The sequence below is a fragment of the Onychostruthus taczanowskii genome, unplaced genomic scaffold (genome assembly GCF_017590055.1).
Source record: "Onychostruthus taczanowskii isolate IOZ18803 unplaced genomic scaffold, ASM1759005v1 scaffold10, whole genome shotgun sequence".
Taxonomy (NCBI): Eukaryota; Metazoa; Chordata; class Aves; order Passeriformes; family Passeridae; genus Onychostruthus; species Onychostruthus taczanowskii.
The window spans coordinates 2,410,691-2,532,963 of record NW_024496526.1 but is presented as its reverse complement, the minus strand read 5'-3'; the positions used below and the strand labels follow the sequence as shown (position 1 = coordinate 2,532,963).

Below are 122,273 nucleotides of genomic sequence, written 5' to 3'. Positions count from 1 at the left end.
AGCTGGGTGCCTCTGGTGCTGGCTTTGGGCAGAGCTCGGCACCTCACTCCCCAGTCTATCACTCCAGTGGAACTTGTGTCACAAGGTCGGAGGTCTCATGCCAGAGCTGTGCCAGACCCCCCACCCCTGCCTGTATGGGTGCCCCTGCACTTGGGCTAAGGACAAGGCACAGTCCCAGTATCCGGGTCACCCTCCTTCCAGCTGCCATGTCCCAGGGGTGGAAATAGCGTTTCCTGCCTTCCCACCCAGGCTGCCTAGCAAAGGGCCCTGGGCTCCTCTCCCAAAACTTCCCCACTGGGTGCAGACAGGCTGGGAACCTCAGTGGAACAGCCAGGGCTCTCTCCTCTTCTCCCTCCCATTCAGACCTCCATCAGCTAATTCAGCACACACACACACACATTGCACACACACACACACACACACACACACACACATAGCAGCATGTGGATCCAGCGAGGGGCAGCCCCTGTCCCGGGGGAATCCCTTCATGCCTCCCTCCTGTCCCAAAGAACAGGGAGTGAGGAGGGGGTGGTGATCATGGAGGAGGCGCACCATGGAGCTTTGGTGCCCCCCAACCAGGAGGTGGCTGTACCCCAAGCAGGCAGGGCTGGAGGCAGCTCCCCAGGGGCACCCAGCTTTGGGAGGGGGTGCTGGCCCCCAGTGAGTCCCCCTGCAGCCACCACCCCCCCAGCTGTGCTGGCTGGGGATGTGGTGCACCCTCAGCTCTCCGCCTGGGATATTCCCAGTGGGTGGAAGCTGTCAGGGGGCAGGAGCAGCCTGCCCAGGCGGTAGAGCAGCCCTGAGTACCAGTGCACACCATCCCCCTGCACCCCTGGCCACCCCACCAGGCTGTGGTAGAGCCGGAGCGGCCAGAAGGCCAGCTGTGCCAGCTGTTGCTCCTGCACCACAGCAAAGCACGAGGCCACCACGCCGTCCACCACCAGTGTCCCATGGCGTGTCAGCGGGGCGTAGGCTCCCACGTCTCTCCGGCCCCACACCCGCACCACTTCAGCAGGCTGCAAGCTGCCCCCCCCAGCCACCACCAGCACGAAGTGTCCCGGGTGCACAAGGCTGGCAAAGATGGGACGGAAGCGGGCGGCGGGCGCCGACGCGTTCTCTGCCACAAAGAGCAGGTGGGTGGGCGTCAGGACCAGGCGCCGGGGCGGCTCCTGGGTCTCGATGACGTGGAAGGTGGTGAGGGCACGGGGCTCCTTGTCCAGGAAAGTCAAGAAGTCACTGTAGGTGGGCCTGCCTGCCCCGTCCATTGCCAGCACTCGCTGGCCTGGGCGCAGTGCCCACAGTGGCGTCTGGGCACCGTCCTCCAGCGTCGCCAGCGCCCGCCCGGGAAAGCAGCCCCCCGTCTTCGCAGCGGCTGAGTGCTCTGCGCAGGGAGAGAGAGGACAGGAGGGTTACCCGTCAGCCAGACCCTCAGCACCACATTTCCACTGTGCACAGACACCTTCCCAGTCTGCCTGGCTTTGCCCACCCAGGCATAACCCTGCCTTGGCATCACCAATGTGAGCTTGTCTCCTACACAGTCCTGGCCACCAATGTCCCCTAGGCATCTCATCCCCCAGCCACCATGTCACTTGAGGTGGCACCTGGGCACTCCAGCATGGTCCCAGGGCATTGAGCCTGCTGTACAGAGCCAGGTCCCAAGCCCAAAATAGGCAGGGGGAGTGGGACACCACCACAGCCTGAAATGTGCAAAACACTACCAAGGGGCACCTGAAGCTTGAAAAACCAGAGGCAGGGCCCCGAGACAGTGGGGAGCAGAATGCCTGGTCTCACTCTGCATACCCCCGCAGCATCCCTGTTCCCTGCAGTGCTGGTACTGGGCTCTGCTTGGGAGGATGGTGCGAGGAACAGTGCAGGATGCAGCACCGTTTCCCAGCACTGCAGCGCCCCTCTACCCCACGCGGCAGTCCTGCTCCCTTCTCCCGCCTGCTCACCCCTGCACCACTGATGCCAGCCAGCTCCTGCTTCTCTGGGTTGTAGGGAGTTGTCACAACCTGTGGCCATCATCGTGCAAAAGCTACCAGCCTCCTGGGTAGGGCTTCCCTAGTGACTGCCACAGGGTAAAGGACCCACACTCTCTGGGCTTGTCTCCTGGGTGGTGGCACAAAGCTCCTACCCCTCCCCAGATGAGGTGTCACCAGAGGCCCATTCTGGCACTTAGCAGGGGAACCCTGGCTCCCCAAGGAATGGTGGTTAGCTTCACCAGCAGCAGCATTCCCCCAAGTCCCAGAAACTCCCAAGTTAGTGTCTATGTGATACCCGTCCCACCCTCTGCCAGTGGCATCTCACCTCAGGGTCCTGCTCCTAGCTCTGCACAGTTCCATCCTTGAGCTCTAAGCCACCTCTCAGGGCCCTCTCCCAGTTCTCTCATCTAATCCCTGAATGTGCCCTCCCAGATGGCACTGGCCCCATCACTCCCCAGGTTTGGGCAGAGCCAAATCCCAGCCCCCAAGCCCATGAAGAGAGGCATCCATCTCTGGGACAGAATCCTTTTATTGCTCAGAAGAGGTGCAGTCTCTGCCCTGTCCTTGCCCCGGAGGCCAGGTCCCAAATCCTGCACCCTGCATCGCCTGGCAGGCAGCAGAGCAGGAGGGTGAGAGCGGTGCCTGGCAGAAGTGGATGGCATAGGTGCTGGGCATGGAGGGGTAGGTGGGTGCAGGGAAGGACCCGAGGAGACACAATACATACAACAGGCCACGTGGCCATCCATACAAAAATAAAAGCCATTTACTAAGAGGCAGGAGCAGCCCGGCTGCCCTCTGTACACAGTTCTGAGGGGATCAGGATGTGTACCCCACAGCCTCCACCACACACTCTTGGGTTGCCCATGGCCTTGGGGAAAAATATGGGGGACCCAGAGCCCTGAGGAGCTGCTGCAGAGTGAGGGGAATATGACCAGCCTCTAGAAGCCCTTCAGAGCCTCAGGGCCCCAGTCTGCTGCTTGGGTTATGACATCCCTCTTCAGTTGGTCCAAGGGGAGCATCCCATGATTCAGAAGCCTCTGTCTTTCTCCAGGGGCACAGCCCCACTCCTCTGGCCAGCCTCATAGCTGTGGGGTCATGGTCCTTGCTTCGGAGCCTGGCCCCACTCCTCCTGCCGGCCCCACAGGGTGCCCCGGGGCACGGGAGTCCCGGTCCTCCGGCCACGTTTTGTCCCTCTTCTTCGGGGGTGCATCACTCCCTCTCTGCGGCGCGGTGGCCCCACTTCCATCGCCGGCCGGCGTTGTGCCCGTCCTGGCATCAGCACGGGGAGCGGGTCAGCGCGGGGGGCCAGGCTGGCGTCTGGGGCTGTCGAGCCGCTGGCTGCGGGCTAGGGCGGTAGGACAGGCACAGTGCCGTGGGAGCTGCGCCCGGGGGCGGGAGGCGCGGGGCAGCACAGGCACACCGGCCCCGGCACTGCCCGGTGCGTGGCACACGGCTGTGCGGGCAGGCCGTGGCCGGGTGTGTGTGCTGGCACGGCCGTGTGTGCCTGCGTGTGCGGGGGCTCCGTGTGCGCGCACGGCGCTGCTGCACGGGCTGCGGCTGCCAGCAGCCGCCGAGGCCGCCTCCGCGCCCGAGCAAGCCCAGGGCCAGGCAGAGCCCTCCCGGCCTGTCGCGACACGGGCGCAGCGCGGCCCCTCCCGGCCTGTCGCGACACGGGCGCAGCGCGGCTCCTCCCGGCCCGTGCGCGGGGCGCTGCTGCCCTCTGCAGCCCGCAGCGGCGCCGCCGCTCCGCCGGGACCGCGTCCCGGGCACGCTGCTTCTCCCGGGCTGCGGGCGGCTTGCAGCCCACGCGATCCCCTCCGGAGCGCGGGCAGCGCCTGAGAGCAGCTCTCGCCCCGTCCTCCACCCTGCCGCCCCCACTGCACCGCGCAGGAGGAGGCAAACACCACCAGCGACGACAGCGTCCCTCAAAGCACCACCCAGCTCTGCTCCCCTCCGCAGATGGTGCTGCACAGCCAAGAGCCGATCCCAGGGTACCCTGGCCTGTCCCTGTCTGGATGTCCCTGACCCTGTCCCTGGCTGGGCAGGGATGGACAGATGCTGCTGTGACAGCAGAAGCTCAAAAGCAGCCAGCAGTGGAGCGGGGCAGGGCTGGATGAGGCTGAGCATGGGCACTAAGGGACTGCAAGGGGAGACAGGGGCAGTGGACATACTGGGGGATCAGGCTGGGGGACAAAGGGATGTGGGCTGAGAAAAGGAAGAGGGTAGAGAGGGTGGGTCAAGATGTAGGTCTATGGGAGCCAGTTGGGGAATTTGCCCCATTGTACTGGCTGGCCACAGGTGTGTGACTCACTCCCCACCTGACTGTCTGCCCCAGATAGAGAAACCAGGATGCAAAAGCCGGCACCCCCTGCAGGAGCACCCCACCCAGCCAGCCAGGCTCCCCGGGTTCCCCGGGTATGCTGCAAGAGGGGGTCTGTCCCCCAGCTCCGCTCACTGCCCCCCAGCTCAGACTTACCTGACTTGACGGAGCAGTGAATGTGTGCCTTGGACTCGTAGTAGACCCAGTCGAAGCCAGCCTCCACGGCCAGGCGAGCCAGCATGCCGTACTTGTTGCGGTCCCTGTCCGAGGTTGTGATGTCCACAGCTCGGCCCTCATAATGTAGCGACTCTTCCGAGTGGTGCCCGTCCTCATCCCAGCCCTCCGTCACTCTCAGCTTCACCCCTGGCCACTGATTCATGACAGAGATGGCCAGCGAGTTCAGGCGGTCCTTGCAGCGCTGCAGGGCAGAGGGACAGAGTCAGTGAAAGCTTTTTGGAGGGAGGAATTAGCTGTCTGGTTGGCAGGCTGCATCCCACCATGCTTTCATTAAGCCTCCCTGGGCCCTCAGGCCCTTGGGGGCTGGTCCAGCAGAGGAAGAGCTGAGAACACGAGATGCTTTGTCTACCCCCACACTACTCCACACTCCCTGCAGAGGCTGATACCCCACTGTTGGGCAGAGGAGAGTGCAGCCACCAGGGCACCCTTCTCCTCCCTCTCCCCCCAGCCCCAGGCTCATTTGAGAGCCTGTTGGGCAATGCAGCCTGGGCTGGGCTGAAACACCCTCTCTGCTCACCTGCCCCGTGCTAACTGGACCCCAGCAGCTCCCATCTGACAGGAGGAGGATACAGGAGCTTCAATCCTGCTGCTTCCTGCCTGGGAGGAGGTCCCAGGGACCCTAGGGCTGTCTCCAGGCACAAATGAAACAACCTGCCCAGTCCTCAACACAGCTCTGCTTGGTATGGCTCCTCAAGTCTGTGTAACAGGACACAGCACTGGGCAGCCCCACAGCTTCAGCCAGTCTCTGCTCCTATGGGAAGTGCCAAACCTGTTCCAAGAGTTTTGTTGTGCTGGAACAGAAAGAATGTGGAGTGAAGCCCTCTTCACCTCTCTGCACCACAAGGGCTGAAAATCCTGGGCTGAGGAACAGCAGCGGATCTTAAAAGCCCCAGACCTCATGGTCACATAGGTCACACATGCAAGCAGGTGCCTGTGGCAGTCCTCCCCAGCAAGCAGAGGGATGCCTGTTTCACAGTCCTCCCCTGCCCCACATGCCCCAGCCACAGCTGAAGGTCAGGGAAAGATCAAAACTCTGTGTGCTTGACTTGCTGAAGTACAGCCCCAGCTTCTGGTCCCTTGCTAAAGGGATGGAGGAGAGATAGAAAAGGCATAGGAAAAGGAATATGGGAAGTTCTACAGAAAACCAGGTGAATGAACTAGGGCTGTGCAGCCCAGAAAGGAGATTCTGTGAGTTCCTGAAGAATGATAGAATTGAGTGAGTTGGAAGGGACCCACAGGATCAAACTCCTGGCCCTGCACAGCACACCCTAAGAATCACACCAAGTGAAACTGTATAAAACTTAAGGCAATTTAAGAGGCAAGCTGAGACTGGGGTGTTTTTACTCCAGCTCCAAAGGCTGAGGTTCACACCTACAGGTACAGCTGGCTCTGGGGCAGCCAGCTGGATCAGGAGTCCCATTGTCACCACCCAGTGCTTGCTGGGTGGGAGAGCTCTGCCTCCACAAAAGTAAAAGACTCCAGGGCTCCTCTCACTGCCATTCCCCAGGAAACAAGGAGTCCCATAAAATCAAGGCAGGGGACAGAGCATTCATGGTCATGCACAAAGCCAGTCCTGGGAAGCACTAAATGAAATGACTGGACAGCAGCTTAAAACACAGCCACTGCTGGGGGCATTTCTGCATGATGCCCAGCTCAGTTCTGGAGCTCCCCACCGTAGCATGTCGTAGGTCTTGAGACAGTTACAGCAAGAATGAGCCAGGGCTTTAAAACCTGATGCTGGCTACATCCCCAGGCTCAGAAATGCCCCAACACTGCTTCTGCAGGGACTGAAAATGTGGGTCCTCACCCTCTCCCCAAGCACCTGCTCCTGTCCCAGGAAGGTGGGCGCTGCTGCTCTTGAGGAAACCTGCTCTCACTTGGCAGGGTCCAGGCCCTGGGAAGGGCAGTGCCAGGCAGGCCTTTGCCCCACAGGAGGCCTGCCGTCATCCCACAGCTCTCTGGGCGTGGGGAGATAAGCCGGGAAGGTGCTGGACAAACAGTTTGCTAGGTGAGGGGAGGAGGAATAGGGAGGAGAGTGACTTTTGTCCCCATCCAGCACCACCGTGGTGCCACTTGGCACATGTGACGAGCTGTTCCCAAGGTCCCCGGCCCCACCGGGACCCCGCAGCAAGGGAGTTCAGTGCTGAAAGTGAGGAGGGAATCCCTGAAGCCCCCTGCATCCCCCAGCCATCACTCCAGGCATTCCCTTGCCCCTACCATGCCAGCACTCTGGGCACCCCTCCGGCCCTCACTGCCAGCTTTTCTGTCCTCCAGGGGCAGCCTGCACGCACAAAAACAACGAGACTGTGCAAGCCTTTTCCCCCAGGCAAGGACAGCGTCAGGCAGAGCCCTGGAGCAGCCTGTCCCCGGCTCTGCCGGTGCCATCGGCGGCCAGCAGGTGTCAGAGCGAGGGAGGGGACCGGCGGGGACCGGCAGGGAGCAGGTACCGATGGACAAGAACCAGGCAGGTCGGGAACGGGTGGGGAAATGGTCAGCAGGGCAGCAGCGGATGAGGAACAACCATGGATCGGCAGGGAAGAAGCAAATATGAGGAGGAAACAGGCAGGGATGAGCGAAAATAAATAGGGAGCAAGCAGTGATAGGCAAGGCTGAGCAGGTGGGGATGTGCAGCGAGCAGGCACAGGAGGCAGAGAGACAACAAAAGGCAGGGATGGACAGCGATGGGTAAGGAGCAGGCAGCAGTGGTCAGGGGGCACACATGAGCTGCAGGAAGTAGGTAGGGATGGGCAGTGCCTGCCCAGGGCTCTGCTGCCTGTACAAACAGGTAGGCAGGGACCAGAAAATTCATAAATATGGGCTGGCTGTCCATGGGCTCTGTGTTTGATGGTGATTGGGCACAGCTTGTCCCTGTAGTGGTGCAGATGACCAGGCACCCCCAGCTCACATGCAGAATGGGGCCCCATATGACCACAATAAGCTGGTGGCTCTGCTGTCCCATGCACCTCATGGTGAAGATCATGGGGATGTTGGGCTGGGCTGAGCAAAGAAGTTCTGCCCCCACCTTCTGCCCAACCTTTGCATCTCCCTTTTTGTGTCCCTACTGGGGACAGGACCATGTCCTGTGGGACAAGCCAAACCACTTTAGGGAAAGCAGCAGGACAGAGCTCCAAGATGGGATGCAGTCAGCAGGGAGCCCAGGGTCATCTCAAGGGAAGTATGAAAGACACTCATGTGTGACCACAGTCTCAGCAGAGGTGTTGTGAATAGAGTGTGCTTGGCCACAGCTACTCCCATGTCCAGAGCCTGGCCAGAAGTAGAGGGGTCTTACTAGCATCTCCTCCTGAAGGGAGCTTTCCCCCAAGGGAAGCCAAAAGTCCTACCCCAAGGTCTTCATGAGAGATTCCTCACCACTGCAAGGATGGTCTCCGTGTCAGCTGGACAAGCTGTGGCTGCAAGGAATGATGGTTGGGGTAGGGAGAGGCTGGGTTTGGGATTCCATGGGGGCAGGGGACCCATGGCATTCCTGGGCCAGGCTGCTGGGGAGAGGTGAGGCGGGTTCTGCCTCCAGCCTTATCTCAGCACCTCCGAGTGGGACCAGTGAGAGCAAACACACTGGAATTCTTGAGGAAGATGAAACGATAAAGGAAAGGCGGGCAGAGAGCAGCACTACCCACTCCTCTAAGCAGGCGACATCTTCCGGCTGCCTGGGACACCCAGACCCTTGGACTTGGGGAAAGAAAACAGGTTTGAAGTGAGTCAACAGCAGTAAAAGCCAGTGCTCTGGGGGAAGGGACAAGGAGTTGGGTCAATGGCCTTTCCCAACCCATAGCAACACAGGACATGGTGCCAGAGCTAGAGTTCCCATATCTGGGGGGATCTCCCCCAGTCAGGGACCACAGGACAATCCCATTGGGCTGTGGGATGGCAGCAAGCTACCAGAAATCATGCCACCTCCACAGCAAGAGGAACAATTCCTTGCAGAACTGCCCAAGGCACGGTGGTAACAATCTGTGCATGGATGTGTGGTGGCCAGGGACCCTGCTGGAGTAAGAACTCCTTATTTGTGCAGCCCAAGAAGACCAGGATGCTTCTAGGTACTCAGCCAACAAGGCAGCATGAAAGGATGGTACAGCATGAAATGTTAGGCTGGCACAAGGGACACGGAGATCTCCCTCTCCCAGGTCTGCTGAGGGGCACTGGCTGGGTTACAGAAAGTGGAGGGAGCACTCTCAGGAGAAAACACAGCAAGAAGCATTCTCCTGCCTCCAATGAAGTCATGCACTTCCCCGATGTATCGACCAGAGGAGCTCACTGCTTCCTCAAGTATCTCTGAAGCTGTTCCCCAGGGGAGGCAGGTTACAGCCCAGCCCCAGGACTCCAGTCACCAACAACAACAACTTGTGTAACTCCCCAAGTTTGCTGCCTTGCAGGGGATCCCAGTCCCTCTGCTACAGTCCCCAGCCTGAAAACAGCCTGGACTATGGTCCCTGCCCTAAGGGACCTGCTCTCAGGGCACACGGGGTTGCAGAGCTGTCAAGCCAGCACCCAAGAAGCTTCTCCTCCCAATGTTATGAACACCTTGGTCAGACACTATGGCCAGGGCCTTGCTCAGTGCCCACTATCATAGTCACACATGTTCACCCACCTGCCAGCCCCTGACCAGGGGGTGCAGTGGGCAGAAGGGCAGCCCAGCTCCCCTCTGCTTCCCCCAGGAGCTCGTTCAGGCTGTAACCCTGCTGAGGCTGGTAGCCAGGTTTCTTAGCAAGGCCGTGCGGCTCCTTATCTGCATTCCTGAAACCCTCAGGCATTCTCCTGGCAATATTAAAACACAGAGTAACCTTCGTCCAGCATCACCCCCCCTCCTCTGCTGTCGTCTGTGCCGTCCACCCCCCCATCCTTCCTGCTGGCCCAGAGTACTTGTGAGCTGACTGCAACAAGGCATTTGCAGTAACAGGTTGTCCCCAGCCCTGAGCACAGCAAGCAGTTCCCACTGAGCACCCGGCACCATCCCACACGAGACATGCAGGAAGAGGGGGCACTGAGGGTTTCAGTGTCAGACTGGGGACAAGGTCAGCAAGAGCACTCTTGGACACAGCAGCACACCAGGCTCTGGTCTGTCCATCGGATCCAACGGGCAGCCTGCCTGCTCTGCCAGTGGGGAGGCAGAGTAGAGGGGCACGGGCAGGATGCCTGCATGGGCCGGGGTGCCGCTTGACCAGGGAACAGCGCAGCACAGCCCTGCCGGATCGAGGGGATGTGGGAGGATGCTGCCGGATCGGGGGCAGTGTGGCACAGCTCAGGGCACCAAGGCCGGCTGCTGCCAGCTTGGAGTGCGGGGTTTTGCCACCCTGGGGACCAGTGGGACGAGAGTTGAGGGGCAGCAACGCAGGGTGCTGCCAGCTCGGGAGTCACAAGGGCGTTCCTCGGGGTGCAGCAAGACACGAGTGCCACAAGCTCCGAGGAGCAGCGGGGCAGGTTGCTGCCATCTCAGGGAACAAGGTGCTGCCGGTTCCGGGAGCAGGGTGCTGCCGTCCCAAGGCGCAGCTTGCTGTCCGTCGCGCACAGCGCAGCCGAAGGGACAGAGCGCCCGACGAAGGGAGATGCACTCGCTGCACGCCGGCAGCCCGGACCCGGCACCGGGATGCCCGGGGCAGGACGGGGAAGCCCACACGGTCCACGGAGAGCGGGTAGCAGGGCGCTCTGAGACAGCCCCGGTGCCCGCAGATGCCCGGCGCGGGGGTAGAACCGGGCGGCAGCGGTGCCGTACCTGGGTCATGAGCCGGTCGGCGCCAGTGTTCTCCTCGTCCTTGAAGATGATGTCGGGGTTGTAGTTGGGCGTCAGCTCCTTGAAGCGCTCCGAGTTACGCGCGATCTTGCCCTCGTAGCGGCCGCTAGCCCCCAGCGTCTTCTCGGGGACGTTGGGGCTGAACTGCTTGTAGGCGAGCGGGATGAGCTTGCGGGGCGGGCGGCGGCGGCTGCCCACCACCCTGCCCGGCCCGCAGCCGCGCACGGCCGGCGCCAGCAGCAGCGCGCACCCGCTCAGCAGCAGCAGCAGCCGCGCCGGCTTCATGGCGCGCCCGGCGGCCCCGGGGCGGCCCGGGGCACCGGTGGCTCCGGGGTCCCCACTAGGCTCGGCCGNNNNGGGGCGCGGCGGCTGCCCGGCGCGGGTGCGCTCCGGCTGCCCGGTGCGGCGAGCTGGCGTCGGCCCGCTCTGAGCTGCTGTGGCCCGGCGGCGGCAATAAATAGCGAAGGGCCGTTTGTTTTGGCAGGCGAGCGGCCGCTTGCGGGGCGCGGGGCGCGGGGCTCGGCGCTGCCGGAGCCCTCCGCGGTTTGCGCCTCGGCGGTCAGCGCGGCAAGGCTGGAGCCGGAGCCGGAGCCGCCGCTGCCTCGGCTCCCTGGGCAGGAGTGAGAGGGGAAATTGAAGAGATCCGGGACCGGGAACCGCCAGGACCGCACCCTGCCCGTGTCCCAGCCTCCCAGCGCCCTCCCTCTCTCGCCTCCTCCCCGTGGAACCTGCCCCGGGCCGCCCGCAGCCTCCTCCCCCCTGCCGAGCCCCGCAGCCCACCCCACCGGGGGTGCCCGCCGCCACCTGCCCCCCGGGGCAGCCCCGCCGCCGCCCCAAGGTGCGCCCGGTCCGCCGCACACCCTTCGCCCCCCTTGGCGGGGCGTCCTGCGGGGCTCCCTCGCCGCCGAGTGGGCGCGGGTGGCACCCCCGGGGCTCCGGCCCCCGCCGCGCCGCCTGCTCGCCAGGGGCCCGGGCCTGCGGGCGGGGATCAAACAGAGCAGGGAGGCAGCTGGTTGAAATTTAACCACAATATTCTCGCTCCCCATTGTTTCCAGGGAGGCCCGATATTTCCACAACAGGATTATGGCATCTGATTAACTCGCTGAGACAACAATGAGGGGCTGGGATGGGCTTCCCCTTCTAGCTGCCAAAAGGGGAAAGTAAATATAACACCCTGATTTCAGGAGCGAGGGTTTGAAGGGCCCCCCCCCGGTTCTCCCCCAGCTGTGTGCCGGGGAGGGGTCCGGCACGGGTCCACTTGAACACACTCTGGTTCCCTAGGATCGTCCCAGGTGAGGCAGTGCCTTGGGATGCCCACACACACACAAACTCTCGCAGGGATGTTCCCTCACCAGCTCTTCTGTGAGCGCAGTGCACAGGTCACTCACAGGGATACACAGTGGCCAGGTTGGAATAGCTCGGCCAGACATCCAGCTCTGGCTACAGGGCTTTGCTACTCTCAGCAGGACCAAGCAACCTGGGCAAGAGGGATGCAGGCTGGGGAGCCAGCATCACCCACAGACTTGGGATGCTGCTATCTAATGCTCCCAGCAGACCATTTCCTTTGCAGGAGCTGCAAGCACAGTGCAGCTGACCAGAAGTGTCTCCATCAGGTTTTCACACGCAGTAGCCACGGTCCATCAGGTTTTTGTGCTGGTTTTCATACTGCACACCCAAAAACAGTGCCCAGGGCCTCTTTGAAGACCTGTCACTGAGCAGGATGGTGAGATACAGCTGTCCCACTGTTCCTGCACATGATGGAGCGAGGGTGTCTGGCCAGCAGCCCCGGGCCACCCCACTTCTACACTGCTTTAGCTGATCCTTCCAGTGGAGCGTCCTAAGGGCATCGGCAGAGAAAGCAGAGGGGATGTACCACAGCACCATTCTCCACCCCTGCCCTTGGCAGCTCCGGGATGCAGAAGGGACACAACTCTCTCTGTGCATCACTAGTACAGGAAAATTGGACCCTGTGGACCCTGGACTGGATTCACAGGATCCTCCAGGGTTGTTTGTACCCCCAAAAAAAGGAGCCTAGCTTCCCACTTAGCACATCACAAGACTGTGAAGAAGGATGATCTGGGATAGCACTGCATCTGGAGGCTGCAGCACTTCCCTGGGGAGAAGTTCCCTATGAATGCCAATGTCACAAACCCAGACCTCCAAATAACCTCTGCAGCCTGCCAGCATGCAGTGTGCATGTCACCAGCTGCTGTCCCCCTCCCAGCAGCTCCAGGCCCACAGTAAGCAGCCTAGCCCTGCCCTTGCTGGTGACAGTATTCATGTCCCATGGAGGTCCAGCTTGGAAGACAGGGAGTTGGGTTTGCTGGTGACAGCAACTCCTGCCCATGCAGGGGCCGTGGCATTGTGCACTGGTTGTGGCTACAGCAAGCAGTGGCAGTGCCCTGTGGCTGGGTGCAGAGTCCATCAGCTCTCCATGCAGCACTCCCAAGGTCAGCCAGTTCTCCTGCCAGGCAAAGCCTTTTGGGCACATAGAGCTGAGTGGGACAGGGACACCAGGCACAAAAGGGTAGCCAAGCTGGCTGTACGGGGAGGCAGCTGGAGGCTGAGACAGGGTTGGGATAACCAGTGTTTAAGGGGGAAAATTTGCCTGGGGAGGGGGACTCCTGCTTGGGCAACTGATGCAAAGGGACCCTTGCTGCTACAGCGGGAGAGGTGCAGTGTCTGTTCACATGGCATTTCCCTCAACACTCGGCCACTCTCAGGCACTTCTGGCCTGGACGCCAGGACGCACTGCTCCCGCCTGCATTCCGATAGGGCCCCAGTGCCTCTTTCCTCTGCCCTTCGGCTCTCCCCAGCACCGCATCCCGCTGTCCCTGCCCCGAGCAGCAGGGCAGCATCCCGCACATCCCTTGCTGGGCTCCCAGGGCTGCCCGGAGCTGGGCGCTGCGCAGGCTGAGCGGGCGGCGGAGCCGAGCCAGGCAGTCTAGGTGGTGCTATTTCTCTATTTTTGCACTGCACGGGTTTGGGATTTTCCTCTCCCTATTCGCTGCCTTGGGCGTCTTCTTCTCTCTCTCTCTCTCTCTCCCTCTCTCTCTCTCTCTTTTTTTTTTTTTTTTCTTTTCCTTTTCTAAAAATACTTGACAGCGATTGAAAGGTCCCTTTAATCGAGGCCACAGAGCCCTTATTAAGGGCACGGGTCGGGGTGCTGGGCCGTGCCCAGCATAACGGCTTCATTAAACCCTGCGAAAACTAATATTTATGGAATCAAATTTATGGAGGCCGAGGCCGAACTTGTGGCCTTTAATGTGTGTCGGGAGCTCAAATCCAGCTGGCTCCAGGGAGGAGGGGGTGGGGACAGTGAAGGAGACCCCAGCAGGACAGCATGGGACAATGTGAAGTGACATTCCCAGGAGCTGGCAGCAACCTGGGCCAGGGAGGAACCAGTGGCCCCATGCTGGAGTTCTGAGGGCCAGGGTCCCTGTGGTTCCCTGGGGAACATTGGCAAAGCTCTTTTTCCTACTGTCTTCACTCTCCTGCTCTTATTTACCCCCCATCCGTGCTCCCGCATCCCCACCTCCCCTTGCCTTGGGAGAGAGGTGAATGGAACAAGATCTGTCCCTGCAGCAGGTATCCAGGGCTGCTGGACAATCCACAGAGACTTTGCAGCAGGACAGGGCTCATGAGCAACATCCCTGCAGCATCCCTGGGACTGGCTCCCCTGATCTGAGTGCCCCAGGGACAAGCAGAGACACAATAATTCACAGGAATGATCCAGGGATGCAGGTGCTGGTTTGCACCACCCACTTCTCCCCTACAGAGTCCACCAGCCACTGGCACAGCCAGGCTGGGATTGTTTCAGCCCTGCCTCTCCCTGTGATGTCTCCTCAGACCCAAAGGAATAGACAAGCCAGATGCCCTCACTGGGGTGATAAGCACTCCTGCTGAACGTGCTGGCAGGCACGGGGGAACAGCACAAACCCCAGAGCCAGCACAGAGCTGAGGGACGAGGCTCACAACAGAGCAGCTCCTGCGCCAGAGACGGAGTCCATGCGGATGGAGCAGGGGCTGCACCAGGGACACCCTGGTGACAGAAGATACAGGAAGCTGTTAAGCTGCTAAGCTCCTGCTGCCTTCAGGTCCTCCCCTTCAGCTAGTAGCAGGACCCTCCCTGGGGGCAAGTTCCCAGCAGGCAGACTCAAAGCTGCCAAGATAAGATGTTTGCAGATGGGAAAATGCAGGATACATAAGCTATGGCAGTCGGCACAAACTCCCCATCCCATGGCTTTCCCTTCCCACCACCCACCCTGCCCTGCATGCTGCTCCCTCAGAAAGGAAATATAAAAAGCAACTGGTTGCACTCACCCTGGGACCGGTCGGCTGTGGCCCAGCAAAGGCCCTTTCATTCCCCTTCCACAGACACAGGGACTGCTCCGGATGTTTTTGTTTCCCCCTTGCTGCGCAGGAGAACAGGCAGCATGACTGCAGCTGGCCCAGCCCCAGGGACCAGGGCAGCTGGGGGCATGGGTCCCTGTCCCAGGAGGGCAGCACCACTGGCTGCAGCCTGCCTGCTGCCTGGCTCTCTGCCTGCTGTTTTAGGACCTGGTTTGGGCACGGGAATGGAGTCCCAGTCCCGAAGGAAGCATGTGGACACAGGGGCTAGAAGAGGAGAGCAGGAGTGGGTGGATGGATGGATGGATGGATGGATGGATGGATGGATGGATGGATGGTGTGTGAAGGGATGGAAGTGGTGTTTTGTGTCCAGGAAGCATCTGTAGCCTGCTCCAGGGCTGCTCCCAGGCCTGGCAGCATTCAGTGTGTTAATGTTTTGGTTGTCTCCTGCTCCTTGGAGGCCAAAGCATGGGTCAACCCTACATCACCTGCCCAGTGAGGTGCCTGCAAATGTAGGGTGTCCCTCAGCCTATCCAGGGCCTTTGCCAGCCTGCTTCTGCAGGCACCAGCACACAGGGTGTGTATCCTGGTATGGGACAAGAACACAGGCTCCAGCCCCCTCAGCTGTGTCCCCATGATCTGGGCATCCTCTGGTGCACAGCCCAAAACACGTACTGCTGCTCAGGGTAAGGCCCAGCATGGCTGGGAGCTGTGTGCAGTGCCACAGCAATGAGCTGCTGTCACCTCACTGTCCAGAGTCAAAGCAAGCCCCTGGGACATCAGTACTGGCCTGAGAGGGACCCAGCAGCACCAAAGGTTACATCCCTTCCTTGACACTACAGGCCTGGTGGGACAGAGCAGGAGAGGGAATCTCACCCAGACACAGCCCTTTATTGAAAACCCACTCAAGAGCAGCCAAACCCCACAGCTCTGCCAGAGCCCCAGCTGTCCCACACCCACTGGCAGCATCCCTCCCACTTCTCCCACGTCCAGCACTGGCTCTGCTATGAGAGGAAGCCTGGGCAAACTCTGCACCAAGGAAGAGTTAGAAAAGCTGTTTCCTGAAACACTGTTGAAGAAAGGAGCTCCATCTCCCCAAGTGGAGACATCTTTGGAGGGGACCATGACCTGGGCAGGGTCCACGAGGAGATGCAGAGAAGACCAGTCGATGCATGGGTTATCTGCACTGCCTCTCTTGGATGCTGGGGGAAGCAGAGACCTCAGCAGGGTTGGCAGCAATCTTTCAGCTGAAGAGCCCTTTTGCCTTCTTTGGCTTGGCCTTGGCTGCAGGCAGCCGGTGCTTCTGAGCTGGGGAGGAGGCTGGCTGGAAACAAAGAGGAGGCAGTGTCAGTTCCACCTTGGGGAGTCATACAGGATGTGTGCAAGTGTGCAAGCTGGGACATTCCTGTAATCTGTGCTGTGGGAGTGCGAAATATACACACATGTGTAATCACACACTCAGGATGCATGGGGTAGAATGGGCTAGGAACCAAGCTGGGGCTCCTAGCCCATCCTGGATGGGCAGAGTGCTTGGATGAGAGGAGGGAAAGGAGATGTGGGCCCCATCCTGCCTTTGGTACAGAGAGACTTTCTAGAGCTGCACTCACCGAGGTTCTCTCGCTGGAAGATGTCGTTTCATCCTCCTGGGATGCAGCAGGTGAATGGGGGTGCTTTGTGGTTTCTGCAGTGGGTGCTGTATCCACGTCATCCTCTGGTACCAGAAAAAGATGCAATTTGGGATTGAGATGAGGGAGCATGGGGCATTACCCAAACCCACTCCAGGAACTGTGCTTGGACTGGGAGCCTAGCCCATGGGGGGAAAGCAAAGGGGGAGACTGTTGCATGGGGTGAGCTTCAGCTGGGGCCAGACTTCCCTTACCCCCGGACATGGGGCTCAGCAGTCGAGGGGACAGCTGCATCACATGCTCCCCGTGGCACAGCCAAGGAGCTCCTCACCAGAGCAATGCCGTTTCCGAGCCTGCTTGACCTCGTGCTGTGTCACTGCAGTGTAGAGCTGCTGCAGAGCAGAGGCAAACGCCTGCCCTTCTCCCGCACTGCAGATCCGGGGCAGGGTCTGTGGGAGAAAGTAGAGGCAGCATCACCCTGCCAGGAAATCACCTGCCAGGTCACCCTGCCACAGTGCTGCTGTGGGGCAGAGAAGGGGCTGTGCCCCCCTCTGCCTGTCAGGCTACATCTGCTTCACCCCAGGAGAGCAGCAGAGTTTGTGGGAACAGGCAGCTCTGGCACTGGGTGGATGTGGCTGCTCCCAGCCGTGCACACACACAGACAGACATACAGACACACACACCCCTGCACACCTGCTCTGGACAGTGGGTTGCCTTCCCATTGAGAGGCAGACTGCGGAGGCTTTGGGTCATTCATGAAATGCTGGAGATAACATCGCTCTGGAAGGGCTGTGGCTTCCCTGCCTGGAGCAGCACGGGCTGCAGCTTGTGAATATGGACAGCGAGCCTTGGGCAGGGACATGACCTAATAAGAGGTGGGAACAGGTAACCCCTGCCTGCCACCACAGCCTCCAGCAAAAGGCATCTCTGGTGGCCCCACAGACAGTGAAAATGATGTGACAGTGAGACGAGGGATGCCCAGGTTTGCTTCCAGTCTGCCAGAACAGCTCCTGCCTCCATGCACGCACTTTTATTCCCTCCAGACTTGACACGGGATGCCCCCTCCTCCTGCCTGCACCCCTCGCCAGTGGGATGGCACCTTTCCTGCTGGGCCATGCTGATGCACATGAGAGATCTTGGCAGGCTGGGGAAGTGCCACACTCCACTGGGAACATAACATAGCTCACAGTGCTCAAACAAACACGCACAGGGAAAGGGAAATGGTTTGTGCCCTGGAGGGGGTGCTGCGGGGGGTGTGTGGGGCACAGCGTGGGCCTACAAGTGCAGGTGAGTGTGCCATGATGACGTGCATAGGGACTGTGTGTGCAGCAGTGGGCACATGAGCATGGCCGTGGGTGCACGCATGGCTGATTGTGTGGCTCTGTGTGTGTGTGTGTGTCAAAGGTCTGAACACACTAATCTCTGCCCTGCTCCACACCCAGACAGCAGGAGAACAAAGTGTAACAGATAAGGTAGGATCCTCTCTGGGCCAGGAAAGTGGGGAGGGGATGGGGACGCTCAGACCCACTCAAGGCCAGAGTCCAAAGCCTGACCCCAGCTCCCCAGTGGCAGAATAGGTAGGCTGAGCCCTCCTCACTGCTCCTGCCAGACGGGGTGGCAGCACAGGGCTGATGCCAGATGGGTTGGCTGGTGCCCAGACAGCCACTTTCCATGCAAGTCTCTTCTCTTCTGCTGGAGTCACAGGCATGAAAGGCCCTTTGGCAGTAGGAAATGCATGGTACTGGCATCTGCTTTTTGACCAGCTGCTATACAGGTCACCTCCTCTGTCCCAGCCCACTGCCACCGGAGGGAGCGATGCTCTGCTGCCAGCACCCTGTCAGCATCCCACCAGCATCCCACCAGCATCCCACCAGCATCCCTGGGACTGCTTTGTACTGGGCAAGCACAGCTCTCAATGCCCCACTGCCCAGCCTCCGAGCTGTCAGCTGTGCTGGCTCATCACAAGGTCCCAGAGAGGAGGAGGGACACTGAGCACCTCAGGCACCCCAAGGATGCTCTTGCCCTGTGTGTCTCACCCCAGGGCTGCACCCAAGGTTGCAAAAGCAGGATCCAGGGCTGGGAAGGTGACTGCACTTCAAAGGCAGAAGAGGGCCTGGTCACGGGTGGCCAGCACAGCCCAGATCAAAGGCACAAGCTGGAGTCATAATTCAGAGAAAAGCAAACAGCAGCTCCCAGGAAAGTCAGGAATGGCAGTGAAGTGAGCAAAGCGTACTAGATAGCACTACGTGGGTCAGTGCCCCAGGAGGGCAGGAGAGTCCCCTGCAGATCCAGCCAGCTCTGGGTGCCACTGCTCTGGGTGCTCATCCCCTCTCCCTGCCACCAACGGGACTGGGGAATGCCAGGGCAATGGGGCAGGCTATGCATCCAGGTGCAGGGTGCTGCCCAGTCCTCTCTGCTCCAACCCATTCAGAAAGGCACCTGGGATGTGCCTCAAGCCCCAGGGCTGCTCAGGCTGCTCCACTTCACAGCATTCAAGCAAGGATCTGGGCAGGGCAGCTGCTCACTCAGTGCTAAGCCCCAGCTGCCCAGAGCCTGCACAGCGTCCCCATGTTGCCCCTGGGGATGGGGCAGACCATCCTTGCAGCCACCCAGTGTCCCCAAGAGCAGCACACACACCCCCACTGATGTGGCACTTGGGGAGGCACTGGAAGCAGAGTGCCCACCCCCACCAGGGGGATTTGGCATCCGGGGTGGCACAGGGGTCTGCAGGTGCAGGGCACCTGCTGCCCACGCCTGCGGGAAGGGCTCAGCTCCAGCAAGCCCAGGGTGGAATTTGGGAGTCAGCAGCCACTTCCTGCCGCTGCCCTTCCCGGCGGCTGGAGCCCGCGGGCTCGGGGCCATGGGGTGGCCGGAGCTGGCCCGCAGCGGGACTGGGAGGCTGCGCTTCACAGCCCCGGAGGGAAATGGGTTATAACCAGAGCTGGAAGCGTTTCCCTGCAGAGCTATGACTCAGCAGGGAGCAGAGCATGCTGTGCCAGCCACCGGCCACCTGATGGCCCCGAAAGCTGAGAGGGACAACGGAGTGTCCCCTAAAGGGCTGGATGGGGGACAGGCCCCGGCTACAGCTGATTTTCCCCTTCCTCCTTGCCCCACTGCTCCATTCCGAAGCTGAACCCTGCTGCAGACAGCTTGTCCCCAGTGCAGCTTCAGCCCTGGCCTCTGGTGACTTGTTTTTCCCTGATTACCCATCTCCAGGATAAACACGATGTCTGAGGCAGGGGAGCCACACGGGCAGAGAGCTGGCAGCCGGGGGAGTGCTGGCTGGGCTGCTCCTCACGGCTCCCCAGGCACCAGGGAGCGATGCCTCGGCAGCTGGCATGGCTTGTCTGCCCTGTTATGACTACCTGGCCACAAGGCCAAGTGGGATGCCCCAGTATCAGGAGGGACTCAAGGCTGCGGAAGCGGCACGGGAGACTCCACAGCACACCCTGAACTGCCACTTGGGGCAGGAAGCGGGGGGAGAGGAGTGCCCACCAAAGGGGGGCAGGTGCCTGGCCTCACACTGAGAGCAAGTGGTGCTCACTGACAGCCCACGGTGTGGAGGGGCAGCTCAGGGGGAGCTGGGATGCAGCCCAGACCCCAACCCAGAGGGCTCTGCTATGGGCTGCACCCCAGGGCAGAGATGCAGCAGGGTACAAAATCTATCTCCAAGGCATTCTGCATTTCCCCACCCCCTGGCTAGACTCCCGTCTCAAGGGGCCAAAAGGGACAGCAATTTGGATGGTCTTGACAGTATGAGCAGAAGGAGCACATCACCCAGCACAGCACCATGCCACCAGCACAGAAGCATCACCTTTCCCTGGCCCAGGATGGGTTTGCAGGCCCAGGATGGGTTTGGATCATGCTGGGCCCCTGCACAACTGCCAAGCACCAGAGTCTAAATCGGTCATGCTCAAAGCCGGGGACTGACCCTTTCATTATCACACCAGACATTCGAAGCGGTTACCAACATTCTTCACTACAAATCCCACATTCCTATTTTTTAATATATTTTTAACTGGAAAACAGAGCGAATGGGGCCTGTTTGGAAATTATAGCCTGGCTGCTGTGGCTTGTATGTCAGATCTGCCCACATTCCCGTGGCCAGCCTCAGCACATGCTCCACAGGGGCACACTTAATAATTCCTGCCGGGGCTGGAGCCAAGGGGTGTGTGCCAAGGGGGAGGATGGCTTCCCCAGGCTGTCCCCACCAGTGGGCTCCATGGAAGCGGCGTGGTGGAGTGACAGACCAGGAATGGCAGACTGGCTCTCTGGCACTGGGTACGGCTGCTGCCACACTGGCATGGATGAAGTCTGGTGCTGCTGTGGCAGTCCATGGTGGGCAGGGAAGGGCTCTGTGGCTGGTGCATTCACAGGCTGCCCTTGGCACTCTACCCCGCCACTAGCTTTGTGCATGCTCCTGGGGCTGGAATGGCTTGCTGGATCTGTGCTGGGCATTGCTGCCCATGGTTATGCCAGTATCAGCCAGACTAGGGAGAGCCCCATCTGGGATCCAGATAGATGCTCACCCATCCTCTGCCAGCAGCAGAGGATCTGTCTGCAAGAAAATAGATAATAAGGGTTGAACTGTCCCCTTCCAGCTGGTATCAAGGGCAGGGAAAGGGGGTGCTTATTCCCTGGGATGAAGCAGGCCACATCATCCCAGTCTCCTGCCCCAGCTTCCTTATGGGGCAATGACCCTCTGCCTGGGGACAGAGCCACCTCCAGGCACCCGAGCTGCCCTGCACTGACCACTGATGCCCTTTCCCAGCTCCTCCAGCCCTTAGATCTATTTGCAACCCCCCAAGCCTGCAGCAGTTGCTGTGACACTGCATACCCCATATGGCTAGAGGACCAGCTCTGAGCTCACACTGTCATTGTCTCCATCCCCCCTGTCATACACTCCCAGAGGACAAGCAGCAGCAGCAGCAGCAGCAGCAGCAGCAGCAGCAGCAGCAGCAGCAGCAGCAGCAGCAGCAGCAGCTAGGAGAGCCGGCGGTGCTGCCAGCCCGCCCTTGGAGCAGGCACGGGCAGGATGGCCAGGGCTTCACAGGCAGGCAGCCAGGCTGAGCACACCTGGCAGGAAGCGGCGGTGCCGGCAGGGGAAGGCAGCCGGAGAGCTGCTGAGAGGTGAAGGGGTCACCCCGGGGAAGAGCGGGTGGTGAGGCCGGGACAGAGGAGCATCCCAGCCCGGCCCAGCCCAGTCCAGCCCGGCACGGCACAGCACTCCTCCCAGCACCGTTCTGGCCCTGCTGCCTGCAATGTTTTCCTTTCCCCCTGACTTCAGGGGCCTTTCCAGCGAGCAAATGTCAGGCGCATAAAGAGCGGCACTGTGAGCGGAAGATGGAGCGAGAATGCCTGCCCGCGTCCCTCCGTAAGTGCTGTCTCACACTTCATCAAGGCAGCCTTTGCAAGCGAGGCACTCGCTTAACAACCAGCAGTCTATGCTGGCCGGCGACCGCAGCAGCCCCGCCGCTCAATACCCTTTTCTTTTCTCCTTGTGCTGTTTTTGTGGCTTGGGTTACAGCCTTTCTCGCAGACACTGAGCGGAGGGCGTGGTGGCAGCGGGGGCTCCGCATTGTGCCGGGGCGGATGCCGGTCCCCCCATGGAGGGATGCTGCGGGGCTCCCGTGTCTGCCCTGCCCACTCACTGCTGCAGCCCGACAGGGATAAATCCCAGGGAGAGGAGGGTCAGCGGCAGAGCAGAGGTAGGGCAGGAGGTTGCAGCATCTCCTCCCCAGTCATGTGAGGACCAGCGCACCAGGAGCAGCCTGGGGCTTGGCAGAGACCCTGCTGGAGGTGAGTAGTTCCAGCCCCAGTAGGCAGTCTCTACCCCAACCCATTTGGAAAGAGGCCCTCCTGCCACGCTGCCAAGCAAACCCGTGGGCATCCAAGCCCTCCCCCTGCCCGAGTGCCACCAAAGTCCCTGAAAAAGAGCTGTGCCCAGCACTAGCACTGCCTAGCACTGCCTCCCCACCTGGGCAATGCTGGAAGATGCTGGGCCTTGCTGTGCAGGGTCTGGTGGCAGCTGCTGGTGGCAATCCCAGCTCTAGCCTGACCATGGGCATTTGTCCCCCTGTCCAGCGGCCCATGAGGTAACAGGAGAGCCTTTGGGGAAGCTGGCACTGGGTGCCAGTTTGGCAAGGGAGATGGACAAGGAGAATGCCCTGAAGTGTAGCAGGTCCCAGCATGCCAGGACTAAGTGAGGATTTGACTCCAGGAAGGCAGAATCACAGGCTGATAGTACCTATGGCCTTGACCTCCACCAGCCTGACCCATCACTGACACAGGCTGCCTTCTCCAGGGTCAAGAGCAGAAGACATGGAGACCTGGTGGCCAGTATGCCTCCTCTCCCAGAGTGACAGCTCAGGGACCCCACTTATCTGCGAGGAAGTTGGGTGGCTCACACTGCCTTGTTATTTTAGGCTGGCTCGGTGAATATGGATACATCATCCAGGCTTATTATTGTAGGGTTCCTCCGCAAAGTGTGCCAGCTCATGCGGGTTTATTATTGTCTGCTCAGGAAAGCTGGACACACTGCCCTGGTCTGTTATTGTAGGGTTGCTCAGGAAGGCCAGCCAGCTCATCCCAGCTTGTTATTATTGCACATGGGGGGCTGGCCAGGAAACTTCCTGCAAAGTGGGATGATGGAAAGGGAGCCACACCTGGTGAATCACAAGGATGCTGTGTGGTGATAAGGAACAGCGATGGGTGGGATCCAGCACCTCGGCTCCACCCAGCAAGGACAGGCCACTCATTCATGGGCACAAGCACTCATGGGTCCCCTGGGACCTGTGGGGCACTGAGGCTGGCAGAGGCAGCAGGAGTGTGGGTCAGAGCTGGGAATTGGCAAAGCAGCCCTCATACTCCTTGAGAAACAAAATCTGGGGATGACAGGGGAGCAACCATGGAAATACTGCACCCAGTACACCCCTAAACCTGGCACACAAGGGATTAGCTGAGCTAACAGGGCCCAGAGAGGAAGCTGGTGCTGAGCCAGGTGGGATTAGGGGCTTTTAGGGAGAATCTGGGTGTGTTTAGGACCAAGGTTGAGCAGGAGGCAGCTGCTCCACCCTTGTGGCTTTGCAGTTCCTCCCAAGCACAGGTGCAGCCATAGGGGCAGCCCCTGGGGATGCTGCCCCATTGTCACCCGAAACTGCAGCAGGAAGCATTTCTGTGTGGGGCAGGGGGGCAGCAGGGCTTACTGCTGAGCTGCCTCGGGCAGGTCCCCAGGCACATGGCCCCAGCAGGGTTGGGTCCAACATGTCCCAGCAACCCTGGCACTGCTGCTGGCACAGCCACTGAGTCACCATCACTTCCCTTTGCTCTGTGACAGACCGTGTTTCCCAGGCACAGCAGCCTGCTGGTGTCACCCCAGGCTGTGCCCAGTTGGTACCAGGTGCCCAGATGTCCCACGGGCAGTGCCCAGCTGTGCCAGGTGCCCAGGTGTCCCCCCAGGCAGTGCTCAGCTGTTCCAGGTACCCAGGTGTCCCAGGGGCAGTGCCCAGCTGTGCTCAGTGCAGATGTTGGTCCCCAGCCAGGCACCAGGATTGAGTGTCAAGAGAGCTCTCCATGCACAGCAGCGGCGGCAGGAGGCCAGCCTGCCCTGTGAGCACACAGCCCTTTCATTCATGGCAAAAAATAGCCCCCCGGGGTGTGGTCCAGGCTGGAAAAGCCCCCTCCATCCCTGGCCAGCCCATGTTTATTCAATACAGGGGGGCCACACTGCCCTCTCCCTGCCCCCCAGCCCTGTGCACCATCTCCCTGCCAGAGCGGCTGCTCTTGGACGTGATTCGCCGGGTCCCCCCCAGCCAAAACACACAGGCCGGGGCAGGGGGAAGGCAAAACCCTAAAAAGCACTGGGTTTGTCTCCAGGAGGAGCAGCCCGTGGTGATGTCATGAGAGTTTGCAGGCGGCCACATGAAAGGGACTTGCTGCCCAGGAAATCCACAGGTCAATGATCCTTCAGACAAGCCAGCGATTCTTCAGTGGGCCAGGAAGGAAACCTCGAGGAGCCCAAGCCAAGCCTGCCCTTGCCCCAGGGACATGGCTTGCCCCCAAACTCATGGCCCCCCAGGATCCCAAACCCTGCTCCACAATCCCTCCATATCCCCTTCTCAGCAGCTGTAATTCACAGCAGCCCAATCCCTCTGCTAAATGGCACCAAACTCAGCCCTGCAGCCCCTGGGCACTGAGCCTCTCCCCATAGACTACCAACATCCTAACCCCTGCTCTGCAGCCTCCAGAATCCGGACCTCTGCCCCACAGACCCCAGACCCTTTCCCTCTGCTGGTCTGGGGGCAGCACCCCTTTTTCCATGGTGATCCATCAGGCTGGGAGTGGCAGGTGATTTAGGGTCAGGCAGCACTGTGACCTGACAATGGGGATACAGCAGGGCAGAGGGTTCTCTTTCATAAAGGATTACACTGGGGACAGCTGGGAATACACAGATGCAGCCCCCTCAGCCCCCTCCCCAGGAGTCAGCCAGGTTCTCAGTCTGCTCTGGCAGGCATTGCAGACATGGGCCCTGAAACCAAATCCACTGCGCAGGGCTCCCCTCCCCATTTTCCATAGGTGCAGGATGCAGTGGCTGGACTGATGAGGAAGATTTGCCTTTCTCCTCCTCCTCCTCCTCCCCATGCAGGATACATGTCTGGGCTCATATCCAAACCCAGGGTTCCAGCTCTGCACATTGGTCTGCTCTGCACATCCCAGCCCCTCCATGGATCCTGTGTCACATGGAAATTGGTGATGGAGCTGCCTTTCCTGCTCCATCACAGGCTGCAGCCCAGAAGGAGCTGAGTGGCAAGTGAAGCTCAGGGTTTTGACTTTGTGCATCCAGCACCTCCTATGTATTGTTTTAGGAGGCTGCAAGCAACCAGACTGTCCATCTGCAACTTGCCCATGGAGACACTCTTCTGCTCCACTTGCTCCATCTCCCCCCAACAGGCACAAGGTGACAAGACCTCTGCAACCCCAAAGGTGCCTGGAGAGCAGCACGTACCCCAAGCTGGTGCCACGGCACGGGGGGACACTGGCTGGGAAATCCTCGGTGGAGCAACGGGCATGAGTGTCTCCACAACGTGGTGCTGGGGCTCTCTGAGGCCAGCTGCGTGCTGACTGGAACCCACTGCCCTCAGCAGGGAGAGGGCCTTCGCAAAAGAGCCAGCTCTGAGAAGAACACAGCCTGGGACTTCTAGGATGTGGAGCATCTCCATCCTGCTGGTACCCAAATGGGTCCCTGACAGCACTGGACTCATGGAGGGGACAGGGACAGTGGAAAGGAGATGGGAGCCCCCACATTCAGTGCAAGGCTGTCGGGGCTGTTTCCTCTCCCATATTGCTCCTGCTGTCCCTGTGTCGGCAAAGAGAGGGGACTCAGTCTCTATGACTGTCAATCAGGCACTTTTCACCAGAGCTAAAAATGCACTCGCAGAAGGAAAACAAAATAAAAACACAAAACAAAACAGAGAGGTGAAAAATTCCTTGATATTTCTCTCCTGCAAATCCCCAGAGCCAGCAGAGAGGCGAGAGCCCCCGGAGTTTGTCAAGCAAACACTTTCACACCCTTGGCCATGCTCGGCACGCTGCCGCTGGAATGCCAAATATATATTTAAGCCCTGCTCATCAAAGGAGTCTGTTCGGAGTCGGTTTCGGGCAACGTGCATGTGGGTTTGGCCTGGAGAGAAAACCAGGGATGTGGAGAACATTTCTCGGGGATGGGAGAAGCTCGCGTGCGCACGCACACACGCGCCCGAGACAAACGACAGACAACCTTCGAGGCCGTGGGGCTGTAAGGTCGCGGGCTGGGCACGAGATACCTGCCCGCTGTGGCACTCCCCCTTATCAGCGCCTGTCGCACTGTGGGGTGGGGATGTTTAGGCTGGAGGGAGGCCAGCAGCCATTCTGCATTCCAGGACTATAAACTTTGTCAAAGCTGAGCAAGCTCAGCCAACAAAGCCGGGGTCCAGCAAGACAAGCAGGAAGCAGCACTTTGAGAGAGGGCAAGATTGCAGGGACATGGAGGGCTGCTCAGGGCTGTGCACCTCGCCATCAGGTGATACGAAGGCTCGGCTTGGGCTCAGCACTATGCAATAGGGAGACACAGATAGAGTGCTCCTCTAAGTCCAAGGCTGGAGTTTGCCAGGGTGCCACAGATCCTGCTCTGTTGCCAGCCATCCCACAGGGCATCGCTGCTTATCTGCTGCCAAACCACCCCCAGTCCTGTTCCTGGAGGCATCGAGGGCAGGGGGCTGCTGCTCCACAGCTCCTCCTCTCAGACAAGGCTTTGCTGGAACAAGCTGGACACAGCAAGGAGCACTTTGGGAGCACACAGCAACGGGAGACTCTTTCTGCATGGACCACTCCTGTTCCTCTCTCCTTCACAAGTATTCCCTTGGTTTGTTCCAGACAGCCCAGGGACCTATGCCCATCTCATGGTCAACCTCAGCATCAGAGAGATGGGGAAATCTCTGCCTTCCTCCCCTCTTTTGTATGGGGCTTGCAAAGTCCCAGTGCTGGCTGCAAGGGCTGAAGGCAGTTCTGGGGAATGCCACACATGGGCTGGTGGCAGGGCAGGAGCTCCATCTCCAGAGATGGCAGGCTGACCTTTCCCCCCTCTGTCATTGCACCAGCCAAAAGCAAAGATGTTTTAGCCTAAATCTTGTACCTAATCCCAGCTGACAGAGCTGCATCTTGGGGTCTGGCCAAGGGCTGGAGTTGGACAGGGCAGGAGAGATCATTGCCACAAGCAAACAGAGCATGCCAGTGCTGTGAAATCAGGCATTACGCGCCTGTCTCCTGCGGCAGGACCAGCCTGTCAGGCTGCCAGGGACGCGCTCTGGTTATGGCAGGGGCAATCCCAACACCAGCAGGGCCTGACCCTGCACAGCCATGTCTCTCAAGCTGGGTTCATCTCCAGGTGAGGGGAGGGATTACTGCACCACCACGGTTGGATTTCAGGCACCTGCTGCAAATAAAACACTCTGTCAGGGCACCTTCGCCCTTTCAGCCCTTGGAGACAGGGACAGGGTCCCTGTGGTGCCACCTGGGGGGACACAGAGGGCTGGGGGAGCTGGGAGCTGTGGCCCAAACCCTGCCCCATGCTGTGCCACTCCACATGGCAAGCAGATTTCCCCTTGTTGCTGCAGCCTCTTCCATCTCTGTCCTGCCAGGTTCAGCCACTGCAGCCCAAGTTGCTCACTTTCAAGGGCGGGGATCCCAGCCTGTTTTGGGAGAGATGCTTGGAGCTTCACCACTCCCTCATGGGCAATGAGGAGCAAAGACCTCCTCAGCTCTGACAACTGCTTCTTTTTCCAGCCCCCTGCCCACTCATCACCTCACTCTCTCCGTTCATGCTTGCCTTGCTCAGAAGGGTTCACCCACCCCTTGCCATCTCCAGACCGTGCCCTTTGGCTAAATACAGTTTTTTTTTAAAAGCCTCACCATTTTCATCCCTATTTTTCTAGGAGTTTTCTTCCATTCAGCAGCAGCACTGGAAAACAAGGTAGCAAGGACATCTGATTCCAACTGCCCCGTGCTCATGTAAAATCTCATCTGTTTGCAGTCCCTCTCTCCTGGAACACCACCACCCTCCAGTCTAAAAATTTATCTATCTCCAACCTTATTCACAATAGCATGCTCAAATATATTGTCTCCTATATGGTGCCAGGCTACAAAATCCTCCTCAACTTAAGCCCCTGCCATCACCACGGCCAGGTCTTTCTGCAGGCTCGGGGGAATAACAAGGGACCTCTACAGACCCACCCTGCACTGCCATCCGCTGCCCTCATCTCAAATAGCACCCCAGCTCCTTCAGCAGCCCCAAGGTGGGGTAACAGGGTTCCCTCAAATACCCTGCCTGCAGGAACTGAGGTTGGACAGAGAACCTTTTCAAACACCTGGAAGCTCAAAAGGCAGTTCTTCAAGTCGACATCAGAGCCAAGGCAAGGACTGGGCTGCTCCTCACTCTGCCCATGCTGGCTCCTGCAGTTGGTGCCCACAGCCCACTGCCTCCTACCAGGGTGCACATCTGCAGCCTCCACCCATGCAGGAGAGCAGGAATCAATTACAGGGCTGGCAAAGGCAGGGCTGCTCCAGGGCCGGCACGTGGCACCAGCTCCAGCGGCCGCAGAGCACGTGGCACAGCACTGGAAGCCCAGATGTGCCACTGGCTCAGGGGGAAGAGGCAGGGGAACCACTTGAAAGCCATGGTATGAAAGTGCTGGTAAACCAGGGCCACTCCTCTGCTCTTCTGGCTTCATGTGCTATTTATAGTGCTCTGGGTGCCCACCCTGGGGAAGTTCAACCCCTGGGGTGCAGACTTTTGCCAAGCCAGCCATCTTGTCTGCCATTCAGCTCCCCAGACCCCCAGAAAAGTCCTGGACTCTCCTAGTAGCTAAGATGCTCCAGGGCGGGCTCTGGTCCAGCCCATCACAGCATGGACACATCAGCACGCACTGGAAGGACCAGCCCTCGTGCAGTGCTCTCAGACAACCAGCCTGCACAGAACAAACACATGGACAAGCCCCAGCACACCAGTCTGGTGACAAGGAGAGACCCAGCCAAGCCATGGTCACCCCTCAAAACCCCACTGTTAGTAACCCGAGGTAGCAGCACCTGGGGGGTTAAGATGTCCCCGCTCTCCCCAGGGATGGATGGAAAGACTGTGGGGAGGCTCCCATGAAGCTTACAGGCTGGTTTCCTTGGTTAGGTCTCACCCTGTGTCCCAGCACCCAGCAACTCCTGGGCATTGCAAGGGTTTCTTGAGTCTTTGCAGGCAGAGGAGAACCGAGTTTGCAGTAGGGAAACGTGATTCTGCTAGCCCACACCTCGCAGGCTGCTGAAGGGCTTCAGGGAAGGTGAGACATGAGGAAGAGGAGGAAAAGCAGCAGTGCCATGCTCTCAGTGTCACTCATAGTGCTGGCCCTCCATCCTGTCCTCCAGCCAAGCAGTACATCCAGGCATGACTCTGTGCACAATCCCACCTGTACCTAACCCCGGCTCTGTCTAAGCCCGGCTCTGTGTCTAACCCCGGCTCTGCTGGCACCTGCAGAAGCAAACGTGGCTGTAGCCCAACACTTGCCCCTGCCAGCTGAGGTCTGTGGGCCCCCGGTGTCTCCTGAGGACTGCTGCCCAGGATGAGAATGCTGCCCACACAGCCCAGAGCTGTGGTGACCCCCAGCCCGAGGGGTAGGACTGTGCTGATCAGCAGCAGGTGGCAGCTGACGGTGCTCCCCCAGCCAGCGGCGGAGGAGGAGCTAAATTTATTCCACCAATATGTGGGCAGCGGGAGGGGACCAGGGGGCTCCTCCAGCCTGTCTGCCCCATGCGTGGCCAACCCTGTCCCGACACCAGTGACGACAGCACGGTCCTTTTGGATTGTCTCTTTGGCACCCGCATGTCCTGATGACTGGCCCTGAGCGGACCCAAGTCCTTCCTCCTCTGACCACAGAGGGGAAAGTTTCCAAATTAAAAACCTAAATCTGGCAACAAGGTGCCCATGGCAGGAACCTTTTAAACTGGCCATTAAAGTTTATAAGTTAGACGGGCACCAGGAGCAAGTGGAGGAGCTGCAGAAAAACAGCCGCCCCTCCTTGAGCAGCCTAACCACGGCTGTCCCCAAAGCCACAGGGCTGACGTCACGGCATGACTTCACCTCCATCACCCACTGCCTGGCCGGCCCCAGCCCCGTGTTTACCCCTGCCCATCCCTGCTGCTGTCCCTCGGAGCCTGCTTTTCCCTTTGAGGTCAGTCAGCAGCCCCGGGGCCTGGCGAGGAAGAGGAAAAGAGTAGAGAGAAGGAAACCAAACCTCAGTGCCCACAAGGCAGGCTGCAAAACACGGAGCCTCAGCAGCCGCACTGTGGGGATGGTGGGCTCTGTCCTTTCTGTCTCTCCCCCAGCTGCACCCCACCCCCCTCCCTGCCTCTAGGCTGCTGGAAAAACTGCAAACCAGAGCTGTTCCCACTGTTATTCTCCCATTTTCCCACAAACAACACATTCTGTACTGTGAGCAAGATGGGCTGTGGGGAGGTATTGGATCCAACTTGTTGGCCCCAGGATGCCAGGATGCACTGCAGGCACTGAGAGATCCCAGCCTCTATTCCAAGGGATGAGATGCTATGGAGTGAATGAGTGTCACAGCCTGTCCCCAAGCCCAGACAGGGTACCTGCCTCTGGGTAAAGCACAGCCTGGGGTTTCAGCTAGGGCAGCTTTGGATGTAGCAGAAACAGAAGCCTTGGCTGCCTGGGCACAGATCAGGCCAGAACCTCTGCCTTCTTCCCTGCCAGCACAGGGGCACTTCAGCTCTAGACCTCCCAAAGAGGAGCCACCAGCCTCGGGGAGGTGTAGCAGGTGCATGTGGGATGTGGGTCTGCCTTAACTGGTGGGGTGGGAGGGTGGACAGGGGCTATAAAACCCCATGGGCAGTGATACTGGAAGAGCCCTGGAACCAGCCTGAACGATGTGCTCAGCTGGGAGACCCACGTTGCCAGAACACGGATGAGAGCCACAAAAGCCACACGGGTTCAGAAGGGGCAAGGCTGGGGGCTGTGCGGTTGCAGGGCTGCCTGCAGCAAGCCCAGGGCACCGGTCAGAACAGGCTGGGAAAGCCACTGTCCCCACTGGCTGCTGTTCAGAGCCTCACAGGGCACATGTTGCCCACTGTCACCTCCCGGAGAGGTTTGTGGGTTGCATTTATAGACTCGGCCACAGACCCTGGACCTTGTCTTCTGGACCGCACAGTTCTGCCCCTGCATCCGGAGCATCTCCGGGAGCGGGAATGTCACCGACCCCCTGTGCAGCCCAGTGAGTCAGTGCACACACCCCAGCCACTCACACTCCTCCCCACGGGCATCGATCAGCGGGGAAGCGCGCGCACACGCACACACACACACACACACACAAACAGGGCAGCCTCTGCAAACAACTGCTTGTTAAGTTAAAATTAAACTCTGCACAAATATTGACCTTTGGAGGGGACACAAACTCTGCCAATATATTTACCAGCTTTATAAATGGGCCTGACCACAGTGCCCTGTATGCTGAGGTGGAGGAGGTAAGGGCTGCAGAGGTGCCCAGACAAGGTGCATCTCCCCCTTCCCTAAATGGGCCTCTCCCCGAACAATGCCACTGTGCCCCTCCACTGTCCCCAGTCTCCACTCAAGCCTTTGGGAGGATGGATGGTGGGCATGAGGTGCCACTTTTTCCCTCCAACTTATGGTTTCTTGGGGGAGCAGCCAGCAGCTCACAGAGGACACAGGGGAAGCTCTTGACACCTCTAGCCTTGTGAAATTGGTCAGCAGAACAGTCCTGGTGCTGCTCTTTATCTTCCAACCCTTCTAGACCTCTGCACTGACCAAAGCATGGCAGGGGCACCCACTGCCAAGCCTAGCTATCCAGCATTTGGGCAGGAGGCTCTGCCCACAAGTCTGTGTCCCCTCTGTGGAGTGCTCAGCACAGCTTGGGGGGGTTCCCATCTCTCAAGGCAGACACAGAGCTTGGTTCTTCATCTGGAAATGCTTCAGGAGCAGAACCATCAGTAGCCTGCAGCTGGAGAGAAGGCACAGCATCACTCTGCAGTGGGAAATCACCTGTCTCAAACCTGCCAGAGCTTTCTGAAGGAACCAGCATGTCCAGCTGAGCATCTGGCGTTTGCAGTGGGAATGGGAAAATGCTTAGGATAAGATGTTTCCACAAGGATGGCTAAACCAGCTGGGTGTCATGGGAGAAGATGCAAGATTTTCTCACAGCCTGCACCTAAGGTAAAACACAGAAGGCAAGCTGGAACAAATGGTGGCTTTTGCAGGCAGAGGGTACCAATGGGATGGCATGGGAGGCAAGAGCATTGTCAAGGACATTAGTGCAGTAAGTTGCTGTTGAATACTTGGGCAATGAAGGAGGACTTGGGGAACAGCCCCAGCTACTGTGTTAATGCAAGGGGAACACACTGGCCTGGAACTCAGCAAGGAGAAGATGACATTGCACATTCCAAGGAGACCAGGATGGGAGCACTGTGCCTGAGGCTGTCACTGACTCTGAATCCTTGGGCAAAGAGGACGACATGGATGTGAGCACATGGCGTGGCTGAGCGTGCACCAGCGGGCAGTGAGCTCAGCGTGTACGGATGGTGGAGGGTGGATTCAGGACATGGCCCAAGGAGCTGAGCATGCAGACCCAAGGCCATACACCTCCAGGAGAAGGGTGCCAAGGGAGTGTGCATGCAGCAGGCACAGCTCCTGCATCCAGAGCAGTGCATGCACTAGCTGGGCAGCGGGAGGAAGGCTTGTGCCCATGCTGGCTGCCTGGTCCCTGGCCCCAGGGATGCAGGGAGGAGAGCACGACGCATACAGCAGGGGATGCCCAAGTTCCAGCTCTTGGAAATACTGAATAGAGTCTTATTCAGGCTGATGTAAAACACTGTTAAAACACACAAAAATCCTTTGAGTAATGGGCGAGCGGGAAAGAGGCATCTATAATTAACAGTAACTGTTCGAGACGGTCGTTGCCCAGAGACGTGTACTGTGCAAAACCACTTGAAAAGGCCTCGTCTGAAAGGCGAAGCCTGGGGTTTTTCAAGAAGCCCGTCATGTAACGATCCTGGCCCTTCCAAAATAATTCTGCCATATTAAAAAAACCCAAAACCTCAGCTTAATCACCCTGCAGCACTGGGACTGGAGAGCTCTGAGAGGAGGGGAAGGGAAGCACAACCGGCTTCCAATTAGAGCCTCATTAGAAAGGAAAGCTGGGGAGCTATTAGAGAGCTGGGCAGGAGTGAGCGGAGCCAGATGCCTGGAGACCCACTGCAGGAGGGGCGCCCTCATCACCCTGCCCCTTCCCCTCTTCCTCCTCAGTGGGTGCTCTGAGACTCCACGAGTGACATGGTCCCAGCTGTGGGCACTTGACCTGAGCAGAAGAAGAGGTTGCTGTAGCTGCATACCTAAAAAGCTGTCATGGAAGCTCTGGCCCTACACATAGTAGAGTTTGGAGATGTTCATGGAGCTGGGCAGGGAACACTAAGGACAGGAGAAAGAGGAACTGGGGCTAGAAGGATACTGCAGCTGGAGAGCGAAAGTGAAGCAGGGCCTGTGGGCTTCACTGCCTCCTCCCACCTTCAGAGGCACACAGCCAGGCCAGAGACTGCCCCAGCCTGGAAGTCCCTGTGATACCAGATGTGGCTTCCATTTCTGCCAGAACTGCAGGGTGAAGATGACAGTCCTGCTGTGAGCACACACCTTCCCCTGCCCTGCAAGATGGGGTCCCTGTGCCCTCCCATGTGGACCAGTGCTAGTGCCCAGCGTGCTGCAGCCCCATGATGATGAGTGCAGTAGCTACAGACACTCATCAAAGTGCCAAAGTCCAGACAGGTCAGAGTGAATGCCAGAGCATCATCACCCACAGCACAGGTTCATCCACAGTATCCATCCCAGCTTGTTTGCTTCATCACTCTGGCTTTAACTGTGCCCACCAGCTCTGCCTGCCTGGGCCAGAGCAGTGGGCATCTCCTTGCCTGCCTGCAGCCTGGCTCCAGGGCTGTCCAGGCAGGAGGCACACTGCCCAGAGCAGCTTTCCCTTCCCATCCCACAGCCTGGGACTCATCCAACACAAAGTTAATTTCTAACCATGGGTAACCACCACTGTCCCAGCTGGGATGATTTATCCCCTATCTGCCTGGGTTGGATTTATGAGCCACACATCCCCTAGGCTGTGATAAAGGCCATGTCTGTGCTCCTCCATCCCTGTCTTCCCGTGGCCACTCCGTCCGGACTCGCTGCCCACCCCCCCCCCCATTTACAAGCCTTTCCCCAGCATGGAAACCTGACAGCCCACAGAAGAACAGTAAACAGCACAGAAAATAGAACATGCTGGAGGCCAAGGAAAGACATGCTGGCCGGGGAAGCCACAAATGGTTACTGCATTCAGGATCTGTTCAAGAAAAGAGAGGGGGATGTACCCTGGACTCCCACCAGCCCTCAAAAGGGGAGAGGGGAGCTGCTATTAATAGCTGATCCAGGGCACTGCTCACATGCAGGGCTGGATTGGACGACGCCACAGCCATGTTTAGGATGGCTGAGCATCAAGGAGCAGTCCTCGAGGCAGCGCTGGGTGGGAGTGGGCATTTGCCCTGCAAATGGGAATTCACAGACAGCGTGGAAAAGTCCTCATCCTATCAGTCCAGCACGAGACCAGGAGAACTGGGGACCTGAAGTGAGGCCAGATGCTGCTTTGTTTGCCCCTGTCAAGTAGCAATAGGCTGTGGGGATGCTAAGGGGTGCTAAGTGCATGCAACCCTGCATGCACTTGTCCCAGTCCATCTTCCCCTGCAGACGGTGCTTAACAGCCCAGCACCCAGGGACAATGTCATGGTGATGCCTTAGATCTGCACTTCAGGCTGCTCCTAGGGTTTGGCCACGGTGAAGATGAAGACACATGCCACCCAACTTCTTTTTAAACAAGATCTGAGGCTTCTTCCCTTGTGCTGGGAACACAGTCAGCCCCTGTGCAGTGCTGGCAGCCTCTGTAGCAGGCCAAAATGTGTGCAGAGAGCTGCGTTCACGTGGATGTGTCTTCTGCCCCTCCACCAGCCAGAAGCCACCATGTCAGAGGTCGGATGTTCTGCATGCCCTGCAGCAGCTGCAGTTCAGAGCCTTGTGCTTCGGTGTCCCTGTCCCGACAGCTGGGATGGCATCACTGCACCACAACCAGGGGTTCCAGTCCCCACAGCCAGCTGGATGTACAGCCCAACAGGCAGGCAAACAGGCTGGATACTGGCAACCCAGCCATACAGACTGTGGGCCTGAATTCAAAGCACTCCCTTGCCAGTGGCATCCATCTGGAAAGGGAGGAAAGGGCAGTGACAGCCCTGGGGTTTGCAGCATGAGACTGCAAGAAGCAGGATGGATGAGGCTGCAAGAAGCAGGATGGATGAGGCTGCAGGCAGCATCCTGGCCCTCAAGGCTGGCACGACCAGCCCCAAGCCATCCCCCAGCCCTCTGCAGCGCTGATAGCGGCAGCCCCAGCAAGGGAGAGAAGAGAGCCTTGTTCTGGGGCCAAGACTAAGGCGATTCAGTGCTCTGCTCCCCTGAGGTTTCTCGGGTGAAACCTGGCTCTGTAATGGCTGTGTCTGTAAAATGTATGGAAATGCCCATAAAACCTGTATCAAATGCCATATGGATATATATGGATATATGGAGAGAACTATGAAATTAGGAGCATGCGGGGAATCGGGGCAGGACGGCTCCCTCCGAGCCATAAAAACACAGAAGTAAAAGGCAGGGGAGGCAGCAGCACTGGGAGCTGCACAGACAGGCTGGCACGGTAAGGAGCCAGGGGAAGGGCACCCTGGCTCACACTGTGCATTTGCTGAGACCTGAGCCCATGGGAAGCCTCCAGAACAGAGGGACATCTCTGTGGAGCTGCATGGGACAGGCCACTGTGCAGGTCTCGGGAAGCCTTGCCAGAGCTTCCCAGAAGCCCAAGCCCTCACTATGGGCAGAGGCAAGAGACCTGGCTGTGGAGAGACCCTGGCAGTACCCCTGAACTTGGAGGCAGCTTGAAGATGAGCTATCAAAGTGATAAGTGAAAGGCTGGAGAGGGGAAATGGACAAAGGTCTTTTCTTTGGATGACAACAGCCCACAGTGGTATTGATGTCTGAGAGAATAACTGAACTGCTGATCCCAGCTGGAATGAAAGAGCACTGGTTGAGCATGGTCGATGGAGCAGTACCATCACTTCAAGAGCTGAGGTTTAAGTAAAATTTCTGATCTCTCTATCAACAGATTTTGCAGCAAAATCATAAACAAATAGGCAAACAGAGGCCCTTTCTGAGGAGTAAGCAATAAATAATGAGAGGAGGCGTGCTGTGGCCACTGATGCTGTTTGTTCCCCGCACTGTGCTGGGCAGCACTCAGCTGGCTCCAGTCCTTCTTGCCTTGCCCCAACAGAGGATGGGGAGCTGGAACCCCAGCTCTCTGCTGCTCCCACCAAAACATTTCACTTCTTGTAGCCTTCCTAAAGGAAAAAAACAGGCCAAGAACCCCTGAATTTGGAGCCTAACCCCATTCATCTGCCCTGATTCATTTGATCTGAGAAAAGTAAGCATGGAGGGACCTTTGCAGCAGGGAGACCAGGGCAAGACCAGCTGCAGGCACACCCCTGCTCCTAACCCACATGGGGCTAATGCTGTAGTGATGGGGGAAAGCTCCTTGGCTGCATGACAGCCTGCTCAGCTCCTGCTGCACCACTGGCAGCACAGGGTGACAGCACAGTGTGGGTACCAGCCCTGCTGCCTGGAAGCATCCCTGTCACAGCGGCTGCAGCCAGGGCGATGCAATGCCAGGGCTGCAGAGGTGTAGTGCTGGGGATGCAGGATGCAGTGCTGGGGATGCAGAGATGCAGTGCTGGGGATGCAGGATGCAGTGCCTGGGACACAGAGACGCAGTGCTGGGGATGCAGGATGCAGTGCTGGGGATGCAGGATGCAGTGCCTGGGACACAGAGACGCAGTGCTGGGGATGCAGGATGCAGTGCTGGGGATGCAGAGGTGCAGAGCCGGATCCGCAGCCCCGCCGCCGCCCATCAGGCAGGCGGTGACCGGAACCAGGGCGCCATCTGCCGCGTCCCTGTCACCCACCGCGGCCACATCTCCGCGGCTCTGACACCCAGGGCATCCAGTTTGCAGCAGTGTGCCAGTGATGAGGATGTAAATGCCCCAGGGCTGTTCCTCCTTTGGGCTCCAAGCCCCTAGTGCTGGGGCTGGTGGGGGCAGTTTGGGCTGTCCCACAAAATAAATAAAGTGGGGTAGGCGGGGGGCCATGCAGGGAACTTCAGCAGCAAAGCAGCCAGAGGGGGGTGAGAGATGGAGGGGATGGGAGGCACTTGAAATTCTCCTGGCACTCTACTCTGCACCACCAGATGCAGACCCTGCCCAAAGACTTCCAGAGGCACTGGGCAGCTTTTGTGGGACAAGTTTAGAGGCTACCCCACCAAGGCTGGGGTGCCAAGGCAGGAACACGGCTGCAGCAGCTGGAGAAATGCCAGACTGAGGGGGAGAGCAGGGACACTGGAGGTCCCTGTTCCAGGGCACTATCTGTGGGTCTGCTTACCTTCAAGCTCAACTAGGCAGCCACAAAATAGGGTAGCATCCAGGGAGAGCTGGTCCCCAAACTTCCACAGCTCATCTTGCACCACCATGGCCCTTGCTCAGCTCTGGCTCTGCACGTTGCCACTTTTTGGGGCACTACACTGCCATGCACGTGAAAAACACGCAGGGACCACACTGCTGAGGGATGCTACGTGACTATGGATGAGGTGGAGTGGGCTCATGAATATTAATGTCCATTGTGGCTTTCAAGAATATCAACACAGCACAAAGACCTAATATTACTCCTAGCCATGAAAAAAACAGTGATATCCCCATGTCAACCAGGTGGCAGAGTGAGGACGGGATGCCCTTCCTCTGCCCATGTCCTCAGTCTCTGTGCTCAGCCCTTCAGCTGGCCAGAGGAGAGGGAGGGGAGCCCTGCTTTCTTTGCAACCCCGAGGTCCCAAAACACAGGGAGCAAGAGCCAGGCAGGCAGGGAGCTGACTGCTCTGTGACTGGCTTCTGCACCACGACAGGCACTTGTAGTCAGTGTCACAGGAGCCAGCCAAGGGATGCTGCCTGGGGAGCTGGGCTGTGTGTGGGACTGGCACACCCTCTGGCTGAGGAAAATTCTTCTGTGTGTCTGCTTTGGAAAGCATCACTGATGAAGGTTACAGAGGCAGAGGATGGATTGCCCAGGGGCCTGGGTGTGCCTGAGCATCCTTCCAGCCATGCCATCCGTAGGCTTCAGGGGAGGGGAGGGCAGGCACGGCCTCAGGGAAGCACGGCGGACAGCAGGCAGGATGTGATCACACTCGGGACACACGCTTAACCCCTGTCCTTGGGCATGGTGAGACCTGAGGAGTTGCCCTGTGGATTCCCACGGATCCCAGGTTAGAGGGCTACCAGGCTGGAACTTCAGGAGCAGCCACACTGATGGCCAAGGGAATGTAGGGATACTCCCCCATGCCTGTCCTTCCTCCCTCTTCCCCAATACCCATCAGTATCTCCCTCCAGCAGCCACAGCTCCCAGGACCACAGTATCAGCCAAGCACTGCTGCCAGCAGGGACACCACTGGGATGGGTTTTAGGGATGTAAGCCTTTTATCCTGGCAGAGCTGTGGGATGGAGGATTTTGCAGGTCACCTGCATCCCCTTGGTGAGGCTGGCAGGTCCCTGGGCACAGCAGTCCCTGGGCATGGCTCCCGTGCTCGGCCAGTGCAGCGCAAGGTCACACCCAGACCTGTGAACCCAGGCAGGCACAGGGGGGACCTTCTAGTCACACAATTACTATATTATGTAGCACTAATAAAAAAAAAAAAAAAAAGAGGAGGGGGAGAAAGGGCTTGAAGTTTTCTTAATGCCACATAGTAAAGTATTTATAGAAAGCCAGGCGTGAATGGGCTGCTTACAGGCCACACTCCTCCTCGGCGTCAGGATCTCCAGGAATTATTCTGTGCAGTCACATTGTTGTATTCACCCAGAGATTGAGTTTAATTACAGACACGCGGGTGAACAGGCTGTCAGTGTTCCAGCCCCACTGGGGAAAGGGCAACTGAGCTCCCTTTAATGAATGTATTATAAAAAGACCCAAGGCTGAAATGGAGAGGGAGGGAGGGGGACTCACAGAGGCAGCGCTGGGGGCAACAGGGATGGAGGAGAAGGGGCCATGGGGAGATGTGGGGTACCAGGGGAGCCACTGGGGCTCTCTGCACTGGGGAACGGGGCTGGAATGCTGGGGAGAGGTTGGGAACAGTTGGACATTGGGGTGTATGGGACACACGGAGCTGGAGGCACATGGCCCAGATGTGGCCAGAGTAGCTCAGAGGATGCAGGGCCCCAAGCATCCATAGCACACAGGATGGCAGATCCCCTCAGAGACCCAGAGGAACTTCCCAAAGAAAATGGGGGGAGTGGGGAAGACTCCCAACTTATTACAGAGCAGTGTAAAAACAGAACAAATAAATATAGAGCTACTTTATTACAAGGCTGGCCAACTCTGGTGGCTGACTGATTACAGGGCAGGCTGCTCCAGAGCTACGCAAACCCAGACCTCAATAAAGGCCAGATTGGAGCTGCCTTTCACTCATTGACAACTCTGGCATGCTCCTGCCATGCTGCTCAGCCCCAGCACACTGCTGGCTGCCCCCACATCCCAGCACGAGGCAAAGGGGTAAATAAAAGCTTAAACAAGTAGTGAGTAAGCGATGAGCAGGGGCAGGCGGCATCAGCAGCCTTTCACACAGGCACTAAAAATACAGCTTATTTTCCTAAGGAGGCAGCAACTTCCAAAACAGTAGATTTGAACAAAAAAAATAAAAGCAAAGAATAAAATGCCATAAGAATTATAGGATCCATGGCGGAGGTGGGGGAAAGACCCAAGAACAAGGAAAGAAAAACACAGTGATGAGTAAGATACACACATGACGTATGTAAATACACCGAGACGGAAATGCATAAGCCTCCTGCACACAGAGGCACACGCAAGCACATGCAGAGGCACACGTGCAGGGATGGCTCCCGTGGGGACAGAGCCAGCCCAGCCCATGCCCTCTCCTCTCCTCTCCTCTCCTCTCCTCTCCCCAGGGCCGAAGGCATTAACCTCTGCACACACACACAGACACCTTTCCAGGGCCTAGGCTGAAAGGGCACTTTGTCTCTTGCTCCACAGCGCTCTCCAGGCTCCCAAGCCACCACCAGTGAGGTGGTGGCTGCTGTCCCTGGGGACTCCTGCGACCACCTCGGTGCTGAATCCCTGGCGCCTGGCACAAGCCACGGGCCCCGCAGTGGGTGGAGGGTCAGGGCACAGACCCAGCCAGGCCAGGAGCTGCCTGGCCAGCAGCCGAGGCAGCCCCGTGCCCGGGCAGCTGGCCAGAGCACCAGACCCCAGTGTGCCCGCAGGAGATGAGGGAGGGATGGAGACCGGCACGTCTGTGGGGCTGCAGGTCAGGAGGCTTTAAAGGAGTTGATTTAGTATTGTCCTACCTGCCCTGAAACGGGTACTTGAGCGAGGGATGGAGGTTGCTTCAGGTCGTCGTTGTGCTGAACAGAGCCGTTGTAGCACAGGGCAGGAGAAAGGGGCTGCTTTGGGATGAGCCAGCTCCCCTGGGCGCTGCTGGGTGAGACTGCTGTGGTTCTGCACGTGCCCCATACCAGCTCTGCCAAGGAGATGCTCTCCCACACATGCCCCCACAGCGACAGATGAACACCATTGTGACCACCAGTCCCACCAGAGTCCCTAGGGCAGCTTGGCATCACTGCATCTTCCCCAAGGCAAGAGCCTGGGAGAAGGGAAAGCAGGCAGTCCTGGTGCTGGGCAGCCTTCCTTGGCAGTTTGCAAGGGTTCTTTCCCTGAAGGCACCACTGTATGCTCCAAGGGACCCCTGCCACCCCTAACCCTGCACACCCCCATCCTGCTCCACAGCAAAGCCTGGCCACGGTGCTCTCAGGGAATTTGCAAGTGAGAAAGCAAAATACAGCAGAGTCCCAAATCTCCTTCCACGCTGCACACAGGATGGCAGCACCTGGGCCATGCCAAGGCACTTGCTATCTCTGCATTTCCTGTGCCCTCACCATCCATCACCACCTGCAGGGGCAGATCTCCCAGGCATGTGGCACTTGGTGAGCCTGGGGCCAGCCAGGGCCATCATGGCAGCCCCCACCACTGTCCCCCCCAGCCCGGGAAGCGGAAAACGGATCTCTGCAAAGGGCAGCTCATGCGGAAGCTGTTCGCATCCCGTAGTGCGGGCTCGGCGGGTGAGGAGCAGGGCAGCTCCCAGGTCGCCAGGTTATCGGATGATAACAAGCTAGCACAGCCCAAGCACGCGACTTCCAGCAATGCAAGGCTGTTTCCTTTGTTTTGGGAAAACAAGAGGGGAACGAGACCTTTTCTGGCACGTTCTTGCCCGGCCTGAAGCTGTCCCCCGCTTGCACTGGCCCGGAGAGGAGCCGTACCCTCTGCCCGCTCCTGGCGGGCGGTGGCCGGGGCCACCCCTCGCCCTTGTCGCCTTTCCCACCTCTGCGAGCAGCAGGGCTGGAGCCGGTGACTCGCCAAGCAGGGCCAGGCGGCTTCTCCTTGCATCCGCAGCAGCCTGGTGGGGATCCCGGCTGCCTGGCTGTGACATGGGCTCGCAGCCCCACCAGAGATCCCCTGGTCCTGCCTGCACAAGTCGATCTCCAAAGCAGCCTGAGAGGGTGAGGCTAAGCATCGGGGGTCAAGACACCCACGCTTTAGGGACCTACCTCACTGGGCTTAGCTCCACACCTCCCCCCTCCCCAAAGGCAGGGCTGAGCCCTGCACCGGGGCAGGAGAGCAGCGTAGGGTTTGGGCAGTCATGCCCACCTTCCCCTGTATCCCATGGTACCCCCTTCTCTCCGAAGAGCTGTGGGTTTGACGGGGGTGTGGGAGACCCCTCCACCCCTTCCCCAGCAGAGGAGGAGGAGGAAACATAATAAGAAAAATAAAATTTATAAGCGAGGCAGTAATTATAGTGTGGCTACAAAAGGCTGCCTCCTCAGGGCCATCATTATGTGGCTAAATTTAACGCCCTGTGCGGCTGCTCCGGGGCGGGGTGGGGGGAAGCCGCGTCCTGGAGCTCTGAGCATCCACACAGACGCCGGCTCCTGCTACCTTCCCTCCGTGCCGGCCAGGGCAGCACAGCTGAACGGCAGCCAAGAAAGCCATAAAGCGGGTCAGAATTTTTTTAATAGTCTATTTACCAAGATGCTGTTTTTACTGCCGAGGTTTCTCTCGTTTTATCTCTGGCTTTCCCCCGCCTCCCCACTCTCTCTTCCCCTGACTCCTGAACAGACTGGGCTGTATTTTCTGTTTTAGGTTCCTCTCTCTCACTTGGTCTAAATACTATTTTCAGAACTCTAATTTTATATGGTATGTCCCTTTTTTTTCCTCTTTCTCTTTTTTTTTTTCCTTTTTTTTTTTTCCTTTTTTTTTTTTTTTGGTAAATATTTGCCATGACTAAGCCAGGACACATCCCGTTTAAAAGGTTCCCATCCCACAAAACATCAGCCCTTTAATGACATGAATCTCATTAACTCTCCCCATGAAAAGAGGTATAGAAAAGGAGCATCACTCAGCCCCTCTGAGTTCCTGTATCTGCACGGACATATATTTAGCTGTGTGTACTGTACAGTCACAGGAGGGGACAGTCTGGGCACACGCACACCACCTCATTCAGCCAGAGGGACCCAGAGTGGGAGCCCCTGGGACCAGTGGGTTTTGGGATATCCGTCTGTCTAAGATTGGGTTGGGAAGGGCTCTAGGCCCAGTGGAGCCAGAGCTGGACTGCAAGAGCTGGGCACAGAAGCGCCTCAGAGTCCCTTCAAGCCAGAATTTGGGATCCTCTGAAGGACCTTCTCCAGTGCTGGGGAGGAAGTTGTGTAAAGCCCACCCTTGCAAAGAGCAGCCCTGCCAGAAGGCCCAGCCACTGCCCTCTCCAGGCCCTGAGTCCCTCTGGCTGGCTTTGGCACTGGATAGCAGATGTTGGCTACTTGGAGATTGATTATGAAGAACCAGCACGAAGTCCCAGGAAAGGTACTGGGTCCAAATGCCCAGAAAGGTTTCCTTACTGAGGTAAGAGTCTGTCTGACCAAGTGGCCTCTGCATCAAGCACAGTATCCCCGGGAAGCAAGCAGAGTTTCCAAGGACTCAGGGTATTTCAGTCTTCCTCTCAGCTGAGAAGGAGGCTCTGTCTCTTTCTCTCTCCATCCATGACAGCATCTTCTGCTGGGGAACCAGTCCATCCACAGTCCCATGCTGGGCGTGGTCATTTCTATGTCAGTATGGTCTTCACTTCTCCAGATAAGCTATCCCTTCCTTGGTGTAGTCTTTCCTTCCTCAGCATGGCCATCCCTTCTTTGGGCATTGTCATCCTTTGCTCTGCACAGTCATCTGTCCCTCAGAATGGCCAGTCTTTCCCATTGGTTCACCAGGTGTCTGATACTGACACTGATACTCCTGGGAGAAATCCCAAGAGATGCCACAGGCTTGCCCAAATCTCACAGGCTGAGATCTCATTCACAGAGCCTGAAGGACACAGCAGGAGAAGTCTACAGAAAAGAATTTACTCTCTCTTTCCCAGATGGTCTCTGCATTTTCCCTTCTTATTTCCAGTCTAAGCAGGATACAATGCTATTTCTCAGCCTCACTGCATGCTACCATTTTGGCATCAGGTGAGCACGTTAGCACGACCTCATTGACCTCCTCGCTGTCCTCTAGAGCTGCTCCCAGCAAACCAGCTGCGAAAAACCTGCAAAGGTACTAAGTCCACAGCATGGGGCATGGCTGTGCTTATTGCATTCAATTCTCCACATTTTGGGGAGAAAGAAATAACCCTGATAAGGGCTGCAGATAGACAGTGCAGTGCGGAGACCAGTGCTGCTACAGGCATTGCACTGACTGAGCAACACAGGCTTCCAACCTGGGAGGATTTCACTTCACTTTAAATTGCTTTAAAGGTTTGCTTTCAGCAGCTGAATAGACCCAGCCTTAAATGGTATCACCAGCTCAGGCAGCAGATGCCCGTAGTGGAGAGGTAGCACACCCACCCCGGCTGTTTCCACACTCCTGCGTGTAGGACCCTCTCCCCCCAGCAATGTGGCCACGTTTCCAAGCGTTTCCACAACCCAGAGAGCGAGGCATGACTAGGAGAGGCTCACACCTCCCCAGGTGCATGGCTCCCAGAGCTGGGGCTCTCTGCAGCTGTGCTGGAGCCCACGTGCGGGCAGGGCTCCATGTGCTCCGGCTGCACTGAGCCAGGTTCCCCGCTGGCCCCCAGCAGCCAACATTAATTCATTAACAGTCCCATTAACACCCAGCTGTGGTTTCCCCCCAAACTCAGGCAGGGACCCGCTCCCCTGTGAAAGCTGCTGACAGATGAAGTTTCCACCTTCAGCCCTTCTGGAGTTCTGTATAAAAATAAGCAGGGCTTTTTTTTCAAAAGGAAAACTATATTTCCCCTATCCGCACGCCCGCGCACACGTGCAGGACTCACAGCAGGAATTTGCTCCAATTTCCCCCACCCACAAACATATCGCCTTTGGCCAGAGACCAAACGTGGGCATTTTCAGCCCAAGATATCAGGTTTTTCAGCATCCAGAAGACAAGAAGCCAGCGTGACCCTGAGCTGGGCTAAAAAAAGGATGCCTGTTTCCTGTCCAAAAGGTGCTGGGAGACCCAGTGGTGCTCCCAACAGGGCCTCATCCAGGATCCACAGCAAGGCAGCTGCCAGCACCTCCTGAAGAATTGGCATGGCCATGCATCCTGCTTGGGATCTGGTACCAAATTTCTTTTTTCCCATTTTCATTGTCATTCCCAGTCAGCCATGATCACCAGATGCTGCAGCATCCCAAAGAGATGCCCAACTCAGTACCTACTTGGGACCTGTTACCCGGCATTTATCTCCTCCTTTCCCATGTGATCTCTCCTCAAGAGCTGTGAGCACTAGCTGATGTTCAGGAGACAACCCCTGATGCTCTGGAAGCCCACTCTGTGCCACAGATGGGTTGATATCCTTGCCTAACAACACCCAGCTCCAGACCAGGCTCTGCAGCCTGTATTAGCAGCACAGGAGCTGGTTCTCTGGGGCTCTCACTGAGAAGCTGGAGGCCAGGAAGCAGAGATCTCAGTCAAATGTAAGCACCACGGGATCAGAGCACTGCTTGGGGCTTGAAGGGCGTGCTACTTTGGGCATGTCACCAAGAGGGTGGCTTCAGGTCCCTGGAGAGGACAGAGCAAGTGCCAGCTATCTTCTAAGAGGCCTGGTCACTAGCAGAGCACCCTGCATCCCTTTGATCCAGAGGCATTTGCCTCGCTGAGAACCCTCTAACTACTCCTTCCTTTAAATATTAAAGCTCACAAATGCCCTATAGGGCTCCATGTCTATACGTTGTCTATGTATTTGTGTACACACATGCACACAACACACAGAGATTTATTCGTGTTTTCAGAGCGGTTCAGGATACATTCCAGGACGAAATTCCAGCCGGTGCTGGAGCCAAGAACATCAGTGGCCCCGGCATTTGCTGCCCCCTCTGCCTGCGCACACACTAAATACGGAAAGGGAGAGGTATAAATAGAGAGAGAAATACATGAATGGCCCTGTTTCCTCACACAGATACATAGAGTGCAAAGGTCCGAGCAGAGTGGGAGCAGGAGCAGGCGGACTCAGGAATCCAATGGCTGTATCCCCTGGGGTGCAGAGCAACCCATTCCCAGGTGCTGCTGTCTGCCCAGATGTCTCAGCTGTTCAGTACCACCTCTGCATGGGCTGGCACAACTGGAAGAGGATACAGAGGCTTTGGCCCATGGGATAGGGAGGCATCAGCTTTCAGAAACACCAATAAAAGCTGCCAGCGGATGCCACTGGAGAAGGGATGCAGCTGTGGGTATGGAGGAAGTTAGTCAAGGGCTCAGGACACACAGGGACATGGTGACAAAACCTGACATTTGAAGCATGAAGGGGAGCTGCAGAGGGCAGTGCCAGGGGTGCAGGCAGCACTGTTCCTCTGTCCTTGGAGACAGTGGGGATGGCAACACCCCAGTCCAGACCCCATCAGCTGAGGACACAGGTGCTGCCACATCCCTTGCTAACACAGAGCAGTGCCTTTAGTGCCTCATCAAAGTCTACGCTGTTTTCCTCCCCAAAAGGTCCTTTGCTCCAGGAGCTGCTGCCACATCCTGAGCTGGGACAGGTGGCTGCAAGGCACAGTGGTGAGGGGCAGACCATGCTCCACACCCTCTCCCCTGCCAACCATCCCTACAAGCCCCCTTTGCCCTCCTCTAACCCAGACACAGCCACAGAGCCCAGCGTGGTGGGGCTGGGACCCCAGACACCTCGGTGCTCCCTGCTGCCCCTCGCACGCTCCCCAGGGCTGGGCACTGCCTGCAGCTGCAGGGCCAATAATGGCCAAGATGTGGGAGCAGAGCCGGGGCTGGTGGCAGGGGGATTGCTGCTCTGCTTTCAGGAGGGGGAAGGGGCTCTCCCCCTTCAATGCTCCCATTTGAGCTGAGGCCTGGCACCGGCTCAAACCACCGCTTGCTGACACGAGATCAATCATCCCCCGAGCTGAGCTGTTCCTCAGCAGCACTGCACAGCCAGTGCCCATGCACACGCTGGGGCCTCTCCCGCAGGAGCAGGGTCTGGCCCCTTCTGCCAGAAGATCTGTGACGCCCCTCTTCCTGCCTGCAGCGCGTGGCACAGCATGGCACAACCTGGCACATCACAGCACAGCGCGGCACAGCTTTGCATGGTACAGCACAGCATGGCATGGCATGGCATGGAGAGGATGAGGAACACCCCGACTGCAAAGGAGGGCTCTCTATACATGCCAGACCATGTGTGTCAGACAAGGGCTGTGCAGCACCCCAGGGAAGGTGGCTGTGATGGTGCTTGTCCATCCCTCCATTCCCAAACAAACCACTGGGTGATGCTGGGCTGAAGTGGGCTGGGACAATCAGCTGCCTGCACCTCGTCCAGGTGCCACCCACTCTCTACAGTGGCACAGCCACAGCCACAGGGGGTTGGGCTGTGAAAACCCCAGATCCCCAGAATGGGCATCCCCTCAGGGCTCCTGGGACAGTATCCACATCCCTGGCAGAGGCGAGGGCTGGAGCAATCACAGTCAGCCTAGCCCTGGTCCAGCAGCCAGGGACTCACTGCTTGCCCATGGTCTGGGCACTTTCGGGCAGACTGCTGCTCTGGGGTGCCTGTGCCAAGTCTGGTTTTAGCAGCATGTAGCTCCACTGACTCACTGCTTGTGCAAGCGCCCTGTGGCTGCCAGTGGCAGCCCCGAAAGTGCATCCTGGCTGGGTGCCCCTCACCTGATGGGGCCTCAGCAAATAAATAAATAACACTGCGACACCGACCGCCACGGGCCTCTGTGGCAAACACCACGGGGGGCTGGTGCCCAGGCGGTGGTCAGCACCCACACTGTGATGGCCACCAGTGCATCTCCCCAGGTGCACCAGTGTGGACACTAAGTGCTAGCCCCTGTCCACTGTCCTCTTCAGCCAGCAGATGTGGCACTCTGCCCCTTGTTCCCATCATGCACACTCCCAGTGTTGTTCTCACGCTCCTGCTCTGGTACATGTGCTCACACTGAGTACAGGCAGCCCTCGCTCCATGCCTGCTTGCAGCAGTGTGCAGCTCCTTGAGTACATGTGAGTGCAGGGCAGCGTGTGTCCCACTCTGCACAGACATGGCCCACTGCACTTCCAGTGTGCAATTCATACCCCAGGGCAGTGATGGGATGATGTGACCAAAGCTTGCTCAGGAATGAAGCAAGGACCCAGGTGGGGTCAATCCAGATCAAGACACCATCACTCATGGGGCTCACAGCACAAATGCTCGGCAGCACACGAGAGCTTGCTCTGCTCATCCAAGCTGCCCCACAAGCCAGCCCCATGCTGCCACCTCTGCCCTGAGCCAATCTGCTCAGGGCTGTGCAAATTTTGCGCTGCTTAGCCATGATAGCAGCAGCACTGTGGCCCCAGCTCCTTCCCCAGCCCCACGCCAAGGGGCCCCAGCCCAGCAGAGCACCCCCTGAGCCAGTGACATGCACCCAGTCCATGCCACACACATGGCACCGGCCCCGCTCTGGCCCAGTCGCAGCTGCAAAGCCGTAGCTACCTTGCACTAATTAAAAACATCCCTCGTTTGAAGGAGCCAAAGGGCTGTTTCCTCTGCACTGCACTAAGCTGGCGTGGGTTTGAGGGATGCCGTCCCCACCCTGCAAAACACGCAGGCCACCACCGCCTTTGTCCCTGGCCAGACCGTGGCCACTCCGCTACCCAGGGCTTATTTTTAGTTACTGTTAAAAAGGAGAGCCCGGGTGTGGAGGCAGGCAGCGAGCAGCCAGGTACCCGGCTGGACGCCGTGGTGGCGATGGCCTGTGGCTGCAGAGCGCGTCCTGGCCATCCTCCACCTGCCCCGCTGGCCTGTGTCCCCACACGGGAGGGGGACGGGGGACGGGTGCCTGGCCCTGCTCCCAGCCCCGGTGGGAAACAATAAGAGGGATGCTGACCCCCGGGCGCCCTGACGTCAGCCAGCACCGCTGCGGCACCACCGCCAGCCCTGGCCCCGGGGCTCCCACTCGCCCTCGGCCGGGGCCACACTGGAAGCTGCCTGTTTGTTTATCTTCCTCTGCAGCGTTGCTTGTTTTGATGGTACATCCTCCTCCTCCTCGCCGGGCCCCGGGGTCGAGCCGTGAACCCGCCGCGTCCTGTTTGCCGAGGTCCCGCGCTCCGCTTGCGGAGGTGCGGAGCAGCCGCCCCCGCGCAGCCACAGCAGATAAAAATACACAGGGCAGAGCATCCTGGGGCACGGGGGCTATATTTGCACTGATGGTATCCGTGAGCTTGTCCTCGATGTACCTGTCCCTGCCCTCCTCAGAGCAGGGGCACGGCGCTGCAGGAACCTGCTCATCCTTGTCCCTCCAAGTCGGAGTGCAGGCTGCGCAATAAGCTGGGTCATGAAACGCTGACCGTGGCCAAGCTGCAGCAGGCCCTCAAAACCCATGGGTGGCCACCCCACCCTGCCCTGTGAGGTCACTTCTGTAACCCAGAGGGATGCCAGGGAACAAAATATCCCCAACCTACTGAGTCCTAGACTGCTGGGAATGGTGCTGGGGAAGCCCTGAAGCACCGAGCCCTCTCCAGCCGCCTTCTCCTTCCCCTAATGGTGTGAACCCCTGGGCTTGCCAATAAAAGCCACCAGCTTCGCCTCGGCGTGTGCACAGCCACTGCTCTCCTTCCAGCTCTGCTCAAGCCCAGGCAGCTGCTCAGCAGTGAACCCTTGCCAAAAACTGTGTGTGTGAAAGCATCATTTCCTAAACGTATAAATATTACCAGGGCTTTGCTGGAAAACTCCCCATGGTTAGTTAAAATGCCCTGGACAGCCAAGTGCACACAAGCCCAGATAAAGGGCACGTCTAAGCTGAGAGGCTCTGCAGCTCTGCCCTGAGGGACTGACAGGTCCTTTCCTCTCCATGCGGGATAGAGCAAATATCTGGGAAGTGAGCAAAGCTGTGGAGCACCTGCCCACATCATCACAAGCCCTGCCCTGTACCACATCATCACAATCCCTTTCCAGCCCAGAGGTGCTTACCACAACCAAACATCCACAACCTGTAGCTCCATTTCACAGACAGAGATACTGGAAGGACCAATAGATCTCTCTTCTTGACCTCCTGTCCACTGATGTTCAAGCATGCACATCCCAAGACCAAACCCAGCAACTTGGTTTTCTTCCAGGCAGACTCCTAGCTCGCTTTTGGAGACATTAAGAGATGGAGGATCAACCACTGCCTTGGGAGCATGCCCGGATCACTGGCAGGAGCAAACCCAAGGGCCTCCATTCTAACTTGAAATTCCCTGGCTCTATGTCCCAGTGCCTGGCTTGTGCTCCAGTGCTCTCTGCAAGATTAAAGAGAGCCCTTCACTAACCAGCCTTTTCTCCTTGTAAGGCCCGCACACACTATAATCAAGGCTCCTCTCAGTTTTCTCCTTGATAAGCTAGACAGAGCTCTTTTCTTCCAAGTCCCTCAATGCCAGGCTCTCTCCCCAGTCCTCAGTTTATTCCTGTGACTCTGTGCTGATTGTCCAGCATCTTTTTGAAAACCCAGCTCCCCACATGTCCTGAGGGACCCCAGCTCCTTGTGCTGCTCTGTTTAGCAGCTGACAAACAGAGTATTAAATTGCCTGGAGGCTCTGAAGTAACTGCACAAAGACAATGGGGTCACCCAGACCACATTGCTGCTGCAAGATGAGAGGAGAGACTGGGGTGAAGAGCCAGTTTTGGTGTTTCTCATTAACACAAGACCTAGGAGGCATTGGGAGGAAAGATGGGGTACCACATTCAAACCAAAGGCAGCAGCTGCTTGCATCTCACAGCTCATTGCTGCAGGATGGCATCATCAGCATCACTGGGTTTATGAAGAATGGGATGAATGCAGGGAGGACACAGACCCTCCCAGCAGACCAGATGCACAACTGCATCCTTCCACCAGCCTCTTCCCTGCAGCCAGTGCTCAGACCTGGCTACCAGAGGATGCAGAGGGGCAGCATCTCCCATCTTCCATTCCCTGTCTGGCTCCAAGATACTGCTCCTGGCTTCTCAGGACACACAGCACCATCCCATCTTTTCAGCCTGTGCCAGATATGCTCCACACCAGCTGCTTTTGCCAGGCTCTGTGCAGAGCTGCCTCACTCCCCTCCTGCCCACTCTGCACCTTCCTCCAGACCCTACCAGCTCTTGGAGAACTCTGAATTTCAAGCCTGATGTTCATCTTTAGCAGCTGTTGTTCAGATGACTCTCCTACAAAGGCACTCTATCATCCCCCTATCCTGGCATATCTGCCTGGTCCCTTCCAGCAACAGCACTGAAACATTTACCCACGGCTTCTGCCATGTCTGGTCCAGTATAAATCATTTTACCACCCCTGTCTACTAATAAGCTTATCCTATTGCTGGGAGCTTGGGGTTTTCTCCTGCTACACTAAATAAAAGCTTTTCCTTCTGTTCATCGCCATGATTTTTCCCTGATGTCTTTAGCTTCTGTTACCCATTTTCTACACTTCATAATTTCTAATTTATATTGATTGCTATCTACTCCTGCTCTCCCATTTGTTATAAACTGCTCTTTTATTTCTAATTGCTGCCTTCACTTTGCTGCTGAACCAGAACGGGCTCTGGGCCAGCGCTGCCCTCTTTCTTGATTGTGGAATTGTGGCTTTTTGTGGCTTCTGAAATTCTTCTGAAAGAGCTCACCATTTTCATTCACATTTTTCTATCTAAATGTTTTCTCTGAGCTGATTTCACTCATAATTTTCCCCCTGCTTTGGGAAATTAGCTCTTTCAAGGCATGAAGGATATAAATTACTGCTTAGGAATGTCCTTTCTGTGCCCAGGGTGAATGTAATCTGGTCATGATCACTGGTCCCTAGGCAACCTTCAAGTTGCAGTCCAGCAGTGAATTCATCTCTATCCTTCATAATCCAGGGGAAAGTTGCCTGCATTGGATGCAATGCCTTGCATATAAAAGAGGGATCATCTCTAATTTTCAGAAACTCTGCAGATCATCTATTGTTGGCTGCAAAAGAACATCAGCTCATCTCATAAAGCAACATCCTCCCACAGCCCATGTGATACCACTGGCACCCTGGCTGACTACTTGGTCCCCAGCAGGTACCACTGCCCCCCATTCCTGTGCCTTCACAGTGAGCACAGGAACACTCAGAAGTGTCCCAAGTCCTTTTGCACCAATGGGCATCAAGCATTTCTGACCCTGACACATCAGTCTGAATCATTTTAGTGCTTCTGTGATGATTTCCAGTAATGCAAAAGGATCAAAGACTCTCTCCTTGCAGTCCCAGTTTCTCCAAAGCACATGTCTGATTTTAGAGCTGAGTGTGCCAAGGGGACAGTGATAGGCAGAGCATGGATAACATGCTGAAAAGCTCCTGTCCCCACAATGTGCCACTGCAAAATCACCTCTAAAAGCAACAGGTGAACTAAAAAGAAATGGCTTCTCTCCTGATACCTGACCTCTGCCTGCCATCAGCAGCAATGTTTAGGTTCAGAGCAAGTCTGGGAGGCAGGTGAATATGATGAATATGCCCCAGTGATGGCACACTCCTGTGGAGCAGCCAGCCTGGCTTGCACCTCTGGCAGCTCCCAACAACCAGGTAGTTCCCATCCAGCCACGTCAGGCACATTCCCAGCTCTGCTAGCCCTAGAGATGAGGTGCAAGGACACAAAGAGGGCCAGGGAGAGCTAGAGGGCATGACCCCTCTTTAGGCAAGTCTAGCTATCCCCATCAGTGCTCCCATCCAGCCTGGCACACCTCACACTGCAGCTGCTGCTGAAACCACCCCTTTGGCAAAGGAGAGAGGACTTGCGCTGTTCCTTACCTCAGCCACGAAGTTCTGCTGAAATGTCTCCTCCTGGAAGGGCTCTGTCCGCAGGCGGCCTGCAAGGCAGACAGGGATCAGCCTGGGCAGGTTTGGCCAGACCTCCCACCCCAGCTCCCCCTTCCCCCGACCATAGGGTGAGGATGCTGCAGGGGAAAAGCTCCAGCATGCTCTTTCCAGAATCAGCAGGAAACATCAGCAGGCCTCTTGGGCTAGGGACACATCACCTGGTTAGAAGAAGATGCAAGGACCACAAGGAAGTTGGAAAAGCATGGCTGAGCCTGCTCAGGCACACAGCAGCCAGGCAGAGCCAATAGTCCATCCACATTTGTCCCAGCACTTCCACACTGAGGAGTAAGGAACGGTGGCAGGACATGCTCAACACCATTCCCAGATCTTACAGCTGGAACAAGCTGTGTGAGTCTGTGGGACAGGGCACTGCTTGTCCAGCTGCTGATCTGAAGGGGTGAGCCAGCCTGTGTCCTCCTCTTGCAGGACAGGGACATTATATTCTGCTCTGCACCTTGTCCAAAACACTAGTTTTTCCACATTGTTGCTAAGAAGCGGCCTGGAGAAGCAGCTGGCTGGATTTGCTCAGCCACTAGGGTGCAATGCTTCCTCCCAGCTTTCTGCCCTGCACCAAGTAAGGGACAAGAGAGGCCAGCTGCTCACCAGCACCAGTCCCTGGACCCAAGACAGGCTGTCCAGGCTGCTCCAAGCCCTGCGGAGATCGCATGCAGCAGGGTAGAGGGAAGTGCAGCTGGCCAATGCAGCTGTAGTGCATCTACAGGGCAGATCCAGGCTCCTGTGGTGGGGCACCAGTCATGGCCCACAGGGGTCTGGACCACAACATCTTCCTGGATGTGATACACAAGCCCGGGCTGACCCCCATTAGTCTCTGCATGCTCAGGGCACCATGTTCCTGCAGAAGTGCAGGTATCGCCTGTGGCAGCAGGACAAAGCATGGCAGTAGCTAGGGATGACCCGAAAAACAGTGCCCAGCCAACCTCCATAGGTGGGGAACAAACCACCCCCCAAGGTGGCTCCCCCTGACCCATGTCCCCCCCAAGGGGGCCACTGTTTGCCCAGAGCCCCTGGGTGCTCTCCAAGCACTCAGTGAGCTACTGCCCTCGGGAAGGGAGCCTGGCACCACTGCAGGGCCAGCCCTTGCTGGCATCCCCGCTGGCTCCTGGGGACCAGCCAGGTGCTCTCGGAGTAGTGGAGAGCCCCTTGGCAACTCCCCAACTGCTACAGCTATCGGTCAAGGGCTGCTCCTCCCCCAGCTCAGCCCAGAGGCTGTTCCCAGCCTTCTGGCTACTGTTGTGCTGCTGGCTTAGCTAAACATGAACCACAAGCTAGGCTGGGTAATAGCCAGAGGGAGCAAAGCATGCCAGCCCAGTGCTGCTAAGGACGAAACCTGCTCCCCGCCCCAGGCATCCCTCCTCACCTCTGCTGAGAGTGGCCCCACTCTCCCTGTAATCTTCAATCTCAGCATCCTTCCGGAGCAGCAGGGAAATCAGCTCTTGCACCTGGCACTGCAGCACCAGGTTCATCTGAATCAGGGGCCGCACGAGGTGACGGAACACCTACAATGGAGGAGGGAGGCTCTAGGAAAGGTCCAGGTCTAGGAAGGCACACAGCTGTCCACAGAGTGGTCAAAGCAGGGCACCCATCAAGGTCCTAGAAAGAGCTGCAGCCCAGGTCACACACAGCTCCACAAAATACCCCACATCTCACCCACATCCAGTGGGAAATGGTCAAAAGATGTGAGCTGGGAGAGGGAAGGCCAGATGCTGTGGGACACATCCCTCCATTTCAGGCTGTATCAGGGGAGAGCCCAGCTGGGAGAGCCTGATGGAAACAGGGCGCAAGCACAGGCAATGCTCCACCCACTACCTGGGGTGCAACAGGAAACAGAGAGCACCCCATGTGCCACCCATGGCTCTGCATGTTCCTTACACCTTATGGCATGTTCCTATGCAGGAAACAGGCATGGCTGGGTGAAAAACCAGACAGACCCAAGGAGTCAAACTGTGGCTTGATGAACAGGAGAGGCACTCCCAGGGAAGTAAGATCAAAAGCAAAAGAGATCTCAACAGGCAGGACTTGTGCATGCTCCCCATCACAGCCCACCAGTAAACCCTCTAAGCTTACACCACACAAGCCCCATGCAGAGCCCTGGGCATGTCCTGTGACTCAGAGCCCACCCGGGCCACCCTGGCCCAGCAGGCACACGAAGCAGCCTCTCTCCTATCACCTCCTTCGGTCTCTGGAAGGGTATTTGATATCCCCCAACCTACCTGTGCCCCATGTTTCTGTGACCAGGCTGAGTCCATGGGTGAGAGGAGAGCAAACCCAGCATTGCACCTGAAGCATTCTCACTCCTATGGCAAGCCCACAGTGGGCTCTGTGCTTTACCTACCCCCAGATATAAGCCCAGAGGTGATGGTCATCTCCCACTGGAGCACTTGGAGTGCAACACATGCAGGAGAGGTGGGATGGGCCGAGCCAGGTAGGCTCTATGCCTTCCTCAAGCTGGGGCAGAGTTGGTCACCATCGCTGCATCCACACTCAGCACCCCAACTGCTTCCCACCACCGTGGTGTCTTGCAGAGATCCAGTGTGTGTCCAAGACAAAGCAGAGAAGCAGCCAAGAACAGGGGCTTTGCACCTCCTCAGCTCAGCCTCTGCGCGTCTTGCCCGTGGAGGGACATCAAGCTCCCGGGGTAAGCCAAGCCAGGACCCCAAGAGCTGCTCCCCCACTCAACCCTGACGGTGAGAAAAGCTCCCGGGGTAAGCCAAGCCAGGACCCCAAGAGCTGCTCCCCCACTCAACCCTGACGGTGAGAACAGCCCCCGCAGCAGCCGGGGAGCGCGGCTGTCCCGCCGCGCTGCCCAAGCGCAGCCGTTCGGGGCAGAGGAGCGGCGGCGGAGATTGTGAGCTGCCTGTGCTATGCTGCCCACAAAATGGGCTCATTTGGGGTGCCCACAAAAGAGGGTGCAAGTTACAGTGCCAGCCCCTCATGGGGTGCCACCCTGATATGCAAACATGGCTGGGCATGATCCTGTCTAGAGGGGAGGGGTCTCACCATCTCGATCCAGACGTTGGTGGTGAGGGTCTCCTCCCGTTCATTCTGGCAGGGAAGGAATGAGGGAGATGGCTTTAGTGCCCTGCCTTCTGCCCCACAAGTGGGGGCAAATTCTGTCCCACTGGGGGTATCTGGGGGGTCTCTCACCAGGGAGATGAGGTTGGTGAGTGTCAGCTTGAGGGAGACATCGATGCCCTCACCCCGCCGGGCCGGGCTCGGCGGGCGGTTCGCGGGCGCCGGGCGCCCTCTTGTGCCGCGGGGACGCAGGGCGCGGGGGGAGCCCCGCCCGCAGGGGGCACAGGGGCTGCCTCTGCCAACGCAACGTGCCGGGCAGCCCCGCCAAAGAGCAAACCCTTAAAAGCCGGGAGAATCCGCTATCATTCCGCCCGTCATGACAGACCACCTGCGGGCCGTCCTGGGGGTACCTGCTGCCCTGTGCGCCGCTTCATGGCTTGCTCCCAAGGAGAACAGCATCACTCTGCTCTACAGAGTGCTGGCAGGGCATCACCCCACACTGGACACAGAATTATCTAAAGGCTTGCTTTGGAAGGGATTTTCGATATAACTCACTAGATCAGGTTGCTCAAAGCCCCATCCAACCTGGTCTTGAACACTTTCAGGAATGGAACATCCATAACTTCTCTGGGCAACCTGTTCCAGTGCCTCATCACCCTCATAATGAAACTTTTTTTCTAGCAGCAAATCTAAATGTCTTCTCTTATAACTGAAAAACATTTCTCCTTTTCCTATCACTATCTGCCCATGTAAAAAGCTGTTCTCCCTCTTTTCAATAACCCCTCTTCAAGTACTGGAAGGTGTAATGAGGTGTCTCTGGAGCCTTCTCTTCTCCATGCCAAACAATCCCATCTCTCACAACCTGTCTTTGTAGGAGACAAGCTCCAGCCCTCTTATCATCTTTGTAGCTCTCCCCTGGACCCCCTCTAAAACATCAATGTTCTTCTTGTGCCAAGCACCCCATATTTGGATGCAGAACTCCAGATGGGCTCTCACGAAGACATTTCACTTATGTCCCAGCAGCAGCATGTGCTGGGCCATCCCTGTGTAACTGCATGGCACAAACCAAAGCCTCAATGGGAAGAAATGGGGACAGTAAGCCTTGGGAGAGGCAGAAGGCAGAGTCAGGCAACCTACAGTCACCAGCGCGGCTCAATACTACTCAAAAGCCTCTAAGCATAAGTAGGTAATCCTTAATTTTGGCCACTCCCCTCCCTGAACTCTCTGCAGCTTTGCTCACCATCTCCAAGGGAGCCGGGCAGCAGTGGAAGTCCCAGTAGAAGGGCAGTCCTGACAGCTCGCTTTTCACATGCAACCTGAGGCCACTGGGAGAACGCTGGCAGGAGAAGGCAGTGGTGGCACCTGGCTCCCCTGCCAGCAAGGGGCACATCAAGTTGCACAAGTGGTTCAGGAAGGAGGACACGTGGACAGTCAGCCGCTTGTTCAGCTCCTGGGAAAAGGCAAGGTTAGGGGGCACAGCACTGGGAAAAAACAGCAGAAATCCCAGCACCAAAGGAGTCAAACTACTGCATGTTCCACAGCAAAAAGCTATCCCTGGGCCTTGGCTTCCAGCTAACATGACATTCCTCACTGATTCTCCCAAGCCAGCCATGCTGGGAAGACTCCCCTGTCCTGGCAGTCCAGGATGGGCAGGGTGCAACAGTCTGCACTAGCACATCTGTTCTGCATGCCACCACAAGCACCAGAGCCTGGCTGAGAGCCCACAGCAGGACAATCTGCCAGAGCTGGGGGATGGCTGCAGCCATGTGCCCATCCCTCCTGCCACCAGCCACTCAGCATTATGTGACACAGGGACATGCCACTCCAATGGCACATGAAGGCCTGGGCGCATGGACTGAGGAGATGAGGCACAGCTCCATGCATTTTTGGAGGCCAAGCTGACAGGATGCCCCATGAGAGAATATTAGCTATGAATGTGAACAGAATCTCTCTGTCATGAGTAGAAGGCAGCCTTGTTTCAAGCTCCTCTTTAGTACATTGACCCTGGGGAAACCAGCTGCCCATCCAGCCCACAAGTGAAGAGACTGTGCCAGCCTCTGTATGCAGACCCACCTGGCTGCCCCAGGCATGCTAAATAGTGTGGCCCACTCTCCCAGGAGAACGGTGTTTGGCCAAGTGGGGTGGCAGGGCTTGGGCAGAGCCACACAGGGACTTCCCAGGCTGGGCATTTGCACTCGAGCCCAGTCAGACCCAACAGCCATTGTGTCACCAAGCAATTTATGCTGGAATGTCAGCTGCTGGGAGGAGAAAAGGAGGACCCTGGCCTTTTCAGACACTCACCTTGGACCTTTGTCCCACAGCCTCGATGCCTGCACTCTCGTACCAAACACTGCTGAGGTCAGAGATCAGCACGATATAGCCAGTATCCCTGAAGCACACTTTAGCAAGAAAAGTGGACTCGCCAAAGCGAACAGAAGCCCAGGGCTGGGTCAGGAGGCTGCTTTCCAGCTCCTCGGAGCCCTCCATCTGCAAAAGAGCAACCAGGACTCTGCCTCAACCACCACCCAAGGAAGACCTGGTCCCGGGGGTGGCCTCACAGGGACCATCAGTCCCGGCTGGCCCATTTATGACCTGACAGCACAGAAGTGAGGATACTCAGCCAGTTGTGGTCACACATGCAAGCAGCAGAGCTGGGGCATGTGTTTGAGCTTGCTGCAGGGCACGTCCTGCCGCAGCTCACAACAAGCACCCCAGATGCACCAGCAGGAACTGCTGCCTCCCCGGCATAACGCTGCTTGCTGGCGTTAACACGGCAAGACCTCTACGCCCAAATGTGCACTGAGGCTGCCCCGCCGGCACCGGGCGGGTAGCTGGGTGCTGCACCCTCCTCGGGCTGGGGCATCCCATCCCTGCGCTCCAGGCGAGCCGGCAGTGACACCGGCGGAGAGCCGGCAGCCACTGCTGCTTCCCGCTCCTCCCTGCGACGGGCTCCAGCCTCCCAAAACACCCGGGGACCCAGCGACCGCGGGGTGCCCGCAGGCCTTGGGCTCAGCGGAGCCGCAGCATTACCCGAGGGCAGCAGGAGCACGGCCGGGGGATGCAGCGGCTCGGGCTTGCGAGCGGCGCCGGGCCGGAGGCGAGGCAGACTACGGCTCCCGGCATGCCGCTCTCTTCCGCGGCGTGCGGCGCCGGGGCACGCCGGGATGTGCGGCTCCTTGCGCTCCGGGAGCTGCCATCCCTGCCTCGCAGCCCCCGGGAGCACGGTGGGGTTCCCTTGGCTGCTCGTAAGGACAGCGAACCGAGCTGCCGTGTCCCTCTAGAGCGTCCGCGGTTGCCGCAGCGGGTGCCGCGGCCGAGATGCTGATGTGGACCGAAATGCTTTAGGACTTTATTCTGGGCTTGCGCCTGCTGCGGAATGCCCTGGCACAGGTTACTGGTTACAGGCCCCTGGGCAGCCGGAGAGGCAGCGGCAGCGCGGGGCTCCTCCTGTTCCTTGGCCCCAGGTTTATTCCTGGCACGCACCCGCCCCTGCCGGGCTGTGCGGGGGCTCCGCCGCTGCACCACAGTGAGCCCTGCATAGCTGGGGCTGCAGCAGCCTCTGTCCCCATGCCTGGACACAGAGCAGCATTGTGCCAGCTTGGCACACCACACACCCCCAGTTCCCTCCACAATGAGGCCCAATCCTTACCCCAGGCACTGATTTTCAGACCTCATCACCCATTCTCTGACTGTGATCCCCCACCAGCACACCTTGCATCGAGGCCATGCAGGCTGGGCCCACAAACTGCTCCTGATGCGCTGCCCCTGAGTCTCCCATTTACACTCTTTGCACTCACTCACCCCTCTCCCCGGCATGCAGGCTGCAGCCACCTCCCCGGGCAGTGCCAGGAGAGCATGGTTATCAAACAGGGTTTGTATCCTTACACAGTGTTAGGGAACACGGGAGTAGGCAAGGATTTTGCAGTGCAGGACAGACTAGCTTGCATGATCGGGTTTGGGGTGCAGGACCCAGCTGGACTCTAGGCAAGGCTGAAATTTAAGGTCAGGTGGTGATGGTTGGATGAGAATGAGCTGTGCATTACCCTGCTGTGTATAGCTGTGGGGGTCAGAGTGAGCTGGGGAAAGAGAGCTCACACCTAGGGATCTGCACACACAGTGCCACCTCATCCCTCCCACCCTGCATCCACCTTCGGGTGTTTCACCTTGGGACCAGGTGGAGGGAGATCTTCAGGGAAATCCACTATTGGCTAGTGTAGTCACAAGAGCAATGCCTAGGGGGTATTTATATGGTGAGCACTACTGGGACTATCTGACTGTAGGTGAAAGGGTGTTCATTGTTTGGGAAACTGAGCTGAGTTGCACCACCAGCCTGGAGCATCCTGGAGTGCCAGAGGTATATACCTGGTGCCATGGGCAGCGAGGGGCCATAGGCACAACTGGGACACAGCAGGGAGGAGATGGACAGCCAGTCATTCCTGAGCACAGTACAGCAGGTGAGCACAGCCAGAGTGACAGTCCTTTGGGGCTGGCCAAAGCATTGAACCCTCCCCACGTCATGTCCACAGGGTGACGGTGGATTTTACAGGTACCCACAGCCTCAGCTGCAGTGGCACCAGGTGGCCCTGCCCTCCTGTCACAGTCCTCAGGGCAACAGGGAGCCCCTAGGTAAATCCCATCTGGAAAGAAAACACCTGGAAAAGGCAAAGTTGGTTGAAGGTTTTTATATCTCGCTCTCAAGCAGGGAAATTAGGTTTGTGTTAGGAGGGTGGAAGCTCAGGTTCCTCCAATCCTCGAGGGCTTCAGAAATGAGGAGCAAAGTGGCTCACAAGCTGCCTTGAGGGCACAGCCCTGTTTTCACATGAGGCACCCCCAGATGACAGGGTCAGGCCACAGTGTGCCATGCAGGCATGTCTGTCTGGCTTGGCCTTCTTGCTGGCTGCAGCTCCCCAGAGCTGGGTTTGGGGAGCAGGTGTGTCCCTTCCCCCAGGCCAGCAGTCCCCTCCTCAGTGGCACAGCTGACCTCCTCCTCTTCCTCACTCCTCGGGCAGAGGAAGCAGCACGGAAAGGCTTTGCAGGAAGATGGCAGCAGCCTCCTTAGCCCAGCAGGGAGCCTATAGGCTTGGCTGGCTTCCCCTCTCTCTCCATGGAGGTGACAGTCACCAGCTCTGCCTTTCCATGGCTGCTCAGAAAGCAGCCCTCGTTCCTCCAGTGTTCCTGCAAGCAGGAAGGTAGGCAGTGAAATGGGAGCCCCTTCCTCCTAGCCCACACCAGCCCCAGCACTCTCAGCAGGACTGCCCAGAGGCAGAGCTGGTGGTTTGCCCCATGGACCGATCCAGTCCTTAGAGCAGGGCATATGCAGAGCACCTAGGGCAGCCCCTCACCTGAGACTGTGTTCTCCAGAAAAAATGACAAGAAGCCAGTTAAGAAGACAGGGACCATAAGCAGGGAGAGGAAGAGGAGGTCCAGTGGCACCCAGCCTGCAGGGACAGTGCCAGAATCAGCCAGGAGGCCCCGGCCCAGCCAAGGAAAGGGGCATGAGCATCCATGGCAGAATGGGGCATTGAAGAGGTAGCTGCCTGCTGCCAAGAGCTGACCCAGCCTCCCAGAACACTGGAGATGCGTGGTCACCATGCCATGGGACTCAAGGCTTTGCCTTGCCTGGGGAATGTCCCTCATACCTGTGGCCAGGGGAGCCAGAGCCGTGCCAAACCACCGCGGTAGCAGCAGTGCCATGAACATGGTAAAGCCAACAATGAAGATGTTCCTCCCTGAGTCGATGTCTGTGTACTGGAAGTAGGAGATCCCCGTGCCCACAGCCACAGCGTAGGTTACAGAAAGCACCCCTCCTGCGAGGGGCAGGAGTCAGGAGGTGCCAGGCAGGCTGCAGGTGCTGCAGCAAGGGGCAGGGCAGGGTACCCACCATGAACTGCCAGTGGGATATGGGTGAGGAGCCCTGCCAGCCTCGGGGACATGCCCAGCACCATGCACACCAGGGCGCTTACTTGCACTGAGCGGCGAGAGCCAGCCTGGGAAGGAAGAGTGGGAAAGTGAGGATGGGTAGCATTACCCCCTGCTCTGTCTCCCGCCCCCCTCTGCTACACACACCTAACCTTTCCCAGCGCTGCCTCGGTGACAGCCTGGCAGTTAGAGTCCCACACACCTGCTCGACTGCCTCCCCATCCCCTGCCAACCATTTCCCCCTACTCTGGCATACCTGCGTGAAGCCAGTGGCACAGGTGTTTGCAATGCTGGAGGCCGTGCCCCCCGCGGTGCCCAGCAGTCCCGCCAGGAGGCTGCCCAACCCTTCCATGCAAAGCCCCCGGTTACAGGCATGAGGGGGCAGCCGGGGGACTCGCAGCAGCCTCCCACACAGCACGTAGCAGCCCACAGAGTTCATGCTGCAGCCGATGGCCATGGCGATGCCCACTGCCAGCGCCCGGGGGGTGAGCAGCGGCCACCTCCGTGCTCCTGCAGCGGAGGGAAAAGGGACAGGTGATAGAAGTCCTGTCCAAACGTGGATGTCTGCACTCAGCCCTGCTGCCCCCCACCTGCATAGGGGATGCGGATCCAAGGGGCATCAGAGGTGCTGTTGGCCCAGGACAGCTGTGCCATGGTCACATCCAGTGATTCCCAGGGAATGTGGAAGTAGCTGAGGATAGCACAGATAAGGCAGACACCAGCAAATGGGAGCAGTACCTGCAAGGCAAAAGGGGACCCTCAGGAGGGGACCCTCCTCCCCTGCCTGCCCTGGGTAGCACCCCATCCTTGTCCTGTCACATCTCCCAAGGAGTCATGCCACATCTCCCCTTACTCCTGCAGGAAGCATCCCAAGCTGTTCTGCTCCAACACCCTAGGTCCCCAACACTTCCCTAGAAGTATCCATGTTCTGGGAGCTGCACCAGAGCTCTTCATGCCTGCCTGTGCTCCAGGTCTCACCTAACCCCACACCAAAGAGCCAGGCTTGGAGAGAGAAGCCTGGTGACAACTAAGAGAGCAGACAAACCACAGTACCGAGAATGTGCGCAGGGTGGGAACTGAATGCTCTGTGGAGCCCTCCCAAGCATGAGACCAGGCACAGAAGGGCAGGTGACAGGACCGCAGGTGCTGGGAGAAGGTGACAGCGAGGAGCATGAGCCTAGGAGGGTGAGCACAGGTCACCACACAGCCTCACAGTCAGTGATGGGTCCCCAGATGTGCACCGTGCACTGCAGGGGTGCCCCATCCCTGTCCTGCTGGTGAAAGAAAGGCCCAGGAGCTGCCCACCACTACAGTCCCTGGGCTCACATACAGCAGTGCTACTCCCCAGTTAGTGGAACAGAAGAAAGCAGCTTCCTTGTATGCAGACAGCCCGATGATGGAGAGGCTGGGGGCCAGGACCATGGGCCCGCAGTGCCGCACTGCCCACCCACACACGCCAGACGCTCCCAGCGCCAACTGAATCAGCCCAGAGATCAGCACTGCTCCAGAGACCTGTAGGAGGAAAGGATGGGCCTGTGGGGTAGGATACATGGAGAGCAGTCCAACACCTTCCCTTGACCACATTCCTACCACCCCAGCAGCAGGGAACAAGCGCTTGTTTCGTGTGCTCTGCTCACCCCAAGCAGAGAAAAACATATATGTGGACATGCATCATGATCCCCATTGCCTTTGCAACTCTCTTTATGGCAAATCCCAGGAAAAGAGACTAGAGGTACAGGGATATGGGTGACAAGTGCAAAGCTGATGGAGCAGGACAGGGACCCCCATTTCAGCACAGGAGCACCCACCTCTTGCAGTGTGTCACCCCAGCTCCCTGTGTCTCTGCAGTGAGGTACAAGGCATGTACTGGCCATGGCTGTGCCTGAAAAGGAATTTTGGAAGGATGGGATATACATGAATCGTGGGCACCTGGAGCTGTGTCCAAGAGGGTGCAGTAAGGTGACTGCTGGCTGCAGAAGGGGAAGTGTGCCAGCATGTCCATCCCCATAAGCCCTGGCCCTGGGGAAGTGACCAGATACATTGCAAGTGCACTCAGGAGTGAGTAGGGTGCTGTGCACCGTCACCAGAAGGGCCAGCAGGCAGGACCCCTTGCTACCCCTCATCCCTACTCCACCTGCCAGGCACCCCATCATTGCCATTCCCCTGGCACCAGCATGGCCCAGGCCCCAAGGGACACAGGCTCCAGCACTATGCTTACCATTCCTGTCTGTGCTGGCACCAGGGGACAGGTGGGAGCTCAGCACCATGGCAGGGACCAAGTACTCAAAGGATGGGATTTGAACCAGTGGCAACCTGAGGAAGGGGACAACAACGACACATTAGGAAGGAAGGACAGGCAAGGGAACCAGGTTGCTCCAAGAGCCCAGGTTGCCAGAGGAACAGGGATGGGAAGGGAAGCAGATAAGAACCCCAAAGTGGCAGGAGGTTACTCCATATTCTACATGTGCCCTAGTACATCCCAAGTGACAGCACATGGAGTGGATACAGAGGTCAGAGGTTTTGCTGAATCCCATACCCAGCCTGTGTGGGCAGCACAGGCATCAGATGGTCTGAAGGAGCTGTGTATGATGTTAGAGCAAGGCAGCAAGGAGCTAGAGGAAAAGTTTTTCTAGAGGTGTGTGTGTGAGAGGGAGGGGACATCTGTGACAACTGTGCAAAGAGGTTTTCCTTGCGCCCCTTCCCACTTCCCTTGCTCACCGGCTCCCCAGGGTGGTCTGCAGCACTGTGGAGATGCCGCAGGCAAAGAGGCTTCGTGCCAGCAGCTTGCTGGTGGTCTGGGCATGAGGTGGCTCCTGGGACAGCGTGGGCAGCAGAAGGAGGTGGAAGATGCAGAGCAAGGATGTCTGCACAGCCAGGTGCTGTGCAGGGAAGAGATGGCGCAGTCACAACTCCTTGCAGCACCCAGAGCTGCAGCTCCCCACGCCCAGTCCCCCTGAGAGGGTGGATGCCCACTGACACCACCTGGGTAGCACTCACTACTGCCCACTCCTCTCCCAGCACACACTGACCAGAGCCCTACACACCCTTTGCCTGGCAGGATGCAGCCCCTGCCCTGCAATGTGAGAGGATCCCAGCCCTCTCCTCATCATCCCATCTCTCTGGCTGCTCACCATGGTCCCCCCTTACCTGAAGGGCTAAGCAGCAGCTCATCACCCAGGAGCACATCTTCTGGGAGGAGCAGGAAGGGAGCAAGGGGCTCCCAGCTCCAGGTGCTCTGCCACAGCCCCCATTCATGCTGCTGCCTTCCCCACACTGCTCCCAGTTTTCGGTAAAGAGGGTGGGGCAGGCTCCCAACCCCAAGAGCTCCTCCTAAATCCTCACATGGCTGAACTTCCACCTTCTGCAGGAGCTGCCCCAGGGTTAGCCATTAACTTGAGTTGGTTAGTAATCTGCCCTTGTGGCCAGGAATGCAAGTGTCACCTTGGTTTGTCACCACAAGGGCCAGGTGACAGGCAGCCACAAGCAGGCCATCAGACACCATTACAATGCCAACTACCCACAGCCGGGTCCCATCAGTGCCTACGGGCAAGCGCTGGGAAGGCCACAGCCTTGACACCTCTTCCTCCATGTGCTTAACTACTCCCACCAGCAGCATCCTCCAGCTTCAGTATGCCCTGCTCATGCTTGTTTCACCCCAGCAGCTCCAGGAGCAGGCACAGCTGCATGGATGTGGCTCCACTCTGGGGCAGGCATGCTGCCAGTATAGAGCAGCTCAGCAGGATGAGGCAGGCACACAGCAAGAACTACTTTTATTGGAAGAGATTTGCATCTACAAAAGAGTGAAAAACAGGTGTAAAATCCACAGTAAAAAGAAGGGCATGACGAGCTGGCCTGGTCAGCAAGACAGGGTGCCTTCTTCCTACTCTGAGGAGCAGTCAGGCACTATTTTCTCAAAGACACAGACAGCTGGGGTTTGGGATGGGGTCACAGAGCACCCCAGATTCAAAACATCCAACACAAGCAGGATAAGGAAGCTCAGCCCTAACCACAACTCGTCCCCACCAAGCCCAGCAGGACACAGCCACATCAGGGTACCTGCTTGGTGTCACTCTTGCAAGTTCCACGAAATGCCCTAACAACCCCCAAATGTAAATACTGCTATGACCAGCCAGCTAACTCCCACCTCCTTCAACCTCCTCTCCCCTACCCTGTGGAGAGTTTTGTGCAGGAATGGCTTGATAAGAAAGGACACAGAAATGTAGAGAGTTTTGTGCAGGAATGGCTTGATGAGAAAGGACACAGTCAAACTGGCCTGATAAAACTAGATGGGAAAGGAGGCTAATGATATCTTGAAGGACAGGGTGTCCTTCAGGAGGGAAAGTCTCGGTAAGACTGTATCAATAAGTTGCAGAATTAGGGACTGAGAGTTAGCTCTAAAATCACAAAAATGCAGAAGAGACCTTCAGATGATGTAATGACGCAAATAACACATTAACCAATGATGAGCTATAGTTTTGCACTATGCATGAGCTAATTAAGTATTGTATTTAACCAAGTGTATGACTATCATTAAACTGAGAGTTTGCTGATGACCATCTGGTGTCGCCTCTCCCTTCTTCGACAAAATAGTGACCCCGACGACGACGTGGAAGCCCCTGCTCTAAAAAGAAAACGGGGGAGGACGCGCCGACGTGCCATCGGTCGTTGAAGTTGGGTTGGGGCCCGACGCACCCGGGTCGGTGTCAAACGACGAAGGGAAGGCACCCCCAAAGACTACATCGGTGGTTTTGGGCCATACGTGCTGCCGGAGCCGGAAGGTGCAACAGCGCTGACGACAAATATGGACAGGCAAGCAGCATATGATTTATTTATAGCTCATTTAGAAAAAAGAGGGATAAAAGAGATAGATTTACGAAAGGAACTCCCGGGGTTGCTAGCCTGGGGACGTGATAAGGGAGTGTTTGCAAACCCACATACCGTGCATGAATTAACCGAATGGCGTACATTAAGGGACAAATTGTGGGAAACAGTTTTAGAGGATAATAAGACAGCTAAAAAGTTAAGGAAAATTTGGCACGTAGTGCATAATGCCTTATTGCAGCAAGTAGCTGAGAAAAGAGCGGCTGAACAAGCATTAGAGGCTTATAAAAAGAATTCTCAGTACGGTCAGCCGGGTGAGCCCCTAGCGCCTGGAGTTTCAAAGGTAGTCATGCCTGCCCCTGGTGGTATGTCCAGAGGGGGGTCCATGAGTGACCGGCTGTGGCCCTCTGCGCCCCCTCTTAATGAATCTCAGGGCGAAACAACCGAGCCATTGGGTGCTGGTCAGTCTCCACACACTCAGACTCCCGAGCCATCAAATGTGCCTGGGCTCAACACCCGACAGCCCCCACAGAAGCCAGATCCTGTCCCTGGGGCACAAAGCGGCCTGTGGGAGGAGATGGCAGGACAGAGGAGGGAAACTTGGGGTGCTCTAGCCAGGCATGGGATGGAAATTGGGGATGAAGTGCTGTTGGAGGCGGCACGCACTTTGGCTTGCCCTGTAACTTATACCTCGGTCACAGACCAGAATGGGCAGGTAGCACACCAGCTGGGAACTTACTCGCCCATAGATTGGAAAATACTTGCGCAGTTGCGAGACACAGTGAGTCAGTTTGGTCCCCGTAGTGAGCCAGCCAAGCAAATGATTGATTATTTGTTCAATACATATTTGTTGGTGCCAAATGATCTACGGGGCATAGTGAAGCTAATCTTTACTCAACATCAGCAGTTGTTGTTTAATGCGCACTGGCAAGCATTGGTAAATGAATCAGTGGCTGTGCAAAGAGGAGCTGGGGATCCGTTACATGGGATCACTGTTGATGAATTAATGGGGTTAGGAGCACATCTTAGAACAGAAGCACAAATGATCTCAGGGCCAGATAAGGTTCGCGAAGCAATGCGGCTGGTAAGGGAGGCTATAGACAGGGTTAAAGACAGTTCCGGAATACCTATGTACATGGGGATCAAGCAGGGAAGAGAGGAATCCTTTGGGAGCTTTATAGATAAGGCTGCTGCCGCTATGGATAGAGCGGGGGTCCCAGAATACATGAAAAGGGCTTTGCTTAAACAATGTGCTCTGCAGAATAGCAATGATGCCACCAAAAGGGTAATATCGACCCTAGGTGCTAATTGGACCATAGAAGAAGCTCTAGAAAGAATGGCACTTCAGCCAACAGGGTCACAACCGAGGACTACAAAGTAATGAGGTTTGGCAAATGGACGTCACTCACGTTCTAGAATTTGGAAGACTAAGATATGTGCATGTTTCCATAGATACGTATAGTAAATATGTGTGGGCTACTGCACAAGCAGGCGAAAAGGCATTACACGTTATCAGACACCTTACTAGTTGCTTTGCAGTCATGGGAGTTCCAAAGGAAATAAAAACGGATAATGGGCCGGCATATATTTCCAAAAAGTTGAGCCAGTTTGTAAGAGTATGGGGAATAAGACATGTAACAGGAATACCCCACTCCCCTACGGGTCAAGCTATTGTAGAAAGAGCAAATAGAACTCTTAAACAATATTTGTTGAAACATGATCAAATAGCTGACCCTCAGGAGAGGTTGTCCAAAGCTCTTTATGTGATAAATCATTTATGTGTGTTTGGAGATGAAACTGAACCCCCCGCTTTGCGGCATACCAATAAGGCAACACCGAAAGGCGATGAACATCAGAGACCATGGGTCCGATATCGAGATCCAAAAACAGGAATATGGCATGGTCCTGTGCAAATAATATATTGGGGCAGAGGTTACGTTTGTGTTTCTACCCCTACAGGAGCTCTGTGGATTCCCGCTAAGTGGGTAAAACCTGCCCTGCATGTTCGAGCAGTGGGAGAGACTGTCCCCGAGGGACCAAGAAAGAATACAACAGAAGCTGACAGTGACTCTATGCCCCTTGTTGCGGATCTTAGCCCACTATAATATTGTTGCGCGGGATGCATTACTAACTCCTCCAAATAATTGGGTTTATTGGTTGGAAGAATACGGGAATCAGGGAATAACACCTTTTCAACCAGTCAGACATTGTCCTTGTTACAGTTGTGGACAAACACTTTGTGAAGCTTGGGTAGCTTTTCGGTGTGGGGGTTGTGGCAAGATTTATTGGATTGAACAAAGAACAATTTATCGGTTATGGTGCCGAGAATGTCAGGGTAATGACCTGAGACAGGATGATTGGGGCTTGGCGATAGAACAAGAATCAGGGATACCATACGCACAGGTGCGAAGGGTGTATGAGGCACCTGAACAACTTATTTTAGCCTGGGCTCGGTGGAGAATTAAAAGGTGGATACAACGGTGTCAGAAAATTGCAAATTCACACATTATCGCTGCAAGGTGTAGAAAGAACGTACCACATTTAGGTTCCTCTATAATTGGTCCCGTGAGAGAAGATAGAAATCCTGATGTTGCTTTGGACTCATGTATTGCAAGAATTCAACGCCTTCATATGAACCAGAAGTAGGGAAGCACAAAATGAGCAGATTTGGGTGCTTAGCTTGTCTGGTTGTGGTTTTGTGTTGTTTTACAAACTTAGTAACTGGCAACAGCGAGGTCCATTCTGACATAGCCAAATGGTTCCCAAGACAAAACATGTGGGTTACGCTGGCTAAAGCCCTAAATCGCACTAACTTTTGCGTATCATTGGCTAAGCCAGAGGAACCTTTTCATACTTGTTTGATTGGAGTTCCCTTAAACAATACTGAGGCGAAAGAATTGACGGGGCAAATTAAGAGCACACTTGCTAAATGTAATAACACAAAAGGAATTACTAACTGTTTGGAAGATTATGACACTTGGGACGATAAACTTGATAAACTCCCCTATGGAAGTTCACCAAGCCACCTAGAGATTCTTGGTACCCTGCATGCAGAAGCCTGTGTATATGTTAATAGTTCTAGGTGGAGCTGTAATGAAGGTAATGGAGCTTGGTGCAACTTGACAGGCACCACAACTGTTACACCATCAGGAAATTTGTGGCGCAACTCTTCAAACTGGTGTCGACATCTAGCTCGCAATGAATCGCATCCAGCCCCAGGGACTACTATCCCGAGAAAATTGCCCCCAGGTATATTTTTGCTTTGTGGGGATCGCGCTGATCGCGCCTTTTCTGGAATTCCACAAAAACCTGTAGGAGGCCCATGTACGTTCGGCAAGCTCACAGTAGCTCTCCCATCACAAGATATGCTTAAGGCAGCGAAGTTAAATCACAATAGGGTTATTACTCGGAAAAGACGAAGCGTCGTAGATGCTTCTTGCAGGGACGACGTTTCTTTGTTTAACAGAGCTGAACAGGTTGTAGCCTCACTGTTTGTGCCAGGCTTAGCTGCGGGTCATGCACTATTTGAACTTGAAAGGTTCCAGTGCTGGGTTGCCAAACAGGCTAATGCCACCTCAGAAATATTGTCCGCCTTAGCTACTGACTTGGATACCGTGAGACATGCAGTTTTACAAAATAGAGCTGCTATTGATTTTTTGCTTTTGGCACACGGACATGGATGTGACGATTTTGATGGCATGTGCTGTATGACCTTAGATAATAACTCAGAGTCCATCCACGCAAAAATACAAAAACTTCAGGAACACACCCGGTTGTTGCAAACGGATGATACATTTTTTGGATTGAGTCTATCAGGGCTGGGAATTAGTGGATGGCTTAAACATGTGATTCAATTTTTGATTTTGGTTTTGTTAATTGTTTTGTGTGTTTTATCGCTTTTGCCTTGCTTGCTTCAATGCATTCAAAGAATGATTATGACCTCTTTTGATCAACAAAAAGTAATGATGCTTGCGGCTAAAGAAAACGGGGGAAGTGTAGAGAGAAGTGTAGAGAGTATTGTTCAGGCATGGCTTGCTGAGAAAGGGCATAGTCAAACTAAGCTGGAAGGGATATAGGCAAGAGGTAGCCTGAAGGTCAGGGTGCCCTTGAGAATGAGGAACATGCTAAGGGATGTGATAAATAGAGGGTTAAAGATAGACTGAAAGCCTGCTAGAAACCGCAAAAATGCAGAAGCATACAGTTGTGTAATACCAATGATGCTAAAACGATGTAACCAATAGTGAGCTATGATTTTGCACTATGCATGAGCTAATTAAGAACTGTATTTAAGCTAGAGCAAAAGGTACAATAAACGAGATCTGCTGATGACCACCTGGTGTCCAGTCTCCCTTCGCCGACAAGCCCCGGCAGGGGCGGCCGGAGCTCTGCTCGCTGCGGCCTCTGCCCGGGGCAGCCCGGCCGGGCCCGAGGCTCTCTGTGCAGGAGAGGCCAAAGGCTCGGCCCCTGCGGCCCCTGCGGCTCTTCCCTGGGCTCCCTGGGCTGCGGTGCGGGAGAAGAGCCAGAGCCCTCGGCCCCTGCCCGGCCGTGCTGAGGAGCTGCTGCCAGGAGCTGCTGCCGCAGAGCCGGGCCCCGAGGAGGCGCCGCCGCTCCCGGCAGAGGCCGGTGCCCGCAGGGAAGAGGCGAAGGCAGCCTGGCCCTCAGGAGAGGAGGAGACTCCGCTTCTCGCCTCTCCTCTGACTCTCCAGCCCAGCTCAGCTCTGGGCTTGCTGGACATGGCAGGGAATGTATGATCAGTGCTGAGCCCGGGCACTGGGACATTCCTGCCCATAGGTGTTAGGAACCCCTTTGCCATTAGGAAAACAGGTGTCCCCGAAGTCTTCTCCACCTCCAGCTGAAGTTTTTCAGAGAGTTCAAGTTTAGGTTTTTTAGCCATAGGCTTCCCAGCCATGTTCACACCCCCTAGTTGAAGATGGGAAGAATAGCCTAGTTCCATAAAGGTTATGTTTTCTATACAATCCTGTGTTTGTTTAACTGTTCCATATGAGAATGGACAGGATTTAAATTGTTTATTGTATATAATATAAATAAAAATCAAATTCTGTATATAAAAAAAATTATGTCCAACATATACAAAGATATCTAGAAATCTGCCCTCTTTTTGTGTTCTGTCCCTGTTTTTCAGTGAGCCTTTGCACACAGAACTGCCAGAACAGACAGAAGTCAGAAGCTGTTATAAAGGTCAATATATAAAATACAACAATTTAGGGTCCAAGACTTCTCCAGAAGTCCCAGACACTTTACCACTGTGATCAGTCCAGTTTGGCAATGGGACTAATCCAGGCAGTGGGTTTAGCTCAAGCTGTGACAAGTGCTGAAAAGTTCCAGTGGTCACTTTTCTTAAAGACATCTCTGCTGGGCGCTTTCCTGTGACGTCAGGTGTCAGGGGTGCTTTTGGGAGGTGTCACAAAGGGAACAGAACAAACCCCTGCCCTGTCCTGCAGCTATTTCAGAAACACAGATTTAGAGTTTTAGTAGACATTGCCAAGTGAAGCAAGAAAAAAATCCTTGTATGTATTTCCACAGCATTCCCTGCCTTAAAAATCAGCAGTGCAAACTGTGCTGAAGAAGTGAAGATGGAAGTCACAGGAGTGTAAACAGACAGCGCTTGACAGAGTGGATTGAATCCTGAAACGTGAAGGGTGAAGCATTTCTCAGCCCAAATCCAGGGAATAGGTCCTGGCACTGAGGGAAGCACCAGCACAAAGAGAAGTTTGGGACCCAAAACCTATTGGAAAAACGGAAAGAAAAGGCACAAGAGTAAAACTGGGTGAAAAGAGGTTGCAGGTGAGCTGTGTGCTGAAGGCAGGGCAGCCACGGGGCGTTTGTGCCATCGGAGCAGAGGGCTGGCAATGGGAGTGCAGCTCCGTTCTCCAGGATGTCACCCAGGATCAGGCCACGAGGAGCAGCAGTGCTCCACCCATCGCTGCTGCCGGAGCAGCAGCTGGGAAGGGAAGGGGCTTTTCCAGCTTGGCAGCGATGCACGCACAGGAGTTTCAGCGGGTAGGGGCGGGCTTCACTCGGTATCGCCTTCTCTGTTTTCTGCTCTCCTTCCTTTTCTGTTCCTGCTCTTTCCGGGCTCTGGCCATGGTAGATGTGATGCACTGAGAATCCAGAAAGTCCAGCAGCTTTGCCTTGGAAATTTTAATGCCATTCTGTTTGAGCTCTGCGTGCAGATCAGCCAGCTCGATGGGCTCGTAGAAGAGAATCCTGTTGTACAGGGCCGTGTTTGAGCGGATGTAGCACCTGACTGCCTCCAGCTTCTCCTCTTCCCGAGCTGCTGCTTGAGATGCTGGAAATTCCTCTTCCTCCTCCTCAGATGTAAAAGCACAGGTTTCGAATCCATTCACAAAGGAACTAAAAGCAGGACAAAACAGAGCAGAGATCAAGAAAAGAGCAGGCCAACAAGAACAGGACCAGAGCTCCCCAAATACTTGATGGTGAAGCCCTATGACTTCCCTCTGTGGGATCACAGACCCTGCACTACAAGCACCCATGCACCACCAGCACCCACAAAATGAATGAGGCAGAACATGGCAGGGCTTCTGCAAACTTCCTATCCCAGCCAGGACAGTGCTGGTCCAACACACCCAGCCCAGAGCTGTATGGAATTTCTGGCTCCTGGCCCTTCCCTCCTGGCAGGTTCTGCCAAGGGCTGCTGTACTGTCCTCTCCCAACTCCAGCTGCAGGTTCTCAGGCAGCATGGAGTGCTCCATGGAGACTCACCTGCAGACCAGGCATACCAGATTTGGGCCTTGCTCATAAGCAGCCCTTTTATGTTCTGAGCATAGTTCATTGGGAATTAGACTGAAAATCCAAAGTCTGTTTCTTTTGTAGGAGTGTGCTGACCTCCACATGACACACTCAAGGAGGTGGCAAGGCAACTCCAGGCCACAGGGACAGTCACCTCTGTTTGCCTCATTCCTATCTCATCTCTGTCCTGCACCCCTGAGTGTTCTGTCTAGGATTGCAGTGCCTCACCTCTGTGAACCAAAGGAGATGTCACTTCCATCCACCGAAGAACGTGCCGACTCCTGGGATGCTGGGAGCTCCTCGCCATCAGCTGCCAGGGACTCAGATGGCATTTCCTGCTCTTTGGCTCCTTCTGGGCGATGTGTCACTTTAGCTCTGTCCTTGGGTGCGGCACAGCCTGTTCCATGGGATGCCCCATCAGCCTCACCCCTAGGGAGCCCTGCAGAAGCCTTGGCAAGCTTCCTCCTCTTGCCCACAACCCTCGGGGCGCCGGAGCGATTCCCGCCCGCAGCCCGGCCCGCCTTCGGCTGCCTCGGGGACTTCTGTGGGAGGGGCTGGGAATAGGAGATTTCATCCTCAAAGTCAGAGTCCCCATCCTGGTGAGTGTACTGGAATATCTCCTTCAGCTTCAACACCATCTGGCGCTTTGGGAGAGCACGGACACCGAATCTGAAAGAGAAAGAGAAGGTGGGAATTTAGGTTACAGTAACGCGGCACCTTCCATTGTAACAGCTCAGCAAGAGGTTCAGGCCAGGAAGTGCAGCTGGAAAAGTGTGATGTGACCTCAGAAAGCACTGGCTGGAGCTTCACCATGGCTCCCTTTCTTTCACACTGCCTGCCAGCAGGTACCTCTTGTAAAGAGCCATCCTGGGGGAGGTAATGCTCACCTGCTCAGCTCCTTCTTCAGCTGCGGGGTCTCCATGATGGAATAAGCTGGCATAGGTGTCACTGGAGTGCTGGGGGACCTGTTGTTCTCCTGACAGGATGGTTCTGCAGCAGAATGAAATTACTGTGATGAGAATCAGTACAGAAAGGACTTAAAATGGCTGGTAACTTCTCCTCTTAGTGGCAGAAATCTAGTATTATCTAATAATTGTTTAATACTTCCTTATTAGCTGCTTTAGTTATTACTCAGCTTCATATTGGATAGAACAGTCAGCACTTTTTTTTTCCCCCTTAATTGGGATACTTGGTTTTCATTGACTTTACATCAGAAAACGTTTTAAACTGGGACATATGTCACATCTGAAAATGAGGCCATCCAGGGCTTTGTTAGAACAGGCAACATTTAGAAAGCAGTTAAAACCATGTTTACTGAATTCTGTGCAGTGGTCCTTCTCCCAGGAAGCAAATTTCCTAACAGAGTCTTGATGCATAACAAAACTGAGCAAATCAAGCTACCGGGGTCTGCAGTTAGATGTTGATTTAGTGATACCAGTTTACTCATGCTGTGAAGCACAGCCAGTCTCACACATCGTGTTCTAATCACCCCTTAAACTAATCATTTAGTATGGCATAACGATTTAATTACATACTGCAATACCAGTTACAGCAGTCCACTGGCAAGCAGGCCTGTGTTTTGTTCTGCTTTGGTTGTTTTTTCTCTATCCACGAACCCACAGCTTCTGCAAGGAGTACTGTCACTACCAAAGGACTGGTGACAATGAAACACTCCAGGAATCCCACATGTAGACAGGCTCTTTCCCACAGCAAATGCCTGCACCTTCTCTGTGCCTGGCCCTGCCAACTGTTTTGCATCAGAAAGCCCAAAGACTCTTTCAGTATGTCGAGTGCATCACAGGAAAGATGATCACTAAAATAAAAGCAGTTTAACCTAGCCCTATAAATCTAGTATCAATATAAGCTCTCACCAGGAGTCTTGACAGGATCTGTCTGACAGGCCCCTGCTGCAGCTGCCAACCTCTGAGACAGAGGAAGAATCTCTGGAAGTTCGTCTTCCTTCTCTTCTCCATTCCAGTCATCCCAGATTTTGGAGTCCAGGTAACTGGCTCTGCTGCCCACTGATGAACATGGCTCAATAGGGCTCTTCTCAAGGCAGTGCAAAGTTGTTCTCCTGCCAGCAGGACTTCCTTGGAGAGGGGTGCTGCCCTGAATTCCCTGCACCTGGACTGGGCTCTCCCCCTGCCCCTGCCAAGAGCCAGGGCTGGGGCTGCTGGCCACGCTGGTCTTTGCACGGCTGACTTGGCTGGAGTCGTGGCTGTCACCTCTGGCTGGTGACAGATACCCAACGTGCCAGCAGTCATCAACAGGGATTGGGGGCTCCTCACACAGCAAGACACTGCTACCCAGAGAAGGCAGACTTACTTCCCTGTCACTGTCCTCCAGCTCAACCACACTGATGTTATTTTCCAGTGGCTGCTCCTGGCACGGAGGCACCAGTGTGGGTAAACTTGAGACATTGGCACATTTGCCTTCTGTGTTGGTGTGACCAGGGGAGAGAACTGGATCTACTGGAGAAGCTGGAAGGGGGTTCTTGGAAAAGGATTCTGCTGCTGGGCTGCTGGGTGGGCTCTTTCCACTGGCCAAGCTCTCCACAGGCAAATGTTTGTCTGACAATGTTGTTTCATGAACTTTTATTAAATTTCCAGCCATTTCATGGCTACTATTACTTGCTGCTAAGTTCTTTGTGCTGAGTTTAGATCCTGGACCCTTTAAAGAATTAATACTTGTGACCAGAGTCTGTGTTGAGAAGCTTCTGCTTTTGCTCAGAACTGGTGTTCCTGGCACAAGCCAAGAGCTGTCTGTACCTGGAGACATTTCATTACTGAGCCTCTTCCCAGGGCTTGGGTTTGGACTCTGTTTGATCTCTGTACAAGCACCCATTCGTTTGCTGAGAGGAAATTCAGGGGACACCTTTACATCACCACTTACACACACTGTGTCTGTACTGCCACGTGAGACCTGGGCTGATCTCTGCTCTATTTCAGGGACTGATGAGTTATGGTCAGGTTTTGGTATATCAAGACCTTGTTCCATGTCTGTACACTTCAGGTGCCCAGGAACTTCCATTTCCTTCAGAGCAGAGTCAGACTCTGGCAACTTCTTGCCTTGCTGTAACTCCATTTCATCATCAGAAGAAGATAAAACAATAACATCACTCTCCTTGATCCCCTGAGCCGCAGCATCCTGAGTCCTGCCTGGTGATGACAACACTGGGACATGTGTGTGCTTGTTTGAGTCACGGTGAGGAAGCTCTGCTGGAGAAACTGTGATCTCATTTTCTGATACAGCATCCAGCTCCTTGACTTTCTGGGAATGTATTTCATAAGGTGGGAATGACTTTTCCTTTTTGTTTTGCTTTGGTGTTGACACATGTTCCCTGGCAAACTTTCCCTCTGATTTTGGAGATGCAGGTGAAGAGCCAAGAGCAGGAAAAAGGGACACATAAGGCTGGGGAGTTGGACTCCTACAAAATCCATTCTTACATGGAGAGCAGTCTTTTTGTGACTTGCTGAACAGAAGTGAATCATTAAGACCAAAATGTTTTTCACTAGGGAACTTTCCTGATTCTTTGGTAACTTCTTTCACCGGGGAAGGCTCACAGTGATACCCCTGAGAGGCAGAAAACAAACGTTCATAGCTGTCATTTATATCAGTATCACCCTGGAAACCAGGAAACTCCTCTTCACAGTGATTTGCCTTGTCATGTGAGACCTGAGGTGACCTGGAATCCTTCACATCCTCACATCCCCCAACAGCCCCTCCTTCATTAGCACCATGGGAAGTTCCATCCCATTTCTGAGGTTTACTGTGGTGAGACACAATAGAGGTCTGTGGATCATTCATGATCTTGCACCTGTTTATATTCTGCATCTTCTCTTCTTGTGCAGAAAAGTCACATTTAGATCTTTCCACACTGTTGCCATCCCTCAGATCTTTGAGGCTGTTGCTTACTGAAGCAGATTCAGGTCTCTTTACCTCTTCCTGCTCATTTTGCTGGTTTGTACCTTGGACTGCCTCGGTGTCACTGCAGATGCTGCAGTCTGTTCCCCTGCTCACCTCTCTTTCACCCTGAGCCATCTTCCTCTGAGTTGCAGCAAACTCATAGATTTCCTCCAGCTCTTGTTCTCCCACCTCACTGTCATCCTCCTTCTGGCACTCAGGGCTCAGCATAGCTACTTCTTCCTCATCTTCACCCACCCACACTGACTTCAAGAGGTCTTGGAAGTTCTCAGCTCTGTCCTCACAATCTTCATCCCTCACAGAGATAAGATCATCTTCTGAATCCACTCCAGAGGACACCTGGCTCTCTCCAGTGCTGCTTTCACACTCTGCCATCAGTTCCCTCACACCAAACCTGCAAGGATACAATAGGAACATTAGTATTTCCTCCTCCAGTATTTCTTCAACATTTGGCTGTCAGATCACTTTTGCGAGCTTTGTAAGGAATTTACATGAGAATGTTGAATTTCTTAAGATGTACAAGCTCCAGTGTACTCCTAAAATTCCAAATACCCTTTTCCAGGTGTCACTCACATGAAAGTATCAGGCACATTCTTCTTTTTCTGTGTTTGAGACTGACTATATTAAATCCCCTTGGCAATGGGAAAGTCCCATGGAATGGATGGGGCTGGATAATATCTGCAATGTGCAAGATTCCTGGCTTTTTTGAGTGACACGGCACCTCTCTATATACATTTGGCAAGCCCCAACCATGTCCCACCCATATCTCAGCAACTGCTCCTGTTTCATGCTCTTAGTGCACACTTAGGACCACGACTGAGAGCACGACTGACACACCTTAAAGCCTGAGCATCCAATACATTCTACAAGTGTTGTTCAGATAAAGTAAGAATCACATAACAGAAGTTGTGCTCATCATTTTCAACATCAGCTGCCAACAGACATCCTGAGACAAAACTCAGCCAAAGTCTGCTGAGCATATACTGAACACAAAACCTCCAATACAGTTTTTCAGCTGAGGCAGGATGTCCTTACAGGCAAGCTCCATTTAAGATGTAGCAAAGGACCATGGAATTTGTAAGCCCCTAAAACCGCAATGAAAGATCTCAAACTGGGGTCTGTGTGGCTGAAAGCCTGAGGGATTCCAAAACATGCTCAGGGTACACACCTGGCAGCCAGAGCCTGCAGCTGGGGCCGCAGCCCAGCAGGGAAGTTGGTGTCAGCAGCATAGAGGTACCGCAGGAAGGCGGCCACAGCCTCGGCCGACACATCGCTCAGCAGCGCCCGGCGCGTCGGCGCGGCCCCGTCCTCCTCCACCACCAACCCCTCGCTGTGCACCTGGGCCACAGAAAGCAAAGTCTGTTTGCTGATAAAGCAACACAACACCTACATTCATCCTTGCTCCCATCAGCTCCTTCCATTCACTCGAGCCCAGCCCCGGGACCAGGATGCCAAGGCGGGCAGTTACGCAGAGCTCCCTATGGAACAGGCCATGTCCTTCCTGACCCTATGGCTGTTAACTTTAACTACTTGCCTTAGTCACATTTATAAAAGGTGGTCTTAGATTTCACCACTTAGTTTTGCAATCAAATTACTTTCCAGCCCAACTTACATCTACACCTCTCTGTATGAGCTTCATCTGGTCTGTTTTGAATTGACCTGAAAGCTGCACAGGAGCAGGTTGGGCACTATTCAGCCTAACATGCTCTGGGAACATAGGAACTCCTTCACTAGCCTTGCAAAAAGCACAGTTAGTGCAGGTACCTCCAAAGCAAGAGTGACAAAACCTCTGTCCCAGAAACTTCCAATTCCCTGCTCACATTTCCTAGCCCAGGGTCAGGCAGAACACACCAAGATGGACAAGGCAGTCTGTGCTTGCACAGGGACAAAAATGCAAGGGCAAGAAGCACTTTGAAAGCTTCCTTCATTGCTCATGGGTGGAATGCAAGGATTGCATTGACTCCCCATAGCCTCCCTGAATAGGATAAAGTAGCACATATTTCACCACTCTGTCAGGATTTATTCTGGTTTCCTAAGCTGAAACACCACTGCAGTCCTGAGGCAGCTGCCATTCAGGCCAGCAGTGCTGTGTGCTGGTTTGGGGCACTGGCTGGCTGTGGGATGGGCAGGCTGGGCTCTCCTAAGCAGGAGCAGAAGGAATGCCAGCAGCACTCACAGCCTGAGCCGCCGCTGGACACCGCGCGTACAGCACGAACAGGTGAGCGTAGAGGACGTCCCCGCTGTCCACCTGGAACTGGACATCACTCAGGTGGGGGTTGTTGACCATGGCACCAAAATCTTGAGCCAGCAGCCCCAGAGAGGACTAGGACACAGAAGGAACACAAAGACAGCTGTTAGGTTAGAGATGTCAAACACTTTCCCAGAAAAATAAGACGGGAGTAACCCAGTTTATCCGCACTGCTGTGCTGCGGGCCCAGCCTGGACATACCACCTCTGCCTCCTGAAGATAATATCAGCTTTATGAACTTCAGGTCTTCCACAGGACAAGCAGACAAGTCTAACAGACATTCCTGCTCTGTTTTCCTCTACTTTTTCACAGCCTGTCCATTGTGGAGAAAGGGCAGTGGTGTTGTATTCTGCTGTATTGTGTCACAGCACATTATCACCCTCAGATCTCACCACACGTTTCCTGCTGTGGTCTAGCCACAGCCTATAGCTGGCCTCTTGATCTACTGCCTCCCACCACAATTTTAGCAAACTGTAAGTTCCACTTCAACAGACTTGAACTCAATTCACTAAAATCAGGATAAGAGGAAAGAGGATGATTCAGGAAGGGGTAATGAGCCTTTCTTCTCTTTTTACTGTCTGGCAATGACAGCTGAGAAGAACAGCTCTGCAACAAGAAGCCCCCATCGAATAAAACTAATGTAAGCATCCAGTTCAAAGGAATTTATGAGCATGCCACTGAAATCTCTTTTGTAAATTCCACTCCATTTTAAAAAAGAAACACAACTTTTATTATCATTCCAGAGCCCCTGCCTAGAATTCTGGAGAGGGCTGAGTTACCTGTGGCTGGTTATGGTGACAGTAAGGTCAGGCTTGGGGTACGCTGCCAAAGACAGCAAAGACGGCAAGACAGCTCCTCTGGAGCTGCTCCCAGACAATCTCCTGAAGACTCAGATCCCTCCTAGTGTTGTAGCTCTGGAGGTGGCTCTGAAGTGCTTCAGGGAACTGTGAAACACCCTCAGATCACAGCTGGGTTGAGAAACTGCCTAACTGCACATGAAAACCAGTTTATGGCTGACACCCTAATCACTGACCTTGTGCTTTTCAAACCTACTGCAGAGCTGAGGAACTGCAAGTTTTATTCCAGGAAACACCTGCAGGACATGCAGTTCCACCTGGAACAACACAGCTCTTAATTTTCTTAGCAGGTTTCTACATTAGCAGTGGGCTGTGGAGAGCCAACCTTTCGACTCACTCCATCCAGTAAGAATTAGCAGCACACACCAGAACACTTCTCCCAGCCTTCATAGGTGGGCTAGGGAACATTCTGCATGTTGTGGCAGTGCTGTGGACTGATCTCCACAGGGAAGACAGGAAACTCAGTCTGGAAACTAATCTGACTCCTCTTGTTTTCTTATTCTTGGCAGGTGGGATACCTGTGAGGCTGCTCTGGGGCTGCCAGCAAACACAGGCTCCAGATGTGACGCTCCAGGCAGCGAGCCCAGAACAGCTTTCCTGCTGGTGCTAAAATTATCAATCAGGAATGGGGAAATTAAACAAGGCCAGAAACCTCCTGGCTGCTCCACTCTCTGTGCAAGGCAAAGAAACTGGCCAGAAGGCAGCTCTGAGCAGGTATGAGCTGTGTGCTGGAGAACACACCAGAACGTTCTCTCCTGCTGAGGAGGCCACTGAGACTGGACCCCACTGATGTGACCAAGGGTCTTCAGCACGGGGGACTGTTACCAATGCAGGGAGTGCATTTGCTCTACATGGTTACACTGTTTGTGCTCATGTAAAGCACAAATCTCTCCCACTCCAGCAATCCAGCTCTTCAACAACACTTCACTGGCTCAGGAAAACTATAATGGAAACGAACAGACTCTGAAAAAATGACTGTACTTGTTTTGCTGGGAGCAACTGAGTTTCAACAACACTGTGAGAACAGTTTCTGTATTGCTAAAGGCCTCTGGTTTAATAGAAAAACAAAACAAGGCCTTTTCCTGCTAAGGATAATTTTTTTTAATATTCCCAAAGAATATCTAGAGTTTCTGTACCAAGTAGCTGGGATCCTCAAGTTGAATACCAATTCTCACCTCAAGGAATTGTCTCCTTTTAGAAGTATCTTAATCCTTTAAGCACAATATGAAAGTGTGTTAGAGCATCAAAATTTATCCAGCACCAAAATGTACTTCCTTTCAGGGCATGATTATTTATTATCAAACAAAAGGTAGTAAGTTTAATCAGATAAAGTGGATGACCTTGGTAAGAAAATGAATTAGTTTTACTTTGTATGAACTTTAATTGAATAAAACTGATTATACATTCATGGAAAATTACACATCCTCTGGTGCATGTGGGATAAGATGACATCTAGAGAACACCACAGGCTTGATAAAAAAATCATCTGTGACTTACTAGTCTGTGTTTCTCACTCAGTCACCACAGAGCACACACTGATTTTCAAACTAGATCCCCTGTGTTGCCACAACTGAGGCTTTTCTACACCAAACCCTTTAAAAGCTCAATTAGCAGCAAAACCTGCTCATTTTCCATGGCCCTCACAACATTCCATCATCTACCAGGCCTTTATGCCAGGATTTAGTACAAGTCAACCAGTCCTTGCAAGAATTCCCCCTCCCACTGCAGGACACGGTGTGGGGAGGAAGGTGCCCGAGGAGGAAGGAGCTCCATTCAGCACCAGCCAGAGCTGGGGGTGTGAGCCCAGAGGGAGCAGCAGCAGCAGCTCTGTCTCTCCTGGGCTGCTGCCAGTTTTCTCCTGGATAACTTGGGCATTAAAGCAGTATCCTGCATAACATTCTGCAGCTGCATCCCTGCTTCCTACCCTCAAACACTCTCAGTGCTACAGCTCCCTAACCTGCACAGCCTGGCCTTCTGTTCCCTGGCATTTGAATAATCTCTCAGCAGGCAGGACAAGTACTGAAAAATCCCCAGGCTCTCGTGGGCATGGATGGAACACCCCTGGTGTGCTGATCTCACCTGTGCCCACGAGGAATCCTCGAGTCACTGTGAACCTTAAGCACCACTTTGTTTCCACAGATAGGAATGGGAAATATTCCACACTTCTTTGAACTGCACAAAGGCAACATTTTTTAATCGTTATAGATGAATACATAAAGAGTAGAAAAAAAGGTTATCCTTACTCTTTTGGTACTGCTCCTGAGGAGGCTCTTCTTCTTGGATGGGGGCACAAAGCCACTAAGTGGGGGATCACTGGAAGTCACTTCTTCTCCTCAGGGAAGAAAATGCACATCACAAATCACATACAACGTCCTTGTGAGACAGACTGATCTGAGAACTCCTAAGAGGATCCTTGCTGTGACAGCTGCTATGACCAGGCTGGCTGGGCTGAAGGCTCAGCCTCTCCCTCATGGCTTTTTGCAGGGTTTGGCTCAGGGTTGTGACAGGCTGAGGGTACCCAAGCACCATTTCACTGTTATTTATATACATTGAAGGGCCAGGGACCATTTGCTGCAGTTTAGCAGGGGAAGTGAGGAGAATTATATCCAAGTGCAAATGCAGACAGGTGAGCTTAGGAACCATGCTCTCTTTCACAGATGAACAGGAGACACAACAGATTCTGCTGAAGAGCCAGAGCACTTTAAGGGGTACCACTGCCCTCAAAATGTGCAGTTGTGCACCACATGCAACTGTGACTGGGGACATTAGAGAGTTGCCCACAGAGGAATTCCAGGTGTTGCATTTTTTCAACCCTGAGTAGGCACAGATAAACTTCAGGTTTGTGTAATCGATGTCCAACACAAAATCATCCCTCTTGTGCATCTCTCATCCAACTGTCTCAAGACCTGAAAAGACAGTGCACAGAACTGAAAGGCTGTCCATGTAGAATCATGGAATCACAAACTGGTTTGGGTTGGAAGGGACTTTAAAGCCCATCCACTACCACCTCTGCCATGGCAGGGATACCTTCCACTTCCCTAGGTTGCTCCAAGCCCTGTCCAAGCTGGTCTTGGACACTTCCAGGGATCCAGGGGCAGCCACAGCTGCTCTGGGCACTCTGTGCCTGGGCCTCAGCACCCTCATAGGGAAAAATTTCTTCCCAGTATCTAATCTAAATATAACCTACTTCAGTTTGAAGCCAATCCCCCATGTCCTATGTGTCCTTGTGAAAAGTCCCTCTCCAGCTCTCTTGTATGCCCAAGATAAGCAGGAATGAAGATTTTGTTCCAGCTGTTGAACACATCCATGTTCCCTCCTGGCAGAAAATACTTCAATTTCTTTAATTTTAAAATAAAATTTAGAATCTGCTGTTCAGGAATTCTCGTAAAAGCTGGGATTTATGAATCATTTCAGAAATATCAGGTTGACTGTATCTACATCTTATTGCAGGAAAATGTGCCCCCACAGTACCACCTCTTGGATCAACACCAACAAGCTGTGGGTGCTGCTGTGGCTCCCTGACTCAGCCCAGCCACAGCCTGGCTCTGTGCAGCTGAAGGAACCAGGGGCAGGGCTCACAAAGCTGCCAGAACTCACCTGGCTGCTCCGCTGCCTGAACATGGCCAGTGTCAAGGTTCCACTGAGTCAGGGTGAGTCCTTCCCTGGCCAACTCCACCAGGTCCTGCAGGGTCTGAATGTCCTTCTGGCTTGGGGATAAAAGCTGCCCATCTCCTTCAGGGCCTGGCTTGGATTCATCAGAAGTTTGGCCTCCAACCTTTGTGCAAGTGGGCTCCTGAGAACTGAGGTCAGGCTGAGTTTGCTGGGGTACTTTTGGCTGATGAGATCCCACCGATGGCTGAAGGTTCTCTGGCTTATTCTGATCAAGTGAGGAGGAAAAAAAAGACACCAATAAATTAGGTCTTGTTTTATGTATTTGCAAAGCTCAGAGTACAGTGCCCTACTTCATACTCCTGAAACATCTGTGAAGGATCACAGAGCATTGCCCAGGTACAGGGGATTCTGAGGAGCAGCTCTCTGCAGTTCTATGAAGAACTATGGTCCATCTCCAGAGATAAGACAGCTCTGAACAGAAGAAAGAAAACTACAATGGAAAATGCAGAAAAGTTGGTTTCTGCAGGAGCATGGCTGTGCAGGCAACTGCCAAGCAGGGAGAAAGGATGGGGGAAAATGCTCCCAATTCAACATCTAAATATTTAATTATAGCTGGAGTTCCTGGCAAAAGTCACAGCTGAAGCTCTCCAGGTGCTTCTGTTCAAGTTCTGAAGTGCTTTTGCAGTTACATGTGACTAAATCAAACTTTCACCTTGGACTGGGTATTTTCCAGGTTTGGTCTTCATTTTCCAAAAAATAATTTTGCTTGTTTATTTCTACATAAAAATAGTTCAGACATTTCTGTGAATGGAAAGAATCAGAGGAAAAACACACTCTTGCCACGATTTTAAAGACCTTCCAGCTTTTTATTTTTAAACTTTTCTGGCAGTTTCTGGCTTGAATGAAAGGTCAAAACTTCCTAGAATGAAGTCCCTCCTCTTCAGCCTCAACCTGCAACAAGCCAGAGAAACATTGGGCTTTGACAAGGGAACAAGTATTAAATAAAGCACCTAAATATGCACAGTAGATTTTGAACAGGAGCACCAAACACTTCTTCAAGAGAAGAAAGAGGGAAGAAAGAGAAGTGATAGCAGTCTTGGAGAAAAGAGACTGAAAGAGCTTTGTCTGTTTCTGTGGGCACTTTTTATAAAAATACAGAGCACTGGAAGAGGCATGTCCAGATGGAACCAAAATGAAAGAGTGGAACTGAGACCTGGACCAACACTCACATGCAGCAGGAGGCAGTGGGATGCACAGGGAAAGCCTGAGTGCAAATGCTTTGCTGTACAACTCCAGGCACTCCCACCTTCTCTGTGCTAGCAAATATCAGGCTTCAGTTTAAATTTTTCTCTCCAGTCCTTTCTGAGTGCAAGATGGGCAAAGTTCACACTAGAACTGACCACAAAGAAGTGCCAAGTACAAAAACAAGAGCCAGGCTGCTGTAAATATGGACAAACTAATGGCACAATGAGCAGGATGGGGACCCTTTAGTCAGTATCTCTGTTCCCATCCCTTTTACTTTCAAAAAACCATGGTAACCATGGTAAACCATGAACCTTGTTCTCCTCTCCAAAAGACAGAAATGAAAGTTCAAGATCCTCAAAGCTCACTGTGTAAGACCAGGGGAGAACAGCACGGGCAGTGAGTGTGCAGAGAGAGGCATCACTGGTTTACCTTCCAAGTCAGGAAACAGAAGGGATACAGGGCAAGTATCAACAACTAGAGCACACACATACCAGAGCAAGGACAACAGAGCCCCACCTGCACAGGCTTCCAGGGCACAATTGGAGGGGTTAAGGCTGCAGTGTAGAATGACTCGGGGTCACAGGGTCCCGTCAGAGCACTGATGTTCCATAAAAAGCATTTCTTGGCTTTGCACAATGGCATGAGCCAGGCTGCTGTTCCAGATTCATCCTCCAGAATCCTACTAATGGGCAGCTGAGGGGTGGGAGGGAATTCCACCTCTTCTGTCAGCATCATAGCTACCCTCTCCTGGATCCTCTTGTGGACCTTCTCCGGGTCCTGCAGCAGCAGAGGTGGAGGGGCACTGGTGCCTTTCCTACGCCTTTTTTTCTCTTTAAAAAGAAAAGGAATCCAAGTAAGTAAATACTTGAACACACAGGGCAGAGGAGATCAACACAGCAGCTTCTTCAGTGCTGTAATTAGTGACTACCAATGCCCAACCCCAAATCCAGCTGAGAGCACCTATGGGCAAAAGCAGGGTTGTGAAGAGTGAAGTCTCCCCTCTGAACAGCTCTCAACCCTCTCCCCTCTCCCCAAAGGCAGCTGTCTGCCTTTCTAAACCCTTCTGCACTCTGGAATGGTGAGGCCCTGCTCAGCAGCATGTACTGAACACACATGGCACTGCAGAAAGGACAAAGTGATAGGAGATAACGCTGAAAAAGCTGCATTAATCCAGGCTGCAGCAGGAGGACTAGCAAAAGAGAAATAGCAATCATATTTTCATATTATTTCTCCTCACTTCCACAGTTTACAAGAAACAACAGCTTAAGACTATTTTACAGATTCAAAACAACAAATCAGTGAAAAAAAGCACAGGATTCCTGAAACCCATGGACATCCTGCTGTCATTCTTGACTGCATCTGGATACTGCAGATTGTTGAAGCTCTGACAGCTTAAACAAACCAGAAACAGGGCTGTCATCCCTCCTGTATCCAACAGGGAAGTTTTGGTGGAGAACAGCCCTGTTACTCCTGCAATAACACAGCCTCAGACACTAACGTGCTGTAACACATACCTGATCCTGGCTTCCATTTGATTGGGAAAGCAGCCACTGCTTTCACATCTGTAACTGATTTTGCTTGCTCCTGCTTTTCTTGCTCCAACAGAGAGCGTGACATTGCCATGGCAACCTGCAAATCTTCATCCTTAGGCTCCAGTTTGGCCCTCTTCTGTGTTTTCCTCAAGTCCTCGTTGAAGGGGCCCTTCCTCTTTGCCCTGCTGGGCTGATTGCTGAAACCCAAGAATGCAGCAGGAAGCCCCAGTTAATGTGGCTGGATCAGAGACAACAATCACTGAGTACTCCAGAGCAGCTGTTCCATTTGCTCAGAGAGATTCCCATGTCAAGTCTAATAAAAACCATTCAGTACTTTCTTTCCTAGCAGAGAGCAAAGGATTTATCATTCATGGAATTTAGAGCAATTTAGAGAAGTCTTATTTTGGGATATAAGCATCTGCTATCTCTACCTTGAATGACTTTTTCTACCAAAGGGGAACAAAGAAGTTGAAACAGGGAGAAAACCAGATCACCAGAAAATGCTTTCCCGCCCTTCTGCTTGCATTGGGAACAGGCAATGGTCCTTCTTTGGCACAACAGGACTTAGGAGCCCCTCCACAAACTCACTCAGGCACCACTGGGAGCACTCTGAAGATTCTGCTCAAATTCAAGCAAGCAGCTCTGTACCAAGCACATTCCAAAACATCACATCTGCTCCCTCTTTGGCTCAGGATGAAAGGATGTTCCCAGGACAGCCATGAACTGGGGAGCTGAGGCACTGGCACCACAGATCTCAGGAAAGGCTCCACACTCATAATCTGTAGTTCACTCCAGAAGCTCAAACAGACCCATTCAGCTTTACTGAGCAATTGCCTCACAGAGCACAAATCATTCTAACAAATCACTGCAAGGTTATTGAGTCCCCATTTTGCTCCTGCCAGCTGGCTTTTAAAATCATCCAACCACCTGACCTCTTCTGAGAGAAATTCAGATGATTTCTCCAACTGACTGCTCCATCCTCACTGGGTCATGGCTCTACTTGACCTGCTCTGGACTCAGGGTTCACCCGGTGTGTGAGTCAGCCTTGCATTTACTGTTATTCCCGACCTCCAACGCCTCTCAGCCCAAAGGAAGCAACCAGCATCTTTTTTTTTCCTACCAGCTTACCTGGGACACTGAAGAGCTGCATCACCAAGCGTGGACACCTGCAGCTGCACTGCCTGAAGCAGCAGGTTAGGAGGCACATCCATCTCCACAGCACAGCGTTTCAGGTGACTGACTCGGCTCTGCAGGGTTTGGAACTGCTTCCCACAGATGGGACACTCAGGCACCACTGGTTTGCTGGAGGATGACATCTGTGCTTCTTCCATGTCATCCAGACACCTGGGAGACAGTGGCAAAGCTTACCTATGGAGACTTTGAAGGGTCCATGCTAAGACTGAAGCCATTCATATTAATACTGATATTATAACAGAAAGCACAATCACTTCTAATATCAGTAACAGCCATGAGCATCCACTAAAGGAACAAGAACTATGTGCCCACCACTGTGAGGAACACAACATGGAACAGTTACATGGAGATAATGGTCTCAGAGGCACATTAAAACATATTGCTCAAAGGCAAGTGCAGTGAATAACTTTAGAATCATCAAATCCCACATGCTTTGGGGTGGAAGGGACCTTAAAGGACATCTTGATCCATGTCCCTGCCATAGGCAGGGACACCTTCCACTAGAAGAGGTTACTCCAGTCTGCCTTGAAAATCTCTTGGAATAAGGAGTCCACAGCCTCTCTGAACAACACACTTCATGTGTGCCCATCACCTAATCCCTCTTCCTGCACTCATTTCAACATTCCAGTTCATTTATAATGACAAGTGTAACAGCTAACAGAAAAGAGAGCAGCTGAACTGACACCACGCTCCAGAGTGCAGCATGATGAACTTAAAATAATTTCTGGCAGGTCAAAACTATGTAAAAATTTGTACTTGTTCTTTTTCTGTTCTTTCCAAAGAGATTCAAGGTTGAAATCCTAGATCTGCAGGACCTATTACAAAAGTCACTCCCTGATTAGGTAAAGACACACACAGGGCTGTGCTAAGACACCATTCAGTACTGATGATTACTGGTGTGTCAGTGCATCTGTCCATCTACAGCTTCACTCTTGGGATGAAGGCTGCTATCAAAAAATCCCTGGCTAATACAACCTTGTAATTTCAACACATGTTAATAGTTCAGAAAGCCTGACTTTCCAAAAAACATATCTAGCACTGTCACTGTTTTACAGCTTTTTCAAGCAGCACAAATTATCTGAAAACAGAAACAACAGTAACCCAGAAAGCTGCAGGTGCAAACAAGCCTGATCAATGAGAGCCAGTCAGTAACATGATGTAGGACTGGACAATTTACATCACTCCTGCTATATGGAAGTGCTTGAATTAAGAATTTACAGTCATTCAAATGTGTTTCTGATACTCTGTCAACAAAAAAGCATAGTTTTAATTTCCAGAGAGTTGTCTGTACGTAATATATTGTGTTTGATTTTATCACTAAGGAAATTGTTAAATGAAGGGCATTTCAACTGAGACATCTCTATGAGTAGCATCACATTTCCCTCAGCAAAGAGCTCAGATACAGTGACATACCAGATGTCCTCAGATAAATTTCAGCAAAACAGAGCAAACACAACTTTTTTGGCTGAAATCAGTAGATCTCAAAATTTGGATTAGGGAGTCATCACTAATGGAATCATTAAGGTTGGAAAAGACCTATAAGATCACCAAATTCCTTTATAATGGCAGCTCCTCTGCCACACTGCTAATGAAAGCAGATTTGGCCTGGCCCCACACGTGCAGAAGCCCTGCAGGGCAAGGCAATCAGCCTCTGCTTTCACACCAAAACGACTCCTCAATTCAAGCCTTAAAGGTAAAGACCCTTATGCATAATCCCTGCTCCCATTGCTCCATGGCTGGGCTGAGTGAGGAGTCTGTGGGGCTGGATGGAAGGACAGATCCTGCTGGTGTCTGACCTGTTGACGTGCTGCTCTCGCCGCAGGGTGTTCATGGCTGTCAGGTCCTTCTGGCAGATCTGACAGAAGAACAAGCCTGCATCCTCCAGGCTTGCCAGGGCTTCCTCCTTGGATTGCTGCTGAAGAGCCAAAGCCAGAGCACTGTCGTGTTCCACGGATGGGAGATGGGGGGTATCTGGCAAAGAAGGCAGAGATGATGTAAGATGGAAAACTAAATCCTGTACGGAAGGTGAGAAACTGGTACACTTGTCATTATTAGCGTATTAAACCAGACACACAAAAATCCATTGCAATCCTTCTCTTGCATCTTCACACCTGATCTCCACCAGGAAAGGTACAACCTGCTCCTTTCCAACACTCCAAGACTGAACCAGCCCAGGAGGAGGAGGTGACAATTCCTCACAGCGCATCACATGTCAGAGACAATGAAGGGACAGTTTTGGCTGAAGTTTCGGGGAAAAATATGGAATTTTATACACCAAATAACACAGCAGATTTTCATGTCCATACAGTGCCAACAGGGACCTGATGTATAAAGAACCAACCAGAGTAAATTTGCTGTACATTCCATTTATCAACACAGAACATATCACCTTAGAGAGTGCTTGGAGAGGTACCAAAGATGGGGCTACCTAGGAGCTGCCTAACACTGTCCCAAGGGAAGGACGACCAAGTTCACTGATCCTGTTGGAATTTCAACGTGTTTCCAAAAAGAAAATTATTCCTCTAGAATTTACATAAGGTTAATTCAGCCTTAGAGAAGAGCTGGGAAAAAAAGTATGGATAATCCTTTAACAAAGTTTTCTCAGGGATCTGGAGTGACTTGCACAGCAGCCACTAGGCCAGCAAGGAACAAAGCTCCGGGATCCAGCACTGCTCCTCAGGCAACCATTCTCACCAGCCACTCACTCTGCACACACCAGAGCCAAGAGGAGACACGTACCATCCTCAGGAGGCTTCTGCTCCTGGCTCCTGGCAGGGAAATCCCCGCTGGTCGCAGCCTTTGGCACGCTCCCATCCCAGCTGTGCTTCAGCTGCTCGGGTGCCACCCTCTTGAACTGCTGCATTCTCTCCACCACCAGCTCTGCCACCCGCACCTTGGGCGTGGGTGAGGAGCAGGTTCCAGGAGGAGTAGCAGGAAGGAAGGGTAAGGTAGTCTGGGAACAGCCACTTGGAGGATTTACTAGAGGGGGAGAAAACACCAGTTTTACCAGGCAGTTTTAAACACACGCTGAGAGCTGCTGGGAGGCCCTTCCCTGACAGCAGCCAGGCTCAGCTCTGCAACAGCCATTCTTGGAGAAGTGAACAATTTGTGTAGCCACAGTAACAACATCAGGGTCCTGTGCTACAGGGACATTTAGAGACCTTTGTATCCCTTTTATAGGTAGGAATATTATCAAGGAAGCCTTGCATGGTCTTCAGCAGGGACATGGAAGGAGTCCCACAGCCCTGCTCTCCCAGCATTCCCACCATACAATGTCCCATTCCTGACTGACCTAATTTATCAGTTAAAGGACTTCCATCACTGGTGACTGCATTCTGACCATCATGTGTAACAGCAGTGAAGGACTAATCTTTTATTAATTAATCCAACATCTTTCTTAACTCATTCATGTTTTTGCCCTTGACAACATCCAGTGACAATATGTCACCACACAATGAAGCACTGAGTGAAAAAGCACCACAATATACTCTGAGCTTGCTTCTAGATCATCTGAGAGTACTTTTCTCAGCTCTGATACTGCAAAAACCAGCAAATAATGACTAGCCAAGCAAAGCTTCAGCTTACTGAGGAACATCTGCCTGCAGCACAGAACCCACTCCTAGGTTAAACCTGTGTAAGGTGCAAGCCTTCCAACAGTGCTACTGTGTTCCCTCTGGATGGATTTCTCAAAACCGTCACTGAGCTACAGAGTCCTTCCAGTCCTTGCCTGTCTTCTGTTTGAACTGCTGTAGGTCACTCACCTGTCAGAGACCTCTGGCTACACTCAGTGCTCCCTGTGCTCAGCTGGCTGGCAGGGAGGGGGCTTCTTGCTCCATCCCCCTGTGCAGTCTCACCACTACAGGCTGCAGCATCACCATCTTCTTCGTGCACCAATGTTTGTTCCTTTGGACCCAGATTTTGAATTAAGTTTTTCTCCTTCACTGCTGGTAAGTGATGATGGGTTTGGCTCTTAGCAGCAGCTTTGCCTCTTCTTAATTTGCTTCGTGTTGTGGTGCTCTTTGGCCTGTTCTGAACCCTCTTTGTTGCCTCAGCATCCCCAGCCTTTTTCTTTGCCCCATTCAAAATATTTGCCCACAACTCTTTAAAATCATTGTCCTGTTCATCCATTGGCTTTCCAGGAACACTGTGAGGACTGGAGGGCAGGGGGAAGCACCAGAATCAGTTCACATTTGCATCAGGCCTTCCAGCACCTCAGAGATGTCCATTCTCCAGACTCCAGTAAGGTCACTAGACAGAGTGGGCACTTCCAACAGTTCATTCCTCCACACTTAATTCACATTCAGCAGAGCATGTTTTCTCTCCAAGGACCTCACCTGCTTTCACGAGCTGGTTCTTCAGAAGACTCTGAATCATAAGTTAGGCACCTCAGTTTGTGCAGAGCACATGTAGGATCATCATGGTAAGCTACAGAGCTTCAGAGAGACACTTATGCAAGCCCTTAAACAAAGAAACAAAGCAGGTGGTCATGCACGATGGTACAGGCAGATGCACTGTGGGACAAGGTGTAAATTGCTGAAGGAGAAGTGAATTTGCATGAAATACTAAGATTAGAAACAGCACATATTGACCCCAAAGAGTGGCCCTACAATTGTACTACAGACATGTTGTGGCCCAAGCCACAACAGCAAAGGAGAGGAGTGATTTTAAAACAGGTATCTGCTGTGGGGTAGGTTTTTGTCTTGGAGCTCTGGATTCAGACAGTCCTTCTGTTATACACATTCCTACTTATATTTATATAGCACAAGACCAGTAAATGCAGCAGGAAAAAAACCCATCCTTCAGCTCATGCAGTGATTCTAGAATGTTAAACTCTGCTTTGAGACACTACAGTTTCAGAGAAGAGAGCCAACCTCATTTGGAAAAGTAAATAAATGGAGTTTCTGGCACTTCAGAAGGGGTTTTAGGAGAAGTGAGAGAACAATTCCATTAAACATGTTCACCTTTTCTCTCCTCTTACTTACACAGTTGCTTACTTAGGATTAGCTCTCCTGCTCCTGCTGAATTCTTCCCCTGAGTACTCAATAAACCACGGCACTGATCATGTTTCCCAAACTGCTGTCACATATATGAGGTAAACAGACTAAATAAATGGTATTTTTAAATGAATTTCTTAATCTTTTCAGCTACAGCAAGAGCAGCAGTACTAGGCAGGGATTACCTGGAACAGCATTGGGTACAGGGTCCAGATGGAAATGCCATCAACTCTCAGGCAACATTAAAACTAGAGCTCAATTCTTACATGTTTTCATTGTCCCCTTCTTCCTAGTCCTGAGTTCATTATGGTTCTGGCTGTTTTACCAGGAGTTTTTATTGCTCCCAAAACCTACTTCTTTCAAACCTAAACCAGAGTGTTTCACTTGGAATGGCAGCAGCTGTGGTCCAGTTACTCCAGTAAAGAGCACAGAAAGACTCAAAAAGCAGGAAAAACACACGGGGGATTATTTTCTCAAAGGCTTGGCTGCAGACATGAGAGGCTGAGGAATGCTGGTTACACACTTCCATGGGTCAGCCTTTCCTATAAGCAATTACAGATGTTAATGGCTTTATTTATTTTAAACTCAGGCTCCCAGACCTGCAGAGGATTTTGCTGTGAATCTTGAAGTAATTTTCTGTTAGAGAGAAACAAAGGTTTTATGTAGCTGGTTCATAAATTTACTTTTTCTGGACAGAACACTGGGGTAGTTATAACTGTAAATTGACCATTTTCTTCTAAGGAGGAGACAGCGTGTGGAGAAGTCCCAAATCTCACATCCTACATGGCTTTAAATACCTCAGGCACATGTGTACTGCTGGATTATTTATGGTGAGTTCCTGGTATTAAACTTTAAAACAGATCAGCACTTTGGCATTTGCCATCAATGTTCAGCATCCCAGGCAGATCAGATCAGATCAGATCAGACACACCTCTGATGCAAAACTCAGAATTTATCTGTATTACTCCTCCCTTTCCAGACCCACAGGTTCCTACCCTGTTCAACATCTCACTATTTCTGAAGTTCCTGCTATTTCTGCCCCTAACAACCAGCTTTGGCACCAGGTTACTGAGTTCAAAAAGTAATGGTTTTGAAAGCAATTTCTTTCAGTATAATATTCAATTAATTTTGGAAGACTTTAGGACTCAACAAATCACAAATAAAATAATCAGCAGCACTTACCTGTTCACTGAGATGCCAAATCTATAGCCCAGCTGTGCCCTTCAAGTAAACATGGATCAGCAAAATGGTAGAAAGCAGGACCAGTAAGAATTAAAGATAGAGCCTGGAAAATGGAGGGAAAAGGATGGATTTAGTGTATTTTGAAAGGACTGCTCTTGATGATCCTTTGCACCATTTCAATAGGTAGCTGATGGGAACCTACAAAAAGATGGAGAGGGACTTTGGACAAGGGCCTGGAGTGACAGGACAAAGGGCAGTGGCTTCCCACTGCCAGGGAGTAGGATTAGGTGGGATACAGGGAAGCAAATCTTCACTGTGAGGGTGGTGAGGCTTTGGCATAGATTGCCCCATACCTGGAAGTGTTCCAGGCCAGGTTGGACAGGGCTTGGAACAATCTGGAATAGTGGAAGGTGTTCCTGTCCAGAGCCAGAGGGTGGAACTGGATGACCTTTAAAGTCCCTTCCAACTCAGATTATTCTGTAATTCTATGATTTAAAAGTATGCACCTATTACATGCCTTCAATTTACTGCCTTGTAATTACTTAGCTAAATCATAAAACCCTTAAAAAACTCCAAACAGCTAAAACATCTGTTACCCTCCCACTTTTCAGAGCAGCCTCTCTTTTAACCCCTGAAAACATTTTTCCACCCGCAGTCCAACTTGACATGCTCTCAAACACACAACATTGGGGCCTGCTCACTTGCTGCTTTACACCCTCAGTCTGTTCCAGGAACAATTCTCCTGCCATTTCAGCCTCCAAGAACATGTCATCACCGTGGCTACAACAGCCCATCACGCTGGGCAGGCCTCCACAGCTTGCCCACAGCAGATAGCTTCTCCCCTCCTGAGCACCACAGTGGTGCCTCAGCACATCTCCTCCTCAATCCCTCATCTTGAAAAAAAAATATTCACTTTATACTTCCAAAACCAGGAAAGCTCCTTGGAAGCAATCTCCTGTATTTCACAAGAAATGCTAAGGGAAATTGGATTATTTAACATTAGAAAGTGAGGCAAAAACATAATTGAATTATTTTCTGGGATAGGAAGGACATGGACCTGCTGGAGTGATTCCAAAGGAAGCCACCTTTCCACCCCACCCCTCCCTCCAGCTTCAGCTCAGGCTTCAGAAGCCAGCTAATTGCCAGGGCCTGGATGACCCTGCCACTAATTACAGAGTGCTGGCAGCAGCAGGATGATGGGATGCACCACTTGGGCTGGCACTGGAAGTTTCATCACCTTCTTCTTCTTTTGTGGAAGCTGCAGCCAAAGATCTGAGGGTTAGTGATAAAACTTTCAGTCAAGTCAGACCAAACACTACGAAAGGGAAGAATTTCTGCAGTGTTTTTTCTGGCAGCCATACCAGAAGGAGGTCTCTAGGGATTCTTCCAGACCAAATCTTGTAACAAAAAATCTTCCTACTGGTTCCTGATGGAGAAGAACCTACATGTCAATGGTGTGACTTCTGAAAAAGCACATTATCCTCCATCCTTTTATGGATTCTTCAGTGGGGCCTACACCACTAACCAACACGTTTATCACTACTTTATAAAGACATGACACTGCATGTGTGCAGTGCAGGGTCTCTGTGGCTGAAAAAGTGCAAAAAATTTAACACTGAGGAGAACAGGGCTTGTTCTGTGAGGAGAGAACAGATGTAAGTGCAAAACACAACTCCAAAGAGGTACAACTCTCTTGTCCTGGTCTCTGCCAGCTTCCCTGTGCTAGAAAAAGGTAACAAGACCAGATGTGGGAAATAGGAAATGAGAAATTAATTCAAGTGTCTATAAACAAGGGAATGCTAGGTAGGAAAATCATACTGAGATTGCAAGGAGCAATCTTATCAGGGATCAGCATCAGTGTCCATCTGGCACCACCCACTTCCATGTCTGATATCCCTCCAGTCCTCACATTTCTGTTCAGGGCTACACCCACCCGTACCAGCACCCTGCTCACACGGCAAAGCATTTCAAAGCATTTCACAGTCACTAAAAAACCTATCACATTCTAGACAGAATTTAAAATCATTACTTACACGACAAAGTGTCCCTCTACCAACACGTCCCAGAACAGAAAATTCACTTTATACCTCCTCTGGAAGGATAAAGGGGAAGTGAAGAGAAAAATAAACACTAACGGTCGCTGAGGTGCAAATGCTCCTGCTTGTATGCAAACACAGCAAAGAGGAGCAGCTGGTGATGCAAAAATCAAACTGGTTTCACTGAAAACAACAAGTTATTCATCTAAAGAGAATAATACAACTGATTTTAAGGAGCAAATAAAAACATTTCGGTAGAGGCCCCAAAAATCAATAAAGAGAAAGATACTTGATAAAAGCTTACTTGGTTTTCAGAGAAGGAAAGGTAACCAGAGTGATAACAAATACAAAGATGTAAAATAGTATCATGGGGATGGAATTGGATTCTGAATACAAACAATGCAATATATTAAAACCAGGAGGTAATAAAATCACCTTGTCAAAAAAAGTTGAGGACTTTCAAAAAATACCTTTTTTGGTGTACATGAAAACCAAGAAGTAAAACCTACCAAGGCCACTACATCAAACTGTGGCACTGTTAATCCTGCAAATACTAAATGTTTCCAAAATATCCACCCCCTGATGGTGCTGAAAGCAGCCTATTTTAGGAGCAATCCAAAGCACACTGAAAAGCAGCTGCTGAAGGTGTTTCTGTTAACAGAATCAGATCATTTGCAAGCAGAAGTCACTGTGATTTTTCAAAAAGGACAATTAGGGAAGTAAACACCCATCTTGCAGACTGAGCTCAACACAAGGCTGACAAAGAAAGGGCTTATATGGGAATTGATGAATAAAGAGGGATAATAAAATTAAGCCAAATCAACAGAGTTTATAAAAACCCAGACCTACATTCAGCTAATAACGAGAGCTCTCTGTGTCATCAGAGGGGTAATTCTTCTACAAACTACTAAAGGAGTATCAAGGGACAAAATGATTAACTAAAATCCAAAAAAAATCAATACAAGCCATTTTAAATTATTCAAATGCAGCTAGGTAAGTTTCCAAATGCAGCTGCAAACAGCTGCCATTGAGCACTTATGTTTCTAGTGCTACCCCAGAGAGATTAACTCTCTGCCTATCCTGTTTTGTGTTCTTTACCTCAAGAGCTGAGCTGGGAGAGACCCCAACCACCAGGATCAAGCTGACAACAAAGGGAACCACTGGACAGCCCATCATTCCTCCAAACCTCAGTGTGACCTCCTCCAGGTGCCTGACTCCACTCCAACAGGGATAACTGTGACCATGTCAGGCAGTTCTGCTAGTCTGCAGATTGAGAATGGTGCAGTGATGTTTGTGGCAAAAGGATGAACTGAATAATTAATGAAAAAGTGAAAATAGAGAGACGTAAGAACACTCCCATGTTAAACACTCAAGCCATTCCTTTCCAAGAAGGCAGTGTTATTCTGTAGTGCACATTCACTTAAAACAAGGGCAGTTCTACTGACTTTTTCCCAAAAATCATGTCTTCTGATTTGTGATTATGTTGAAGCAAAATATGAGGGGAAATTTAACAAAGTATCTTGATTTCTCTAAAACAGGAGGACACTCTTTGAAAAAATGACCAAACTCAAACCCATGGATTTCTTCAGGTGACCTGATAATGCATCTTTCACCTAACACTTCATTAATTCATAGCAATCAATAACCTGTTCTCAGCTAAAATCACACCCAACAGCTACACTGACCCCCAACACTGTGTAATGGAACTTGACCAGTGGGAAAAGCAGGGTCAAAAGAACCTGATGTCTGTTTTTTCCCAAATGTAAAGCTTATGGTAACAATTCTTTCTGTTTCCAGTTTATGTCTGACACAACTTTACTGGTGTCCAGATACCTGTTCTCATCCAAGCACCAAAATCAAAGGGCAAAGAAGGCACCGAGACAGGAAGAACAGCATTTTAAACAGAAATAAAAGCCAAACACACAAGGGTCTTTTTTTGTAAACAAAACCCAGTCTGTGATTTTTGAGCATTCTTATGGAGCCAATACTGAGCAACAGCCAATGTTTAAAGCCTTTAGGCTTTACTGGAGTCAAACGGGCTTAGTCCAGCTGTAATTTTGGCTTTATCTCAAATCTGCCTGGTTAAAATAAACACCTGTGTGTCTGCAGGTTCAGGGACCAAGTGTTGTCACTAAAGCAGCTGACACTGCCTCCCTTCAAGGCAGGCCCATCACAGAATCCTGGGATGCCTGGGGCTGGAAGACACCTTAAGGCTCATCCCATTCCAACCCCCTGCCACGGGCAGGGACACCTTCCACTATTCCAGGCTGCTCCAAGCCCTGTCCAGCCTGGCCTTGGACACTGCCAGGGATCCAGGGGCAGCCACAGCTGCTCTGGGCACCCTGTGCCAGGGCCTCACCATCCTCCTAGGGAACAATTTCTCCTCAAAATCCCATCTAACCCTGCTCTCGGGCAGTGTGGCTCCCACTCTTGTCCAGAGTCCCTCTTCACCTTCCTGAATATGCTGTTCCGTGTGCCCTTGAGCCTGGAAACAACAGATAAAATTCCACGTTGCTTCACGAAGCAGCAACAAACGCATCAGAACTGCTTTCCCTGGTAACCCTGCTGGAAAGAAGCTTGCTTTGCAGCCGGGCCCGTTAAACATTCCAGCGAATCCCACCGGCTGTGAGGGGAAGGGCTGCTCGCACCGCTGAGGCCCTGGCCTCCTTACCCTGCACAGCTCTGCCTCTGCTTTGTGCCCGGCTTTCTGCCCTTGATGGCACGCTGAGGCTGGAGCTGCATCCTCCAGCACCGTTTGTCCCCAGGGGCTGCCCGGGCTCAGCTCCAGCGGGGCCCGCGGGCCGGGCTCCCCTCAGCCCCACACAGGGACCGCCCCGTGCGCCCGGCGATGACGTCACAGGTGATGTCATTCCGCTGACGCCATACCAGTGACGTAACGCTCGAGACGAGGCCAGCCCCGGATCCAACGCCACCCCCTCCCCACCACCAGGTGGCGCCGCGTCGCGCTGAAAGTGCCGAAGTCATGACGTCACTCACTCCCGCCCGCCGCCGTTGTTGGGAGCGCTCCGCTCCCGCCCGCCCGCCCGCCCCAGCCCGGCCCTGCCCGCGCCCCACCGCCACAGCGGGGAGCCCCGGTGCGCGGCCGGAGCGCATGCGCGGGCACTCCGGCCCGGTTGCTCGGCTCGCTGCTGGCGCGGCGCGCATGCGCAGGTCCGGCCGGCGGGACGGTGACAGTGCCCCATGCTATCTGCGCATGCGCACAGGCTTCCCGCCACCGGTTGTCATGGAGACCGTTCCCGCCCGCCCCCCACGTCCCATTCCCCTCATGGGGCCGAGGAGCTCCTCCCGTCCCGTCGGCGGGGCCGAGCGGTCCGGGGCACTGCCTCTCGTCGCTCCCGGAGAACAGCCTGAGCTTCTCTCCGACGGGGCGGCGGTGGCTGCTGAGGAAAACCTAGCAGGAAGCGGGCGGGCCGCGGCCACCGGCGGCGGCCCGGTCACCACGTCCCGCCTCACGGCCCCAACGAGCCGGGCGGGCCCTAACGTAAGAACAGGGAGGGCGTTTGATCAATTCCTTCGCACCCCTGTCACTGAGGCAGTGACCAGAACACCGCCGAAAGAGAACTATGGTACAGCACGGCTCGTTTGTGTTTTTAAGGAGTTTCAATATATAGAAATCAAGCAATCTATCTATAAAAATATAAATACAAGTTCTAAGTAGGGAGAGAAATACACAGCACCTGCTTGTGAGCACAGAACTACCATTTACAATCACTCGTTTCCACCTTAAAACCTCAGGCACACTTGTGCTGCCTGTGCAGCTGCAGCCAAAGCCCATTACAATTGTAACGTTTTGGGGTTGTAATCAATGCTGTGCTGCTCATGTGGAAATTGATGGAAACACTGAAATTTCACGGTCAGCAGTGGCATAACTCAAGCTTTTCTGTCAAAAGAGCATTGCCTTTTTATTTTGTACCTTTTTCTGCCTGGAGTTGAGCAGGAAAACAAGTGCTGTACACATTACATTTAGCTCCTCAGGGCTCGGGAGCCTCAGTATCACCTTGGAGTCAGGATCAGCAATAATTTCTTCCAAATCATTAGCTAATTGTGGCCAGAGGTTTGCAGGTGTAAAATCACCTGTGATGGGGTGGGAGGGTTCATATGCTGCATCTGCATTTTGAATGTGTGATTGAAATTACAATTTCAGCCTTGAAATCAGAACTTCTTTCTCAATGCTCAGTCTGGCTGTGGCAAGAACCAAAACCACTCCTGAGCAGCACTTCACAACAGGCCAAGAGGCAGAGGGAAGAGGTGGAGTGGAACACAGAACACACTGGAGCTTTGAAAACATCAAGACAGGCACTTTGCTAATAACTACAAATCAGTTCTGATGGTGAACAGAGGGATGTCTCCTTTACACACAACATTGTCCCATAATTACACCTCCATGATTTGACATCACCAAAAGAACCTGAGGCTGTTACGGCATTGCCTGTTTGGAAACCTTAAGAAAAAAGAATCAACTACAACTTTTAGAATGAAATAAGCTCTTGAGGCACTGTGAGTTTTCATTTCCAGCAAAGCAATTTAATTTTTAATTTGTTCAAACCATTTTAGCTGGAGACCCTTGAATTTTAAGCAAAGAATGGTTATTTTGGCAGAACTGAGGGGTTTATTTTCTGCAGTGAGTCTCCCCCAGAGATTCAACATGCCCCTCTCAGTGCAAAACTGATGAGAAGAAATCCTTTGGTTTGTGTCTTTCAACACTTCTGCTGGTTTCTTCAAGTTCTTGCTCAAGTTGCTGCACTGATGGGAATTAGGAGCCCTCAGGGGAAAATCCTGCAAGAAGTTGCAAGTGCCTGTTGCACAAACAGACTGAAAATACTCCAGTTGTGAACCAAGACACAGGAACTACACCAAGGCACAAGACGTGTCGTTGCCCAGTGCCCTAAACTGAACTCAGGAGCACTCCAAAGCCAAATGAATTGTGGTATTCCACAATTCCACAGTGCAGATGCATCCAAAAGCACTGGCACTTAATGGTCCATCCTGGCTACCAAGTGGCCATCTATTTCACAGGACATTTCATTCTTAAAGGCACCAAGGATGTGTTCTCTGGTCACTCTTTGTACCCAGCATCAGCTGGAGGATGCAGCAACAGTGACAGCTGCAGGGAGGAGAAGCAGCCTTCCCAAAATCAGGCTGCTAATCTGACTTGCACTCCCAATTTTTCAATAATTCACTTTTCCTCCCCGCCAGGGAACTGCTGTGTATCAGATATGGCTCAGGGCTCCAGTGGTTTAGGCTCCAGAATGAAAATTTTGGTTTAATTTGACATGTGCTCCCCCCTGAATTACAGCTGTGTAAATGGAGGCAGGCCCTGAAGCAACAGCGCTTGGGCCACACCGTGAGAGGCAGGATATTTACTGTCACCCTGGGGCTTTGGCTTGTCTCTGGGACCTGTGAACGTTATTGCTGACATGAAAAGGTTTTCAAAATAACTGCTAGGATTGGCTGTGTAGTGCTATTTGTAGTAAACATTGTTATCTACATATCTATGAGTACATAAATTACATATTACACAGAATGTACATTTTCATCCCCAGTGTGCTGCAGTCAGCATTGCTCAAACTTTCTGTTTCCCTTTCTGCTCAGTTTAAGAGCAGATCCCCTGCTCTCTGTTAAGACTTGTAACATGGTGGCTCTTTGGCATCTTCAGATTAACTTTTTTAAGCTTTTCATACAAATTGATTCAATCCAGGTCAGCAGAGATCAGAGAAGCAGCCACTGAGGCCAATTCCAATGAGGAAGGTTTGGGTTTGCATCAGTTTATTGTGTTAATCTCCCTTCTGGATGACAGAGCTTTGTGTAAACTCAGCACAAAGACTTGAAAGGACCAAGCAAAGAAGAATGCAGCATTTTCCTCAAAAGAAGCTTGGTTTGTTTTCCTCTCAAGTGTGAATTTTGGGATGGTACAGGCCACTATATCCATCTCCTCTTGTAAGCCTGCCAGGAAAATCCTGTTTCCATTCAGTCACTCACATGGCACAAGCTTGAGCAGTACAATCCAAAATCCATCTGGTTCTCCTGGGGAGTGAAATGAATTATCAGTTCCAAGAAGAATCACCATCATTCAGCCAGGGCACTGGGCATTAAAGAATCTCTGAACACTTTAAAAATGCAGTTCCCATCTAAAACCATTAATCCCTGTCCTTTGATTTCCTGAAGCATGGTGCAAGGTAACTTGGAACACTTGTTTTATAAAATACCTGCTAAACTACTTGGGACAGAACAAGTCCAGGGACTGAGAAACAAAACTGCAGCTGAATTTGCCTCTGCCTCCTGCTGCAGCTCTGACTTCCCAGGTTTCAAAGGATTTAATGTGGCACAGTTCCATGAAGGACTGGTTTATTGATCTAGTTTGGACTGGGTTTTAACCCCAGTTATGCCTCATTTACTTGGGCTGCAGAAGGAGAACAAGCTCTGCTTGGCTCCTCAGACTGCTTCTGGATTAACTGACCCCAAACCCCCTGCAGATCCTGCCATGACATTTGGAATGACACTGGATGGATGTTTGATGGACAGCTCATTGCAATGCCTTTTGCCATGTGGATTTAAAAAGACAAGGAAACTGCTTCTTGTCCTAATTTTTCATCTTTCCTGCTGCTGTAAATAGATTTAACAATGGGACCATCAGGAGTCTTTACAAATTTAAGTACTCACTGAAGCTTTTGGTCCCTGTGCTGCTGCCAGCTCTTCCATTTCTGCCAGGACTTAATGGCAGACTTTACTTATTCCCACTTGTTTGCACGTCAAACCAGTTCCAGGAGGGATGTGATGGGAAGGGTTTTGTGATTTTAGATTAAATTCTTGCTAGAAGGAGCTCCAGCACCAAGGAACACTGGGTTATCCTGGGAGAATGCAGAGAAAATTGTCTCCTGGCCTGGGCTGCATCAAACCACAACATCAGCCATGGAGTGCCCCAGGGAAGATGCAGGTGAAGTGTAAAGGGAGGTAACAGAGAAACAAAATATGATTCTGAAAACAGAGAGAGAACAAATGACTTTTTTTTTTTTTTTTTCCTGGAAGAAAACCTTCCTGCTGATGAAGGAGAAAGACCCAGAAGCATCAGGAGGTGAGCAGTTCTGGGTAGAGAGCAAAACAGGTTTTAGCATCCTTTTCTTCCTGAGCAATAGGGGGGAAAACCAACTGGAAAGGACTTAGTGCAGGATAATTCCAACAAGCAGCCAAGCTTCCATAGATTCTCTGAAATCTCAGGAATTTTGGAACCCAGGAGTTATTGGGAAACAACATGATTTCAGTGGGTAAGGTTTGGGCTGACCTAGAACTGCCCTGGGAGGAACTTTCAGCTGAGCAGGGTGTTGGGCAGAGCCCCTTGAAGGTGCTGTAAGTTTGTGTTTACTGCCTCATCCAAATCCAGCAGGTACTTTTTCTCACCTCTGGATCCTGGAGGGGTCTGTTTCACGTAGTGCTGGGATTCTGGAGGCCTGTGCTGCACCCTTAATGCACATTGACTGTGTCTCTTAAGGAAATCTATTTAAGCTCCATGCAGACCTTATTTGTACAGTAAGAATAATTCTGACTCACTTCACAACAAGAGCAGGAAGATTAATTAATAACTTCAGAAGTGCTAAACATTATTAATGGCTCCCAAGTTTTCTCTCTTGGAAACAGTGGCCATTTCTTCCCATAATGTTTTAAACAGTTGCTGCTCAAGGAGCTTAGAGTGCAGATTCCTGGCTTGTGGTTTACCATAAATCACAGACCTGGAGCCTACCCAAGACACTCTCGATGGTCTTAGCAGCAAGTCTGGACAAGAGAAAACTGTTCTCAGTCTGGCCCCCTGAACCACTTCATGGCCAGCCCAGTTTCAGTGTCCCACACCAGACATGAGAGGGATTCTGTCCAAGTTGAAAGCACGAGGTCTCTGGAATGTCCTTTCAAACTGCATTTCACTCTCCATAAATATTTTTTTTCCATCTTCTGCCCTGGAGAATATAGGTTTGACTTCACTGGGCAGGGCAGGAGAGGAAGCCACGCTGTTTGTCACCAATGGCTTTTCAGCACACAAAGTTTGTAGAGAAAAATTAACAACTCCCCCACAAAACCCCAGGAACCTAATGCAAAATAAGGTCAGGCAGCTGTAAATAAGATCCCAGAAAAAAAAAATTAAATCCAGTAGATCAATTTTCTGCACAAAGCAGCATTGTTTACAGGAAACTATTTAGCAAAGAGCCTCTGTTGTTTTTTCAGACACAGAATCATCATCCAGACACCAACTTTAGAGCAACTTGCCTGTGTTCCTGTCAGCACTTCAGTTTGTGTTCATCAACATGATGCCATACATCCACCTTTTCCCCCTAGGATCTGCTCTGTTAGCCAGGAATACCATCCTCACACACCAGCATTCCCTGCAGATGTTTGCAAAATAAAAGGGAGAGCTCAGTCCCAGAGGTGAGGATCCAGTGGCTCACACAAAGCAGCGTGAACATGTGAGATTTGGGCCAAAGCACCCTCCTGATCCTGCTGCTCCTTCCTGCATCCCAGGACCATCACCTGCTCTCAGCATGTTTGATGGGCACAGGCACACAGGGTAGGTGTGCACTCCAGTAACAGACATCTTATTGGACATTTTATTCACAAATCCCTCATGGCAAAAAATGAGCACCTGAAGGGCTGCTGGGATTCCTGGAGCATTCACAGGATGGGGAGGTTAAAGATGTGTCAGACAGTTCACAGCCAGCTCACTCCAAGCACTCTCTGCTTCTCAGTGCAGCAAAGGTTACAAACCAGCATCCAGCCTCAGCTCATTGTATCAACACTCTTATTTTTAGGCACTTTATCAGGTGTGCAGCTTGCAGGATACCATACTGACCTGCTGTGCTGCTCACAGCACAAATCACCAAAGGTTTTAATTGCTTCAGTCCGTGTTACAATCACAGAATCATTTGTGCTGGAAAAGATCCTCAAGTCCTGCCATTAATGTAGCACTAGCCCATGTCCCAAGTGCCACATCCACATGTCTTTTGAATCTCCCCAGGGATGGTGACTCCACCACTGCCCCAGGCAGCTGTGCCAATGCCTGAGCCTTTCAGTGAATAATTTTTCCCAATATCTGATCTGAACCTGTCTTGGCATAACTTGAGGCCATTCCCTCTCATCCTATTCCCTGGGAACAGAGCCTGACCCCCACCTGGCTGTCCCCTCCTGTCAGGAGTTGTGCAGAGCCAGAAGGTCTCCCCTTGAGCCTCCTTTATTCCAGGCTGAGCCCCCCCAGCTGCTCCAGCCTCTTCTCCAGCTCTGTTCCCTTCTGTGAACATGCTCCAGCCCCTCAATGTCTTTCTTGTTGGGAGGGGACCAGGACTGTCCCCAGGACTGGAGGTGCCTCAGCAATGCTCAGGGGGACAGTCACTGCCCTGCTCCTGCTGGCCACAATGTTCCTGACAGGATGTATCACCAGTGCTGTAGGGTGGAGAAGATGGCTCCTTGATTGTCTCAGCACCCTCTGAACTGTCACTATCTTTTTCCTCTTCTGCATCCGAATAAAAATGAAATGTTAGGTGATGTTAATAAAACTTCTCAAATGGTCCCCCAAGCAGCAGGAATTTTTCACTCCTCTGTGCACAGCCAGGCTTCCTGTAGCTTAAAGAGCTGAAGGTTTTCCTGTCCAGCACAGCACCCAAAGAGTTAACCAAACCCAGTCCCAGCATCTTAATCTGGCAATTTAAAGATAAGCTAAACAAATAACAGGGCTGTTCAGAGCCCCACTGAGCAGGAGAAAGGATTCTTATAAACCATTTGCATGGTGTAAAGCAGACACAGAGGGAATCTAGCAGGGCACTTCTGTCTGATCCACCACTGCTTGATTCAAACCAAGAGCTACATCCCATCTTCAGAGACAAAACTAACAGGGTTCATAGCTACAGGTTCTCCTGCTTTCCCATCCCTCTCCTGCCACCGTGTCCAGTGCTTGATGCCTGAAGAACCAAACAGCATCTGAAGAGAGACAAACCAACATCACCAGCTCAAGACATAAAGACCAACAAAATAAAGAGGAGAGTGAAGTGGGGGGGATGTCTGGAAAATAACAATGTTTATTTATCATAAATACAGATCAGCTAGGTGTGCAGTTTATCTCACAGACTCTCCAGAAAGCCACACAGCAGGAAGCTGCCTCCCAGTTACTTCCCTTTTTCCACAAGACCAGGATGAACTCACTTATCCAGCAGCTCAGTGGTCTTTTCTGCCATGGGATTGCACTGACATGTTCCACCAACAGTATCTGTGTCTGCCAAAGGCAGCAAGCTGTCTCCATGCCAGCAAACTCCTCCTGCCTGGTCAGACCTGGAGGTTTCTAAACTAATTAATTGATTTTTCCAGTGCTTGTTCAGAGCACAAAGGTGAGAAGGGATTTTGTGGATAGGGGGGTGCACTCACAGACCTGACTGGGGATCTTGCTGCCAACATCTGTTTTGAGAAAGGCCATTTTTAGAAACAGTATGAAATGAGGCTTTTCAGGCTCATGTCAGAAATTTGGGCACATTATTTAAGCAACAACCTCTGGATTTTGTCCCCACTAAGAGCACTGCACTTTGAACAAGCTGATGACGTGGGATCTGATAGTTACAGGTGGCTCCTCCCTGTGCAGGGAAGGCTGGATGTTCCCAGCATTCTCCCTGCCCTCTGCCCACGAACCTGTGCTGGACAGTGCCTGCAAGCAGCTGCTGAGTGGCTGTGCCTGAGGCAAGAGGTCAGCACAGAGTTCACCCTTCAGTCCTTGGGGCTCAGTTCTTCTCCAGGATTCTGGTGAGGAGTTCGTTCAGCCGGTTCACCATTGGCCTGGGATCCTCATTCAGTCCTGCTGCAATCATGGCATTCTCATAAATCTGAAAAAGAGAGGAAAGCACTAAATAAGCACCAAAGCAACCTGCCTGAGGGAGGAAGGGAATGTCCCTCCCAGGACCTGCATGCTGAAACCAAGAATGTCTTCTAGGGCACCTGCTAGGACAACATCAATCACAAGTCCCAGAAATACCCAGGGACCACAGAAGGATGCCCACTGTAATGGTTCACCCTGTTCCCTGCCATGCATGGTCTGCATGCTGGTTCTGGGAAGGATGGTGCTGCTTTTGGAGAAGGTCTGGCTCTCACCTGGTCAAGCAACATCTGGGCCAGATCAGGCTGACTGTCCTTCAGCTCGCTGAGCTTCTTAATCAGAGCATGCCTGTAAGAGAGAGATCAACACTGAGACTTGCTGATTTAGGACACAGTGAGAAATTGATTCCCAGAATGAGCAGCTAAGTCACAGTGGGTCACCAAAGTCAACTTCCTTGCTCCTGATCTGGGGCTTCTTTCTTCTATCAGTCCCCACAATCTCCATGGTCTCCAGAGGACTGCACACTGTGTGTGGGGGCACACTGAAGGTGCCACACAGCCTCAAAGATTAAGGCTCTGTGGCACTGACTGCACTTAATAGGGAGGACTCTGCTAATTGGCAGCCTTACACTGCCTCCTCTCTGCCTCCACTTCTGAGAGGCTGCTGTGTCCCAGGCCTCGTGCTGGTGCTGTCCCCCCTTACCCGGTGTTGATCTCCAGGGTGGGCTGCAGGAGCTGGGCTCGCTCCTCGTGGGTCTTGGCCAGCTGCTGCATGCGCAGGAAGTGGCGGGCAGCGCCCATCTCCAGCACGGTGATCATGGCAGGGTGGGTGTCCAGCCGCGTGGTCACCTGCGGCACAAGCACCGGTCAGGGCTGCCGCGGACAACGCATCCAGAATGCAAAAAGGTCATCTGAGGCTTGCAAGATCCCAGTCCTGCCTTGCCCCAAATGATAGAGGCCTGCAGTAAAATTGGCAGCCCTTAATACATAGCTACCATTCAAGCAAATACTATGGGAGAGAGACTTGAAAAAACTTTCACAAATGAAACAGAAGTGAAGGAGGCTACCATTCAAGCAAATACTCTGAGAGAGACTTGAAAAAACTTTCACAAATGAAACAGAAGTGAAGGATGACAAACTTGCAAAAACCTTTGATGTCCTCAACTCAGCACTTCAGCAGAACAATACGAGACATTGCAAAATGAGACTTCCAAAAGACTGTTATCGATGTGGAAAGCTGGACATGTGGGGAAAGTGTGAGGACTTGGAGTCTCCTCAGCACAGATCCACACCAAGCCTTCACATGGTTCATTCCCATCCCACAGGAGCTGCCTAGCCCAGCAGGAAAGATGGGGACCCAAATGGCCTCACAGTCCACAGGCAGTGGGCTGCAGCTGGACCCAAAGCATTCCTTGCCAATACACCTTTCTAGTCCACAAGGAAGAAAAGTCACCAGCCTGTTCTGGTAACCTGAGCACTGACTGCAATGTGGGCTTTGCTCAATACAAATTGAGATGTGCTGCTTCTGCTGCCACACTGACCATCCAATGACAAATGCCATCCAATGACAAATCCACACCACTCACACACAGGAGGCAGGAGAAGAATGTCTTCCCACAGGGTCCAAAGAAGAATCTGTGGCAGCAGATCCCCAGCCACCTCTCATTTTTTTTTCCATAGATCGTTACCTCTGTGGATCTCCTGTACTCAGTTACGCAGACACAGAATACCCACCTTCACCCCAGTGACTCGAGAGCCTAAGGCATTCCTCATCCAGGCCATCAGATCCTCAGCCTCCTTCTCTGTCAGACGTTCTCCAGCTGGCAGGGAAAGAGGGCACATCTGAGTGTGTATCTATAGTGTGCAATGGACAATGAGCTGAGTTTCTACAATTCCATTTCACACTTCCATTGATCAGTTCTCTTGTGGGAGTGGGAGTACAGCACCACTCAGCACACACCTACACATCCTCATCCCAGACTGTGCCATACCCAGAGAGGGCAGGCTCATGCCTTGCCAGGGGCTGCCTGCCTCTGTCTGGGCACCAGATGTATGCATGGGGTTGAAATAAAATCATGGTAACTCCACACATGACATTCCATTGAACTTTGATCATGTGAGATGAATCCAGTCTGCAACAACTCTGAGCTGCCTCAGACCATGAGAATGGGAGGGTGGAAGGCTCTTGCTCGGGAGCTGCAAGAGCAGGGGAGGAAGGTGTCCCCTCACTTGCTCAGGGTAGCAGGACAGTGTGCAGCAGGAGGGGACAGGGGAGCCTCACAGTACCTGGGCGGCTCTCCTCAAACTTCTCTTCCTTGTAGTGATCAACAACAATGTCTGTCTCCACAGAGATCAGCTTCTTCTTGTCAAACTCCCGGAGGTGCAAGAGTGTCAGCTCATCAAACTGCTCATAGCAGAACAGCACCTGTGCCAACAACAGACAGCAACACGTTGTTTGGGATGTAACAGCATTCCCTCCTTCCCAAGGCAGCTCTGTACCAAACACCAGGAACATCACACAGGAAACTCACAGGTTCAACCCCACAGTGACTGTCACTCAGGGCCTGACGTGAAAGCAAACCCTTGGAGGGATTTGTTACCACAGGTGGCGGGTCTGCAGCTGAGCAAGTCTGCTGCCCAGGGAAAGTGAGAACCAGCACTGACTCCAGTCCTGAGAGGGCCACCAGCCCACAGAGGACAACTGTAACACAATCACAGCCCTGCACAGCAGCTCCCAGGCTCCTGCTCTGGGGTCCAGCAAAGGTAGGAAACAGATACAAGAACCAAGTGTCTGTACAAGTACTAAATCACAGAATATGCTGAGTTGTAGGGGACCCATCAGGATCACTGTCCCAACTCTTGTCTCTGTGCAGCACACCCCAGCAATCCCTGTGTCTGAGAGCATTCTCCAAATGCTTCCTGAACTCAGACAGACTTGGTGCTGTGAGCACTTCCCTAGGGAGCCTGTCCCAGTGACTAACATCTCTGGGTGAAAACTTTCTTCTGATACTCAACCTAAACCTCCCAGCTGAGCTCCAGCCATTCCCTTGGGTTCTGCCACTGGTCACGAGAGTGAAGAGATCGACACCTGACCCTCTGCTGGCCCTTGTGAGGATGTTGAAGACCACAGTGAGGTCTCCCCTCAGTCTCCTTTTCTCCAGCTGAACGGACCAAGTGCCCCCAGCCGCTCCTCATATGGCTTCTCCTCCACGCCCTTCACCATTCTCATGGCCCCATTGCATACTCCTAACAGCTGAATGGTTTTTTTAACATTGTAGTTAAGAGTGTGTGACAGGTCCCTCCTGGCCTCACGCCACAGAGCAGAGGCAGAGGGGGCCAGGCAAAGGCACCACGCTGGCAGGGCTCCATCACAGGCCTCGCTGCCCTGCTCAGCCCTGAGAGCCAGCCCTGAGAGCCAGCCCCAACCACTGCTGCAGCAGCTCAGGGTGTTCCCCTGGCTGTGGCACCACGGCTCACCCACCTCCATGTCCTTCTTCTTCATGGCCTCGAAGTAGGGCGAGTGCTCGGCCAGGTGCCGGTTGGGGGCACACAGGTAGTAGATGTTCCTGCTGCCGGCCTTCATGCGCGAGCCGTAGTCGGTCAGGCTGGTCAGCTGCCCCGCGGGCAGCGCCGACGACTCGAAACGCAGCAGCTTGGCTATGTCCTCCTGCAAGAAACGTGCTCCTGTGAGCTCAGCTGGGTCACTGAGCTCCACCCAACCCCTCCCAGCCCCAAGGATTCCTGTGCCTCCTGGCAGCCCTACAAAATGGCTCAGGGGATTCTGAATCCCTCCTTTCCTGCTCCAGATATGAAAGAGGCAGAAAAGTGACTTAGACAGGATGTAGGTCAAGCTCTCCTGGAAATGGCAATTAGGCAACAGGAGGGGAAGGCCCATTGCCTGTTGTAGTTGACATTGCACCAGGGAGGGCTGACAACAGTGTGGGTACAGAGACTCTGCAGGGTCTCAAAATAAATGCGAAGCAGCACCAGAAAGACTGAAAGTTGAGGCACTAGAGAATGCAGAGGTTCTTGGCAGACCCAGGAACACAAGTTACGGCCATGCAAGCTCCATGGGAAGTAGCAGTCTCCCTCATCCCAGCTCATGGTAATCTTTCTCATCAGCTGCAGTGTTTCAAGACAAGTACCTTGACATCCTGCTCTGCTATCGTGACAATCCCCTCTCTCATGAATACCCCATACTCCTCAAAGAATTTGGCATATTTCTCAGGATCCTTCTTGCTCTGGTCAATGAAGAACTTGATCAACCTCTTCTGCAAAACATCACGGAGCTTCCTGCAAGAGGGACAAGCCTTTTTAAAGACAACTGCTAGAGCCAGACAAGACATTTTAGTTAAATGTCTCTCTGTGCAGGGTTGTAGTGAGTCCACTGTCCCCTTTCCCTCATGGCTTTGTATCTTTTCCTTGTACCTCAGTCCAGAGATACTCTTGCTTACCTGATCAGGGCACTCTCCTGCAGAAGCTCCCTGCTGAGATTCAGGGGTATATCCTCACTGTCCACAACACCTGGAACACAAAGCAACCCTTGAACAGTGATGCAAACACAAGTGCCAGGCTCAGGAGGGCAGCCCTTGCCTCATCCCTGTGGAAGCCATTGTCCATAACCTGCTATTCCTGGTCCCTCACACACCTCTAAGGAAGCGCAGCCACTTGGGCAGGATGTCTGCAGCTTTGGTTTGGATGAGGATTTTGCGGCTGTAGAGGGCAACGCTGGAGCCCATTTCCCTGCTGATGTCAAACATGGATGGCTTCTGCAGGAAAAGAGACAGGAGGTAACACCAGCACTGTGCAGGTGCCCTCATCACACTGTGGTCTTCCCTACAACACTGAACCCAACGAGAGCTGAAATCTTAGCTCTCTTCCCTAGGACCATCCCCCTGCTCCTGACATGGCTCAGTATCCCAACTACCCTGCAGCCCTCAGCCCACTGCAGAGATGCCACACTGGATATTCCTCCCTGCAGCCATATCTGCCTCCCTTCCCTAAGGAGCTCTGCCCTTCTCCCCTTTCAGAGCAGCTGGGCAGACGCCCCACGTTCCAGGACAGCACACGTACTTGCTCGGGCACGTAGAAGATGCTGCGGATGTTGAGGGGAGCGTCGGTCTTGTAGTGCAGGACATAGCGGGGCTTGTCGTAAGCCTGCGCTATGAAGCGGTAAAACTCCTCGTGCTGCCACTCGCCGATGTCCTTGGGCTCCAGCATCCACAGAGCCTGTGCAGGAGCAGGGAGGACAGTTCCCATCAGCTCTGTGGCCTCCAGGATGCCGGAGCAGGGAAACAGAACCTTTCAAACAGACTCTTCTGCACAGCCTGGCAGCGAGATGTGGCTCAGGCACATGATCAATGAACAAACTACTGCCCCTCATCTGGCCTTGGGCCACCCCTCAGAGGTAACTCTTGCCCTGCAACATACATAGGGCAGCTTTGTCTAGCCCAAAACAAAAGGGATTTGGCTGACCTCCTTTGCCTTGCACTTGCCAGTGGCCATCCTGGGCAGATCCCACAGCTCAACTGACTGGCAGTACTGGTCAGGTTCTCAAGGCCTAACCAGCAAGCAAAGGAAAAGCAAAAGTTTTAGTGAGCCTTTTGCAACCAACCTGCCTCTCTGATGGAGGTCACTGTCTCAGCTAAGAGCTTGTGAAGCAGCTTCTGCACTGTCTTCTGCTGATTTGTTCAGCAGCTTGGGAGCTGCTTTGTGAACCACTGCAGGGTCACTGCTCCAGCAGTGTTTCCCACATGAACACATGCACCGAAGCCATGAGCTCCAGCTTCCACCTGCTGCTGTTCTAACTCCCCCAGTGCTTTCTGAAGCACTCAGCCCATGCTCACAGCATGTTTCAGTTTCCAGTACCTGAGCAAAAGACTTGCATCCAACAAAGATGTGGGACTCAATGCAGAACTGTGTGTTTCCAGCTGGGTGAAGCCCATCTCAGTCACTGCCTCTCTTTGCCACTCAAGCACAAATGAGTGACAGGAGTGATTTCTGGGGACAGCACCAACATCCAGCCCACCCTCAGAGCCCAAGGGTTTCAGGTCCCTGGCAGCCCTGAAATCCTTAAGGATTCCTCTGCCTCAGAGCCTTGTTCCACAGGTGACTTCCCCTCACTTCCAGCACACACAAGTGTCCTGGAGGGCTTGCAGGATCACAGGTAGGATTATGGACTCACTGGGAGCTAAGGTGCTCTACAGTAGCTGTGTTAGGGAAAGTGCTGCATTCTCAGGGGCTCACTTGTAGCTAACAGATATCCCAGTTAAACCAGAGAAGCTCCCAGCTCCATGCTGTGGGCATTCAGGAGCTCATTGAGGAGAAACCCCACCAGGGAACCAACTGTGGCTCTGTTTGCAGTGAACTGATGCTGATGTGTGGAAAAACACAAAGCCAAGATCCTGGATAAAGAAAAGGCATGAAGTGGGAGCATAATGAGAATAAAGCTGTGGCTGTAACCCAAGGGAAAACAGACTTTCTGATAAGAAGATAAAAGTCCATGACTCTATTAAGGACATTTCAGCCCTTGCTCTACTACTGCTCTTCTCCAGGGAGCCTGTTCTATTGATTGTCAGGCAGAGAGAGCAAACAGCTGTCTAAAGCTATTTCTGGTTTTGTAATTTAAGGGGCAGAACTAGAAAGCCTTTGGAACAGAAACACTATTATGCAGGAATCCAAATAAATAATCAGTGACTAATAACACCAATTACAGAACCTTAGATAAATTAACATGGTAAAATGTTTAAATACAGTCTTGAAAGTCTGTGCAGTCAGTGCCACATTCCAGGAAACAAGAAAGCCACACACATGCTCTCTAACTGCTCTCTTAGGTGAGAAAGCTTTAAACGATCAGAAGAGGAGATGCTGAAGGAAAATGATTCATAGATTTCTGTTTTAAAGATAATTAATTTCTCCCAAGTGATGCCTGCAATTGGGCCAAGAACATCTGAGTAAAATGGATCTGGCTGCAGTATAATGCCAGTGGTCAGAAAATGCCAGCATCAAGCAGTGCTCAGCCAGGAGCTGGGAATAAATAAGGCTGTGAGCTGCTGAAAAACCCCAACCACTCCCTGGCAGTGGCTATTCCATGTAAAGGACAGGAAGAACTGCAGTGAGAGATGTCAGCACACCAGCAATATGAGCAATCCCTACAGCACTAACACATCACGTGGCTCGAACAGAATAAGCATTATAGAGCACTGAAATAACAGTTCAGGACAAGGGAAGGCACAGATCTTGCTGATCTCCAAGACTTTTCTACAATAAATGCAAAGAAGCTGTTGCAGGTATGACTTCAGCTGGATTGTCTCCTCTTGTTCTAATTAACTGATCACTGCAAGGTCTGTGATATCCTGGACAATCCTGCCCTGATTTCCAGGGACAGCTTTATGCTGTTTCCTGTCTCCAGTGGAGCATTACAGTGGTTCATCTCCATGAGTGACCTGCCTGTGGCCCCCACCTCACCTGTAACGTGTTAATTCTTCTCCCATTGAGGTACAGGGGGAAGCTGATGAAGTTGCTGTATTTTGTCACCACCTCTGGAATGGAAAGAAGACACAGAAGGGTCACCTTTGTGGAAATAACATAGCAGGAATCCCCTCAGTAACAGCAGCTGAAAGGAGTTGCAGGAGAGGAGAAAACTGTAAATTCACGTTCCATCTGTGAGCACCAACAGACTCCACAGACCCCCAGGGGTAACAGCATTCCCCTCCTCTACTCACCCTTGACTCGGTCTTCATTTGCAAACTCTTTGCAGTCTTCTTTGAGGTGTATAATAATCTTAGTCCCAGCTCTGACCCCAGATGCTTCTGCAATCTCAAACATCCCTGAACTAGGATTAGAAACAAACACTGTGTCAGTTTGTGCCTCAGGTACACTCGTGATAGCACAGAGAAATTGTTTGTTCAACTAAGAGCACACAGCACTTCAAGGCCAAGAGAAAAAGACAAAAAAGTCTTCAATGCTCATTATGCCTCTGAGAAACCCCAAAAACCATGTGGCTGTTTTCCCCACAGCGACTCCAGACCCAGGACACACTGCTCTGCAAAGACACTAGCTACTGAAAACCCAAACCAGTCTGGTGTCACAGTTTTCTCAAGAATTTAAATAATGTCATAAATTCTTTATTCTGAGGAAATTTTAAGGGGATGCTGAGCTTGTCACCCTCAGAAGCTCCAATTTCAACATGTCCAGCAGCCCATAGCTTTGCCATCACAGATGTTTGCAACTTCAAGCAAAAAGCAAAGAATGAGCACACAGCTGTGAGCCACAGGGAGATGTGCCTGCAGACCCCAGTGCTGCACAAACTCTGCTCTCTGTGGGTGCCTTGAGCCAAACCTCAGAGGATGGTTAGAGCAAGGAGGTTCAGTTTGTCCCTGTGCTGTGGGCCCCCTGGGCTGACTGCCCACCAGCAGGGATGGAACAGGAGAGGCAGGTACTCTGTCAAACCAACTCTGCCCTTGCAGTTTCCACACTGGCACATTTGGCCATGCTTTGTTACTGTCTATAACTAGAGCAGGACCTAAACCAGTCAGCCAGGACCTGAAAGAACACAAATGCCCTTTCTTTGCAGAGCTTTCAGGCCATGCCTGGTCTGGACACAGCCCCCCATGCTGCCACCCCACTCTGCAGCCTCACCCATCAGATGACCAGTGGTAGCCTGGGCTGCCTGGCTCTGCTGACTGTGAGAACACCTCCACTTTATCAGCCACCATGAAGGCTGAATAGAAACCCACTCCAAACTGGCCGATGATTTTACTGCTGGCTTCAGCTTGGCTCTGCAGAGCTTCTAGAAAAGCCTGCAGGAACAAAGGAGACACAAAGCAGCACACAGTGACTTCAGGTATTGCTGGAGGTTGTGATCAATCCCCAGCTGGGCTCCTCAGGCACTGCAGCCTGGCAGTCCAGCACCCTCACCCCATGCTCCTGGCATCACTGCTCTTAGGAAGGTTCCCAAGGAAAAGGGTTTCTCCACAGGAACTGCACCTCTGGAAAAGAGGAGCACTGCTTAGAGCAGTAAAAGGAAAACAAGTGAGAGCTCGGTCAGTCAGGAGCAGGAAACTTTAAAATGGTGCCTCCAGAGATGAAAGCAAAAATCAGGTACACATGGACAACACCCTGCTGTGGGGACAGAGCTGCTGCTCCCCTGGACATGGGGTAAATGCCAAGTGGGTGGGTGCCCCTCTGTAAGGATGGCTGGGCAGGAGAGTGTTTGGAGTGAGGGCAGTGGGTGCAGCAGTGCTACACACAGGGCCCATCAGCACTGCCTGGGCTCCCTGGGCCTCCCACAGCACAGCAGGGACCACTGAGAGCCAAAAGACTCCACAGGCAGGTTTCACCTTCCAAGAGGGGTGTAATTTCACAGCTGGGCTGAGGGCCAAGGGACAAAGCGGAATGAAAAATTACTGGGAGAACAAAAGTGGTTGTACCTGGAAAAGAGTTTTCTAAGGGAGGGAGAAGGATCCTTGTCCCAAGTTACCTTTGAGCCTGATCGAGCAATGGTACCAAGGTTAGAAACCAGCTCCTCCTGGGTCATCCCAATACCTGTGTCCTGAAAAGAAACAGCAACTGCAGCTCAAATATCAGCAGGGAATCATTGCTCCAGCAAACAGCACCCAAGCAACTTCTACCTCCAACTCCCACCCTCTCCTTTCCCCCTGGGTAATAAATCCAGCAGCAGACTTCCAGCTGTGACTTCATCTGCCCATGGCCAGACTCAGAGGGCAGAGAGCTCCAGGGGCAGCCACAGCTGCCTACAAACCACCAGAAAGCTCAGAGACTCTGGCCATTTCTCAAGGAAAGATAAAACCATGCCAGGACAGGCTGGATTCTACATCCCTCTAAAAAGCACAGGATGGCAGTGCAGGAAAGAGATGCCAACCCCCCCATGGCCCCATGGTGCCAGATGTCATGCATAGATACACCCTCCATTCCTGAACTGGTCTGAGGGGGAGTTGAGGAGCAGAGAGAAGCAGCTTGTTTGCAATCTGCAGGTGTGGAACACTGGGAATCAGCAGCAGAGCAGCAAATCCCTTAACTCTCAGGTAATGCAGACCCGTGTCTGCAAGCAGCACATGAACTGATCTCCATCTGCTCTGCCTTTCCCCCCTTCTTCTCCCCCTCACCCTGTGCTCCATGAGTATGGAGCTGTCAAGGTCCAGGAGAGCTGGGTATTGCATTCCCATAGGAACAGCCTGATCCCAGCCAAAATGCAATGCACCAGCTACACTTTGTAATGCTCTGCCCAAGCTTCAGAGGCACACAGCTCCTTGTCACCCTCAGGTTATTCCAGAATTGCACTGCTGCATGCAGATAAACATCGCAGACTTCCAGCTGTGACTTCATCTGCCCATGGCCAGACTCAGAGGGCAGAGAGCTCCAGGGGCAGCCACAGCTGCCTACAAACCACCAGAAAGCTCAGAGACTCTGGCCATTTCTCAAGGAAAGATAAAACCATGCCAGGACAGGCTGGATTCTACATCCCTCTAAAAAGCACAGGATGGCAGTGCAGGAAAGAGATGCCAACCCAGCCATGGCCCCATGGTGCCAGATGTCATGCATAGATACACCCTCCATTCCTGAACTGGTCTGAGGGGGAGTTGAGGAGCAGAGAGAAGCAGCTTGTTTGCAATCTGCAGATGTGGAACACTGGGAATCAGCAGCAGAGCAGCAAATCCCTTAACTCTCAGGTAATGCAGACCCGTGTCTGCAAGCAGCACATGAACTGATCTCCATCTGCTCTGCCTTTCCCCCCTTCTTCTCCCCCTCACCCTGCGCTCCATGGTGTGAGTATGGAGCTGTCAAGGTCCAGGAGAGCTGGGTATTGCATTCCCATGGGAACAGCCTGATCCCAGCCAAAATGCAATGCACCAGCTACACTTTGTAATGCTCTGCCCAAGCTTCAGAGGCACACAGCTCCTTGTCACCCTCAGGTTATTCCAGAATTGCACTGCTGCATGCAGATAAACATCTCCCTGCAGCTCACACATCTCAGGCAGCAGAGCCTGCAGCAGCACCACCCAGAAAAGGCTGCAGTAAGTCTCAAACCTGGCTGCAACTTCAATTTGCATGACACACCAAGGCAACAAAGGTAACAGCAAACCCCAGTGAGAGATGGCCACCCTCTCACACAGGACCCCAGCAAAAATCTTTCCCTTTCTGTTGTCCAATGTGTTTTCAGACTTGCTCCACACACATTTTCCACAGAACAAAGGGTGGCCTACTGCCCTCCAGGATGCCACTCTCAAGAAAAAAGTGCCATTCCCCCTCCCAAATCCCAGCAGCTTCTCTACCCAACACAAGCATCCCAAGAACCCACTGTTACATGTTCTCTGAGCCACTCTCTGAGGTGAAAAGTAGCCAAGTGAGATGTGATTCTCCTTCCCATGAGGGATTCAGCTCTACCTGATTACCTGTGAGCATGGTTATTGCAGCTGACAGCAGCTGGCACATGCAGAGTGGGCTCACACATCCCCAGTGCCTTAACAGGGGTGGGATTTGGTGTGCAGGGTCAGCAAAATCAGCTGCAACAGAGCTGGCAGCTGCTAGGTGGCTCGAAGGTGAGGTGCCAGAGTGACTTCTGCCACCCATGGAGCATTTACTGGGCTTACTTCTACCAAAGTAAGTTAATGGCAGTATGGATTTCTTAATGCAGTGTTTAACTGCACGGAAGGATTGAACTGCTCAGCTTGTGAGGTGCCATGTGGGTAAGACATTTTCCTTTCCCCCACAAGTCAGGGCACAGCAATCCCTTTCCCTTGGTTAAATACAGTAAAGCCAGTCAGCCTTTTGGCTGAGAACAGGGATGATGCCCAGTAAGATCTCAACAGCGAGAGATCAAAAGCCAAGGAAAACAAACAGCGTATGGCAAAATCTCAGGAATCTGACATGGTCCCTTTCCCCAGGGAAGAAAAAGGCAGAAAGAACAGCTTTCAGCATCTGGTTCAGTTTTTCTTCATGCCAGACCCTGAACAGAACTCTGATCCACTTCTATTTATAGCACAGCATGTCATTCCCAAATTCCAGTGTGTTAAAAAAAATACATCCATAGCCCATTAATTTATTGGCTGTTGAATTCCTAATGCCCTGCCAAACTTACTGCAGAACGCTTAATGACAACTCCTGGAGACTGCTTTGATGAGGGTGAATCTCATGAACAAAGAAAGCAGGGCTCAAACAGCTGGGATGCTGACAGGGGGAGCAGAAAGTGAAGATTCTGGCAAAGCAGACATTCCCTACTGCAGGAAAACACCTGGGCGGATTAGGAGGAAGACACCATCAAGATTCAACCCACCCTTGCCATGTCCAGGTTTCCTGCAGTGCCCTTTGGCTCCCTTCACCACATGGAGCTGCTCAGGGGAATGGGAATAAAGCAGCAGCGGAGGAGAGATGGGAGCTGAGCTCTGCAGAGCAGGAACTCTGCAGTCATGGGAAGCAACTGAACCTGCCCATGAGCAGCCACCTCAGGCTGGGCCCACACAAGTGCTGGCAGCTCCAGCTCCATGAAATCCAAGGAAGCAGCTGGTGGAACTTCTACTGCCCTTCTCACACCGCTCTGTGCTGCACCAGCTGCTCCTTGGCTGCTGGGCACCTTCACCAGGAACCACCACGGCAGCACAAACCCCAGCAAACTCCTTCTACCCACCACCATCCAGCCTTTGCTCCATCAGCATTGCAACTTCTCTTCCCCTGCACACAGTTCTGCCCTCCCTTCAGCCTGCCAGAAAAGCTTGATCAGGCTGACCGCAGCCACAGCAGAGCTATTTGTAACAGCACAAAGCAAATTGTACGTGGGGCTTCTCAAATTACAAAATGTGAGGGATATGCTCAGAGTTCCACATGCCAAGTGTTTCTCTACAGCTTGGAGAGACCAAGACACACAGTTCAGTGCACTGGCCCTTCATTAGCTGAATGTTAATTACAGAAGACCTGCTGTTACCCAGCAGAACCAACACCTCCTCACCTGGGTGAATTTCTCCTCTGGTACTTCTCAGGGTGCAGAGTAAAAATCCTCCCCAAACCATCCTCTATAAAAGACAACAAAGAGGCTGCAGACCTTCAGACTATGAAGGGCTGGTGGCCACAAGTGTTGGAACTAAACTCAGTAACATTTACCCCAAAGAGACATCAGCTGAACTTTGTTTTTAGCACCTTTTTATGTGTGGAGACCTCCAAGGTACCAAAGTTGCTGCTGACCTGCACCTTTGTGCCTTCTGAGCCCTTTGTTCTAACCCTGTGGTGAGGGTGCTGGATGTTTGCAGAGACCTGCTGTGTAAGATTAGTTTAGCTTTGCTCATTACCTGAGTCCAATTTAAAGTATTGCAGAGCTTCCTTACACCTAACAACCCATTAAGCAGCCATTAACTGCTGCCCCTGCCATGACTGCATTGGAAGGAATGCTCCCAGTTAGAGGTACCTGGCTGAACTATTGTGTCTTTCACCTTGCTTTGTTGCAAAACAAACACTTGAAACATTTATTTCAGTGTAAAACCTCAATGGGGCATCAGAAGAACACCGAATATATTATAAAGACATGCTGCTTTCACCAGTTGATGAAGTAACAAAATCCCAAAATGTCTGATTAGCAAATGTGCCCACTGTTATTTAAATACCTTGATTAAAGACTTCCAATTCACAAGACCAGGACAGCAGCTGTACTAGAGCAACGTTCTGGTTTAGAATCATTAAAGCATCTGCAGCAGCAGCAACCAGCAGATGAAAAGCCAGAATAAAACTGATGCCTGTGAACACGAGGTAATCTTGGCCTAGTACATGGAAGTTGTCCAAAGCAGAGAGCCTGAGCTTTCCTTTGCAAAACCACAGGTTCAGCCTCCACCCATGCAGGTCTAAATACCCACTGTGCAGAAAAGTACTGCCTTTCATCCACTTTGAATTTCCCATTTTTATACAGGATATGCTCTGATTCTGCCGTGAAGAGAACTAAAGGATTGTGCACTTCCTTCCTTGGGCCACAGGCTATTTGAGATGTGTTTATATTTCTGGGTCCTGGGCTTATTTGTTAAAGATGATGCAACCACTGGAAGCTGTAGCCCATCCCTGCAATCTGTGGCACATTTCTGTAGGTTTAATTCCACCTAAGACTTGCTAAAGTACAGCCACATTTACCCCTCTACCTCCAGCTGTCCATCTCTTGCTTCCTCAAGCCCAAGTGACACACAGACGCTGCAGTGCAGGTCACCCTCTCTACTGCAGCCTGATCCCACAGGGGAGGGGGACGTGCTCCCCACCTGCCCCAAGCTTTGTGGGACACAAGGGTGCATCTGCCCTGACCTGCTACAGCCCAAACAGCCCAATCCTTACTGGAGCCCCAGCACAGCCCAGTCCTTGTCACAGGCTGTTTGTAACTGGTGAGGCAGGAAAGATCTGCTCAGTGATACAGGGAGCTGTTGCAGGGAGGAGTGGTGTTTGCAGTCATTTTAACTCCTCCCAGCACAGCAAACTGGTGATTTTGTGGCTTCACAGACACTGATTTTGGATGACAGTAAGAGAGAGATGAAAGCCCAACAAAGGGAACTGAGCAGCCCAAGCTCTGGCAGCGACCACGCTGCTCTGCCGTGCTGGAACAGCAAGCACACTCCCTCCCCCAGCAGCAGCAGCAGCCATCAGCTCTGTATACATTTCAAACCACTTCCTCTAAACTGTCCTAGCCCTAAATTAAGCCTCAGCAAGGAGAAGGGCTGCAGCCCTGAGCTCACACATCACTACCAGGCACAGCAGCATGGCAAAAACTGCACAGCTCCAACACCACCACAGCACAGCCAAGCGCCTGTCACCTGCCTGTCACCTCCTGCAGGTGCTGAAGGTGAGTTCTGTGCTCACAGAGCCTTGGGGTCTCTAAGAGGCTCTCTGTTCCCACCTCAAAGGGTCCAAAATCACATTGGTAAAGCCTCAGCACGCAGAACTGCAGAGCTCTGCAGAGCTGTTCTCATTGGAAACACACCCCTCACATTTTCAAATGGATTTTCTTAACCACTCTGACCTTGCAGGCTGTGGCTGCTACAGATGGAGCTGTCCTAGAAACATGAGGCAGTTTCCAAAGGGATGGAGGAAATGGTGGAATTTGCTAAAACAACAGGACTTTGGTGAAGAAAGCAAGGTGGTGGAACTCAGTTAACACGTCCCTCTTAGCAGTAACTACACTGCAATGCTTAGGTGGAATATTCCTGAATGAGGACATCCGTCAGAATCCTGAGTCTTGCTGTGCTTATGACTGGAATTCAGTTCTGGCAGAGAAGAAGGAGAACTGCAGTCACCAAACAGAGATGAGTGCAGTCCTATACCAGATCTACACAACCCCCCAGGAATGTGCCTGTAATGGCCATCACACATTACAGACCTGCCTTTCCTCAGCTCAGTGAGACACAGAGATGCTACAGGGCTTGGAAGAGGAGGGGAGAGATTCAGCAGATCCAAAGGCACAGAGCAGCATGGAGATCTGAGAAGGATCCAGGGGTCAGAGTGAGACAATGGGACCTTCCTAGGAATAAAAAAGGGCTGACCATTGCTATGGGTCATGTATGAGGGACCTGCTGCTCTTTTTTGGTAGGTTCTAGTGGGTACAGAAAACAAAACAATGGCAAACGGAAGATCTATCTCTGCCTCAATCACTGCAGCAAGCTTTCTTTCACCTTTGCATTCCTGAAAGGCAGAGAAATGGTCTGAATGACTCTTGTTCACAGTAATCATTATATGCA

At 53.3% G+C, this 122,273-nt stretch overlaps 5 protein-coding genes across 11 annotated transcripts in view; all 5 read right to left on the bottom strand.

Moving 5' to 3' along the window:
- Window positions 1-719: 719 nt before the first annotated feature.
- IHH (Indian hedgehog signaling molecule) lies at window positions 720-10,570 on the bottom strand. The gene is made up of 3 exons (XM_041404138.1): window positions 10,268-10,570; window positions 4,459-4,720; window positions 720-1,381 (listed from the first exon to the last, which is right to left on the bottom strand). The coding sequence occupies exons 1-3, from the start codon at window positions 10,568-10,570 to the stop codon at window positions 720-722; spliced, it is 1,227 nt and encodes a 408-aa protein (XP_041260072.1).
- Window positions 10,571-15,517: 4,947 nt separating this feature from the next.
- On the bottom strand, window positions 15,518-58,461 carry NHEJ1 (non-homologous end joining factor 1). 2 transcript variants are annotated; one of them, XM_041404246.1, is made up of 8 exons: window positions 58,399-58,461; window positions 57,670-57,855; window positions 56,609-56,818; window positions 53,714-53,852; window positions 52,267-52,325; window positions 16,592-16,709; window positions 16,243-16,346; window positions 15,518-15,959 (listed from the first exon to the last, which is right to left on the bottom strand). In XM_041404246.1, the coding sequence occupies exons 2-8, from the start codon at window positions 57,853-57,855 to the stop codon at window positions 15,879-15,881; spliced, it is 897 nt and encodes a 298-aa protein (XP_041260180.1). In that variant the 5' UTR covers window positions 58,399-58,461; the 3' UTR covers window positions 15,518-15,878. The 2 variants fall into 2 exon arrangements, with proteins under 2 accessions (XP_041260180.1, XP_041260188.1); XM_041404254.1 differs by lacking the exon at window positions 16,243-16,346.
- A 1,600-nt stretch (window positions 58,462-60,061) lies between these two features.
- SLC23A3 (solute carrier family 23 member 3) lies at window positions 60,062-64,876 on the bottom strand. The gene is made up of 13 exons (XM_041405135.1): window positions 64,832-64,876; window positions 64,435-64,560; window positions 64,006-64,166; window positions 63,506-63,600; window positions 63,096-63,169; window positions 62,618-62,799; window positions 62,341-62,464; window positions 61,878-62,025; window positions 61,544-61,797; window positions 61,250-61,355; window positions 61,008-61,175; window positions 60,711-60,806; window positions 60,062-60,543 (listed from the first exon to the last, which is right to left on the bottom strand). The coding sequence occupies exons 1-13, from the start codon at window positions 64,874-64,876 to the stop codon at window positions 60,212-60,214; spliced, it is 1,911 nt and encodes a 636-aa protein (XP_041261069.1). The 3' UTR covers window positions 60,062-60,211.
- A 6,220-nt stretch (window positions 64,877-71,096) lies between these two features.
- On the bottom strand, window positions 71,097-96,982 carry SLX4 (SLX4 structure-specific endonuclease subunit). 5 transcript variants are annotated; one of them, XM_041408710.1, is made up of 16 exons: window positions 96,802-96,979; window positions 93,668-93,770; window positions 91,253-91,949; window positions 90,231-90,470; window positions 89,288-89,462; window positions 87,426-87,641; window positions 86,280-86,494; window positions 85,282-85,595; window positions 83,506-83,785; window positions 82,152-82,240; window positions 78,980-79,126; window positions 77,972-78,141; window positions 74,751-77,197; window positions 73,767-73,869; window positions 73,108-73,548; window positions 71,097-72,483 (listed from the first exon to the last, which is right to left on the bottom strand). In XM_041408710.1, exons 3-16 carry the CDS (start codon window positions 91,617-91,619, stop codon window positions 72,123-72,125), a joined length of 5,565 nt encoding a protein of 1,854 aa, XP_041264644.1. In that variant the 5' UTR covers window positions 91,620-91,949; window positions 93,668-93,770; window positions 96,802-96,979; the 3' UTR covers window positions 71,097-72,122. The 5 variants fall into 5 exon arrangements, with proteins under 5 accessions (XP_041264644.1, XP_041264655.1, XP_041264667.1 ...); XM_041408721.1 differs by having other exon boundaries at window positions 82,152-82,237; XM_041408733.1 differs by having other exon boundaries at window positions 82,152-82,234; window positions 96,802-96,978.
- Window positions 96,983-105,758: 8,776 nt separating this feature from the next.
- Window positions 105,759-122,273, bottom strand: part of TRAP1 (TNF receptor associated protein 1) — a 24,301-nt gene continuing 7,786 nt past the window's right edge. For both annotated transcript variants that reach the window (XM_041407194.1, XM_041407185.1), the window contains 14 exons: window positions 116,039-116,110; window positions 115,198-115,358; window positions 114,282-114,391; window positions 114,025-114,098; window positions 111,631-111,786; window positions 111,206-111,326; window positions 111,012-111,081; window positions 110,703-110,850; window positions 110,039-110,224; window positions 108,844-108,982; window positions 108,292-108,377; window positions 107,261-107,406; window positions 106,834-106,906; window positions 105,759-106,568 (listed from right to left, as the gene is read on the bottom strand). In XM_041407194.1, coding sequence (XP_041263128.1) covers window positions 106,467-106,568; window positions 106,834-106,906; window positions 107,261-107,406; window positions 108,292-108,377; window positions 108,844-108,982; window positions 110,039-110,224; window positions 110,703-110,850; window positions 111,012-111,081; window positions 111,206-111,326; window positions 111,631-111,786; window positions 114,025-114,098; window positions 114,282-114,391; window positions 115,198-115,358; window positions 116,039-116,110 — 1,644 coding nt within the window. In that variant the 3' untranslated portion in view covers window positions 105,759-106,466. The remainder of the gene's footprint in view (window positions 106,569-106,833; window positions 106,907-107,260; window positions 107,407-108,291; window positions 108,378-108,843; window positions 108,983-110,038; window positions 110,225-110,702; window positions 110,851-111,011; window positions 111,082-111,205; window positions 111,327-111,630; window positions 111,787-114,024; window positions 114,099-114,281; window positions 114,392-115,197; window positions 115,359-116,038; window positions 116,111-122,273) is intronic.

Coding starts and splice junctions, on each gene's coding strand:
- SLC23A3 (XM_041405135.1), bottom strand. CDS start 64,876: ATGGAGGAAGAGGTGTCAAGGCTGTGGCCTTCCCAGCGCTTGCCC. Junction 62,800..63,095: donor GGGGTGACACACTGCAAGAG/GTGGGTGCTCCT, acceptor TTCCTCCTACAG/GTCTCTGGAGCAGTGCTGAT. Junction 61,176..61,249: donor TATCCCACTGGCAGTTCATG/GTGGGTACCCTG, acceptor TGCCCCTCGCAG/GAGGGGTGCTTTCTGTAACC.
- IHH (XM_041404138.1), bottom strand. CDS start 10,570: ATGAAGCCGGCGCGGCTGCTGCTGCTGCTGAGCGGGTGCGCGCTGCTG. Junction 4,721..10,267: donor CCGACCGGCTCATGACCCAG/GTACGGCACCGC, acceptor TCTGCCCTGCAG/CGCTGCAAGGACCGCCTGAA. Junction 1,382..4,458: donor TCACTGCTCCGTCAAGTCAG/GTAAGTCTGAGC, acceptor CTCCCTGCGCAG/AGCACTCAGCCGCTGCGAAG.
- SLX4 (XM_041408710.1), bottom strand. CDS start 91,619: ATGGATGAACAGGACAATGATTTTAAAGAGTTGTGGGCAAATATTTTG. Junction 82,241..83,505: donor TCAGGCAGCGGAGCAGCCAG/GTGAGTTCTGGC, acceptor TTCTTCCCTGAG/GAGAAGAAGTGACTTCCAGT. Junction 73,549..73,766: donor CTGAAGAAGGAGCTGAGCAG/GTGAGCATTACC, acceptor TTTCTCTTTCAG/ATTCGGTGTCCGTGCTCTCC.
- NHEJ1 (XM_041404246.1), bottom strand. CDS start 57,855: ATGGAGGGCTCCGAGGAGCTGGAAAGCAGCCTCCTGACCCAGCCCTGG. Junction 56,819..57,669: donor CTGTGGGACAAAGGTCCAAG/GTGAGTGTCTGA, acceptor GCCTTTTCCCAG/GAGCTGAACAAGCGGCTGAC. Junction 15,960..16,242: donor CTTCCAGCGAGAGAACCTCG/GTGAGTGCAGCT, acceptor CTTTGTTTCCAG/CCAGCCTCCTCCCCAGCTCA.